The sequence below is a fragment of the Chlorocebus sabaeus genome, chromosome 25, assembly GCF_047675955.1.
Source record: "Chlorocebus sabaeus isolate Y175 chromosome 25, mChlSab1.0.hap1, whole genome shotgun sequence".
In the NCBI taxonomy this organism is placed as follows: domain Eukaryota; kingdom Metazoa; phylum Chordata; class Mammalia; order Primates; family Cercopithecidae; genus Chlorocebus; species Chlorocebus sabaeus.
The window spans coordinates 5,625,724-5,741,891 of record NC_132928.1 but is presented as its reverse complement, the minus strand read 5'-3'; the positions used below and the strand labels follow the sequence as shown (position 1 = coordinate 5,741,891).

The 116,168-nt window shown below is 40.6% G+C and overlaps 2 protein-coding genes and 3 pseudogenes across 3 annotated transcripts; 1 reads left to right on the top strand and 4 right to left on the bottom strand.

Annotated features, from left to right (window-relative positions):
* Positions 1–2,202: 2,202 nt before the first annotated feature.
* Positions 2,203–70,150, bottom strand: TP53BP2 (tumor protein p53 binding protein 2). 2 transcript variants are annotated; one of them, XM_007988345.3, is made up of 18 exons: positions 69,867–70,150; positions 44,917–45,064; positions 38,087–38,200; positions 34,161–34,243; positions 30,352–30,453; positions 27,681–27,855; positions 26,769–26,950; positions 26,230–26,394; positions 25,615–25,843; positions 24,197–24,307; positions 23,245–23,393; positions 21,227–21,689; positions 18,407–19,182; positions 15,594–15,731; positions 14,738–14,871; positions 11,328–11,494; positions 6,221–6,420; positions 2,203–3,014 (listed from the first exon to the last, which is right to left on the bottom strand). In XM_007988345.3, the coding sequence occupies exons 1-18, from the start codon at positions 69,891–69,893 to the stop codon at positions 2,973–2,975; spliced, it is 3,405 nt and encodes a 1,134-aa protein (XP_007986536.1). In that variant the 5' UTR covers positions 69,894–70,150; the 3' UTR covers positions 2,203–2,972. The 2 variants fall into 2 exon arrangements, with proteins under 2 accessions (XP_007986536.1, XP_007986537.1); XM_007988346.3 differs by lacking the exon at positions 44,917–45,064 and having other exon boundaries at positions 69,867–70,147.
* Positions 70,151–80,673: 10,523 nt separating this feature from the next.
* LOC103231010 (prohibitin 1 pseudogene) lies at positions 80,674–88,133 on the bottom strand (annotated as a pseudogene).
* A 2,854-nt stretch (positions 88,134–90,987) lies between these two features.
* Positions 90,988–91,709, bottom strand: LOC103230021 (protein MIS12 homolog; annotated as a pseudogene).
* A 6,290-nt stretch (positions 91,710–97,999) lies between these two features.
* On the bottom strand, positions 98,000–98,997 carry LOC103230020 (dihydrofolate reductase pseudogene; annotated as a pseudogene).
* A 2,330-nt stretch (positions 98,998–101,327) lies between these two features.
* LOC119619583 (large ribosomal subunit protein eL39-like) lies at positions 101,328–101,873 on the top strand. The gene has a single exon (XM_037985520.2). It carries the CDS (start codon positions 101,337–101,339, stop codon positions 101,514–101,516), a length of 180 nt encoding a protein of 59 aa, XP_037841448.2. The 5' UTR covers positions 101,328–101,336; the 3' UTR covers positions 101,517–101,873.
* Positions 101,874–116,168: the final 14,295 nt, after the last annotated feature.

The following is a 116,168-nucleotide window of genomic DNA, read 5'->3' as shown; positions in this document are numbered from 1 at the left end:
CCAGCCTGGCCAACATGGCAAAACCCAGTCTCTAATAAAAATACAAAAATTAGCCAGGTGTGGTGGTACGGGCCTGTAATCCCAGCTACTCGGGAGGTGAGAATCACTTGAACCTGGGAGGTGGAGGTTGCCATGAGCTGACATCGCACCACTACACTCCAGCCTAGGTGACAGAGTGAGACTCTGGCTCAAACAAAAAAATATTCATGCTAATATTTATGATACAATATCAAGTATAATACAGGAGAATGCAGAATTGCTTAAACAATAAGCACTCAACTATATATAGAGAAAAAAAATCATAGGTAAGACTACAAAGAAATAGGCCCAAGTATGAATAGTACCTCTAGAGTGGTCTTTTTCCCTCCCTCCTTCATAACCTTTTTCTGTACTATTTCTATAACGAACTTTGATATAAGGATACTTACTTTAATAATAAAGAACAGAAAGACTTAACAACAATGAGCTTCTCAGTTTAGGATTAAGGAATACAAAACCGGGATCACAGTTCCGTACTTTTCACATCTTCTCTTTTCATAATCTGTGTGATTCTTTAGTTTGCCAAGTACCTTCATGCACAGAACTTAGGTTTTCTTCAACAACTCGGAAGCATGTCAAGGCAATGGCATTAAACTCCACAGATGAGGGAACAAGGCTCAGGGAGGTCAAGTGTCCTTGGCAAGGTCACTTAATGGGTAAGTACAACAGCCCAGGACTAGAATCCATGTTGTTTCCTATAGTTAACATATTAACACAAACTTAGTGGCCTAAAAAAATAGCCATTACCTCACAATTCTGTAGATGAAAAGTCCAACGCTGGTCTCATTGGACTAATGCATTCCTTCTGGAGACCTGGGGAGGATTCATTTCCAGCCAGGCCCACTCAGGTTGGCAGAGTTCAGTTCCATGTGGCCACAGGGACTGAAGTCCTCATCTCCTGGCTGGGCCAGCCAGGGGTGGGGTCTTTCTCAGCTTCCATGTTCCCTGACCCCCACATTCCATGACCCCCTTCATCTTTAAAGCTGACAACGGCAGGTCAAGTCTTCACACTCCAAGTCTTACTGCCCACCCACCCGCCCCGCCTACCCTCATGCCTTCCTCTCCTGCTGTGAAGCGATCTTGTGATTACGGTGGCCCACCAGGACAATCTAGGCTAAACACCCTATTTTAAGGTCGACTGATTCGTAAACTTAATTAAATCTTAAAAGTCCTTCAAAGAAGTACAGTAAGTCGTGAAAACCTAGCATCATGGATAGGTTCTTGGTAACTGCAAATTTGAGCAAAACGATGTAAAACAAACCAACAAGAAACAGCAGGTCCTCGAATAACATCACTTCATGTTGTACTGTTAGAACACTGATGAGAAAAAGAAACGGTTTTGTTATACACCTTTTCGCTTTGAGTTTTGGCCAGGTGCAGTGGCTCACACCTGTAATCCCAACACTTTGGGAAGCCAAGGTAGGAGGACCGCTGGAGGCCAGGCATCAGAGACCAGCCCGGGCAGCATGGTGAGACCCTGTCTCCAAAAAAAAAAAAGAAAAATAAATAAAGTCACAGTTTCCAAGAACCTAATGATGATGTTAAGTAAGGACTTACTGCACCTAGTGATACAAGGAGTAACCAGGAGACAGGGATGGGGTGCGGGGCACCTTTAGAATTCTGCCTACCACACGTCTTCTGATGTTTAGTTTCTGTTGTCACTCCTTCTCCATTACTCTCAAAAGTGGTATTCTCAAAGTTACAGTATGTTCTTTCATTTACTTTCCTTTCTAGAATTTAGCTACTCATAAAAATGTGTAAGGAAGAGTGACCATGGTTTTTCATTTGTATCTTCTACTAAAGTAGTTCCACTAAGCAAATGGGTTTGGAAACAATTCACAAACTTATTAACATATTAATAAAATGATGTGGAGATTTTGCCTATATAAGTTTTCACCCCGTAAATCAATGAGGACACTAAAACAGTCTATTAGAGGCTCTAGGTAAAATGTAAAGTAGACTTCTATCACCATGATCTCTACAGTATTTCATTTTAAAAACCACTTACATTGAATCACTTGGCTGGTAAAAAAAACTCTTATTACAATACATATACTTATGTTAAGCAGTTTGTTCTTTTTCAGCTAGGTAAGCTATCCTAACGGCTTGTGACTATTAAACAAAGTCTATTTATGACATCAAAAACAAAAACCAGTAAACAGCTTAGCATCAAAAAGTTTATTACAACTGTTTTTAAAGTCAGCTAGGATCTTGACAAATATTACAGTTAAGTCTAGCAAGTTGCTAATTTCTGAGATACAAAAGACAATAAATACAGATTAAAATTCAGCCTACAAACAAGATTCTACATCTAATTACTGGTACTGTAGTTTAGTTTCAATATTTCAAACATATGTATAATTCTTAAGATGCTACAAGAACTCATATAATAAAGTTACTGTTCACTGACGACCAACTAACAGTTCCTCAATGACAATATACAAGTGTGCAGGGCCTTCGAGCCTTCAGGTGAGCCCCGCAACGGCCTGCTGGTGCCTGGTACAATCAGAGACGGCGATGTGATGGCACTGGTCCTTTCTGGCAGGAGGACTGGTTTAGGAGCATGTGCTGAAAACACTCACTAAACAGGACAGAGAGCTGATTTCCCAACTGCCCAATAAATGGTCCTATTTACTGGACAAGATTCTTGTAGAAAACAGGATTGTCGCTGTATACTTCTCCGAGTGCTACATGGGACACCTTTGCCCTAACACGGTATGGCCTGCTGACGTAGATGCTTTATTTCATCATGCTAAATGTCCTCTAAGGGTAAATTCTTCAATCCTTCATTTTCTTCTAGAGACATTCTTCATCGCTTTCAAGCTATATTGTCATTAAAATAAGTCTTGTGAAATTTTTGCCAAAAATAATCGTATTACCTCTTCTTAAAAACAGAGATTAATTCTTCATTGACTAAAATTCTGTGTGAAGTTTCAGGCCAAGCTCCTTTGTCTTGGTTTAATTCTTGGGTATAGCTGCAAGAGAGTTTAAAAAAATATTTACATACTATAACAGATGTATGGGAATATAACAAAATTGCAAGAAATAATGAGGTTAGGGGACAGATGTCACGGGAAGGAAATCAAAGTGAGAAAAGCACTCTTTGTGGTGTGTGTGGCACCTAGAGCTTTACGTTTAGCAACGTACTCATCAGCTAGACTGCACAGGACATTCAAAGATCACAAGAGTCCGTCAACTGTGACAACTCTACAAAGCAGCAATATAAAAACCCATGACAGTTCTGGGTATTAACTCAATCTGCACAGCTTGTTGAGCTGTAAATCGGCTCTAACAAGGAAGGTAAACTGCTGTATGCTCTACGCTCCAGCTTCTCTATTAGGAAGGAAGAAAGAGACTGAATTCTTTTACCTTTATTCACAATGGACATGACGTTGTGTCATGGGACTTCAGACTGTCAGAAATGAAATGCCACAGATTAAAAGTCTACAAATTGAAGGAAGATTGGGTGGAGTTTTTTGCTTTAGAACTCTGTGGTTTTGTGTTTCCACAAGAGCTATAAAGGTGAGTCCCAGTGAAGGTTGCAAGGCCTCTAGGCCTGAGCCAGAACCAAGTCAAACTGGTAAATTCAACTGACACACCAAACAAAAGCAGCCCCTCTTGACAAAAGAAGAGGAAAAAAAAGGTTTACTCGAAGAAAGTAGAATCATAGGCTTTAATTACATCCCAATTAAAAGGTTTTAAAATAATAAATAAATAATTTTAAAAAGAAAAAGAGTCAGACTTCCAGTCAAAACTAAAACACTAACTGGTGGATCCATGTTACAGAAAATATTATTTTTCTATCTGAAAAAAAAGACATTTACCTAATACAATTTTCTAGACTTCTATCTGAGCCCTAACAACAAATACGCACTTTCCTTTAAAAAAAAAAAAAAAAAAAATCAGGAAAACAAACCAAAAAAGTTGTGTAGAGGATACTTCTAACAAGAAAAGATTTTCAAAGTACTAAGAAAATCTAAATTTAGGACTAAAATGAAAATCTTCAGTCCAGTCTGTTAATTTCAGAATCTTCTAAACACCACACACAGGAGACAGAACTCAGTCTTTGACCCACGCTTCCCATGTCATTAACCACAGGACCTCTTTGTTAGAAAATTTAAATAATTCAAAAGATCTATTGTACAACTTGGTGACTGTAATTAATAATGTATTATATACTTGAAAATCACTAAGAAAATAGATGTTCTCACCAAAAAAAAGATGACCATGTGAGATGATGCATGTATCATTTAGCTCGATTTAGCCATTCTACAAGTATACATATTTCAAATTGTTATACACCATAAATATATACAAGTTTTGCCAATTAAAAAAAAGAAAAGACTCAAGCAAGCAACTAGTTCTAAGAAGGTAAAATCTCTCCCAGATAAGAAACTATACAAAACAAAAGGGCTTATTTACTGTTGATGTTTATCAGAGAAGGAAAGTAGCTGCAGGCAAGAGACTGTACATCTCTAGTGCTAGGGACTCTGGAGAAGCGACTGAGGGTGCTCGAAAGAGAACAACCTTTATATTTCTACTTTCCTCTGGTAATCTGAAAGCTTTTTTTTTTAAGACAGGGTCCACTCCGTCACCCAGGCTGGAGTGCAGTGACAGGATCTCGGCTCACCACAACCTCTGCCTCCCAGGCTCAACCGATTTTCCTGCCTCAACCTCCCGAGTAGCTGGGATTACAGTATTTTTAGTAGAGACAGGGTTTTACCATGTTGGCCAGGCTGGTCTCAAACTCCTGACCTCAAGTGATCCTCCTGCCTCGGCCTCCCAAAGTGCTGGGATTACAGGCGTGAGCCACTATGCCTGGCCCCTGAAAGTTTTTTTTAAGGGCTCCATAGCCTAATTTTATTTGTTTTTCACTTTCATTATTCTTTAAAGTTACATTATGATCACCCAAATGAATACTGTCTAATCATCTATTCAAAACTTATTATGAAATGTTTATTTCATAATAAATTTTGCTGTCAGGACAGCAACAGTCAAGGTGTATAAGTAATTTACACTGCACGTTAGACAAACAACAATGGGGAAGGGAGAGTCAGGGAGAGATGCTGGTCAGAATCCAGGCAGTCAGGTTCCAACACTGAAGTCATTTCAAAGAAACCCATTGAAAGTAATGCCTAGGTAGTGGGTCACTCGCAGAATCCTGTTCATAGCCTAGATGCCAGAGTAAAAGCTCCATGTGAGTGGAGGCCATGTCTGTCTGACACTTGATGAAAAGACCAAGAATAGCATCTACCATTTGCTCTCTATTAGACCTCTGAGTTATCCTCACACCAATCTTAGGAGGCAGGATTCTCCAGCCCTCCCCACGTTCCTTCTGCAGCCTGGATACCCAGAGAGCAGGTGCTGCAGATGGAGCTGAAGCAACGTGGAGGCCAGTGCTCACAACCTACACACCATCTTTTGTGTATCACAACTGGCTCTTCCTTTCCTCAACCCTTTCCTTACTTCCTCACCAAGAGCAGATTGTGCAAGCACTTTAAACTTTTATCTCAATCTCTCAATTACCCTGATCATTTCTCTCACTATTTCATACACTCTTCATGCCCCTTGTACACACAAAACTGCTAAAAGAGAACAGCTGAATCTACGAAGAGCTTAACGCAAAGCCCTGGAATCTGTTATTCTCACTTTCTCTCCTCTGTCTGACCATATGCCAGCTTTTCCCTGAAAATACTCCAGGAGAATCTTTACATGATGACAGCAGTCCCATTGTACTACACTATAGAAGTGGCACATATGTGCTGGCATGACATTGTTTTCTCGCTTTTTATGAAATATAAATCAAATAGTAGAGAAAAACAAAGAATCTTATCCTTAATGCCCTGTTGAAGCTCTCTACCAGATTTGCAAATCCTGATTGAGAAAGATTAAAAACTGATTTCAGATGTCACAGGCTCAATTCCAATCATATTATCCAGTTATCTTTAGTCTGTTCATAAATGTAGGGAGGACCCCTGACCTCTAGGGCTGGCAAACATATGTTATTGATCATAATAAGAATCACTGAAAATGTGGCTTTAAGCCTAAGACTATCAAATGTTTAAATTCCATGTCTTATTAACAAAGGGCAGTTGGATGTACTGTATCCGTAACATACAGCGGTTTTACAAGGCCCCTCTCTGGCACACAGGAAAACACCGTAAGCGTCAGAATAACTTACTCCCAGCAAGTTGCGTGGAACATATCCCTCCTTATCATTAAGGCGCGCCCACCACCATTCGATTTCATCTTCATCCTCCCTGTGGATGATTGTCATGCAGTCTCCTTCTTTCATGGGCAGCTCATCATCATTCTGAGGTTCATAATCCCAAAGTGCATAAATGACTCCTTTATTCATTATGCCCATCTTCTCCTGAACTCCTAAAATCATGACAGTAAGATAAAGCAGAATATACAACTTGAAGTACACCACTCTGTAACTTTTAGCTATATGAAACAAAATGGGAAGAAAAAGGCACAGGCTGGAATGTTAGTACTACATTAAATATACAATAGAATGTCCTGAGGTGGGGGGTAGAGTGCAACGGAAGGCAACAAAGTATAGGGAACATACGAAGGACACATTACTATATGCTATCATCTCTAAAACAGCTCTAAAACCTAGCACTTTATAAGCATCTCTTAAAGGAGCTACTCAGAGTACAAAAACTTTTGCAAGCTTAGGAACTAAAAAAAGAATTCAAATCTAGGATATTAAAAAAGTGAACGATATGCCTGTCCAATTTCAGTCTACTCCCAAATGTAATGACTAAGGAACTCTAGAAACATTACTTCATTCTTTACTCAAAATTCAGAGCAGACAGAGAAAAAAACAGAGGCACAATGGTCTCTATGAATTTCCAAAGGGGAAAGACAGAAGAAAAAAATATATATAGAATACGTTAGAATACAAAAATATGGCATTTTAGACAGGATCAAAGTCTTCATATAATCAACCCTAATATAGTAAGAATCAGAATTCTAAAAGATGTTGAAATCCACAAACTAGGAAGGGAAAAATCCTCAGAAGTCCACCTTTCAACAGATTTGCAACTTAACTACACATTTAAGTTTTGCCCTTCTTCACTTACACCTTCCTATCCTAAAGGGCAATGCTAGTAAGAAATAACAATCATCAACTGGCAGGCAATAGGAAAAAAGCAGAGGAGAAGGAAAATAATTAAGGTAATAAAGTTCTCCACAATTCAGAATTATTATTTTCACTTTTATAATTTTTTAAAAACCAGGAAAATACTTGCTAGCTTTTGAATAGCTTTTTCAGCTTATGTGAGCACTAAACTATTGATTATGAAATTATTCCTATATCAACTAATGATATAGCGCACAGTATATTTCTCTCACTCTGGGAAAAACTGAAACAAGAAATTGCTCTTTTCTAAAAGAAGGCTCTGCCAATCTAAAGAGACAATTTCCAACTTTTCTTGTTTAAAGATGACATGCAAAGCATGACAGACTCACATGGCAATCAAACTTTATATAACTATAACTTCACAAAGTTTTTAAAATGGCCACAGTGTCTGAGATGGGAATGAAGAAAGACGGGGGAGATTCTGGATATTTTAGTATACTCAAAATAACAGCTCAAGTCCCAATTTGCAATAAATTAGGGACCAGGGTCTTGCCCAGGATGGTCCAGAACTCCTGGGCTCAGAAGATCCTTCCACTTCAGCCTCCCAAAGTGCTGGGATTACAGGCTTGAGCTACTGCACCCAGCCTCCAATAAATCATTAGGAATGGAGGAAAATTCTCATTACTTTGCTATTCATCAGATTAAGAGTTGTAAATTACTTTGTAAAAAATTTTTTGAGGGGACTAAAAACATGCTCAATGTTACTGGTAACTTGGGAAATGCAAACTAAAGCTACAACAAGGTATCATTCCAAATCCACCAACAGTTAAAGAGAACGTGGAGTAAAAAGAACCCTCTGCTAGATGTGTATCACTGTGACCTGGCAAGTCCACTTGTAGATAAACACCAGAAGACAAGTACCAAAATGTTCACAAGGATGTTTACAGTGGAAGGAAAGGAAGGAGGGAGGGAAGGAGGGAAACAGCACACATGTCCTTCGAAAGTAGAATAAAAAGATAAATTGTACAGTGAAAATAAACTATAGCTACAGGCAACACGAGTGAATCTCAAAAACAGTGATGAATGAGAACAGCAGGCCACAGAATCACCAGTATGATTTTATACAAAGGGCAAAAACAAGCAAAACTGAAAATATTAGTTATAGGATTCACATACAAATGATGCAATTATTTTACACAACAAGCAGTGCTAAATGTGAAAGCAGTGGTTACTACAGACGTAAGAAGGGGCCACATCAGGGAGGGGAGTCCAAACGATGTCAGAGATAGTGGCTATGTTCTGTTTCCTAAGTTGGGTACACAATTACTCACTGTGTGTAATCTATTATCATTACTTAAACAGCACATCCTGGTATCTATGATATACTTCATAAATTTTACGAATCTGACCAAATATCTCTAATGTTTAAAAAAATCATTCTCCATATCTAAATACAGGTCAAGATGGTCAATAAATTTAATACAGCAAAATATATATTAACACATTATATATGTGTGTGTGTGTGTGTGTGTATTTTCTTCCCCCCCGAGACGGAGTCTCGCTCTGTCGCTCAGGCTGGAGTGCAGTGGCACGATCTCAGCTCCCTGCAAGTTCCTCCTCCCGGGTTCACACCATTCTCCTGTTTAGCCTCCAGAGTAGCTAGGACTACAGGCACCCGCCACCATGCCCGGCTAATTTTTTGTATTTTTAGTAGAGACGGGGTTTCACGGTTTTAGCCAGGATGGTCTCAATCTCCTGACCTCAATCTCCCACCTCAGCCTCCCAAAGTGCTGGGATTACAGGCATGAGCCATCGCACCTGGCTTTTTTTTTGGAGACAAAGTTTCACTCTTGTTGCCCAGGCTAGAGTGCAATGGTATGGTCTCAGCTCACTGCAACCTCGGCCTCCGGGTTCAAACAGTTCTCCTGCCTCTGCCTCCCAAGTAGCTGGGATTACAGGTGCCCACCACCACAGCTGGCTAATTTTTGTATTTTTAGTACAGATGGGGTTTCACCATGTTGGCCAGCCTGGTCCCTCAAACTTCTTTTTTTTTTTTTTTTTTTTTGAGACGGAGTCTTGCTCTGTGCCCCTGGCTGGAGTGCAGTGGCGCTATCTCGGCTCACTGCAAGCTCCGCCCCCCGGGTTCACGCTATTCTCCTGCCTCAGCCTCCCGAGTAGCCGGGACTACAGGCGCCGCCACCTCGCCCGGCTGGTTTTTCGTATTTTTTTAGTAGAGACGGGGTTTCACGGTGTTAGCCAGGATGGTCTCGATCTCCTGACCTTGTGATCCGCCCGCCTCGGCCTCCCAAAGTGCTGGGATTACAGGCTTGAGCCACCGCGCCCGGCCAGGTCCCTCAAACTTCTGACCTCAAGAGATCCACCTGCCTCAGCCTCCCAAAGAAATGGGATTACAGGCATGAGCCACTGCCCGGCCAACACATTAACGCCCATAACTTCAGCATGTTGGAAGGCCAAGGTGGAAGGATTGCTTGAGCCTAGGAGTTCAGGGCTGTAGGGAGCTATGATCACACCACTGCATTCCAACCTGAGTAACAGAGCGAGAGTGTCTCAAAAACAAAATACATATATATATATAAAATGTATACTTATATATATAACAATTTTTAAATATGTTACTATATCAAAATATTCTATGGTCCAGAGTTCAAAACAAAACATAAAAGGCTGGGCATGTGGCTCACACCTGTAATCTCAGCTCTGGGAGGCTGAGACAAGAGGATTCTGTGAGGCCAGGAGTTTGAGACTAGCCTGGGCAACAGAGTGAGGCCCCATCTCCAAAAGAAATTTAAAAGGTCAGGCATGGTGGCTCACACCTGTAATGCCAGCACTTTGGGAGGCCAAGACAGGCAGATTGCCTAAGCTCAGGAGTTTGAGACCAGCCTGAACAACATGGCAAAATCCCATCTCTACTAAAAATACAAAAACTACCTGGGTGTGGTGGTACACACCTGTAGTCCCAGTTACTCTGGAGGCTGAGGTGGAAGGATCACCTGAGCCCTGGCAGTCGAGGTTGCAATGAGTTGTGATTGCACCACTGCACGCCAACCTGGGTGACACAGCAAAACCCTACCTCAAAAATAAATAAATAATAATAAAATAAAAAATCAGCCAGATGTGGTGGCAGATGCCTGTGGTCCCAGCTATTTGAAAGGCTGAGGCAGAAGGATCACCTAATCCTGGGAGTTCGGGGCTGCAGATGACCATGCTGCTGCACTCCAGCCTGAGTGACAGAGTAAGACCTCGCCTCTAAAAAAATAAAATAAAATAATCACAAATATCAACAATAAAAACTACCAGCTGAGAGAGATGAAGAAGGGAATTTGAGGTTTGTGGTTCTCTGACTAGGGCCTGAAAAAAGGCCGAGAGACAGAGGGAAAAGTGTTCAGCACAGAGGGCAGAGGTGTCTGTTTTACCCTTAGGGGTCTTCCAATCAACTGGGAAAGGAGTTAACTGAAAACTTGAGCAGTATGCAGTTCTGGGACCTCCTCATTTGTCTCTGTCTTCCCTCCTTCCTTAATTCCTCTTAAGCCCAACTAAAGAGGAAAATTTACCTCAACTTCTAAGCCTTGTAAACAAAAAAAAATTTCCTTGTAAATACAAACGCCAATCAACATATATCCATCTAAAACTTCAAGTCCATTTTCCTCTACGTACAGATCTGATGGTAGCAATCAGAACCATAAACTCAAAATTAAGAAAACTTTAAAAGAGAAAAAAAATAAAAGACAGCTCCAAAATATATGTTGCTTTTATTTCACTATATGACAAGTTTGATTTTTAGGAAACCTTGGGACCATTTGGGTTCTTAAACTGATCCCGCACTTCCCTTGATCATGTTGTTTGGAGAGGGGGGTCTGTTTACTTATTTGCAAGGATACACCATCAATCTATAAGTACTAAAGCCTTAATAGAGGGTCTTTTGATGGTAGTCATTAACACCACTAGGTCAGATGCTGCAGCACTGTCTTTTGTAGTTGAAGAAGTCCCTGACAATAGCTGTTTCTAAGCATACAAACAGAAGCTGTATTATCTGTGACCAAGGCTGTTGTATTTTCAAGGTCCACGACTGTGGATAATATAAGATTTTTTTCAAACAAACATACTTATTGAATTACACCCTGGAGATATGAATAAATGAATGCAGTAATCAATACATTTAGTTCTACTTGTCACATACCATAAAGAAACTGGGAGCACTGAGTGTAGCCTTCCTCCATTTCCTCACACTTATCTGCAGCAGTCTGCATGTCACTGTAGGTCATGGCAAACACAGCGGCTCCTGACTCCACCAAAAACTTACACACTTGGACGTTGTTACATGAGGCAGCACAATGTAATGGAGTCCTGTGAAGCAAGACACAAGGGCTAGAACTGTTTTCCTAAACTGAATGACACCTGTTGTGATAAGATATCTGGAAAGAAAGTTGTTGAGTCTTTCATCTACCAATCTTTCTTCTGAAAACCTCTTAAACAGTTTTTTAAAAACCAGTTCAACATAGATTATTGAACCCATCAAAGAATTACAGCCACAAATGAAAATTTCAGAGAGTCATGGACCACACTGGGGCTGGGAGCTTGGCAAAGGGTGAGAAGAATCAAAGATCAATAAACAGAAATGAAATAAATGAAATGAAATCTGTATAAACATTTAAGAAAAACAATATTAAAACGGATTTAGTTCTATGTTCTGGAGCACCCAGCCTAATTCTTTCTGTCAGCGTAGAACGTCTAACAGTCCTTAAGTTATTTAAGTTATACACCTTTACTCAAAACACTGGGCTTTAAATATATCTATTTATTGTTACCAATTTTGAAGGAATTAAGTTGCATATATGAACCACTTTTATATTTGTTAAATCTCAAGTTAAAATAAATTTTAATTGAAAAAATTTGTCAAATCAATTGAGACCAGAAAAGTGACTGTAAAATACACACATCTCAATCTACTATAGGTAACTGGCCAGCAGCAATTTATTAATACCATTAAAGAGAAACTTCTCCAGCATCTCAAATGTTTTATAACAAATTATAAACGACCCTAGACTAATAGTAAAGGTATAACAAGAACCAGTACCACTGCCCAAACTCAGAAGGTGAGTCTGAAACTGTTAATCAGGCTCTGAAGTACATAAGATTTAATGTTTCTCTACTGTTTCCTCTCCTCTTTATTCTCCTTGGGTATATAGACTTGAAAAAAAAAACAGACCAGGCACAGTGGCTCCCAGCACTTTGGGAGGCCGAGGCAGGCAGACCACCTGAGGTCAGGAGTTTGAGACCAGCCTGGCCAACATGGTAAAACCCCAACTCTACTAAAAATACAAGAATTAGCCGGGTGTGGTGGTACACACCTGTAATCCCAGCTACTGGGGAAGCTGAGGCATGAGAATCACCTGAACAGGAGGCGGAGGTTGCAGTGAGCCAAGATCATGCCAGTGCACTCCAGGGTGACACAGCAAGAGTCTGTCTCAAAGAAAAACTTATTTATTTATTTATTTTTTTGGCCAGGCACAGTGACTCACTCCTGTAATCCTGGCACTCTGAAAGGCCAAGGTGGGCGGATCACTTGAGTTCAAGGGTTCAAGACCAGCCTGTGCAACACAGCAAAACTCCATCTCTACTAAAAATACAAAAAAATAGCCAGGTGTGGTGGCACACACCTGTGGTCCTAACTACTTGGGAGGCTGAGATGGGAGGATTGCTTCAGCCCACTTCAGCCCAGACAGCATAAGTTACACTGAGCCAAGATGGTGCCACTGCACTCCGGCCTGGGGGACAGAACAAGACCCTGACTCAAAAAAATAAAAAAAGAAAGAAAAAAATTTTTTAAATTCCCCGTTCCAGATCACTTTTTTTTTTTTTTTTTTGAGGGTCTTGCTCTGTCACCCAGACTGGAGTATAGTGATGCAATTTCAGCTCACTGCAGTCTTGACCTCCAGGCTCCAGAAATCTTCCCACCTCAGCCTCTCCAATAGCTGGGACTACAGGCACACACCAGCACACCCAGTTAATTTTTAAAAATTTTTTGTAGAGACAGGGTCTCTCTCTGTTGCCCAGGCCGATCTCAAACTCCTGGGCTCAAGTGATCTTCCGCTTCAGCATCCCAAAGTGCTGGGATTACAGGTATTAGATACCATGCCTGGCCAGAACACTATTACTAATAGTTTGGCAAATATTACTATAGATTGTTTCATTGCATGCTCTTTAATAATGAAAAATTATATACAACATAAATGCCCAATGTTAGGAAAACAAGGGCATTATGACACAGTAAGAATTTGTTTTGTTTATGCTATAATGTTAAACTAAAAATATAGGCTTAAACATTACATATGTTAGGAGCTTAACTACATTTGTGAAAAGCATATGAAAAAGAGCTTGGACCAAGTACGGTGGCTCATACTTATAAACCCAGCACTTTGAAAGGCTGGGGCAGGAGGATCACTTGAGTCCAGGAGTTCGAGATCAACCTGGGCAACATAGTAAGACCTTGTCTCTACAAAACTAAAAATAACTTTTTTAAAAAGACCCTGAAGAAAATATATTAAAATATGAATGGTGTTTACCTGTACACTGTGGGGATACAGATGGGCTTTGTTTTCCTCTTATTTCTATTTTGCATGTTTTCCACAGTGGACACACATTAAAATATAAATGTTTAAAAATTGTAACCAAAGTGCTTCTCCAAGCATTAAAACAAAAATTGGAAAACAATCTCAATGTCTAATAAAAGGGAGACTGTCACAATGAGTATGCAGTCATGTGATAGAGTAATATGAGGCTGAGATGTATGTATCTGTGCATGCAATTTATATATGCATACATGAGAATTTTATATCGTAACTATTTTCCATATTATGAGAAAAACAAGTTGTGAAACTAAAATACTGGAGTAAATATAGTGTGATTACAACTTTTTAAAATCTTATAAAGAAAAAAGTAAATTGTATTCTTCCACAAAAGTAACACATTCTAACTTAAAACTTTTAAAATAAAATACAAAATTTGCTATCTATTCTGCTAGTTTTGGGGGTGACAGGATCTTATTAGGACCTTTACTGTTATTATTTAATGTTGACTAACATTTCTCCTATCCTGCAAACAATACTCATCACTTGTAGTACTGCTTGTGTTTTACGTACACCCTGGTTCCATGACAAACGGATTCCATGGTCAAATATATATGGGATATGTTGCAAGTTATAATCCCCTCTTAGAGATATAGAAAGGACATTAATATACTGAAGACTGAACCATTTCAGGGGCTTGGGGATACCTTGCCTAAATCAGCACTTCTCTCTTAAGCTTTGCTTAAGGATGCTAATTAACTGCGTACTACTTTGTTACACTTATTTTTATCATTAACTACTAAACTTGTTAAAACTCTACGTACTTCCAGGATGGGAATGAGATGACTGTTACACGAACACATGTTAATTCCTCAAAAATAGATACCACATTTCTCCAGCTAGATTACAAGCTCGAGGACATACACTGACACACTTCTTTGTCTTCCAACAGCACTATGACACTGCTTATAAACCGATTCCCACAACTGAAGTTTGACTGGAGTTTAAAAGAAAATCTTACCATCCATCACTATCAGCAGCATTTACATTTACACCAAACTGTACCAGGAACTTCACGATTTCTGTGTGGCCTGCACACACAGCATTGTGAAGAGCCGTGATGCCTTCATCATTGGGCAGGCTTGGGTCATCAACCTATATCAATAAGAAGGGTGAACATAACTCTAGTTTCTTGTCACCTGAACTGTCACTACTAACTGGCTACTTTAGGGTCAAGAGGACAGAAACAGACTCTTGTGACACTTTTAAAAATCATAATTAAAACCTAAAGGAGCCAAGAAAACTATACCAAGAACAATTCTAGAAATAAGACAGACAGAATAACCACATTAAGTAGGCAGTCACTATAAAAAGATTTTTTTAAAAAAAAAAAGAAGTCCGAGAAACTATATCCTTATAGTCATTTTTGTTTATTTATCCTCCCAACTTCTCACCACAAATTAGTTTCTAAGTAGAAGCTGCATTTGCTATGGAAAGCAAAAAAAAAAAAGGTCAACTAAAAATATTTTAAATAGTAGGCTTCTAAAAGTAGAGACCGCATCTCTAACCTAATACAGTATAGTACAAATCTATACATGAACAATTTCCAAAGGGCAGTCATGATCTCTCTTAAGAAAGAAAAGTATTCTAGAGGACTCCAAGTGAAAACTGAACTTCCAAATGATGACAATTCTATAGCATAGAATTTAAAATAGCATAGCCTATTCTAAAGCATGCCCAAGAGTTCCTCAACACAACCCCACAATGCCTAAAAGGAAAACAATTTTAAAATACAATTTCTCTACAGTAGCTTTCTAATTAGAGCTTTAAAACAAAATACAAGGTCGTATTTAGAAATTTACTAATTATAATCATACCTCATAAATAATTCTCTGTACAAGGTCAAATTCTCCCTCCAAAGACGAATCTAGCAGTAAAGCAAGGGGGTTGAATTTCACCCTCATTCCATGAGCAATACGCTCTGAGCCGGTTTTACGCAAGTTTGTCCTTTTACCCTGCAAAGAAAATGGGTGGAAAATTTAGGATCCTGGTCTAAGCAAGAGAACATTAGCAAATGGGAAGGAATGACTTCTCAGTTACATTAGTGAGAGGAACTTTAACCACATAGACTTGGCACATTTTATTGAAGTATAACATTATTCAGAAATGTGTACAGAACTAATATGCAGCGTAATGAATTTTCACAAAGTGAACAAACACCATGGAGCAAAGTTGGAGGAACATAACTTTAAAAAAACTAACATAATTACATTTGGGTAATACATTATAGTATAAACTAAACTAAGAGTATAATCAGAAGTGGAAAACAGGCCAGTTTTCTGTCAAGTATCAGAATTAGCCAAGACTGGTCTTTAGACTGCCTACCTAATATAGCATAGCAAACTCCACTCTCTTAAAGTGGGCAACAGCACAGTTCAGAACTACAACAGCTAACCTATATTGAATGATTATTCATTAACCCTCACAAAAACCCTATGGTCCCTAGTTTACAGATAAGGAAACCAAGGCACACAGCTAGTAAATGGCAGAGCTGGGATGTAAATCCAGGTAAGCTGGCTTCTTTAAAGTCTGCCATCTTAACCATTTCACACCAGAATGCCTCCTCAGGGGAAAGCATATAATTAAGGTAAATAATACAGATTGTTAGTCTGTCTTAGGTATAACAAGGAGAAATCCTACCACCTTAAACTTTTTAATGAATCAGGCTTAAAAACAAAAAGGCAAAATTTTAAAGACTAGATCCAACATCTTATAAAACAGGTTTCTTAAACACACCCAACAAAGTAGAGACATTTACTGTCGTGAAGTGTAATACATGTACTCCACATGCTTCTTTCATTTTATCTCAGATGTGGAAAATCGCCAAGTTTTAAAAAACATTAAGTGACAATATACTTCACAATGTGCAATGGCTAAAATGTTGTTCTTTGAATGTTATCTGACTGTGGTTAATATAAATCATAAGCAGTACAGTATAATGACACTTGTCAATCCCACTGTTAAAGAATGTACGAGATAGTTGCTTCTATTTTACTTAAAACGAGAAGAAAAAAGTAAGACACTTTACTAGGAAAAGAACAGCAGAATCTTAATTAAAAAGAAAGTATGAGGCCAGGCACGGTGGTTCAAGCCTGTAATCCCAGCACTTTGGGAGGCCAAGACGGGCGGATCACGAGGTCAGGAGATCGAGACCATCCTGGCTAACACGGTGAAACCCCGTCTCCACTAAAAAACACAAAAAACTAGCCGGGCGAGGTGGCGGGCGCCTGTAGTCGCAGCTACTCGGGAGGCTGAGGCAGGAGAATGGCGTGAACCCGGGAGGCGGAGCTTGCACTGAGCCAAGATTGCGCCACTGCACTCCAGCCTGGGCAACGGAGCGAGACTCCGTCTCAAAAAAAAAAAAAAAGAAAGTATGATGCTTTTACCAATTCTATTTTTCCTTTTTTCTCCTTGAAAATGTGGATTATTTTGACACAGCAACAAAAAGGCCAGAAAATAACAAGTGGCTGTAACGTGGATTAGTTTAGGTCAATGTGGCATAAAACTTCCTTCTTTTCTTATGTTTAAAACTCAAAGAGAATCAAGCCTTAGAACTTAGGAGCCACAGAGTTGTTTAAAAACTGTTAACCTCTATTTTAAAACTTTTTTTTCTAGCTTCAAATGTTTAGTACATAAAAGTTTTAAGCAAACATTTACTGTAGCCAATTGTTAAAAATAACTCTGGACAATCATTATCTTTGAATACTATCATATCTAAAAGATAATAAGGAATCAAATGCAAAGTACATTTACAAAAAATTCTTTTAATGTTATTTTGCTTTTGACCAGGTTTTAAACTCATAGTTCAGCATCCTACTTCCTTCCGTGCTTAGCAAAGTGGCTTCAAATTAAACTATGAAAAAGCATACTTCATTCAGACATTCCGGGATTTTTATTTTCTCTCACCTATTTCAAAGTGAGAGAACTGAAGCTTAAATTTCAAACAAAAGCTTACCATTTGGAAGGAGTGTGGAAGGTGCACTCAAGTCAAAACACACAAAATTTTAGAATAACTTTCGTATGTTAAAGTACAAAGAAATCTTAGGGATCACCATGTTCGCCAGCGATTTTCAGACTTCGTTGAAGGGGAAGAAGAGGCTGAAGAGGGGTCCCTCAGCCCAGTTACCCCTCCCTGCCCTCACTTCATCCAAAGCCCTTCCAATTTTACCACTGTTGTAAGTTTGAGGTTTCACCTAACATTTCATTTTTTAAAATTTCGCCGCCAGAAAATTTTGAAGAAGATTGACATCAGCAATGAGAGAAGTTACACCATCTGCCTGATTTCACACAGCAAGCTAGTAATCAAAAGTTTCAAACCCAGGTCTTTTGAGTCCCGGTCGAGTGCTGCTTCCCTAATATGTGACATCAGCTAGAGAAGAAACAGCAAATGCAGTGTTTACAGGGGTAAGAACAAAACTCTGTTTCTTTCACAAATAAATGGGTTCTCTCTAAAACAGAAAAATGTTCTTTATATTGAATAAAATGCATTATGAAAACATTTATAAGATCCACTCTGTGCCAAGGGAATCGTAAAATAAAAATGCAAACTGGGAAGAAGAATGTGACCATCAAGAAGACCATAACCAAGTAAAGGACTCCAGAAAAGGCTATGAGATAGCACATTACTTACAGGAGGCAGAGAGACCTGCCCGGTGATTTCAGGTGGGCGCATGCTCACTGAGTCTTCTCCTGGCCCTTCAGGCTCCCCGGATGGGTATGGTGGGGGTGGGTATGGAGGGTACTCCTCCAGATACACATCAAGCAGATGGGGGGCCTCTGGATTTGGTTCTTCCGGGTTTTTCTGGAGATTTGGGCTGTTGTCTGGGACTCCCTCAGGCTCATAATCAAGGCCAGGAGAAGGAACTGGCATGTCACTGTTCTCTGTACTGGCACTCCCCACATCCTCTGGGGACAATGACTCAGGAACCAGAGAGACCACTTCCTTCTCGGGCTCCACATGTAAATATGGATTCTGGATTTCTACTGGGCTTTCTGAGCTGACAGTCACAGAAGCTGACTTGGATGGGTATGATGGGACAGAGATGGTCTCCATGGCCGCTATGGTGGTCCTCTGATACAAAAGCTTCTGAATATTTGGCCCGTTAGGACCCTCTGGCTCTGTAATAGAACTACGTTTCTTTAGTGGCCTTGGTGCATTAGATAATTTCTTTCGTAGGGCTTCTAGGTCAGCATCACTCTGGTTTCGGTAAGGATTAGATAAGAAAGGCAGTAATTTAGTTGGGCTGAGTGGCCGAGGAATTCTTTCGTTTTCATGGTTCTCCTGAACTGAAGAAACAGGCTCTGTTTCAGGTTCTGGACTGCCAGGCTTGCCCTGGCTATTGGAATAAATGTTCTCTGGGTGCTGCTGTTGATTCTGGGCAGCAGCAATTACAGGCTTACCATATACTAATTGGAAAAGGAAAAAAAAAAAGCCCTGATTAGCATTAATTAAACAAAACTGGCAAGAAACAGAAACAGCTAACAATAACTAAAGCCTCTTTTAATTTCATAGTTGTTACTACATAATCCCCTTCAAATATAATTAATTTTTAAAAATAACAAATTACAAAGCAGGGAACCCATCTTTGCATAATAAACTTATTACAGAATCAAAACCCCCACTGAGTGTAACATGCACCGTACCTCATGAAACAATAAGAAAATGTTGCCAACTTTAAGAAATCACTGTCTCTGGCCGGGAGTGGAGGCTCAGGCCTGTAATCCCAGCACTTTGGGAGGCCGAGGCGGGCGGATCACGAGGTCGGGAGATCCAGACCATCGTGGCTAACACAGTGAAACACTGTCTCTACTAAAAATACAAAAAATCAGCCAGGCGCGGTGGCAAGCGCCTGTAGTCCCAGTTACTTGGGAGGCTGTGGCAGGAGACTGAGGCAGGAGAATGGCATGAATCCGGGAGCTGGAGCTTGCAGTGAGCTGAGATCACGCCACTGCAGTCCAGCCTGGGCAACAGAGCAAGACTCTGTCTCCAAAAAAAAAAAAAAAAAAAAAAAAAAAAAAAACCACTGACTGTAGCATCCAAATTTAAAATAACAAAATGTGAAAAACATTTAGAACCAATGAAAACAGATAATCCTCTCATGTGTCCATATTAAAACTAAACATCTTTCACTTTTTAAACGTGAATCAACGTTGAGAACTTCTATTTGGCTTACAAAATTATTAAGAACCACTTATAGTTACCAAAGATAATCCCTGTTAACATTCTGATTATATTAAAATTATCTAATTCCCAAATTATTCCATTTTCACCAAAGACCCATGAAAAGAGTAACAGGTAGCATATATACTGATTCTTTGCTGTCTAATTTTAATTATGGCATCTTAGGTCACAATTACATTGTTATTTCATGACTACAAAGCTATTTTCATTCAATTAAAACATGGTCAGTTTTATTCTAGTCCTATGAAGTAATAATTTAGAAAGAACCCAACAAATTTCCAAACTGTGTATGTTTAATACGAACTAATCTTATGTTTTTACATTTAGCTAGTGGCTATGCCCTCATTACAATGACTCTAAAATACAGTAGAGAATACATGCATGTTTTCTTTTTTTTAGACGGAGTTTCGCTCTTGTTGTCCAGGCTGGAGTGCAATGGCACCATCTCGGCTCACTGCAACCTCCACCTCCCAGGTTCAAACGATTCTCCTGCCTCAACCTCCTGAGTAGCTGGGATTACAGGCATGTGCCATCATGCCCAGTTAATTTTGTATTTTTAGTAGAGACGGGGTTTCTCCATGTTGGTCAGGCTGGTCTCAAACTCCCAACCTCAGGAGACCTGCCCACCTTGGCCTCCCAAAGTGCTGGGATTACAGGCATGAGCCATTGAGCCCAATCACAGTAGAGAATATTTTTAATAATAATAATATATATAAAGACATATAGACACATACACATATACAGACACACACAAATATGTGTATGATGTGTGTATATATATCTATATATACATGTCTATGTATGCTTATGTGTATATGTGTATATATACACATATACACATGTATATACCTATACACACACACACATATATATGTATATATATACACACACACACACATGCACGCACGCACACACACACACAGACGGGGCAGTGATCCAGTCCTCTATGTGACAAGAACATCTGGTCAACCTACAGTGAAGACACACACCTTCCTTGTGCACTGTAATGACCCATGTATATTTGGTTCCCACTCACCAATAAGCCCCTCCAGACTTGAGACCACACTTTATTCATCTATTATCTTTCGTGCCTACTACTGTAGGAGCAGACATTTAGCAAGCACTCTTTTAAACTCCCAGTAAAGAACAGAAGCCACAGTTAAAAACCCTTAGCATCAGTCAAAATAGGGATTATTTTGCGGTCTGCTGAGAGATGGCAGCTCTGGTGTAGAACTTAACCACGTCACCTACGAACGTGAAGAACCTTACCACTTGAAAAGTGTGGCCCTCTGGTATGAGTCTTGGTCAACGCGCTCTGCACAGCCTGCTGGAAGTTTTTTCCTGGAGCCTGCTGCTGCGTATACATGGAATATATTGAACTTGCTGCCACGGTCTGGGGTTTTCTGAAGGGTGGAAGTAAGGTGTCTTTGGAAGGCTGGGGAGTAAAGGGCCGGACAGCAGCAGCAGGTGGACTTTCTTGCTTAGAACCTGGAGAAAGGGTCTGGTCTTGGCCAACTGAAGGTATGCTGGGAGACAGCAGCACTCTCGGCTGCTGCCCTGATGGTTTTGGTTTAGTTCCCATGGACGGAACAACTGTTGACAACTGCTGAGAACTTCCATCTGGCTTAACATCTGAAGGTGGCTGATTAGTTTGTCCAAAATAAGGCAAATTAATCTGTTTTGGTTTTGTAGGAACAGGAGGTGGTACTTTAGCCACACTTTTATTTGCAGCCTATAACACACACACAAAAAGCCAGTTAAAATACTATACAACTGGGTACACAGGATGTTCTAGATAACCTAATTTCACAAATGTAAGTATACACTATAAAAATATTAGCTCTGGCACGGTGCAATGGCTCATGCCTGTAATACCAGCACTTTGGGAGGCCGAGGCAGGCAGATCACGAGGTCAGGAGTTTGAGACCAGCCTGGCCAATATGGTGAAACGCCATCTCTACTGAAAAAAATACAAAAATCAGCCAGGTATAGTGGTGGGCGCCTGTAATCCCAGCTACTTGGGAGGCTGAGGCAGAAGAATCACTTGAATCCAGGAGGTAGAGGTTGCAGTGAGCCAAGATTGCGTCACTGCACTCCAGCCTGGGCGACAGAGCAAGACTCCATCTCGGAAAATAATATATATATATAAACTCATATTTTTAAATTAATTAGTTTTTGTTTTTATATATTTATTTCTTTTATTTATGTATAGACAGGGTCTCGTTTTGTTGCCCAGGCTGGTCTCGAACTCCTAGTCTCAAGTGATCCTCCTCCCACCTCAGCTTCCCAAAGTGCTGAGACTACAGGTGTGGGCCACCACGCCTGGCTGTTAACTAGTTTTTTTTTTTTTTTTTTTTTTTTTTTTTTTTTTTTTTTTTTTTTTTGAGACAGAGTTTCACTCTTTTTGCCCAGGCTGGAGTGCAAAGGCGCGATCTCGGCTCACCGTAACCTCCACCTCCCGGGTTCAAGCGATTCTCCTGCCTCAGCCTCCCGAGTAGCTGGGATTACAGGCATGTGCCACCACCCTGGCTAATTTTGTATTTTTAGTAGAGACGGGGTTTCTCCATGTTGGTCAGGCTGGTCTTGAACTCCCGACCTCAGGTGATCCACCTGCCTCAGCCTCCCAAAGTGCTGGGAGTACAAGCGTGAGCCACTGCGCCCGGCAACTAGTTTTAAATCTCTATATTTACTCACATTTAATAATGAACTTCATAAATGCAATACAATCTCTCCCCTTTATGACTTCCGCCTTGTTTCCACTTCCTATCTGGGCAATTTTAATACATTTAAGTGCCCACTTGAAAACTTTTGCTGTCATCTTTCATACTCAGATGGCATCAATAATGGGAAACCATTCTTGTTCACTGGAATTTCATGCAATCTAGACAACTGTAATAAAACACACCTAACTTGGAGCACTCACACATAACCTGGTTATTAACGATTAAGACTGCAACAGTTACAGAAAATTCACCACACAATCATTTTGTAATTTTGAAGAAATAACATACTTGAATAATACAAATACAGTGTTCTTTGATGCACTTATACTTTTTAGAGAATCACACGAAATACGACCCAAAACAAGCACGTCAGTCATTCTCCCACCAGGTGTGAGAGCACAGACTCACGCAAGAGAAATTAAAATAACAGAATGCTAATGTATTTTCTAATCTCCTAGGTACATCCTGTTTCTTCTGCTCTCCCTCACATAATACTTTATCCCTTCTAAACACTACATTATAGAATTACTATTAAATTGTAAAAACCCAGATATTTGTAGGTACCTGAGCATCCCGCAAGATATCTTCACTGCTCTGGTTCTTCCTCAGAGTACCAAAGGAAGGTGGGGCAGTGGACTGGTCTACTGCATCAAACATTGAGAACGGACGCACCTTTTTCTCTTTCTCCCTCAGTGGAACCTCTCCATCATCAACTAAAGACCAAAAAATCACAATGACATTCAAACTGTTTGGAATAAAATATCTCATTCACTTGTAAGTTTCTCTCTCCTAAATCTCCCTGAAAATCTGTGTCCACAAAGCACATTCCTATTTTTTAATTAAATTAATAAAAGGATAACCCAAGCACTATAATGATCGCACCTGAGTTCTCCCACTAAATTAAGGTGTTCTGGAAATAAATTAAATTCTGTTAAATATTGTCCCTTGTGTTAACACACTAGAAAATGAACGATTAGCCGGGTGCAGTGGCTCACGCCTGTAATCCAAGCACTTTGGGAAGTGGAAGCAGGTAGTTCACTTGAGCCCAGAAGTCCAGTCTGGGCAACATGGTGAAACCCCATCTCTACAAAAAACAGAGAAATTAGCCAGGCATGGTGCACGCACCTGTAGTACCAGCTACTAGGGAAGCTGAGGTAGGAGGATCACTTGAGCCCAGGAGGTGGAGGCTGCACCAGTGAGCCATGAGCACACCACTGCACTCCAGCCTGGGTGACACAGTGAGACCCTGTCTCTAAAAAAAACAAAACAAAAAGGACAGGACAGGACAGGACAGGACAGGACAGGACAGGACAGGACAGGAAAGGAAAGGAAAGGAAAGGAAAGGAAAGGAAAGGAAAGGAAAGGAAAGGAAAGGAAAGGAAAGGAAAGGACAAGGACAGGAAAGGACAAGGACAAGGACAAGGACAGGAAAGAAAATGAACTATCTAAAAGGAATACACAGCACCTTTTAGATGACCAAAATTTAATGTCCAGGAGTAGCACAAATAAATCTCACCTTGATCCAGAGCATTCCCAGTGCTTTGAGGTGCAGAAGCAGAGCCTTGGCTCGGGAAAAGATCTGCATTTGAAGGACTCCAATCAGGGCCAGCTGGATGGATTTTAGAGCCTAAAATACAGAAAAGCAGCTACAAATAACTCAGCATTCTAAAGAGATTTTTAATGATTTTTACTACTAAGACTTCCAATCTCTAAAAACAGCTTTAAATTCCAGACTCACAACAACCTCAATAAATTTACTTAGAAAATACTGTATTATATTTTATATTTTATATTCTAATTTAGTACTTTACTCAAGCAATTTAAAAGTAGTCACAGCAAGTCTGCTTGAACCAGCAAAGACACATTATTCTTCATTGTATTAGAAAACATCACCATCACACCCAGAAAATAATTTCCAATTCAAGAGACCTAAGGGTCTAAGGTGTATTTTATAAATGGTATTTTAAGTGACACATGCACAACAGTAAATATGTGGACCCTTACTCTAGGACTTCAACTGCAGTCTTTCACAAATCAGCATATTCAGATTTTTTCTACACAGATACTTAAATTTCAAAAGCCACCGCTTTCATTTTTCCTCACAGAAACAAAGCAAATATAACTCTTTCCACAATAAAATCCAGACTGCATGGTACTATTGTTTCACAGTAGTAATTATGGAAAATAACAAATAATTTGAAAATCACCTATTTTTTTGCACATGATAACGGTCAGAGAACAGAGACAATACTAGCTATTACTTCTTCTGTCCAGGGGTCTGAATGGTAAGGTCATTAAAGGATGCTTTACCCCCAATTTTCCTACAATTCTCCCTACACTTTCTCTTCCCATTACAAAACACTGGCTTGCACCTCTCCATGTATCTGAGAAGTATACAGAATGCAAAGATCACTAACACAAGAAGCCTCTGCTATTTTCACTTTTAATCTCCCGATATGTTTAATGTTATTCTAAAAATTATCAGCAAATTCTCACATGTAAGCAGATATGAATATTTAACACCACTCATCAACATAATAGATTCAGAACCTCACATTCTGTAAAGATGACACCATGAACACTTACATATGTTTTTACACAAAAAGAAAAGTTCTCAAGTTATTAATATCAGATCAAAATTTCCTTAGCAACAAGGAACTTTTTAAAACAATTTTCAGCTTTATAAAGATATTGTATTTTATTTCATTTCCTGAATAGAATTGTATTATTTAGGGTTAAGAAAAATCATCCTTGTACAACTATGGTATCAATTTTAATTTTTTTAACTTACCATTACACTAGCAAAGAATACAAAAGGATTTTTAGAATTCAAACATGAATAATGAATACAAAGAGAGATTTTTTTTTTAAACTCAAACTTGGGAGAAAGAATAGTGGGGATAGGAAAGAACTAGGCTCTGTAGGACTTTTTACCTTTAGTTTGTGAAGCAGCCCCAGATCTCATGTTGGGCAGCGTCTGTATTTTCATCGGCCCCTCTGAAGCCTGCATGACCAAGGAACCATCCGGCAGGGCTGGCTTCACCAGCAATTCAGGCCTTGAGGGCATTCGAGGCATAGTAGATGACTGGATATAGGGACCTACCGCAGCCACACGGCTTGGGGCTGACGCGGCTTGCTGGGGAAGATTTCCATCAGATGAAACCTTAGGAAAGAAGCACAGGTCCTTCAGTATTAAAAATCACCTCAGGAGATCAGACTTAGAAACTAAGATGTGACATTTTCTTTTTTAAAATGAGGACTTTCAGAATCTAGCCATAGAGTCTACAGAAAAACATTCCAAAATAAACACTCCCTAATGAACTCTCACCCACACTTTATTACAAGTATTAGAAAGACAAACAGAGCTACACAGGTAATAACATTAAAAAGTAAAAAAGCAGCGGATTGTCTTTTGAGGATCCATAAACAGCGTCTGTTTTCTGACGGCACACTGAGTAATGATTCTGAAGAAGGTGCCTATGAGTAACCTCACCGGGCTGGTCATCCTTTTCCCTCCTCCCCCAAACCATTACAAAACGGCCCACTTACTGGTAGATTTTCTTTTTGCTGTAGAGCTGCCTTCTTCTTCCACAGCCGGTCCCTCAGCTCATTAACACGCTTATCCATGACTGCCACTTCTGAATTACGCTTATTCAAACACTCCCTCTGTTGTTGTAGCTTGGCATTCTGCTCTTGATTCAATTTGTTTCTTAGCTGAATAAAAGAGAGGGGAAAAAAGGTAGCCAAGGAGTAGGAAGAAAATGTCTCAAACGTTAATCACATGGTTAACTATTACATAATTTCTAAAAATATGAGGTCCCTCCACCCCTCCACACTTCTCATCTCATGGTTTAAAATTAAGTGACACCTGTGCAAGACCACCAGTTGTGGTTATGAGGAATGTCTCAAATTTCCTGTCTGGGGTACTATAAAGTTTACTCTGGATTCTCTGGAGTTTAGCTTCCCCCTACAACCTGCCTTCTCTTTAAGGAAAGGCAACTGAAATCTAGCACCTCTTGCTACTTATATGAGCAACTCTGTTTCTGGAAAGGAGGTTGTACAGCATTTGGCAAACAGCTACGGTCTACCTGCAGCTCCTTATAGAGGCGATCAAGCTCAGCCACCGCAGACTGGTTGTCATGGTGGCCGTCAATCCTGCCGTTCTTGAGCATCTCGAGCTGCCTGGTCAGTTCTTCTACTTTTGACACAGCCAGGACGAGCTCCCTCTGTTTTTGCTGGAACAAACTATTCATCTGTTCAATTTCCTCCACTAGATGAGAGAGAGAATAACAACAACAGTTGAAAAGAAAAATAAGAATGGACTACTTCCCAGGCAACCAGGCTTTACAATAAACCTTCTAATAAACAGTAGAAAAAATTTTCAGATTGTCCTAGAAGCAACCTACTTCTTTCAGAAGCAATTGAAATCAACAGAGACATCTTTAAATCTCTGTACTTCAATCTCAATGTATCGTTATTGGAATTTGCATTAAAAATATTATTAAACTCCAAATTTTAGAAACAATGAAAATTTCTTTAGAACTTTCAATTTTATAAGATAGGTGGGTCTATTAAATCACTAATATTCTGATTAAAATGGTATTGTAATAGATGGAGCTATCACATGAATAAAAATCCTTGCCTTCATCAAACTCTCAGTCAAAAAATGTTAAGAGGGGAAAAAATATTACATTTTCCAAAGGTATCTTAGAAATCCTGTATAAAACATTCAATAGCTGAATCCAATTCAGAGGAACCTGCAGCATCAAAACTGCAGTGAATAATATTTTTTTCAAAAGATTCCCTTTAAAGTTATCTACAGATCAACCATGGTGGCTTGCACCTGTAACCCCAGCTACTCAGGAGGCTGAGGTGGGAGGATCACTTGAGGCCAGGGTTCAAAAGACCAGCCTGGGCAACACAGTAAGACTCTGTCTCCAAAAAAAAAAAAAACAGACAAAAAGATGTAGAAAAAAGTAAATCTATGAGGAACAACTTACCAAGTTTCCCATTGCTTAGTCTCTTCTGTTCCACGTGGCCTTTAAGTGCTCTCACTTTTTTTAGCTTAGCTTCCTGATTCTCAGCTATTTCTTTTAGCCTTTTAAGCTTCTCCTGCTCAGCAACTTGTTGCTGTTGTCGCTGATCTTGTTGTTTCAAAAACTTTAAGCGCTGTTCCTAAAAATAAAAGTAATCATTAGGTATGTCATTTTAGATAGGTACACCACTAAGCTCAAAATAGCCTAACCGCAACACTTAGATGTTGAGATTGAGGTACACTTGTAACCCTGGTCTGGTCTCCCTTCTTCCTAAACACTGCCATCAGAATCACAATGGAAGTCTGTTCAAAACAGATACTCCTGAGCCCACCCTAGAATCTTGGGGATAAGATCCAGGAATCAGTATTTTTAACCCAAGTGGTTCTTATGCAGCAAGGATGCAGCAATTCTTGAACTAGTTTTCATAAACTGTTGCAACAATTTTAAAAAGCAGCTCATGTAGAAATGGGAAGCATTATAAGAAAGTATTTAAATGTATAAGATTTGGAATACATTTAGATTCGAACCCAAGCTCTGCCACTTATTAGCTATGAGACCTTGAACAAACTGCATAACCTCACCAAGTATGCAAGTCTATGTTTCTTCATCTATAAAACGGGGATGATCAATAGTAACTACCAATGTTACTACGGTGAAGATTAAATGAAATGTGAAATGTAAATGTCTTTGAATGGTATTTTATGTAGTATATTCTCAATAAATGGTCACTGAAAAGAGCTAAAGAAATATTTAACACCTTTAGAAAGCTGCAATTATGGAATCTGAAACTGTTTCTTTCCCCTGCCCCAAAGTACTTTTGTTATAGCAGAAATTTTTTATTTATTACATTAAAAATTTTAACTAAAACTGAGTAACAGAGCCACACAATTTATAATCACAGGTAAACTAGTTCTTAGATTAATATGCCTAAAACATAAAAGTAACATGGAAATAATCAAAACAAAAACCCTGGCTAAGGCAGGAGGATTACTTGAACCCAGGAATTCAAGTCCAGCCTGGGCAACACAGTGAGAACCTATATCAAAAGAAAAAAAAAAAAAACCCACAAGCACTTGTTTTTTAGTCCTTGAAGACTAAAAAGGTTAGAGATTTATTCTTCAACAACCAACCTTTTTATTTGACTATATATCCTTACCACTCAATGTAATGTGCATGAGCATCACCTGGAAGCTTGTGAGAAATGCAGAAGCTCAAATCTCAACTCATACCTACTGAATCAGAATAGGCATTTTCAACACAATCCCTAGAAGATCTGTATGTATCTTAAAGTTTGAGAAGCAATGATATATATGATTTTGGAAAAACTGGGGTCTGGTATTACAAACAGAAATGGATACACAAGAACCCTAGAAAGTATGAAATGGAAGTCCACACTGCGTGTTGAGAACTGCCTTGAAGAATTCCTGGCCATTATTTCAAAGCCCTATTGGGTACCTTTGCCCATGACAAACCAACAAGTGTCTACCCCTGCTTCAGTGGCCTTATAATCACTAAAGGACTGGTCAGTTGTGGATCCTGGGTGTTAAGACCAGGGGTTGACAAACTATAGCCTGCAGGCCAAATCCAGCTTGCTATCTTGTTTTTGTAAGTAAAGTTTTATTGAGACATAGCCACACTATCTGTTTACCTATTATCCATGACAGCTTATAACAGCAGAGTTGAGTAGTTGCAATAGAGGCAGCAAAGCTTGCAAAGCCCAAAATATTTACTATGTAGCCCTTTACAGAGAAAGGTCTGTTGGCTTTTGGGTCAGATTGGAAGCCTATGGCTGGCAGGAGAAGCAGCAGTTCTGATGGTAACGGAGTGGCTTCTTATATTTTCCTTGTTCAAGGCCAGGACTAGCGTTAGTTTATGGATAAAGAATGTTCCCCAAAAAAAGGCAAGCAGCCCATTATTGGTTCCAAGCTCCAGAAGGGGACAGTATTAGATTATTCTGATCCAAGATTAACCATGCCATGTTAGAACTTTAATATTCCTCTTGCTGTGGCCCACAGTAGTTCCTAGGAGCAAAGATGAAGGGCTCTTTCCACCTTTCCTGTCTGACTGATAACCAGCATAGCATAGTTAATGTTGATCAGAATCAGGAGTCAGGAAGATCTTGAATAATTAGGATGATATAAGGATTTCTACAAAAAGCTGTAGTAAGGACTTAAAGAGAGCACCAAGAGAGCACCAAACAGCAGGTGGCTTTTGGGTTGACAATGTCACCTCATATCTGTGAGGTAATTGGCTTAATGGGGGTAGAACGTAAATAGCCTTACACATACATTAAGAATAGCGGCCTGTTAGGTCTTTTAAAAGAAGATACTACCAGCCAGGCACGATGGCTCACGCCTGTAATCCCAACACTTTGGGAGGCCAAAGTGGCAGATCACCTGAGGTCAGGAGTTTGAGACCAGTCTGGCCAACACGGTGAAACCCCATCTCTACAAAAAATACAAAATTTAGCCAGGTGTGGTGGCATCTGCTGGTAATCCCAGCTACTTGGGAGGCTGAGACAGTAGAATCACTTGAACTCAGGAGGTGGAGGTTGCAGTGAGCGGAGATCGTGCCACTGCACTCCAGCCTAGGCGACAGAGTGAGACTTCATCTCCAAAAAAAAAGAAGATACTACCTTAGTTGCCAGCAATTGTTGCTGGGCTTCAATCTGTTGCTGCTGGCGAGATGCCATTTCCTGAAGTTCAGCAAGAGTCAGATCCATCCTAGGACTATTAACCTACAAGTAAAAACACAAATAAACACAATCCCAACTTACTATAAAACTATCACAGAGTTTCTACCCTCAAAAGTCTATGTAAAAGCTTCATCTGAACCAACTACGATAAAATTATTTAGTGATTTTTCTTTCATAATATTAAGCAGACCATTAATTCTTACATTAATACTCATCACATTTGACTTTTTAAGATATAAAACATACTAATATACAATAATCTTTTATTTTAAGTTGTAAGTTTAAAATTAAATAGTTTCAACAGTCAGGGACATAAATGGAACAATTCAGAATTACCTTATTCTGTAATTTATATTACAACAGAAGATCATATATTTGATCATATTAAACATGGTATTGAGGCACTGGCAGCAAACCTAGAATTTAGTCACTGGAATATCATTTAAATATACAATAGCACTAAAAAATTCAAGACACATTGGGTCAACAGAAACAAAGCAAGGACATCCACTCTCACAACATCTATTCTACATTGTCCTAGAGGTTCTAGCCAATGCAATAAACAAGAAAGACAAATAAACAGCACCCAGATTGGTAAAGAAGTTCAACTGCCTTCATAGACAATATAATCATCTATGAAGAAAATACTATGGAATCTCCAAAAAAAACTACCAGATAAATAGGTTACATAGCAAGACCGCAGGATTAAAAAAAAAAAAAATCAAATATGCAAAAGTCAAGTACATTTCAATATATTAGAAACAATCATAAATTTAAAAATTTTAAATACCATTTATAGTATCAAAAATATGAAATACTTAGGGATAAATTTAATAAATATGTAAGATGTATATACCAAAATCTCAAAAATTGCTGAAAGAAAATCCAAATAAATGGAGAGTTACACCATGTCCATGAATTGGAGGCTCAATACTGTCAAGACAGCAATTCTTCTCAAACTGATCTATAGATTCAACAAAATCTCAACTGAAATACAAACAGGCATTCTTGTAAAAATTGATGTTGATTCTAAAATTCATATGGAAGTAATAAGCATCTAGAATAGCCAAAACAACTCTGAGAAGAATAAAGTTGTAAAACTTACATTATCTGACTTCAAGACTTATAAAAGTTCCAGTGACCAATCATGTGGTATTGACGTCAAAATAGACAAGCAGATCAATGAAACAGAATAGCGAGTACAAAAATAGCCCCATACATGAGGCAACTGATTTTAGACAAAGGTGCAAAAGCAACTGAATGGTAAAAGAATAATCTTTCCAATACATACTGCTTATGCAATTAGATATTCATATTAAAAAGATAAACTTTAGGGCCAGGCACAGTGGCTCATGCCTGTAATCCTAGAACTTTGGGAGGCCAAGGAGGGTGGATCACCTGAGGTCAGGAGTTCAAGACCAGCCTGACCAATATGGTGAAACCCTGTATCTACTAAAAATACAAAAATTAGCTGGGCGTGGTGGTGGGCACCTATAATCACAGCTACTCAGGAGGTTGAGGCAGGAGAATCACTTGAATCTGGGAGGTGGAGCTTGCAGTGAGCCGAGATCGCACCATTGCACTCCAGCCTAGGTGACAGAGTAAGACTCTGTCTCAAAAAAAAAAAAAACAAAAAAAGAACTTTGATTCTCACACCATATGCAAATGTTACCTCAATAGGGATCATAGATTTAAAGGTAAAACTGAAAACTACAAAACTTCTAAAAGAAAACAAAGAAAAAAAAAAATCTCTGTGACCCTGGGTTGGGCAAAGAGTTCTTAGATACAACACTAAAAGTATGCTCCATTAAAAAAAAAAAAAAAACTGGATCCAGACTATTAGAACTCTCAAACTCAGTAAGAGAGCAAAAAACTGGGCAAAAGATTTGAACAAATAATTTCACCAAAGAAGAAACACAGAGAGCAAATAAGCACATGAAAAGATGTCCAAAATCATTAGTCATTAGAGAAATACAAATTAAAACCACAATGCAATACCATTACACATATATTTTACTGGCTAAAATTAAAAAAACTGACCATACCAAATGCTGGCAAGGATGTGGAAACAGTAAAACTCTGGTGGGCATGTAAAATAATATGATCACTTTGGAAACATTTGGCAGCTTTTTAAAAATACATATATAAAGATATAATTTATCTTTTTTTTTTTTTTTTTTTTGAGACGGAGTCTGGCTCTGTCGCCCAGGCTGGAGTGCAGTGGCCGGATCTCAGCTCACTGCAAGCTCTGCCTCCCGGGTTTACGCCATTCTCCTGCCTCAGCCTCCCGAGTAGCTGGGACTACAGGCGCCGCCACCACGCCCGGCTAGTTTTTTGTATTTTTTAGTAGAGACGGGGTTTCACCGTGTTAACCAGGATGGTCTCGATCTCCTGACTTCGTGATCCGCCCGTCTCGGCCTCTTTAATAGAGACACAGTCTCGCTTTGTTGCCCAGGCTAGTCTCAAACTTCTGGCTCCAAGTGATCCTCCCGCCTCAGCCTCTAGTTGGTGGAGGAGATACACTGTGTCCATATGCACTAAAACAATGGCTAAGATCATTTTTATCATTTGCATATCATCCTTTCATCATTGTAAGATAATTATTAAATCAAAGAAAAGACTGGGTGCCATGGCTCATGTCTGTAATCCCGGCACTTTGGGAGGCAGAGGTGGGTGGATCACTTGAGGTCAGGAGTTCAAGACCAGTCTGGCCAACATGGTGAAACCCCATCTCTATTAAAAATACAAAAATTAGCTGGGTGTGGTGGCACACACCTGTAATCCCAGCTACTTGGGAGGCTGAGGCAGAAGAATGGCATGAACCCAGAAGTCAGAGTTTGCAGTAAGCCGAGACCATGCCACTGCACTCCAGCCTGGGCGATAGAATGTGACTTGGTCCCAGAAAACAGTAAAATAAAATAAAAATAAAAATAAGTCAAAGAAAAGAAGAAGAAGAATATGAAGACATAGTAAGAGCAAATGGTACTTAAGATTATCTGAATTCTACTATAAATGTACTGATGATTGGAAAAAGATAATTTAGCTAATCCCTAATGGCACTAAAAATAGTGACCTCTGAAAAGAAATGTCTTCCAAATATACCAAAGATGCATGCTCAAATTCACATGCAATAGCAAGAGCATAAATATATAATTTTCCTTTTTTTTCTGAGACAGTTTCACTCTTGTTGCCCAGGCCGGAGTGCGATGGCGCAACCTAGGCTCACCGCAATCTCTGCATCCCGGGTTCAAGAGATTCTCCTGCCTCAGCCTCCTGAGTAGCTGGGATTACAGGCATGTACCACCACACCTGGCTAATTTTGTATTTTTAGCAGAGATGGGGTTTCTCTATGTTGGTCAGACTGATCTCGGACTCCTGACTTCAGGTGATTCACCCACCTCAGCCTCCCAAAGTGCTGGGATTACAGGCGTGAGCCACCGCACCCAGCCGATTTTCCATTTTTAATAAAGCGATGATAGCAACAAATAAAATCACCAAATAAGAAATACTTCCTCAAACTTGCTCAGCTTTTATTTTGTTCTGAATTTGTGTCACATTAAACATACAATTTCTTCCAATAGTCAGCCATAAAGAGATCATTAAAATTAAGTTTCTATAAAACAAATTCAAAATAACCTTTAAAAAGGGGCCATCCTTAGCCCACTGAATAACATAGTAATAATGAATAAGATTTGAAGTTAAAAAATACATAGACTGTGGTATATATAGTATGGATTAAAACAACTTACACCATTCTCCTTTCTTCGATATTCACCAGGAACTTTTACACCATTTCTTTTTAAACTTGGATCCTGAGATCTTGGTCCACTTACTAAGGACAAAATCCAAAAATTATGCATTAACACTAGAGTTGACAGATATTTTAAGAACCAGTTCCTTTCCAAGTTCTGTCATTACTGCTGTTTGATATTTTAAGTTGAATATATCCTTAAAACAAAATACTTTCTAATAGCAATGGACTTACGGTCTCATAACTCAGTGTGTTTTGCAAAATTAATTTCATGGAACAGTGAATACTTAGCACTACTAAGTATCACATGCCACCTAGTCATTAGGAAACCTGTCTGATTCACATACCAAAGGAGGAAAACTTAACAAACTTAATGTACTTCTGACTATGAGTAATTCATACCATTTGCTAATAGTTACTCTTCCTAGTCATCTATTTAGCTGCTCAGTAGTTAAATCAAGAAAAGCTTCACTGAAATAGTTGAAAATTACATCAATTGTACTCACTAACAATATTTTTAAATTATTATGAGAAGAAAGCACTTAAAAATGGAACAAGTAGTATCTTAATTATTTGGTTTACTGCAAACATTTTGTGGTAATTTGTAAGTACTATGAAGTACTTCTACATTTATTTAAGCAAAACATTTGTTTAAGTTTGTGAAGGAACTATCCAGAAACATTATATATTCTGCTTTTTTGGCTAAAAAGAATTTTTAAAGTCAAAATACATGGGTCTTTCAGTACCACTTAATGTATCATAAAAAGAAACATCTTAATTTAAACTAATACATTATTATTATTATTATTTTTTTTTTTTTTGAGACGGAGTCTTGCTCTGTCGCCCAGGCTGGAGTGCAGTGGCCGGATCTCAGCTCACTGTAAGCTCCGCCTCCCAGGTTCACGCCATTCTCCTGCCTCAGCCTCCCAAGTAGCTGGGACTACAGGCGCCTGTCACCTCACCCGGCTAGTTTTTTTTATCTTTTAGTAGAGATGGGGTTTCACCGTGTTAGCCAGGATGGTCTCGATCTCCTGACCTCGTGATCCGCCCGTCTCGGCCTCCCAAAGTGCTGGGATTACAGGCTTGAGCCACCGCGCCCGGCCACTAATACATTATAAGAAGCAAAAATATCAACAGAGAATTTAAAAAATACATTAAGCTCATACCTGTACTTCCCAGAAATTAAAAAAATTATCAAATTACCTCCCAAGAAACTTAAGTAAAATGTCTATTATAACCATCAGGAATCTTAGCACAAATTCCCATTGCTAATAAACAAATAAATAAACATGTCTACTCAGAGCCAAGTATCACACTTACACCTAATTCTAATACAATCAGCTTTTATTTTTAAAATGCAGCTCAATTATCTGACAAAATAGCTCAGGTAATCTGCCACAATATTTCTGTAAGAAAAAAAAAACTTCTATAATTTCAGAATAATTGCTTTCTTTGCTGTCTTAAAGAAAGAGCACTTAACTAGCTCCTCCTTTGTATAATCAGTTACCTAATTAAAGAAGCAAGAGCCTTAAACATAATTTCATATACATTCTGGGTCACTGGTCCTAATTGAATTGGAAAAAGAATATGGTGACAGTCTCGTAATCCTTAATCGAGAGGTCTAGACCAAAAAGAGTAAGTTAACACCTTAATAAAGGAGACTGAAAAACAATCCTGTTTTATCCCAATTTCAACACTATGTGGCACTGGTGTTTTGTGACAATGTGAAAACAGCTCCTTTATCTTCAGATTATAATTCTCACATTACAGACACTGAAACTGCATATTGCACTACTGAGAGACTATTCAATAATTTATCCAGTACTAGACAGCAAGATACTTGAACAGGTAGATGAATGGGTAAAATTCAACTAATTAGAAAAGAGTGCATGCGATGTACATAGAGAACAAAATAAAAATAAGATACAAATGCCAATATAAAACTACAAAAAAAAAAAAAAAAAAAAAGCCTACGGAAAAAAATACATGTTTACTTAAAATAAAATTAAAGACACCAGTGACACCAAAAGGCAACCAGGCAGCTTGGCTGAGGTGATTCAGGTTCCACTCCTGGCTCTGCCTCTAGGTGTGTGGCCTCTGACAAGTCACTTAACCCCTAAGTATCAGCATTTCTCATCTGTAGGGTAGAAGGGGCCAAACTAAGTCAATTCTGCCCCTCAGCTAACCCATACTCTAAATTTAATCATTCCTAATGGTCAGGTACCATATAGACACATGCGTTAATGCAACAGTTAGTTAATGAAACTGAGCTTTTTTTTTTTTTAAGAGACAGAGTCTTGCTTTGTTGCCCAGGCTAGAGTGCAAATGGTGTGATCTCGGCTCACTGCAACCTCCGCCTCCCAGGTTCAAGTGATTCTTCTACTTCAGCCTCCCAAGTAGCTGGGATTACAGGTGCCCAGCTAATTTTGGTTTTGTTGTTGTTGTTGTTGTTTGAGACGAGCCTTGCTCTGTTGCCAGGCTGGAGTACAGTGGTGCCATCTTGGCTCACTGCAACCTCCAACTCCCTGATTCAAGAGATTCTCCCGCCTCAGCATCCTGAGTAGCTGGGATCACAGGTCCCACGTCCAGCTAGTTTTTTTATTTTTAGTAGAGACAAGGTTTCACAATGCTGGCCAGCATGGTCTGTCTAGATCTCCTGACCTCGTGATTCTCCCGCCTCAGCCTTCCGAAGTGCTGGGATTACAGGCATGAACCACCACGCTCAGCCAAAACTGAGCTTTTATAATGTCCAATAATCCTGCTCGTTCTCCCACATCCTACAAGACTGCTGGGTCACAGGGATGGCTCTGTCCCCAGTGTCTACTGCTGCTTCCCACCCACACTCTCCTCCACCCTCCCCTTACAGTCATCTATAAACTCTGGTCACAATCCTGGTCACTAACAATGTGACCAGTTGACTTCCTTGTTCTCTCCACCTCCAAGTCCTGCCTTCATTCTGGATGACGTTACTGCCCAAATGCTAGCCTCTCAGTTCTAGTTTTCTCCTCTCCACTCTAATTCAGGTTCATTTCAGGGCCCCACCTGGGACCACAACACTAGAAGCCCTCTACCTCCGAAATTTTCAATTCAAACCTTCTGTTTTTTGAACACTATTTCCTTTCAATCTGCCTGTCTCACTCATTTCCTCTCACGACACCTGTTCTTTCATCTGAGACTAGCAGCCTCTTAACTCTGTCTACTCTTTCCCCAAAGTCCCTCCTGTCTTCACTTCTTCCCCGCCCAGCTTAGTTATCCCCACTGACCTTCCATTGAATCTGTCTAGAAACCTTGGGTTTCCTAGACAATTGCCTAGAATGAATTTGTCTAGATACCTTTGGTTTTTTCTCTTCTTACAACCCACCTGGGCTGTAGACAACCACTGGAGAAAAATCATGTAAGGTCTCATGGTCTCTAATCTCAACTGGCCTCAACGGTTCCCAGCAGCCTGGCTTCCCTAGTAAGCCTTCTCTCCTAATCTCCAAAACAGCTCAAACTTCCCACCCACCTCCATCATCACTCCTACCTCAGAGAAAACAAATGTTTTTAGATAAGAAATCCCTCAACTTACTCCCACAAAATGCACAAATTTAGCCACATCTGCCACAGTTTTATTTCTGTCCTGTTATTATGGAAGAGGGATCCTTCCTCTTGTCTAAGAGGACTTTCTGCCTCAGGACTGCAGAAGGACTTAATCAGGGACCCTGACTAACAAGTATTCTCTTTCTTAGAGTTTCAAACCCCTACTCTCATGACTCCTTCCCACGCGCATTAAAAAACTATAGTCAAACTTCTCTTCATCCTATTTCCACTGTTTACATTTCCTAACCTCTCCTTCACCTCTCAAATTACCTGGCTTCTCATCATGCGCCACCAGCACAAAATAAAAGCTTAAATATCTGTCACAATTCACAGAGCACTACCTACCAATGTCCCTGCCAGGGGGGTGTTCATGACGAAGGAAGAAGCGAGCTTCGTTCCTCTGACTTCCAAATCGCTGAAGAATATCAAACATTCGCTCATTATCCGCAACTGGACGTTCTAAAGCAAATTAGTAGAAACCACATTATTTTCAGGTAAAAGAAAGATAAACATATCATTCACCATCTATCCTTCATGCAAATTATACATTATGGATACAGCAAATGCTTAGTATCTCAGGTAAATTTTTTTCATTAAAACACGTCTTAGAAAATGAAGTAACACAGATTTTCCACACACACGATCAGAGTCAAGCCAGGGTGGAATACTAGAAAGGGCAATGCATCTCTGCCAGCTGTCGGGAGCTCAGTAGTCTAATCCAGTGGGCTCCATGCTGGCCACAGGCGTGCCATTTAACTTTTTTTTTTTTTTTTTTCCTTTTATTCTTTTTTGAGACAGAGTCTTGCTCAGTGGCCCAGGCTGGAATGCGGTGGCGTGATCTCGGCTCACTGCAAGCTCCGCCTCCCGGGTTCACGCCATTCTCCTGCCTCAGCCTCCTGAGCAGCTGGGACTACAGGTCACTACGCCTGGCTAATTTTTTTGTATTTTTAGTAGAGACAGGGTTTCGCCGTGTTAGCCAGGATGGTCTCGATCTCCTGACCTCGTGATCCACCCGTCTCGGCCTCCCAAAGTGCTGGGATTACAGGCATAAGCCACCGCGCCTGGCCATTTAACTTCTGTAGTTCCAAAAGTTTCTGTAAAATCTATATTAGATCAGACAGTCCCTTCTAACACTAATGTTCATAATTCTCTGAATATACAAAAAAATTAAAAAGCAACTTTCTAAATAGCCTAGGCTTTTTTTTTTTATTGTAGTTTTCAATACAGGCTATTTTTAAATTATAATTTTACAAACAATGTTAAAAAAAAATCAGACCTATCCATTTCCAAATAAAAGTCTATTTACTGCTGTAAAATGTATCTATATTTGCCCTTCTTCCAGTGAGAATACCAGTGTCAGAATTTTTCTGGAAAAAAAAAAAAAAGAAGGGCACACCTAAATACGTAGTAAAAATAGAAGCCTCAGGAGAAACAATATATCTCAAGCTGTCCTAAAAAAAATCTTCCAATCTCAAGGGATCTGGATATAAAAACAAGACATACTGTTTGAGGCAGCAACTGCTTAAAATCAACGAAACGCCAGTAATGTCAATATAATTTTTAAATATAAGAATGTTGAAATACCCTAAGAAAACTCAACACATTTATTAGTAATCAACACCTTAAATAAACATGGGAGAGAACAGAGCAGGCAAGCATTCAATTCAATTCAAGCAGCCAATTTGGTGAACCAACCCTGAACTTAACCTGTTTGGTTGCAACAAAGTGCGGTTCTGGTTCTACTTCCAGTCACATAACATACTGAGAGTTGACACAGATTATCCCCTTTTATAAACCACACATATTCTAAGACCCCCTAAAAAGGATACACCATAGTTAGAGAGAAACCCTCCAAAAGAAATTCTGAGTAGCCCTTCCACCCACCCCTACAAAACAGACACACACAAGCTGTACTCAAAACAAGTAAAATCTCCAGGTTTCAGGAGCAAAGAGACAACTCAAAGGAAGTATAGTAGCTTGCAGTCCACGTCGGACTGCCCCAGAAGCATATGGACTTTCTTATAAGCTCCAGGCTGATATTCCGATGGGCCTATGATGGCAAAAGATCAGGCATAGGCCTGCATAAACTGAAACAGACACTTCAAAGGCTCTCAAAGCTCCCTGCTAACACCTGTGTGCCAACCACACCTACGGTCATACACTGCATGTTGACAGTGGTCCCATAAGATCGTAAGGCCATATTTTTACCGTACCTTTCCCTATGTTTAAACATGTTTAGATACACAAATACCACTGTGTTATAACTGCCTACAGTATTCAATACAGTAACATGTTGTACAGGTTTGTAGCCTAGGAGTGTTAGGCTATATACCGTATAGCCTAGTTGTGTAGTAGGCTATACCATCTAGATTTGCGTAAGTACACTCTATGATATTCACACCACAACAAAATCACCTAATGACAAATTTCTCAGCACATATCACCATCATTAAGTGACACACGACTGTATCTCCTTGGCATTCCTGCCTATATGACTCTGAACGAGCCATTCCTATCATGCATCATCTGCCCCCCAGCACCCTTTTTTCCTGCAGATGAAACACATCTATTACTGCAACTATCACATTGTATTATAAATGTCTGTCGATACTTGTTTCTCTTTCTGCCCTGGAAGATACCTAAAGGTAACTTTCATCTCTCTATCCCTCTCCATCAAGTGCAGTCCCTAGCACATAACAGGCATCCGAGAAATATCCACTAAGCAAATGCACAAGTGGGTAGTGAGGAAATGAAAAAGGAAAGAAGAGGAAGACAAGAGAGGAGAAGAAAGGCTTAACACTTAGAGAATTAAGTTACAGCTTTGGAATAAGAAATTTTTTTTTTAATAACACACATATAGATAGGCCTGAGATCCTGGTTTTTAAATGCCTTCAAATCAAGAGGGAAGGGAAAAAGCCAGAGTAAACATGAGTAAAGGATATAAAGAAACAAATTTCAAAAACCAAAAAGCCAAATGGCCAACGAACAAATGAAAAAACAGGCAACCACATTTGAAATCAGAAATATGCAAATTGAAACAAAAGTTAAGTTTTCAGCTATCAGTTTAGTAAAAGTTAAAATATTATAACTTGATGAGGAATACATCTAGAAATAACTGGAAAAGGTATGAACTGATATAACCTTTGCAGAAGAAAATTTGACAATATGTATTACATTTTCAAATGTGCGAAACTTTATGTTAATTTGGTTCATGACAGTAACCTGTTTACTACCTATAAGTATCCCATAACATCATGTTGTATACCTTAAATACACACAATAAAATTTTTAAAAAAGAAAAAAAAATGTGTGGCCTGGCCAGGCACAGTGGCTCACGCCTGTAATCCCAACACTTTAGAAGGCTGAGGCTGGAGGATCACTTAAACCCAGGAGTTTCAGACCAGCCTAGGCAACATAGCAAAACTCCATCTTTACAAAAAACAGAAAAATTAGCTGGGTGTGGTGGCACATTCCTGTAGTACCAACTACTGAGGAGGCTGGGTGAGAGGATCACTTAAGCCTAGGAGGTCAAGGCTGCAGCAAGCCAAGACTGCACCATACTCCAGCCTGGGCAACACAGCAAGACCTTATCTCAATAAAAAAATAAAATATTTCACATCGGTTACTGCATGAGGAGGAGGGAGAGGGAGAGGAGGATGGGGAGGAGGAGGGGGAGGGGAATAAAGAATAAGAAAAAATTTTTTTTGAAAATTAAAAAAATGTTATGAACTTTTAACCAAAGAATTCCATTTTTGGCATCCACCCTTTAGAGAAATGCTTGCATAGGATCAGAAGAGGTTCCTAAAAGGATTTTTACTCAGCACTTATTAAAACAAGATAATTAATTTAAATGTTTGTAAATAAAGCAATTGTTAGCTCAACTGTAGTTTATGCATACTGGGGGAAATTATGTGATAATTTAAAAATAACACGGTGGCTCATGTCTATAATCCCAGCACTTTGGGAGGCTGAGGCTGGTGTATCACTTGAGGTCAGGAGTTCAAGACCAGCCTGGCCAACATGGTGAAACTCCATCTCTAATAAAAACGTAAAAATTAGCTGGGTGTGGTGGTGGGCACCTGTAGTTACAGCTACTCAGGGGACTGAGGCAGTAGAATCGCTTGAACCTGGGAGGCAGAGGTGGCAGTGAGCCGAGACGGTGCCACTGCACCCCAGCCTGGGCAACAGAGTGAGACTCCGTCTCAAAAAAAAAAAAAAAGATACAGATTTACACATACTAATCTGAAAAGAAAACATCTACAAGCTATGTTGTAAGGTAAAATAGTAAATTGGAGAACACTGATATGTATGCTACTGTTTACATAAAGAAAATATATAGAAACACCACAAAAATATTTCTACAGTTACTTACAAATGCAGAGAAAAGGTCTGAGAAATTATCTGGCTAAAGCGATTACATCAAGAGATGAGGGGAATTACTTAGGAGAGAGATATCCATTCTGTTTATATTATCTCCTCTTTTAAACTAGAGGCTGAGCGCAGTGGCTCATGCCTGTAATCCCAGCACTCTGGGAGGCTGAGACGGGCGGATCACGAGGTCAGGAGTTCAAGACCATCCTGGCCAACATGATGAAACCCTATCTCTACTAAAAATACCAAAAAAACTAGCTGGTGTGGTGGTGTGTGCCTGTAATCCCAACTACTTGGGAGGTTGAGGCATGAGAATCACTTGAATCCAGGAGGCGGAGGTTGCAGTAGGCCGAGATCATGCCACTGCACTCCAGCCTGGTGACAGAGCAAGACTCCATCTCAAAAAAAAAAAAAAAAAGAAAGAAAAGAAAAACAAAACAAAAAACCCTAGAACACGTATCGGTGTTGTCATTTAAAAAAATTTTTTTTTCTTTTTTGAGACAGAATCTTGCTCTGTCACCCAGGCTGGAGTGGAGTGGAGTTGCGTGACCTTGGCTCACTGCAACCTCTGCCTCCCGAGTTCATGGGATTCTCCTGCCTCAGCCTCCCCAGTAGCTGGGATTACAGGTGCCCGCCATCATACCTGGCTAATTTTTGTATTTTATTTTAGTAGAGGTGGGATTTCACCATGTTGGCCAGGCTGGTCTCAAACTCCTAACCTCAGGTGATCAACCCTCCTCGGCCTCCCAAAGTGCTGGGATTACAGGCATGAGTTATCATGTCCAGCCAAAAGTTTTTTTAATTAAAAAGTTGTGCCAGGTGTGGTGGCTCACTCCTGTAATCCCAGCACTTTGGGAGGCCTAGGCAGGCGGATCACCATCAGGAGTTTGAGACCTGCCTGAACAACACGGAGAAAGCCCGTCTCTACTAAAAATACAAAATTAGCTGGGCATGGTGGCACATGCCTGTAATCCCAGCTACTCGGGAGGCTGAGGCAGGAGGATCGCTTGAACCCGGGAGGCGGAGGTTGCAGTGAGCCGAGATCGCGCCATTGCACTCCAGCCTGGGCAACAAGAGTGAAACTCCGTCTTAAAAAAAAAAAAAAGTTGTAAGAAAGAAAATCCTTTACATGTCATCATCACATAGTAAAGGTTATTAAATTCAAGTGAGCAAGAGGAGTAAGTGGGATCAAAAGTGTCAAGGAACAGAGTTTAGCCCTAGCAAAGAAAGAATGCTTCTTCCTCTATGAAAATGAGAAAAAAAGGGAGACACATAGAGGGAATCTAAGGTACAGAGTTAGAAAACTGAGGAAGCACACAATGGATGGTTTCAATTATCTCAGTAAAGAATAAAACAAGGTAATTTGCTGAATGCAAGGAGGTTACCAGGAGCAGCTAGAAGTTCATTTACTCATTCCAAAAATATTTCTACAGCACCTACTAGGTACAAGGCACTCCCCTGGAGCTGGGGATATAGCAATGAACAAGATAAACAAGGTCTATATCCTTAAATAGTTTACATTCTAGTGTGTATGTTTGGGGCTATCAGGATAACACACACAAAGTCAGAGTGATGCACCTTCTGCAGAGGATGACATCAGGATGATATAACTGAGAACTAACTTCATGGCTACTTTTGGCAGGGTGCTCAGGAAAAGCCTCTCCGAGGAGGTTAACATTTTAGCTACAATCCAGAAGGAACCAGCAATGACAGTATCTGGAGACAGAGCAATACAAACAGTGGGAATGGCTATCACCAATGACTCTAAGGTGGGAATGAGCTTAGCACATTCAAGAAATATTTTTAAAGCTGCAGGAAGAAGCAGAGAAGAAAATGGTACCAGATAAGAGCAAAGACTAAGAATCTACAGAACTTCACAACCTCATATTAAAAGTTTGGATTTTATTGTAAGTGGAGGAGAAGTCGCTAGTTTTAAGCAGGAAAGTGAAATTATCTGATTTTCATTTTCAAAAGATCCCTTGGATTTCTTCATGTGATTGTTCTAATCTGGTTCCTACATAAAGAGAAAAGAAAGTAATTCGGAGAGACTGCAGAAGACCTTCAAGAACATCCAATTGTAGAAAAGTCAACCAAAGATGAATAAAAGGACTTGCCTGAAAAGAAGGGGGAGCTCAGCTGAAGTTAGCCATCATGAATGGCATGAACTCAATTAACACAGTGTGTAACTTGCTCTGGGGACATCTGGCATCCCCAGAGGTGAAAAAGGAAACCAGCAGGAGTTCACTCAGCCTGTGTAGGAACAAGGCAGAAATGATGAAAAATTACTCCCACATCTACCAACTCGTATGGAGCCAAAAAGAAACCAGGTTATCCCATTTTAGAGCTCCAAAGAACCATACAGAGGGATTGATTTCATGGCTTACAATAATGCTCATGAGTTCACCATTGCTGTCTGCCACTACAGTTCCTCAACACTGAGTAGCTTCCTCTAAAAACTTACAGTAATTGAGGGAGGGCAAACCAATCATGATGACTCAAATTTCTAATTAAGTAAAGCTTACACATACACAGACACTGTTGAGCACCATCCATTGGACCACAACATCCCAGATGACCTTTTATATTTTATATTGTGGTATCTCCATTTTATTGCAGAAAAAGAAAACAGCAAAAAGACTTCATGTATCATACCAAAGCTGGATCAGGAAGACTATGTTCTGCCAGACGTGCTATTCTACAGTTTCTCCCCGGAGAAACATGAGCGCTTACACAGTGCCACATCTACAAACCAACATTAATAGAAGACAGAAGAACTGAAGCACGAGGCCATCAGCATCTCTCACCAGAGCCACACCACACTTCAGCCAAATGGCAATCACTCTCTCCGGGTTCTTTGCACAGATCCACCACATCTCTGCATATTGTTTCTGGAGTAACTGGAACTTCTGTGAAGTGCTGCTCATTGTTACTGAGATACACGGTGAGAAACATCTAAAAATTAAGAGAGAAAATTAAGACAGTTACTGGTACTGTCTGCCTAATGCAGTATTCACCTTAAATTCCTTTCTCCAAACAAAATCTCAGCTGGAAGTGCAAATGTACAACAGAACAGTCTGGCTGTCACCCGGCCAAAGATGAGGTGTTGACAAGGGGTTGAGGGAGACCTGGAGCCCAGCCTCTACCATGAGCAGTAGCTCTACAACCCAGTGACCCTGGAATACAGTCACACCAGTTCAAATTAAATCTGTTTTTGCCAGTTTTATTAATGTTGTTTGCCAAATACTTACATCTGCTGGACCCATATCACAAATATATCTTCCTGTTAATCCTGTAAAGGTTGATGAGATAACCTCATCCATATATACTTATTTATGCATAGTCTCTTTTTTGGAAGGACACATAAGAACATAACATGCTGCTTCTGAAGTGGGAGGGGGATGGGAACAGAGCTTGTGGGGGCTGTATAAACCTAATCTTTATATAATGTGCATATATTACCTAGTCAAAAAACTGTACTTTTTTTTTTTTTTTTTTGAGACAGAGTCTCACTCTGTCTCCCACGCTGGAGTGCATGGCATGATACCTCCGCCTCCCAAGTTCAAGCGATTCTCCTGTCTCAGCCTCCCGAGTAGCTGGGATTACAGGCTCATGCCATGCCACACTACACCACGCCACATCCGGCTAATTTTGGTATTTTTAGTAAAGACGGGGTTTCATTATGTTGGCCAGGCTGGTTTCATACTCCTGACTTCAGGTGATCCACCCGCCTCGGCCTCCCAAAGTGTTGGGATTACAGGCATGAGCCACTGCGCCTGGCCAAAAAATTGTACTTCTAAAATGTTTCAAGCAAATTAAATACCTACTTTGAAATGTAAGATTTCATTAACAAAGTCTAAGTAGAAATGAGTAGCTGTTATGCTAACACCTACATGACCTTGTATATAAACACTGAGACCAACAGAAGGTTTACATTTAAAACTCACTAATAGGCTGGGTGTAGTGGCCTACACCTGTAATCCCAACACTTTGGGAGGCCAAGTCGGGAAGATCACATGCGTCCAGGAGTTTAAGACCAGTCTGGGCAAGGAAGCAACACTCCATTTCTACCAAAAATTAAAAGAAAATCAGCCAGACATGGTGGCACATGCCTGTGGTCCCTGCTACTTGGAAGGCTGAGTGGGGAAGACTGCTTGAGCCCAGGAGGTCATACTTATAGTGAGAAGCAACTGCACCACTGCACTCCAGCCTGGGTGAGACCTTGACTCAAAACAAAAAAACAAAACAAAAAAAAAACCCTTACAAACAATCTTAACAATCTTTCTCCTAGTAAAAAAAGACGCTGTTTCTTAGAAACACTGCTACTAAAGAATTAAAGTTTTCACACCTATTAAATTACAAAAAAAAACTTGGTAATTTCCAATGCCGAAGAAACTAAGTAAAACAGGAAACAAATTTTTGACGGTGATGCGAATTAGTAAGCCCATATATGTTTATTAAATTCAATGAGTATTGACTCCATGCAAATCAATACGCATCAGGATTAAAAAATAATAATAATTTGAAAGCGTTACCTCACAGTGAGAATACATCCTGTGAAAGTAATTCCAATCAAAGAAAGAATGCATAACCTATGGAACATAAACTTGAGGGACAAGTTTAGTCTTTTAAAATAATTAATGAAATTATGCTAAGCACTGGGAAAAGTTTAGGTTTTAAGACTGCAAAAAAGCAGAATAAGTAGGATATACACTATGACCACAATGACACGAGGACATCACACAGCAATCGGAGGGCCTACCAACAGTCACACAACTCCCCTTCTAGTTTAAATGTCTCTGTCCATTACCCCCAAATAGAGAAAGCTGCATTAAGATGTTGTTCGCGAAAAGGCAGCACCTGGTTAGGGATGACGATGGAAACTGGCTAACACATCAGACTCAGTGCCTCAAGATTTGGTCAGAGTAAGAGAAAATATACATGAGAGACAGGGTGGCCCCTTGCACTCAAGCCAGTCCAAGCCTCCACATTCTGCAACTAAAGCTGTTAACTCACATAAACAGGTAAAACAGAGGGTGATCCAGAAAAATTAAAATAGTGAACACTGTTGAAACAATTTTTAATGGGGGGAAAAAAAAACACTGTAGACTTTCCCAGTATGAGCTCAGAAGCTTTCAAGCTAATTATCTCAGGTTTTTCACATTTTGACTACATAAAGGTACATAGTTCTAAGGTTCAACTTAGGCAACAAAGCAGCACTCAAAATTATGACACAAAAGTCATAAAGGCTTGACTAAATCATTGAAAAAATAACAAAGCACAGAATTACACTCATCTGCTGCTCCCAAAGTATACAGCATATTCAGTGATGGAGACAAATAATGTACATTTTAGCATTAAATACTACCTCTCCATACTCTCTACCGACAGGAAAACTTGCTTTGAAGTTTATCACTTAGAAAATAGTAACTTTTCATTGTAAACATGAGGCTTCGAGGTGTTAAGTTACAGAAATACTGGAAATACAGAGTATATGCTAAACACACACCTTATCAACAAATAAAAGCCTATTATGTGAGATAGCACCTTACCTCCCTAAACTTCATCTTTCAGACACGTTATCTCAGAAACTTACATCAACTCTCAGATAAACAGCAGGTGTTACTTTCTCTTTATAAATGAAGAAAAAGACTCAGATAAGTGATCTACTCGCCTACTGAAATGGGAAGGTAAGGGTACAATTCTGTTCTTCTGATCTATCCTCTATTCTTTAAGCTGTGCTTTATAGAAAGAAAATATTAGGAAATGCTCCATTTAACCAGTTACCCACACTTTAACAGAGATCTGATCTTTTACTTTCTGGAAAACCAACAGCTTCATTTATTTAAAAGTATAATTAAGAATGATGACAGATGTGTTCTATTTATGGTTACTTTTCCCACAGGTTTAACACCAGTATCAACAGTACGTGTATGAGTTGACCCCATTTCTACCTATCATGTATGGAGATTAGCTCTGTGGTGATTTTAGTAATTGTATAGCAGTATGCGATGCTGGGCCAGCAACATGGTATTTTTGTCGATTCCTAGGCAGGAGATCTGGTTCAAACTCCAGAATACTTCATAATTAGTTAGACTACCTTAGGCAAGTAATGTCACCTCTCTGAAACTCAGCATCCTCATCTTCAAAATGAGTCTTTAAGTTCCCCAACAGCCACACGTTTACCTATGTAACAAATCTGCACATCCTGCACATGCATCCTGGAACTTAAAATTAAAATTAATTTTTTTTAAAAAAAGTTCCCTGAGAGCTACTATTTAGTAAATGTTTACTAGGTACCAGAGTAAAAGTAAACATTTTTACAGCAGCTTACAAGGTCTGCCGTAGTCATGATCTGGCCCCCATCCCCTTCTAATCCCCCCTCACTCTGTGCTCTATCAGCGTCCTCTTTGCTGTTCGTCAAACACATCAGGCATGTTCCCACGTGGGAGCTTCTGTACTTGCTGTTCCTCTATTTGGAATGTTCTTCTTTGTATGCCAGTATAACTCTTACTTCCTTATCTCCATCACGCCTTTACTCAGATGTCACTCTCTCAGTGAAGCCTTACCTAGGAACCCTACCTAGAATTCCAACACCAAACACACACACACACACACCCTAGCCCATTCTTCTGCTTTATTTCCCTCCTTAGCACAGTCACTAACATGCCATATGGTATATTTATGTAACTCATTTTTATTATCTGCCTTTCCTACTAGAAAGTAAGCTCCATACAGTCAAAGGTTTTGTCTTTGTTCAGTGTTGTATACTCAGCACCTAGAACTGTGCCTGCTATGTAACAAGCATACACTAAGTATTAAATCTTGCAAATGTGATTGCATTTTACAGATGAAAACACTGAAGCACAGAGGGATTTAAGTAACTCACCTAGTCACATAGCTATTAAATGGCAAAACCAAGATTGAGTCCCTTCCTCAAGAGCATACAGGTAAAGACTCTCCTGAATCTGGACCACACAGTGCCAAGTGTTTCACTGCCTCCAGTTCTGTCTTTTAGAGCAACAGTTTGCCCACAATCCATCATCTCACCTCTGATTTATTTTCACGGTCAGTTTTGTTGCAGGTAGTGCTAAACGGTATGGCATGTAGTACGTAGCACAGCTATATACTCTCAAATGACAGTGTGTTGTCCTCTCATTTCTTCAGCTTACATTCTGCTACCGTCATTCTACCTCTGTCTCAACATTATTTTCATTCATTATCTATAGATCATCTACTATATGGTCTCTGTTCTAATGTAGAAATAATCTTTACTAAACAGCCAATACTACAGGCAGTACAAAATTCAAAGAGAGAGAAAGAAAGCTATGTGGAGAAGGGCACAGCCAGCCCACAGGAAGGAAGCCAAAAAAATAAACACCACAACCTGGCTCCTTCCCTCTCATGTCCACCCACTACTCCCCACTGGACAAACCCAACTACCTACCAGATGGCAAGGGAAGCGGTTGATGCAATTTAGAGAAGTCAACCTCCTAAGGCACAAAAGCAGGATGGAGGAAGATGAAAAGTGAATGCAGAGGGGCAAAAAAAAAGACACCCAGCACAGGAGCCCTCCTCTCTGTACTATGCAGTCAGAAGGCTCTTGAGCAACCAAGCAACTATCTGAAGGAAGTGAGGACACAGCCCAACTAAGGTCTGGAAGAAGAACGTGCCAACCAGAGGCAACACATTTAAAGCCCCTGAGAAGGAAACAAGTTTGTCACATTTGCACAAGAGGAAGGTCACTGCAGAGGGAGCAAGAGGAAAGGGTTAATTCAAGGAGGCAAGCAGAAGCCAGATCATGCACGTCTTTATAGGCTGGAGGTTCCCAAACTTTGGTGTGGACAGAGGGTTGTTGTTACACACAGATTGCTGGGCTCCACCCCAAGAATTCCTAAATCAAGAGATCTGGGATGGAGACTGAAAATTCTGCATTTCTAACAAGCCCTCAGGTGATGTTGATACTACTGGTCTAGAAACCACATCCTGAGAACCACTGTCTAAGGCCAGAGCGAGGACTGTGGATTTTAATCTAAAAGCCCACAGGAGGCAAATCGTTAAAGACAGAAAGATCAGTGGCTGTCAGGAGCTGCGGAAAGGGGAAATGGGAAGTGACTGCTAATAGGTACAGGGCTACTTCTTGGGGTGATGGAAATATTCTGGAATTAGTGGTGATAGTTGCACAACATTGTGAATACATTAAATACCACTGAATTGTATATTTCAAAATGATTAGTTTTATAGTACGTGAATTATATCTCAATTTTTAAAAATAAGAGGTTACTGGAGAATTTTGAACAGGGTAGCTATTCATGCCATTTAAAAAAACTCACTACAGGCCGGGTGTGGTGGCTCAAGCCTGTAATCCCAGCACTTTGGGAGGCCGAGACGGGCGGATCACGAGGTCAGGAGATAGAGACCATCCTGGCTAACACGGTGAAACCCCGTCTCCGCTAAAAAATCCAAAAAGCTAGCCGGGCGAGGTGGCAGGCGCCTGTAGTCCCAGCTACTCGGCAGGCTGAGGCAGGAGAATGGTGTAACCCCGGGAGGTGGAGCTTGTAGTGAGCCGAGATCCGGCCACTGCACTCCAGCCTGGGCGACAGAGCGAGACTCCGTCTCAAAAAAAAAACAAAAACAAAAACTCACTATGTGAACAAACTACAGGAGGACAGGCATGAAAGTCCAAATAAGAGGTAAATGCCACACACAAAATGAGATATGATGGTAACACAGAGTACAAGTTAACAGCAAAGGTGGTGAAAATGGCTGGATTTGCGTTATCATTTGAAGGTAGAGCCAGCAAGACTCTCTTGGTGGACAGAATGTGGGATGTGAAAGTAGAAAGAAATTAAGAGTGACTCTGGATCTGCTACCTACGCACCAGGTACAAAGTGAGGAAGGAGGAACAGGTTGGGAAGGGCCCGCAGGATGAGGCCTCTATGTTAAATATGAGACACCTATGGAACGTTCAAATGGAGGCAGGAGAAGGCTGTTTAATATGCAAGTTTGACTGAGATGAGTAAGCAAGAGATGAGCATGTAGAGGCATTTAAAACCTAAGCCTGGATGAGAGCAGTTAGAGACAGGAAAGAACGCTGAGGACTGTGTCCTGAGCTAATCAAGCAACCTCCAGAGATCCCACGAAGGACAAGGATCCAGCAAAGAAGACTAAGAAAGAGCCACCAAAAAAAGACAGGAAGAAGTCCAGAAGAGTGCAGGACACCAGAAATCAAGCGAAGAAAGTGTGAGGGAGGAAGATGCAAAAGTGTACAGTCAGACTTGGCAAGGTGGAAGCTGCTGACTGCCTTCACCAGCACTGAGTCATGGGTATAAGGTACCCGGCAGGAACAGGCTAGAGAACCTGAGGGAAGGAAGCAGAGGCACAGTACAGACAACTAGTTCTTCCAGTGTGTTCTGCCTAACCCAAGGGAGAGAAAATGGAGCCACCTAGGGAAGGAGACACAGGGTAAAAGGAGTGTTTCGTTTTTATCTCAAGATGAGAGTTTTTACAGATCATTTTAATTGATGGGAATGGCCTAGTTGAGAGGGAAAATGGTGTTGACAAGAAACTAATGATAAACATAAGTATATCCTCAAGTTATAAAGGTTATTTTTTTCCAGTATGTATCAATTTCCTTTTCCTTCCTTTACTTGGAAGGGGAACAAAAAAATAAGAAAAATAATCGAAAGGGAGGCCGGTTTCACTAACCTATCATGTTAACATGAGAAAATGCAGGCACACATGTTGTTTTTATTGCTACCATCCTTTTATCTTTGTTTTACAAATTTACTGTATTACAAAATGATAAAAGAATTAGTCAAAAAGGAATTGAATTTTCTAATAAATGAATTTTAGTGAAGCAGTTTTTATCAGCATGTTGAAAATTTTACTTAGAAAACAAATGTTAGGTACTCTATCAACTAAGTCCTTCAGAAAACAATTCTGGCCTAGAATCCATCATTTTTAAAAGATAAAAAATAAAACCGTTAAATCTAAGAAGTTTCCTCCATCAGATACAAAAATATTTTTGAAGGCAATGAACAAAAAATGAAACATTTTTATTAAAAATATTTCAGTTATACATGTTTGTTATAAAATAGTGCTTACTGTAACCTATTATGCATACACATCTATAGGCACAGAAAAAAGCCTGAAACTATATTCACCAAATTAACAGTAGTTATGCCCTGGTGGTGGGATGACTAAGTGAATTTTTAGGAACTCAACTACGCTTAAATTTTCTAGAATGTATCACGTGCACAATAAAATTGATTCTTTAAGCAATCAATGATGAAAATAAGATAACCGTATACCATTTTTATTCATACAAATTGTGCCTTCCCTGGATCCTTACTGTGAGATATGGAAGGCAAATGTCTGTTGAGAGTGTTTTTCTTGTCTATCTTGCCTCAAATTTAGTCAGGAATGATTAAAAACAAGCAATTAAGAAGCACATCTTAAGAGTCCACTATATTAGAATGGAATATTCTTCAGCCATCAAAAGGAATGAGGTACTGATACACACTACCGAATGGATAAACCTTGAAAATATTATGCTAAGTGATAGAAGCCAGACATGAAAGACCACATAGCATATAATTCCATTTATATGAAATGTCTAGAATATGCAAATCCATACAGACAAAAAGTTGATGAATAATTGCCAGGGGCTGAGGAAGGGGGAATAGGGAGTGACTGAGAAAGGCATGGGGTTTCTTTCTCAGGTGATGAAAATGTTCTGTAATCAGTGGTAATAGCAGCGCAGTCTTGCAAATATACTAAATACCACTGAATTGTACATTTTATATGGGTGAATTTTATGGTATATGAATACATCAATTAAAAAAAAAAGAGCCCACTGTATGCTTAGTATGTGAGAGATACAAAAATCTCAGGCCAGGCCATGGTGGTTCACACCTATAATCCCAGCACTTTGGCAGGCCGAGGCAGGGGGATCACTTGAGCCCAGGAATTTGAGAGCAGACCAGCCGGGGCAACATGGCAAAACCCTGTCTCTACAAAAAAAATACAAAAAAGTTGCCAAGAGTGGTAGCGTATACCTACAGTCCAAGCTACCCAGGAAGCTGAGGTGGGAGGATCACCTGAGTCCAGGAGGTCACTGCACGCCAGCCTGGGCATCAGAGTGAGAGCCTGTCTCAAAAGCGCGCTCTCCCTCTCTCTCTCTCTCTCTCTCTCTATATATATATAAAAGAACAATTTAGTACTCTATCACATGAATGAGAATGTGGGTAAAATGGATATTCAGAAATGAAAAGGATGATTATGAACTGAGGTAGATGAGGTTTCAGCAAACAGACATAAATTAATAGTAAGCATAAAGAAATAATGTTTTTAAACTATCTGTCATAACTTTACTTCCAAAATGCCTTTTCCTGACACTCTATGTTTTTTAAATACCATATTCTCAAGAATGTAAGATGACTTCATTAGCTCCTTTCCCATAAAGGAACCAAGCAAAATGGGGTTCCCTAGAGTTAAAGCCTCTGGGAAGCTGTTGTGAGAAATCTGACTATTCTCATTGAATCAAGTTATAAATGTGTTCCTGTCAACTTCTGAGGTAAATTGTTTTCATCATAAAGAGTGCAGCAATAATCAGGTCAAAAAAAAAACACAGCTGTTACAGATCTACCCATACTACAAGGACAGCAAATTGCTGCGACATCTGAAAAGGCTCATGACAGCTTGCTTACTTGGTAACAGAGTAGTTTTTCCTCCTTAGGCAGAAAATATGCATATTAGATCAGCCCTTTCTGGTGACCACATACACATTAAAATGTTAACTTCCTTTGAACTTAGAAATCAGGAACATCATTTTTTATAGTAGAAACCACAAAGAGAAGACATTAATCAATAAACAATAAACTCTAAAGCATATTTAAGAGCAGAAGATATAAATGACAGATCCCACAAGACAATACAAATATGAAGACATGCAGGGAAATCAATATTAATTAAAACAATGAGGTACCACTTAACAGCTACAGTTTGAGTATCCCCTATCTGAAACGCCTGGGACCAGAAGTGTCTCATATTTCAGATTTTTTTCTGATTTTAGAATATATGGAAAACCAGTTGAGCATCCCTAATCCAAATATCCAAAATCCAAAATGCACCCATGTGCATTTCCTTAGAGCATCATGTAGGCACTCAGAAAAGTTTTCAATTTTGGAGTATTTCAGATTTCAGATTTTTGGATTCAGGATGCTCAACCTGTATTAAGCTGTCTTCAATTAAAAGACAAGATCCAACATAGATGAGGTTGTAAAAAAGTTATTTACTCAAATACACAATTGTAGTACTATAAATTATTTAAAATCCTATTTGGAAAGTATCAAAAGTCACAGAATTATGTATATCTCATGACCTTACTCCTGGGAATTTATCCTAAAAAAAAAAATTGAAATGAAGAAAAACTCTAAATGCCTGAAGATTTTCACTGCAGTGTAAGGTCTACACATACAGTAAGATGGAAAAGTAAATATTCAAAAACATGAAAAAGTCTTTAAACAGGGAAAAAGTAAATTAAAATCACTTGCCAGAAGGACTATGACCCGGCCACCAACTCCTGTAAGTATAAATATAGTGTTAGGAAAATGTTAAGAAAAAGTTACAAAACAGAACAATACTAGATTTTTTTAACTTTAAAAATATATGTACCATCGGCCGGGTGCAGTGGCTCACGCCTGTAATCCCAGCACTTTGGGAGGCTGAGGCAGGTGGATCACAAGGTCAGGAGATCGAGACCACCCTGGCTAACATGGTGAAACCGTCTCTACTAAAAATACAAAAAATTAGCCAGGCATGGTGGCACGTGCCTGTAGTCCTAGCTACTCGGAAGGCTGGGGCAGGAGAATGGCATGAACCCGGGAGGCAGAGCTTGCAGTGAGCCGAGATCACGACACTGCACTCCAGGCTGGGGGAGACAGCAAGACTCAGTCTCAAAAAAAAAAATATATATATATATACACACACATATAGACATGCACACACACACACACATACATATATACACACATACACACAGAGATACACACACACACCCCCCACCTTGGCCAGACAGGGTGGTTCCTGCTCCTGCCTGTAATCTCAGTACTTTGGGAGGCTGAGGCGGGAGGATCACTTCAGGCCAGGAGCTAGAGGCCAGTCTGAGCAACACAGTAAGACCCCATTTCCCCATTTATATTAAAAAAAAAAAAAAATTAGCTGGGTGTGGTAGTATGTACCTGTAGTCTGTCCTAGCTACTCAAGAGACTGAGGTGGGAGGATCGCTTGATCCTAGGAATTCAAGGTTATAGTGAGCTATGATCATGCCACTGCACTCCAGCTTGGGCTGTCTCTCAAAAAAAAAAAAAAAAAGTAAAAATATGTATGTCGGTACATGCACACACACATATGTACCATCTAAAATATATATATACACTGACCTGTATGAAATACACAGAAAATCAGCGACACCAGGGGCAAGTATAGACATCACTTTTAAATTTTTAAAATCTCAACAGTAAAATAGTTTTATAATAATTTACAATTTAAAGTATACTTAATACAAACTGGGATAAAAGAACATGAAAATATTTCATTAAAAATGGTAAATGTGATTACAACTTGTTTCTACCTCCTATAGTCATCTATCTCAAGAGAAGGAAAGTTCAGGGAAAGGTAAAAAAAAAAACACTGTGTTAAGTTGTGCCAGGCCACCTACAGACTCACTGCACAGTAATTCATATCAGTCATATCCAAATGAAGATTTGCCCTTCCAAAAATTCAAAGTCACAGATAATTTTCATTTAAAAACAATGGGTCACAGATTTAAGAGTTCTGTGTTTATAGAGCATGTATGTACTGTAACTATGATGTTATGCTATCAACACAAGAATGACTCATTTTAAAGAGGAATTATTTCAGATTAAAATCTGAAAGACTTTTCTAAGAGGAAATACAAAAATAAATGATTAGGGCATTTACAAAATGAGTCAGAGGCTAACGTTTATTCATTTGATTCAGAAAATCATGTGAAGTTCTAAGAAAGAAGAAAGTAACCAAGAGTATAAGATATTCCCTGTCACCAAAGGGAAATTAAGCTCTACAACAGCACCTTCAGAGTTTTCATTTATAAAAACTCAAATCCTTCAAGTTTACCTAAGAGGAAAAAAGAGAAAATTATGAAATGAACAATCTGTAAAAAGAGTGACACAAATCCTCCCCAAATTTTGCAACTCACAGGAAATACCACAGGAACAGCCAGGCAATTACGTTTGTAGAGAGATTAGGGGAAAATCCTAATGGTTTCTGTGTTTCACAATTCCTCTGTAGAAAGATAAATGTAAAACTATTACTTCAGTTTCTATATTTTGTTGTACCTCTTACGAAGGAAGGCCTGAAAATATTTTTTGTAAGAGGAGGATGCCACTAGGCTTCCTATAACCCAGTCAAGTAAAAACACCTCTCCCAACACTGCGATACAGAGCAGGGATTAAATTAAGATATAACCAAAGTTTCTTTCAAACTCATACACAGCCATTTAGCCCAACCATGGCTTCTAACACTGGGCGGGGTTTAGGAAGCAGATGCAGACCATTCCAGTCCTCGAGGATACTCTGCCTGTCTCTGCACAGACCTGGAACTCTGCTCCAGTGCTCACTCCGCCAGCTGGGACTGCACACCAAGGGCACTGGTGAGCTTGGCTCCCTAATTCAGACATGCTGCACCCTAGCTGTGGGCTAGGCTGCCAGCATTCTGCAAGAAGAGTGCTGCTCAACTACCCCGGCCTGGGCTGTCCTTCCTTGTCTCTCCAATATCTGAGTAGGCAACCCACAGGGATCTCCGGAACCTTCCTCGGGAGTCACAGGGACACTACATATTTGAGTCCTTTCCCTCAAAGAGACACTCTCTACCTCCCTGACAATGGGTCCCAACCTTATTAAAGTTATCAGAGAGAGAATCACTGTTTACAAAGGCCTATCATGATTTCTTAGCTGTTTCTTTAGAGTTCACTCCTGGAGCCATTAAACTGCTTTTAAAAATCTTCATCAATTACCATGAGTTACGTATACCAATGTTCTATTAAGGCTCAATGATATTAAACCTACTTCTACACTAAGTGTACCAATTTTTATGATGGCATATTTTTAACATCAACCCATCAGTTCCTATCAGTTAATCTGAATTTATTTAAAGTAAAATCATAAAATCATATTCAAAGGATTTTTTTAAAAACTATTTCTTTGCTCACTTACAGCAAGTTAATAGAATTCAGAAATCAATAACGTGAAGTCTCAATATCAATTTGAACAATATTCTGTTAAAACGTTAATCATGCATGGACTATCCTGACCATCCATTCAATACCACCTGGAGCACACAATCATATTCTGAAATAATCAACATTCTGGAAGAAAATGATAGAGCAAATATGAAGTGGTTACTTTAATTAAGGAAAAATTCATAAAGTAGCCCTGCTGGTCACAGATGTCTGGTAAGAGAACCACTTCGTATACATAAACAGGTAACAGGGATCTCTACATAGAAACTTATAGGAGTCACATCCTATCAAAGCCAGCCATGCCAAAGAAGCTCCTGGTTCTATGCCTTCCCCTCAATCCTAACTTCTTGCTGACATCAATAAGAAGTTTCATTCATTCACCCATTAGTACTTACTAAACACCTACTAAGAAAGCAGCTAAAGCAAAAGGAACACAGTGATGAAAAAGCTTGCTTTCTTTAGGGCAGAGAAGAGAGGCTGGTAGTACACAAATGAGCATAGTATATAAAGTGATATGATAAAGAATTATGGAAGTGATGAGGAGAGGATGGCTGATCGTGATTAGGAAAGACAGCTCAGGGTGCACGGGACTTTTGAGCTGAGACTGAAGAAGCCACAGTCACTTGAAACATCTGAAGGAAGACATTTCATCAAAGGCCCAGAGGTGGTAATTCCACGACCAGAAAAAATGCCACATCAGGAATACAGACTTGTGCCAATGAGGGCAGAGGTAGAACAGGGGCTAGCTCGAGCAGGGCCTTATAGGTCAAGAATAAGGAGTATGGACTTTATTGCAAGGGAAAAGTCACTAGAGTGGTGATTTGCAACGTGCAATTCTCAAAGAGCATCAGCATCACCTGGCAACTTGTCAAATATGAAGTCCCAGGCCCTGCTCCACACCTCCTGATTCAGAAACCCCAGAGGTGAGGCCCAGTACTCACACTTAAGCTTAAGAACCACTGCATTAGAGGGTTTTGAGCAGGGAAGTAACATGAAGCTAGGTTTCTGAGTAATTTGCTGTAAATAATGTAGAGTATTAGTTTCGCTAGCAAGTAACAGCAGTGTGTATTAATCTATGTATATATTAATTACAATACCAGTAGTTAACCCAACAACAATATCAATACATTATGATCATATACACGGGTATTTATATTTGCATACTTTGAATTTCAAGGAATTCCATTTCAATTACAAGAAATATTAAGACCTAAAACGTATTTTAAATTATCTGCTCCACAGTTATAGCCTCAAGTCACCAAATGAGAAATCTAAAAATAGCCACACTTTTCCTCACTTCTCTCCCCAGAGTAGCTCACCTGATTCCTACACAGTCCTGTAGTGTCAATGTCATCCCCATCCTTCCAGAATAATTTAAAGACCATAAAACTTCCTCCAATCCATCCGTCCCTACCCACACACCTACCTCCAGCCAGAAGTAAATGTTCTCTTTGCTTCTCTGACAACCATTCACACTGTAGTTGTTTGTATCCCTGTCTTATCTGTCCTACTGGTCCATACATTCTTTAGGACACAGGTTTTGGCTCTTAAATGCTTCTTCCCTGATTTTTCTCCTCCTACATTATACCTCACTCCCCAAAAAACTCTGTCAGATCTCACACAAAGCAAATATGCAATACAAGTTTGTTGAACTGAACTGAAACTGTGACTCAGGGAATCAAAGTTCCACAAAGAGAAGAAAGTTAACAGGCGACAAGAACATGACAAAGAGGATGTTTACATCCTGAAGCATCAAGAAATGTTTATCTATAAATGGTATTACTTCACAGTGAACATTTTCAAAGCCAGACAATGTCTCAAAGAATTCTGCTTAAGTAAACCTAAGAAACCTTTTCTCTTCTTTCAACTATGCCTGAAGCTGAATTTAGATAGATTTCAAATTCTGAATGTATCCTCTAAAGCAACTCATCTTAGGCTACTCTGCTTCATTATGTCATAAACAACCAATGTATAAAGCAAAAGAACAAATACATTTAGTTAATTCCTCCCCGACTCCAACTATTGGTAAGTTTAGTGTTGGTGTGCTTCCTTCTAAACTGAGCCTTGTTGTGTGCCAGGCATTTGTGTTATTTTACGTAAAGGTACTGTTACAGATTTCATTCTATTTTTTATTTTTACTCACTAAGCACTACATTTTTTAAGATCTATCCATGATGATCGAACTACAACCAATCCATTGCTTCTAGTTATTTCCTTCCTACCTCCCACTTTGCTATGGAAGTAGAGGCAAGAACTACACTCACCAAAGAAAATCCAAAATAAGAATATTCATTCATCTATTAACTCAAACAATATTAAATCTCTACAGTATGCCAAACACTGTGTAAGTGTTAGAAACACAAAGATGAAAAGGCATGGTCCACGTCCTCTTAGAGCTTATGGAACAACGAAGAAGCACTGCAAACAATGAAAAGGGTGCAATGTTGAGAAATGAGAACTTCCTGGTGAAAGTATATTTAAAGCATTTGAAGTCCAGCGAGAACAGAAAAAAAAAATCCCCTCCAAGCAGTGGAAGAAGGCTTAACATTAAGAACTATTAAGCTGAAACTGTAGGATGAATAACACAAGCAGGAAGAGAACCATCTAGGTAGAGAAACATTGTGTATAAAGACACAGGAAACTGTGGCATGCCCTCACAACTATAGTCCTGGAACTGCTGAAGCATAGAGGTGGGAGGCAAGGCAGGACAAATAAGAAGAGATGGGTCAATTCTCATTCCACAAGCCACGAATGTGCTGCAAAAACTTTCAATGCACAAAATTTGTTTTATACACACACTGTTAAGGCAAAGTCCGATGGAGTGGAGCAAGTCATGGAGGGCAATAGGCAAGAGTGGAGAGCAATATGCAACAGAGTACAAACTGCAGTGAGCAAGAGGAAACACAATTCCAAAGGCAGGGCGAATGAACTGCAAGGTGACCGAGTGCTCTTCTGCACAGCACAAGGCATTCCCACTACTGTGCCACAGCTGGTGCTATGTTTTAAAAGATGACTTGATGTTTTGAGTTTTTCAATCATTTCCATTATGCAGCTAAAAATTCTGAAATGGAAATGTATCAATGACACAAAAAGGCTGAAATCCACTGGGCTACACAATAAAGAAACTTTCTATCTCACTAAAGAGTTTATATATTTTATGCTGTAAGGAACAGAGGTCAGACTTGAAGAATTCTGGAGAGGGAAGAGACACGCTGCTGTTTCTAAAAGACCACCACGGAAGCAGTGCCTTAAATGGCCTGATGGGGCAGAGAACAGAAAAGGTAAGAACATAGATAAGGAGAGCATTACAACAGTACAGGTAGGAGAGGGGTGAGGCCAAACAGGCACCCCAGGGAATGGAGTACAGGGATCTGTGTGCCCTGGTGACTCAACAGCTCCAGGAGAAAACAGAAGAGAGGAAAGGAAGCAGGATGAAAGTCCAGGTCCCTGGCTACTAAAAGCAACAAGCAAAACCTACCAGAGAAAGAGCCAATCTACCTTTAAAATAAAAGCATTATCCAAAATAGATGCCCCCCAACCTTTTCAGGAAATTAACAAAATTTTTGAAAATTACCTACATATCACAAACTAAGCAGTTATTATCTAGATCTTGTTGTGATGCAGAAAACACTGGCACGAAGAGACCGTTTCTAGAATTAAAGTTAACTCTGACTTGATTTTCCTAGGTCACTCGCTACTTTATGCCGGAAAAATGAAGATATTATTGTTTTAAAATTAGAAAAAAAAGGCAGGGGAGTCAAGGAACTTTTAAGTTGAAGCATCAGAAGCTTCCAGCGCACTCGGATCATGTGATCAAAAGTAAAGCTGTCCTAAAGCATTTTAGGACAGACTATGGCTTCCTTGAGAAACCTGATACACACTACTCGGTTTTAAAGAAACATGGTGACAGAAGGCTTTCTCTCAAGCCTAAATTTAAACTGCTCTGTGGAGCTGTCAGAGCTCTCTGGTGATATAAAAAGTATGGTTTCTCTTTAGTCCCACAGGAAGGAGTTGTGGATACAGGAGTGATCTTCCACGATTCCTGTCTTGTCTTACTTCCAACCCTGGGTAAGTGCTACTGTTTCTCCTCTCACCCCTGGGGCGTCTGAGGGTCAATAAAACAATTTATCAGAGAAAGTGACAAACTCTTGAGTGCCTTCACAACCAATTCTTACTGTCAGCTGGGCCTTAGTTGTAGTAAAAAACAAAAAAACAAATAAAATTAAAACCCTTTAATTTATTTTTGGCAGCTTTCTATAGACTTTCCTACTCTTCCCACCTTGCACAAGTCTTACACTCTGGCACCTCTAAGATCCACTGTCCACACAGCAACAGAGTGAGCTTTCCTAATCAATCAGGTTGTCGCTTTTACTAACTAAACCTCTTCTGTGGCTCCCACGTCCCTTCCCATGCCACCTCCACCCTTCCCTCTGGCCCACAAAAACCTATATGCTGACAGGTCTTTTCCTTAGCTCTAGTCACTCTGCCCTCTGCCCATGAAGCCCTGCCCTGCCCCTGCTGCCCCCCGCCCCAGCCTCTAGTGCTTCCTCGGGGCCTCTGCACCAGTCCCTGGGAATCATGCCCACTTGAAATGCTCCACCTGCAAATCTTCACAGGAGCAGCTCCTTGTCATTCAGGTCTCAGCTGAAAGGTCACTTCCTGACCATCCAATCTAAAGTAGCCATCGCAGTCACATTACACTTCTTAAATCCCATTTAACTCTCATGTTTTTCTTTTTTGTTTATTTTCTCTCTCTCTCCCACCCAAATCCCCCATTAAGCACTATGAAAGAAAGGTAAAGCTCCCTGAAAACTTCCTTTCCTGTTTCCATAGTATTTACAACAGTGCCTGGAATACGGAAGATAGTAACTAAATATCTTTTGAGCAGATGTTATCCCCAAAAGGCCATCCAAAATCAACCAAATGGTTAATGAGGGAGAATGAAAAGCAATGATTTAATGTGATTTCATTCAAAAATCAGCCCCTAATCTATTTCCAACAAAGGTATCTGACTACATTGAATTACTGCTCCCTACTACACGGACAGTCCTGAAGCTGCAAGTGGAGACACTCACTCCACTCCCATCTGGACACGTCAAAGTCATTGCTGCACCACTCGAGTAACTGGAAACGGCTGAATGACACTGGTCTTCTCACAGCAGACATTGTATGTGTCCCTGTCCTCCACTTCTCCCAACATGCCTATCCTACTCTCCTCCTTTCCTATTAGGATGGTGCAAAAGTAATTGTGGTTTTGCCATTAAAGGTGACGGTAAGAACCGAAATTACTTTTGCACCAACCTAATATATTATCACCTTCAAGCCACATTTACAGATATCATCTCAAGAAAGACTATTTAACACCCCTTATACAAAAGCTAATTATCACACCCCTTCTCTTTCCCTGCAGATGTGGAAGATCTGAGATGTCTATGGTAGTATTATTAGATAGAGGTGGGAAGACATAGCTATTGAGATGTTTCCTTTGCCCAGGGGGAGGTAACCACCTCCACATCATTTAACAAGTCCATAAGAGAACTATTTACCAATCTTCTCATCCAGTATGGATTTAAGTAAGGGAAGATGTCTCCATTTTTTTTTTTTTTCCATTTTTCCTTTTCTACTTTAAAACTACAGTAGGGTTATGCTTTGAAAAGCAATTTTTGAAGTTACAATTAGCCAAAAGAACATCATTACCACTGTTTGTCCTGTCAAACATATAAAAATATTCTGACCCAAGCATTTGCCATCTTGAACAGAGCATGTGTTTGCGGGAAGGCAGTTCAAATCTCATTTCTACTAGTGACCAGAAACAAATTACTTAAACACTTTGAGCTTCAAATTCCTTATCTGTTGAATGAGAGTGGGAAGATCAACTTCAGAGTGTAATAAGGGGATTAGACAGGATAACCAACCTAAATCACCAGGCACAGTGTGAGGCACAGAAAGGGGGCCCCTCTTCATCTCCATGAGAGAAGTTAGAGTGAAGCTTCCACTCTCCCTGCTTTTACATATAAATTGTTCACTCCCCTGTGGAAGAACAGTAAACTGTCTTAATCATTTTTTGTTACCACAAGTAGTTTACTGGTAATCTATAATAGTTTATTCATCATGGTTTTCTACTACTTTTCTATGCTTGTGCCTTAAGGGATTTTGGGTTGATATGTCTGAAATTTAAATAAAGTAGTATTAAGTTATAAACCTGTATCCAGAAAAACAACTGAAGTATGCACTTCAAAAGTCAAAGTTCGGCCAAGTGCAGTCGCTCACACCTATAATTCCAGCACTTTGGGAGGCAGATCACTTGAGGTCAGGAGTTCGAGACCAGCCTGGCCAACATGGTGAAACCCCGTCTCTACTAAAAATAGAAAAAAAATGTAGCTGGGTGTAGTGGCGCACTCCTGTAATCCCAACTACTCGGGAGGCTGCTGCTAGAGAATCACTTGAGCCCAGGAGGCAGAGGTTGCAGTGAGCTGAGATGACGCCATGCCACTGCACTCCAGCCTGAGTGATAGAGCAAGACTCTGTCTAAACAAACAAACAAGCAAAAAAGTGAAAGTTCAGTACTTACTGGCCAAATGAACCTATTCATCAAAAATCTGGTTCGATTATCCAAATAAATAATTTGGTTTTGAGTATATTTTATGTAGAAAAAAGTTTCTAAATCTGTAAAACTACTTTTCCTGCCCATTATCTAATAATGTTTAAAAGTTGCATTTCTTTGATAAGACATTTATTTTGATAAGACGGTATGCAAAGTGTTTTAAGAAATCACTGACTACTTAAAACTTAATGCTCCTGAAGCATCCCCGAATGACCCAATAAGACATAGAATTTTAATGTCTCACCTACCACTCAATATAACTATACATTTCATACATAGTCACATTATCTATGTTTTCTTTTTTCAGTTACATCTGATTAAAGAGAATGTTCTGTTCAGTAACTAGTACACCATCAAAAAACAAGTATTTAAATAATGTGCGGCTTAAGTGGCATAAGCTGAAAAGAACACTCTGGATTCCTAAACTCTTAATTGCTATTCTTCTTATTCTGTGAGATCCTTGTGGAGAAGCTGGTGAGAGCACATACTGGTATGCAGTTATCCTATTTAAGCTAAGGAGAGGCTAGATAACACGAGCTTCAAGAATACTCAGTGTTAACTTAGCTTTAGAAAGACTGTTTAAGAGTGCCACACACTACGGAAGATCACCAAAAGAGATAAAGGTCTACAGTATTCTTAAAAGCTCCAGAAAAGAAAGTTTTGTTTTCTTGTCTGCTGGGGCGGTGGGGATAAAGACAGAGGGAACACAGTTCTTCCTAGAAGCAGCGTATGTGAATAAATGACCCTCCATGTGTCTTCCAGATAAATATATTCTCCTTAATTGTTAAATATAAGCAGGTGTATGCTTGTGTAAATTTCTTTTAAAAAGTCTAAATCTGATTTCTCTGAAACAGATAAAAATACAGAAATTTGCAAACATCTTTCAGCTTTTAAGAGCTGAAGTCACAAGGCAACAAAACTAATGCACATGAAATGTGAGACACTACTGGGCGCGGTGGCTCATGCCTGTAATCCCAGCACTTTGGGAGGCCGAGGCTAGTGGATCACCAGCCTGGACAACATGGTAAAACCCCGTCTCTACTAAAAAATACAAATATTAGGCGGGGTGCGGTGGCTCACACCTGTAATCCCAGCACTTTGGGAGGCCAAGACGGGCGGATCACGAGGTCAGGAAATCGAGACCATCCTGGCTAACACGGTGAAACCCCGTCTCTACTAAAAAATACAAAAAACTAGCTGGGTGAGGTGGCGGGCGCCTGTAGTCCCAGCTACACGGGAGGCTGAGGCAGGAGAATGTCGTAAACCTGGGAGGCGGAGCTTGCAGTGAGCTGAGATCCGACCACTGCACTCCAGCCCGGGTGACAGAGCAAGACTCCGTCTCAAAAAAAAAAAAAAAAATACAAAAATTAGCTGAGCGTAACCTGTAATCCCAGCTACTTGGGAGGGTGAGGCAGAGAACTGCTTGAACCTGGGAGGCGGAGGCTGCAGTAAGCCGAGATAGTGCTACTGCACTCCAGCCTGGGCTACAGAGTCACAGAGTGGTGAGACTCTGTCTCAAAAAAAAAAAAAAAAAAAAAAAAAGAAATGTGAAATATTTTGCACATCTCTAAAAATAGATTATTTGTTTAACAGCCTTTGGTAACTGTAATTCTATAAAGATAGGAATCTCTCTTTAGGGACCTAATCTAAACTTTATTCTGGAATAAAGCCTGATCTAAGCTAATTTTCTACACTATTACTCAAGCAAAAAGAATTCTTTCAAAATATGATATAATCATACAAATAAAATGTTTTAAATACATAACTTGAAATCATACAAATATAATGTTCCAAATACATAACTTGAAAGATTTTTAGTTTCAAAACACAATTTCAGTTGTTTTGTGCAAATCTCTGCAAATAAAACCAGACCTTTGTAAATAATAATACAAGAATTTAAGCAAAAGTTAAACTACTGGTCTGTGGAGTTGCATACTTTGCAGTTATGCTCAGAAATACACAAATTCTACTGATCAGCTGGTCAAACTGCTAAAGGAGATACTGTAATATCCCATTTTTTCCCTAGACCCTCAAAATTAGAAGCTCAAATTTTATTTTGCAGTATCATGAAATAATTATGCCTGTGCAGCACTGAAAGATAAAATGCCATAAACTTAGAAATTAAACTATGACCACTTAAACTGAGCTTTTTAAAATAAGCTATTCTTTTTTTTTTTTTTTTCCTGAGACAGTCTCGCTCTGTCCCCTAGGCTGGAGTGCAATGGTGCCATCTCAGCTCACTGCAACCTCTGCCTCAAGGGTTCAAGCGATTTTCCTGCCTCAGCCTCCAGAGTAGCTGGGATTACAGGCGCACGCTACCACACCCACTAATTTTTGTATTTTTATTAGAGACAGGGTTTCACTATGTTGAGGCTGGTCTCGAACTCCTGACCTCATGATCCACCCCCTCCACCTCCCAAAGTTCTAGGATTACAGGCGTAGCCATCACGCCCGGCCCAGCTGTTATTTTCTTTAAAATATCTGTATAAAGGCTATATGATGATGTCGGTTTGACTGCATTGTCATACAGTAACCACCAGGCATGTGGCTATTTAAATATAATTAAAATTAACTCTTAAGTTCAGTTCTTCAGTTCCCTTGGCCACATTTGAAGTGCAGTAGCCACATGTGGCTGGTGACTGCCATGCTGGACAGCACAGATACAGAGCATTTCCATTACAGCTGGACACTCAGGCCAAATATACAGCATCTCCAACTACCAAGTGACAGGCAAATTCAAGCCTTCTGGTTTTCCAGGTGGCGCTACCAAATACTGTGTAGTTTTGTAAATAATTTTTTTTAATTTACCATTTCAACAGTAGGTACAAACAAAAATTTTTATGAAACTATTAGCTGAAAAGAGCAGAGTAGCTTTTAGAGTTAGCCAAGCTCTTTCTTAAGAACACATTTTTGTTCTGAGCATAACACTTCACGAAATCAAAGTAATGAATAAAAGATATCTAATGTAATTTTCAAATGACTAAGAATTTTTGTTTACAATAACTGCCTCCTTTTATTTGATAATCAAGTACAATGAATGGATCACTAAAAAGCCAAACTCTCAAAGTGCAAATAATCTCTTCTTTCATCAGGAAAAAGATGATGTCAAGTATGAAAGTATAACCAGTTTTTCCTCAGCAAGTTGTAGAAATATCACAGAACTAGAGATACTAACAATGGCAGGTATCTGAAAGTGAGAGTAATTATCACTCCCATTTCTGCAGTACCCTATCATTACCTCTACTGTGATTTGCAGAGCTTGCTATTTATTCTTAGTTAGCCTTCTAAAATACATCTTCCACTTTTGGTTTTGGATCCAATTATCGCTTCGTGTCCCATATAAAAGAAAACCACTCGATCCTGTACCATTTGGTGAGAAAACACATGAACACAATTTATTTGCACTTCTTTTTTTTTTTGAGATGGAGTCTCTCTCGGCTCACTGCAACCCCACCTCCGGGGTTCAAGCAATTCTGCCTCAGCCTCTCGAGTAGCTGGGGCTACAGGCTACAGGCGCATGCCACCACGCCCAGCTAATTTTTGTATTTTTAGTAGAGACGAGGTTTCACCTTGCCGGCCAGGAGGATCTCAATCTCTTGACCTCGCGATCCGCCCGCCCTGGCCTCCCAAAGTGCTGAGATTACAGGCAAGAGCCACCGCGCCTGGCCTATTTGCACATTTTTAATAAATGCAGTCTAAATAGTAAACCATCATCTTCAGAATGCCTTTAAAAGCAAATCAAGGAATGTACCTAATGCCACAGAACTGTACATTTAAATATAGTTAAAATGGTAAATTTTATTTCATGCATGTTTTACCACAATAAAAGTACATCAAGGCCAACTGTCTACATTCTGAGACTACCCATTTTTTTACATTAAATGTGCTTTTCCTGGTAAGTTGGTTAAAATTTTTCAAAGTAATGTAACAAAATTACATTCAAGTTGGAATAAAAGTCCAAGCATATTAAAAGCCAAAGATGAGAAATATACTTAATAAAAGTTTTATTTTCAAATATCCAAAATATTACAGTATAAAGGCACATATAACATGAGTCTACTAAATGAAAAATTATTTCATATTTTTATATATCACAAATCTGAGAATCTCCAGCTTAACCAACACTGGAAATTCAAAGGCTTTTATCTACCACCTATTGCAAGCTAGACATACTAATCACACTTCCTTCATAAACATAACTCTAATCCTCAAACCACCCTAAGAGCTGAGTACTATTATCCCCATTTTACAGATGATGAAACTGAGGGACAAATTTTTTTTAAGTGGCTATAGCCACTAAAGGTAGTAGCTGAGCAATACTGAAGTGTTAGTCTGACTTCAAAGCTGGTGCACGTGCCATCACACCACACTGAGTCCGTGTTAGGATTCTATTCTGACATCAGAAGGCAATCAGAAGAACCATATTGCTAAATTGAATGTAGTCTCAAGAGCCACATAACGTTTTATGAATTCGGCTACACAACGGATACCTTCGTAGGGTATCTCCAAAGGATACCTTGACAAAAAACAAGGAAGAAACCATATAGCAACAACTGATACGTGTTTCTCTTGCTCCCATTAATAGGAAAAATTCACAGACAATCCGTACAAGTTATTTCAACACAAAGAGATGTAAATCCAGGAAATAAAAATCTTAACAGCAAAATCCATCACCCTTATCTATGCTATGGTCCATTATTTCAATATTGGGTATTCACACCACAAACCTGACTTCATAACCAGGCATTAAACTAAGATGCATAATGCTACTTTCAAATTCCTTTTATCCTGGTAGGACAAAATATCCCAAACCATCTAAACCCAATTACTAATTCTAGTGAATTGTTAAGTCGGCCCAATGAGAGTTCAGGACGCCCTCCATGACACAAGTAGGGGGCCAAGGGACAGCATATTATATACTCTGTATGCGTGACTGCAAACTTTGTCATCACTCTATTCCACAGACTTCATAAAAGTAAAAGCTTTTTGTTTCTTTGTCTAAACAAATGGAGCCACAAGCATAGGATACCTGCAAGATGTCCCCACTTCAGTGGGAGAGGTGCAAGTACAACTTCCACGAAGAAACTCGCTACTTAAGTCTGCAGAAGCCACCGCAACCCACCGCAAACCTCCATTCCGCGATCGTTAAATGACAAGAGACATTTCAGAAACGTCTCAAACCTGCTGTTCACCTGTGGCCTGGTGGCCGTGTCAAAAGCCTGCGGAGCTCCTAAAGAACACACTAATCCTCTCCGGAGGTCTTGCTAAACAAGCTGTGGGAAATGAAGGGAGCTAGGCACGTACGCTTTCCTGCAATCTAAAACTTCCGAGACTGCATTTACCACAACCAGTTTCCACAAAGAGGTAAGGGTAACTTAGCTGCTACTGCGGATATCAAGATCGAAATTCGATTAAAAACAAAGTAAAGGTACCCGTTCCAGTAACGTATGTTTCACTCCAGTAAAAAGTTGAAAGAAAAAAAAAAAAGACCCAGCAAAGAACAAGGTCCCCAGTTCCCGTATTCTTGACCTTCAAGAACTGCAAAAAAGTCAAGACCCAGTGAAAGACGAAAAGTTTGAGTGGCTGCTGGGCTCGTGGGCGGCACGCCTGACTCCGAAGCAGCTGGGGGAACTCGCCTCGCGGTCAGGGTCTCGCCGCGCCCCCAGGCCGGCTGCGGGCGCAGAACCCGGAGGATGGAGCCTCCCCCTCCAGAAACCCGCTCGAAGCTCAGAAAGCTCCGGCGCCTCCGCGCGGGCTGCGGGCTCCGGGCCCCGGGCTCCTTCCCCGACGCGCCTGAGGGCGCGGACCAGCCCCCGGCACGCGACCTCGCACACTTCCGGGCCCGACGCCCCGGCCGCTCGCCCCCTTACCGGCATCATCTTGGACCCGAACCGCATGGAAGCTGGTGGCCAGACTGCGGCCCCGGCCGAGCTGAGGCGCCCCGGGGGGTCGCAGATGCGGGGGAGGGGAGCGGAGAGCGAGGCCGCCCGGACCTGTTGCGAGGCGGCGGCGGCGGCGCGAGGGTGCGCAGGGCCCTACGCGCGGGCTGGGGCACCACCGAGCCCCGGGCCGACCCCCCCCGGCCGGACCCCCTGACGTGCTTTGTCTCTTTGACGCTCGCGACAGTCCGGGCTGCCTCCTCCGCTCCGAAACCAACTAATCCCGGGCCGGGCCCCAGCGGAGCCCGCGCCGGCTCCGCCCCCCGCGCCGACCCCGCCCGCGGCGCGCCTGGAGGCCTGGGGGAGGGGCGCCCGCCAGAACACGAGCCGCGCGCGCCTGCGCGGGCCCAGCGGCGCGGACAGGGAGCTGCGGCTGCCGGCAGCCTTTTCTTTCTTCGCCTCGGACTTAAGTGCGGTCGGGGCCGCGCGGCGGAGCGGCTGGAGCGCGCGCCTCCTAGCGGAGTCGGGGCAATTGGAAGGCGGCGCCTCAGGAAAATAGAATGGTAGTGAATGGCACCGAGCCGTCACCTCCTCGGCGGCTCCGAGTTGTGCAAGGCAGGGGACCCTTTGCCTTCAGAACTGGGCGCCCGAGGTTGAGCGAGTGGACAGAGTCCTCCCGCGGCCGCGCCGCTGGGCCAGGCGGAGAGAGGCGGGCGGACCCCCGGGGGAGGCCCGGGCCGCGCCGCGGAAACGACTCGACTCCCTGAAGGTGGCCAGGACCGACCCTGTCCGGACAAAATGGAGTTCCCCGTGTGGCTTCAGCCCGCGGCGCGTTCCCAGAGCTCCTCTGTGACCCGGCTCTCGGATTGTTCGCCTTTCATTTCATTTGCCGTTGTCCAAATTCTAATTTAAAACTCATGTGTTGCTTGCTGTGAGGTTAACAAACGTACACCGCAAACTGGATAAAGGGATAACTTTTATGTTGTGTATGTTTTACCACAATAAAAATAATTTTTTTAAAAAAGCGTAAAAATGTGGCAGGCAGCATTCTGAGGAGCTTCCCTGGGAGGTGCTGGGAACACCCTGCAAGCAGCCTCCCATACGGGGAGTCGGTGGATACCATCCTTTTCCAGGGAGGGAGGCCAAGGCCTAGGGAAATGGCGGGGCTCTCTTCCAAAGAGTAGCAGAGCAGGTTCAGGCTCTTCTTCCACCTTCCAGGGAGACACATACTCCGGGAACCCTAACTCCAGGAAACCTCGTTCTAGTAAGTTGTCAGTGCAAGTTCACTCAGAATCACTTTTCTCTGCTTTTATACATGATTCTAGAACCTGAAGGGGAGTAAAGCCCCTGGGTTTATCTAGTTTCAAGAACAGACAATTCTTTCTTAGCCCACCATGTCCCTTACCAGAATCTCCATTGAACTCCTTGTTGCACCATCTCAGCTACTGTATGTGGCAATACTAAATTACGGTTAATTCAATTAGAATTTAGCGTTCTCGGCCGGGCGCAGTGGCTCAAGCCTGTAACCCCAGCACCTTAGGAGGCCGAGGCGGGCGAATCACCTGAGGTCAGGAGTTCGAGACCAGCCTGGTCAACGTGGTGAAACCCCCGTCTCTACTGAAAATATAAAAATTAGCTGGGCGTGGTGGCACATGCCTGTAATCCCAGCTACTTGGGAGGCTGAAGCAGGAGAATCGCTTGAACCCGGGAGGCGGAGGTTGCAGTGAGTGGAGATCGCCTCACTGCACTTCAGCCTGGGCAAGAAGAGCGAAACTCCATCTGAAAAAAAAAAAAAAAAGAAGTTAACGTTCTCAAAAAATCTGGTTTATAGTCTTGTTTTTCTTAAGAGGGTTACACTGAGTTAAGCAAAATAAATTCATCCCTCATTCAGTAAATATTTATTAAATACCTACCACATCATAGATATTCTTCTAAGTCCTAGGGATATATTAATGAACAAAAAGTTCAAAAGACAAGTGTAGTTATTGTGAACAAAATAGAACAAGGGAAGGGAAGGGGATGAGGTGTACAGGTGCAACTTTAAATAGGGTGGTCAAGGTAAGCCTCACTGAAAAGGCAGTGTGTGAGCACAGTCTTGAAGGAAATGAGGGTGTGAACTCCACGAATATGAAGGAAGATTTCCAGGCAGAGGGAACAGCCAGCGCTAAGGCCTAATGTGCGAGCCTGCCTGGCAAATTCTGGGACCATCAAGGAGGCTAAGATAGCTGGAGCAGACGATGAGGGGAGAATAGTAGGAGATGAGATGGAGTGATATGAAGGGCCAGACAAGAAGGGCCTTGTAGGCTATTCTAAGGACTTTACCTTTGCACTGAGTGAAATGGGGAGTTATGGAAAGGTTTTGAACAGAAGAGTGCTGTGAGCTGACATATTTTAAGAGGATCACTCCAGCTGCTGTGGAAAACTGAAAGTCAACAGAGAACCATAAGAAACTCTTGTAATAAGCCAAGCGAAAGGTGTAAGTGGCTTCCGCAAGGGCGGTAACAGGGGCTATGGCAAATAGTGGTCAGGTTTTGGATATATTTTCAAGTCCAAACCCACAGAATTTCCTGACAGATGTGGAATATGAGAGAAAGAAGCCCTAAGTTTTTGTCCCAAAGGATGGAAGTTGCCACAAACCATAATGGAGAAGACCATGAGTGGACCAAGTTACAGAAAAGAGGAGATCATTTGGGAACATGTTAACTTTCAGAATCTTAATAATAAAAGATACCCTGATACTGAAATTTAGCACGTATGTGGGAAGCAATAATTCTTTTTTTTTCCCTTAACTTTTAGGTTTGGGGGTACATGTGAAGGTTTGTTGCATAGGCAAACTCGTATCACAGGGATTTGTTGTACAGATTATTTCATCACCCAAATATTAAGCCCAGTACCCAATAGTTACCTTTTCTGCTCCACTCCTTCCTCTCACCCTCCACCCTCAAGTAGGCCCTAATGTGTGTTGTTCCCTTCTTTGCGTTCATGAGTTCTCATCATTTAGCTCTCTCTTCTAAGTGAGAACATATAGTATTTGGTTTTCTGTTCCTACATTAGCTTGCTAAGGATAATAGCCTCCAGCTCCATTCATGTTCCCGCAAAAGACATGATCTTGATATTTTTTATGGCTGCATGTATATGTAGCACATTTTCTTTATCCAATCTGTCATTGATGGACATTTGGGTTGACTCAACATCTTTGCAATTGTGAATAGTGCTGCAATGAACACATAAAGACACATGCATGTGTCTTTATGGTAGAATGATTTATATTCCTCTGGGTATGCACTCAGTAATGGGATTCCTGGGTTGAATGGTAGTTCTGGGAAGCAACAATTCTTTTTGGTAACCTGCAGTTCATAAAGGGACTATTTTACACCAAAAAACCTACTTCATATTCCACTGGTTTTTTTTTTTAATTTTTTTTGCAGACAAAGAAGCCCCCAAAACAGCCGAAGATATTATAATCCACAGTCATCCAGAAAAAGAATTCTGGATATTAGTCGCTAACCTTCCAGTTCTCACCAAAAAACAGTGTCTCATTACCACCCTAAAACTGGTTGTACACAATAGTAAATTATATGTAGTATGAGCATTGGCAGCCCTGGCTTATTAATAAAATAATTACAATAGAAATGGAAGCAAGGAGAGAAGAATTGGAATAAGACAGTCCAGTTCTATTTCTTTGCTGTCTGTTTACACAAATGCCCTGCCCAAGGGAAGGGAGGAGAAAAGGGACAGCAGTTGGCAATATGTCCTGAAACTCACTTCTAGCCAATTGAGAATTCCCAGCTGCCAAACAGCAGGTATGTTGAGGACTTTTCTTTCTTTTTTTTTTTTTTTTAATCACAGAAGCATGAAACCAAAGAACCCTTGTCTGTGCTTCGGTTTCATTCTCTCAGATTCTGTACCACTCAAACATGGCCCTCAGATGGGTTGTTTTCTACCAAGTTTCACTTTCTCTCCACTCCCATCCTCACGTGCTTATTCTTTCAAGAGCTTCTGTTTGGTTTTCCCCACCCTATAATTCTCTATTCAACTCCAAGAAAGATAAGTCAAATTACCACATTCTGAGTGGGGAGGAGCTATCTTCTCTTTTGGTTCTCACCACCCCCCACCTTGGCACAGTACAATTAATTATCTGTTTGGCTTGAGTTCAAATGTTTAAGTTCCCAACTTTCTCCCTGTGTTACTCTTTCTCAACTTCCAGAGATGTTCAAAACTTTGAGTCCCAGTCTCCTCTCAGAAGATGAATTCCCATCTTACTCAGCCAACGAAACAGAGACTATTGAGCTTGCACTCCTGCAATACCAACTCATCTGGGTTCTTCTCTACCCTCTCCCCACTCCTTTTGTTGATCTATTTTACTAATACTCATGTGGCTGTATTTTGCCGGGCACTGTTCTAGACTCTAGAGGTAACAGAGAAGAGACTTGCCTTCATGGAGCTTACATTCTAGTTGGGAGGAGTTAGACAACAAACACATGAATAAGGTAATAATAAATGCTACGGAAAAAAAAAAAGAAAGCAACTAGGTAAACCTAAGAGAATAGCATCTATTTTAGATAGGCTGGCCAGAGAAGGCCTCTGCGGAATGAGGGGAGGGAGGGAATCGGACTCTAGGCAGTGGGAACAGCAAGGACAAAGAGCTTGAGGCAGCCTTGTGCTTGGCATCTCAAAGACATGGCAAAAAGACAAGTGTGCCCAGGGCAGGGTGAACAAGGAGGGGAGTGGTAAGAGAGGTGGAAGATGTAGCCAGTGCCCAGGTCATGTAGGATCATTTAATATTCCACCAATTATCCTCTCTCTTGAAACCAGAGATACTCCATTTTTATAGATTCCTTAACCTGTACAGATGTATTCAGTTACCTCCTACATTCCCCTCAAGTTAGCAGTAATCTGAAAGAAAGATGGGGCAGAAGCTTGTGTATCAAGCCTCTTTGCATCCATTTATACTTTTCCCTCTGCCTTAAAAACATTTCCCTCCCTCCACCTTACCCTATATGGTAAACTTCTATTCATCTTTCAAGTTCCTACCTAAATGCCTAAATGTCTCTTTTTTTTATTTTAAGAAACAAGGTCTTACACTGTTACTGAAGTTGGAGTGCAGTGGCATGATTATAGCTCACTGTAACCTCAAACTGCTGAGCTCAAGCCATCCTCCCACCTCAGCCTCCCAAGTAGCTGGAATTACAAGCATGCATCACCACGCCTGGCTAATTTTTAAATGTTTTGTAGAGACGGTGTCTCACTGTGTTGCCCAGGCTGGTCTAGAACTCCTGGCCTCAAGCAATCCTCCTGCCTCAGCCTCCCAAAGTGTCGGACTTACAGACATGAGCCACTACACTGGCTAAATGTCACTCTTAAGGCCATGTTTGATGTTTCTCACACAGAATTAATCAATATTTCATGTATATTCCATAGTACCATGTTGTGGTATTTACAACATGACAGAAAAAAACACATCTGTCTCCCTAACTAGCTGCAATTGCAAAAACTATTTCTTATTCATTTATTTGTATATCTTCAGCCCTAACATTGTGCCTAGGGCATAACAGATACTCAATGGTATAGTACCTAATAAATGCTTACCATGCTGTCTTTTCTCTTTACTAGGTACAGGAATAGTGAGATTTTTGTCCTGGTTCCTGCAATACCGTTGGGCAAGTCTTCCTACAACTTCTCTTGCCTGCTGCAATTCATTCTGTACCCTAGGGCTTAGCAAACTACAGCCCAAATTTGGCCCTTCACCTGTTTTTGTATTGCCTATGAGCAAAATTCATTTTTACATTTTTAAATTGTGAGGGGGAAAATCAAAACAAGATGAAGAATATTTTGTGATATGCAAAAACTATATGAAATTCAAATTTCAGTGTCCATAAATAAGGTTTTATTGGAACACAGTCACACTTATTTATTTACATATTGTCTAGTGCAGCTTTCAAGCTACAAGAGTTAAGTAGTTACAACAGAGTCTGTACGGCCAGCAAAGCCTAAAATATTTACTATCTGGAAATGTGCTGACTTTTGCTCTACCCAGCAGCAAGAATGGTCTTTTTAACACAAGTGTAATCATGTCACTCCCATGGTTAAAACTTTTCGTCTAAGTCGATGGGGTATGGATGGGCCAGAACTAAAGGCTGAAGGGTGTTGGGGTCAGGTGATGAATAATACCCGGGAGTGATGAGTTACATTTTTCTCTCTTCTTCTGTATGCTCTACATTTTAGATAATAAAATGGCTTTTAAAAAAGAAAAGCCTTCAGTTGCTTTTTATTGTTGTTAGGATAAAGAGTACTTCAACATGGCCTCTAGGCCCTCACATGGTCTATTTCATACTCACCCTCCAAGGTAGTTGGAGTAGGAATAAAACCCAGCAGACATATGTCTCCTCATATTCATGACAAAGGATTCAAAATTGGTAACATTGTAGGATAAATGCAGTGCTTTGAAGACATATATCTATGATATATGACTCTAGCTTGATTTGGCTAAAATAATTCCCTGTTTTATTGGTAGCCCATGGAACAAGGAGCTCATGATTTATTTTCTTCTATTGTCAGTCTCTCTCCATTACCTCACCCCCTCCTCACTCATCTAGTCTACGTTTCAGCCTCATCCCTCCTCTGAAACAGCTCTTGCCAAAGTCACCAATGCCCTCTGTTTCACTGATCCAATAAACATCTTCAGTCTAGTCTTCCTCAGCCTTCTAGAACCACTTAGCTGTTGCTTATTCCTCCCTTTCAAAACACCCTTTTCTCTTGACTTATATGACAAAGCTCTTACCATTCTTCTCCTACCTCCCTGATTACTTCTTGGTATCCTTTGAAGGCTCATTTTTCTTCACCAGCCTTCACAGGTTGAAGGTCCTGTAGTCTCAGTCCTAGCCATTTCCTCTTTTCACTGACTACCTTCCCTTCTTCCTTAGAAAGTTTTCTTCACAGTCTTAAACCTCATCTACACACATCTCTCTCTTTTTTTTTTTTTTCTTTTTTTTTAAGAGATGGAGTCTTGCTCTGTTCCTGGGCTGGAGTGCAGTGGTGCTGTCATAGTTCACTGCAGCCCCAAACTCCTGGAATCAAGCAAGACTCCTACCTCAGCCTCCTGAGTCTGGAACTACAGGTGTGCATCATCACGTATGGCTAATTTTTAACTTTTTAATTGTTTAATGTTTATGTATTTATTTATTTTTTTAGACAGAGTTTTACTCTTATTGTCCAGGCTGGAGTGCAATGGCAAGATCTCAGCTCACTGCAACCTCTGCCTCCCGGGTTCAAGCCATTCTCTTGCCTCAGCCTCCCTAGTAGCTGGGATTACAAGCATGCGCCACTATGCCAGACTAATTTTGTATTTTTAACAGAGACGGAGTTTCTCCATGCTGGTCAGGCTGGTCTCAAACTCCCGACCTCAGGTGATCTGCCCGCCTCAACCTCCCAAAGTGCTGGGATTATAGGTGTGAGCCACTGCTCCCAGACTATCTTCATATTTTTTTTATAGCTGCAGGATCTCACTGTGTTGTCCAAGCTGGTCTCAAACTCCTGGCCTCAAGCAATTCTCCTGGCTTGACCTCTCAAAGTACTGAGATTATAGGTATAAGCCACTATGCCTGGCTAATTTTTTATATTTTCAACCTAGGCTGCTTCTCTAGGCTCTAGAACTGCACTGTCAAATGCAAAAATCACTAGCCACATATAGCTGTTGGGCACTTGAAATGTGGCTAGTGCCACTGAGAAACTAAATCTTTTATTTTAGGTTAAATGTAAATAGCCACATGTGAGTAATGGCTAAAATACTCAGCAGTGTAGGTACAGAACACCTCCACCCTCACAGAAAGCTCTATTGAATAGTGCCGAATTTCCGTATCAACATGTCTCAACTCAGCGTGTCTAAAACCAAGGGATAGTTTTTATTCCCAATCCTGGTTCTCATCTAGTACTTCCTATCTCAGTGTATGCCACGAGTGTTCTTCCATTTTCTCAAGCAACAAACCTGAGAATCATGTTTGACCTTATTTCTCACTCATCTCTAAGATCCATTCAATCATCAAGCTCTATTCATTCCGTCTCCTCAATATCTCATTAAACTCCCTTTCTTCCTTGACTACAGCCATGCCATTTAAGCTACCATCATTTCTCATAAATCTGATCACAAGAAAGCACTGCTTGATGTCCTTCCTTAACTCTGCCTCCAAGCCCTTGAATGCCTGTCTCTGCCCATCCTTCAGTGGTACAAGGTACCATGGTCCTCTCCTTCTGTGAGACTCAGCCACAACATCTTTTTCAGTTTCCCTTTTGCCCTTCATGCTTCCTCTAGCACATGCTGTAGCATAACTCCAAGGACCTCACCTTCACCATGCATCACCACTGTATTCATTGTATTCATTACACTGGTTTGGGTTATTCTATTAATGTCAGTCTCTCCCACAATACTATATTTAGCATGGATTCTTCAGTACTTAAAACAGTGCTCAGTCCATAATAGTAGAATGAATAAATACATTAATTAATTAAAGAGTGACTAAATGAATGATTTATTCATTTGTCTGTAGCTTACATGATTCAAGTCAGTGTTTTGTACATTTCCCAGTTCTATGGCCATAGATTATATCTGTCACCCCAAATAGCCATCTCATAAATGCCTACAAAAAGTTCTGATTGAATGAGAGTGAAAGGATCTATGGAATGTAAATCTCTTACTGAAATACAGACCTAAAGTTCTTGCCCTTCTGATGATTGGCCAGTGGTGTTGTCTTTCGTAAAGAACTATATTTATGAGGCCAGGCAGTGGCTCGTACCTGTAATACCAGCACTCTGGAAGGTCGAGGCAGGTGGATCACTTGAGGTTAGGAGTTTGAGACCAGCCCGGCCAACATGGTGACACCCCATCTTTACTAAAAATACACTGGCCGGGTGCAGTAGATCACTCCTGTAATCCCAGCACTTTGGGAGACCAAGGCGGGTGGATCACCTGAGGTCAATAGTTCAAGACAAGCATGGCCAACATGGCAAAACCTTGTCTCTACTAAAAATACAAAAATTAGCTGGGCGTGGTTGTGGCTGCCTATAATCCTAGCTACTCAGGTGGCTGAGAAAGGAGAATTGCTTGAACCCGGGAGGCAGAGGTTGCAGTGAGTGGAGATTGTGCCATTGCACTCCAGTCTGGGCAACAGAGTGAGACTCTGTCTTAAAATAAATTTAAAAATACAAATGCAAATACAAAAATTAGCTGGGCGTGGTGGTGAGCACCTGTTAACTCAGCTACTTGGTGGCTAAGACAGGAGAACCGCTTAAACCCAGAAGGCGGAAACTGCAGTGAGCCAAGATGGTGCCATTGTACTCCAGCCTGGGCAAAAGAGTGAGACTCTGAGACTTTAGAAAGAAAAATTAAGGCTTCTCTATTGACAAGCAGGAGAATTTTAACCTGAAATACTGAAAATAGGCTTCCAAGTGCCAAGAACTCACAAAGGCCCAGTGGCCACCAACAAAGTCTGTTGCAGCTTCCGTTCTCCCCCTTGCAAAGGGGCTTTATTCTACTATAAGGAATGTACGTGTATTTATTCTTGGTCTTCTCTTAAACACACAATGTCAGATAAGAATCATTTTTAAATCATTTTTAAACTTGGGATTTATTCAAGTAATTTTCAAGAATGCCTATGAAAAGTACACTGACTTTACAGATACATGGCCTAAGTTCCTTTGAGGAAAGGACCAGTTCTTAAAGTTCTTGGTATTCCCTTTAGCCTAGCACACAATGTTTGACTCTCAATTACTAAATGAATATAATTGTGTTGCTGCCACAAAAGTTTTTCTCTGAATAGCTAAAGATAAATAATTAGAAAAGGAAAAACTTTTCTAATAATTTATTAGAAAGGTGGCTCGTGCTTGTAATCCCAGCACTTTGGGAGGCTGACGTGGGCAGACTGCCTGAGGTCAGGAGTTCAAGACCAGTCTGGCCAACATGGTGAAACCCTGTCTCTACTAAAAATACAAAAAAAAAAAAAAAATAGCTGGGTGTGGTGGTATACACCTGTGATCCCAGCTATTCGGGAGGCTGAAACGGGGTAATTGCTTGAATCAGGGAAGTGGAAGTTGCAGTGAGCCAAAATCACGCGACTGTATCCAGCCTGGGTGACAGAGCGAGATTCATCTCAAAAAAAAAAAGAAAGAATAACTAACTAGATGATTTTTTATTATCATTTAAACCCCACTTATGAGGAATCCATAACTCACTTCTAATAACTGTTATATGAGACATTTAAGTTTGTTATTAATTGACAGTTGAGAATATTTCACCCCACCCCCTACTGTTGCCCAATGTAGATTAATTGAGGAAGAGTAACATTTTTTTGTATTTTGTTAGGCAGGTTCAGAAAGCCGCCCAAGAGTAACATTTCTAAAAGTCTTTGTCAAACTCTTTTTTTATTGCTCTAGTTAAGGCCCAGAGGGAGCTTTTAAAAGGTCAGCAGAGAAAGTAAATTTAGGAGACTACAAAACTGAAAAAGGAGAGTAGTATCTACTTAGAAAGAATTTTCACTTCAAACTGATGAGTCCTCAAACTGTAACCACTGAAGATGTTTTTTCTTAAAGTAGTTGTTCTCTGAAATCTATTTTTTCTTTCTTTCTTTCTTTCTTTCTTTCTTTCTTTCTTTTTTTTTTTTTTTAGATCTGAAGTGATTTTACCTTTATTTCCTTCACTTTTAGCCAATCATGAAATTTCACAGTGATTTCTGGAGTGGGGGCAGAAGGGAGGCGATGTTAAGAATTATCAGGGCTGTGGCCGATCAACCTGCAGAGGTGGAGGCACTCACTGGGGCAGCTGGAGGAGCACGGACTGCCCCACCGGCAGATAGGTGATGTTCCAAGAGTGTGAGAGCTGGCACGCGATGTCCTCGGCAGCTTCCTGCTCGATCAGACCATTCCCTGCGATGGCCAGTGAGTTGGCAATCAGTTCAGCTGCCTTGGAGTCGCCCTCAGCAGAGATGATGGCCACCTTTTTCTGTTGCTCAGCCTTTTCCACCGCAAATCTGGCCCTCTCTACTTCCTGCTGAGCCACCTGTTTGGCTTCCACCGCTTCTGTGAACTCCTTCCCGAAGGTCAGATGTGTCAAGGACATGTCGTCCAGGATAAGCCCAAAGGTGGCTGCTCGTTCCGTAAGGTCATCGCTCACCTACCTGGAGACCAGCTCTCTCTGGGTGATTAGTTCTCCAGCATCAAAGCAAGCCACCACTGACTTGAGGATGTTGGTTGTGATGGACAGAAGCACACGCTCATCATAGTCCTCTCCTATGCTGGTGAAGATGCAAGGAAGCTGGCTAGCAATGGGCCGGAAGAGGATGCGCAGTATGATGTTGACATTCTGTAAATCTTTGCTACCAGTGATGACTGACACATTACGTGGTCGAGAACGGCAGTCAAAGATAATTGGTTTTCATACCCATGGGATGAGAAAGTGAGTCCCTTCCCCTTCCACAATGTCCTGTACTCCATGGGATCCATCAGTGATGACAACTCTGTGCCCAGCATCCACATTATATAAAGCAGAGTTCACCAAGCCTCCTGCAACAGCTAAGGCCAGGCCAAACTTGCCGATGGACTCAAACACTTTGGCAGCCGTGTTTTCTTCTGCTGGACCCTCTCACACCTGCTTCCACTCTGACCTCCACATGAATACCCCAACCACACATACCCCGAAATCTATTTTCAAATATACATCACATTTACCACATCTAATAGAATAAATATGAAATTGAAAAAAGTCATCAAAGTATGCTTATACAAAAGAACTGACTATAGTTCTCCCTGTCCATTTAAATACGCATTTAGCCCAGCATGGTGGCATGCACTTATAGACCCAGCTACAAAAATAAATAAATAAACATGCTTTTCTTTACCCCTGATTATCAATTTACATTAAAGTTTTCAATTTAATTCAATAAACACGACTGAATGTCTGTTATGATCCAGTCACTGTCTGGGGCACATCTATGTGAAATTAAGTACACATAAAATTGAAGGCATTTGGCCAGGTGTGGAGGCTCACTCCTGTAATTCCAGTACTTTGTGAGGCCGCAGGGGGTGGATCACCTGAGGTCAGAAATTCAAGACCAGCCTGGCCAACATGGTGAAACCCCATCTCTACTAAAAATACAAAAATTAGCCAGGTGTGGTGGCACAAACCTGTAGTACCAGCTACTCAGGAGGCTGAGGCAGGAGAATTGCTTGAAACTGGGAGGCGGAGGTTGCAGTGAGCCAAGATCGCCTGGCCAACAGGGCAAGACTCTGTCTCAAAAAAAGTAAAATAAAATAAAATAAAATGAAGAAAGCATTATTTTAGGAACCTATAGGAAGAAAATATTTTCGTTGCCTATTCGTGAAATTGGTACTTTTGTTCCTCATTTTACGAATGAGGAACTTGAGGCCCACAGAGAAGTCAAGTAACTTGTCTGAAGCCTCCCAGTTGGTAAGTGGCAGAAGCTAGGATTTGAACCCAGATGCATTGAGTCCAGAGTCTACAGTGCTATTGCCCCTTTACCACTGTTCTATTCTTCAATACTTCTATACTGAGTACGAGAGAAGGCAAGGGGCCAGCTGGTGGGGATACAAAGGTAAGTAATTCAAAGCACATGCAGTCTAGCAGAGGAAAACGTACCTACGAGCACATGACTGAAATCAAATGCACTGGTGCTCTGGCCGAAGTCCACACAAGGGATAGTCACCTTATCCCCTGACCCTCCCAGGACGAGATAGTCAGGAAAGCCTTCATTGGGAGGAGGGCTGATTAACTGAGTCCAAAAGATGAGCTCACCATCTTTGGTTGGTTCAGTTGGTGTATTTTCTATTTCGCCTATTTGAAGCCTTGATTTACTAGGAAAAATTTTTATTTCATTGAAACTAAGTTTTATTGTCTACTATATCCATAGCAATATGAAATATACAAATAAGACATCATCTGTGCTCTAGAGGAGCTTATATACTCGGGAGAGGGGAAATGCAGGCAGAAAAAATAATAACTATGTCCACTATTTATAGCACAATTACTATATGTCAGGCATCATGCTAAGCCCTTTACAAACATTTCCTCATATTATCTTCATTAACCCTATAGGAAAGTACTATTATCTCTATTTTATAGATAAACTAAAGCTTGGAGATGCTAACTTACTGACTGATTCAACAGATAACTTTCTAAAAACCTGCTATGTATGTGCTGGGTACAATTCTAAACTTTAGGGATACTGTGGTGAAAAAGATAAGTTCCTCCTGACCTGCCCTGCTCTCTAGATGTTTTTATTCTTTTTTTTTTTTTTTTTTTTTTTTTTAGACGGGGTCTCACTCCGTCACCCAGGCTGGAGTGCAGTGGCACGATCACAGTTCACTGCAGCCTCAACCTCCCCTGGTTTAGGTGATCCTCTCACCTCAACCTCCGGAGTAACTGGGACTACAAGTGCATGCCACCAAGCCCAGCTAATATTTTGGTATTTTTTTGTAGAGATAAGATTTGGCCACGTTGCCCAGGCTGGTCTCAAACTCTGGGGCTCAAGCTGTCCGCCTACCTCGGCTTCCCAAAGTGCTAGGATTATAGGTGTGAGCCACCGTGCCCAGATTATAAGTTTTTATTGTAATTGGGGAAGACAGATGATAAACAAGTAAATAAGATAAATGCTACGAAGACACTAAAATAAGATGGTGCAGTAGTGACTGAGGTGGGGCATTTTAGAAATAATAGTGAGGAAAGTTCTATCCAAAGAGATGACATTTGAACTGAGATCTGAGTGACAAGAAGAAACTATCCTCAGACGACCTGAATGAAAAGGGTCTCAGGCAGAGTGACGAGCAAATGCAAAAACCCTGGAAAAGTGAGCTTGGCATGCTGGAGAGGCAGAAGAAAGGCCAGAATGGCTAGAGCAGAGGGCTTCACCCCAAATCACACAACTCATAAATAGCAGAGATGATTCAGATCTGTGCCTGTCTAAGGTGAAAACCACTCTGTAATATTGCCTAAAGAAACAAATAGAATGTTCTATGCGTTGTCATCACTGGGTGTGTTTTTAGGTTAACCTGAGCAATATCCAAAGGCAAGGGAACATATGGAATCAAAAGTCGAAAGAGAGGAAACTCTTGCAAACAGAAAGGCTTCCTCTAAAACAGGAGATACAAAGAGAAATAAGGCATTGTATGCATGAGCTGTATCAAACCCCGCTTCATCAAACCTTGGTCTTAATCTCAAACCATTATGCATCCTCGATTCTTATCTTAGACTGGAATCCCTGGCAGGGTTGATGGAATGCATCTCTGATACTTCAGATTAGAAGTTCAAATAAGCTTAATCTAAAAATTTCTTCCTGCTTCTCCCAGGTGCCAGCAGAGAGCTATTCAGTCTGAAGGGTTCACTCTTCTGGTGGCTCCAAGAGAAGAGCCATCTGGGCAAGAAGTTCTGCAGGAGGTGGTGCAGAGCTGGCTAGTCAGGCTGTGATTAAACTGGTGTGTGAGTGGTAAGTTCAGACAGGAGCTGTTACTGAGATAGTAATCATAAGGTAAGTGGCAGAGAACCAAATTGTGGGCAGAGCAGGCTCAAGTTGCCAAGCAAGCTGTCATAGACAAGGAGGGCAGAAAACCTTAGTGAAACATAACACCACAGATGAATCTAAGACAGATCTGTTGTTCTGACACCTAGCTGGGTCAGGGAGCCCATTTTTACTGGAGTCAGCCTGGAGTAGCTCTAGGCTAACTGGGTAGCTCTGCTCCAAAGAAGTCTCAATTTGTGTTAAAAGGTGGGGCCCCTCCCCGTATCCAGGCACACAGATGGTCTTACTCTAGCTCAACTGGGAGAGGAAGTTTAGCCTAATTTCCCTGCTAATAGTTGGCATTAAAGAAGGTGCTTTTTCAGAGTGTGGACTGTCTGTTCTGCCTGCCTGATCTGTGGGTGGTAGGCAAAGGTGCACATCTATTCTGAGATCTATAAAGGCAGCTCTTCTGAAAAATGGGCTGAATTATCAACCGCATTCTTTCATGATGTGATTAGAAAAAAAACCATGTGTAGCAGTAATAGGAACTACCTTTGATTTTTAAGTACCATGACAGATCTTGAAAGTATACAACATATAATATCTTATTAAATCTCATAGCAACCCTATGAAATTGATACTATTAATATTCCCAGTTTACAGATAAAGAAATTTGAACTTAGATAAGTAACTTATACAAATGAGAAGCAGTAACAGGTCACTCTAATGCAAAAGCCTGTATTCTTCATTTTTTAAATCAACTTTATTGAGGTATAATTTACATACAAAGTAACGCACGTATCTTAAATGTATAGTTATTTGAGTTTTGACAAATGTATACACCCTTACAAATACAAACAGATCAAGTTATATAGCATTTCCTTCACCCTCCTACCCCTTTGTATTAGTCTTCCCTACACTGGCAACCACAGATCTGCTTTCTGATGCCAGAGAGTAGTTTTCCATGTTCCAGAATGTCGTATGAATAAAGCGAAATAGTATGTACTCTTTCGTCTTGCTTTTCTTTTGTTCAGCATAACGTTTTTGTTGTTGTTGTTATATTTTTGGGGGAATTATAATCTGAAATACTTGTACCCTACACAGATAAGTATCTGGTTCTCAAAGAGATACTTCAATTTCGAGTCTCTCTTTTTTTTTTTTAAGACGGAGTTTCACTCTTGTTGCGCAGGCTGGAGTGCAATGGCACCATCTCGGCTCACCGCAACCTCTGCCTCCTGGATTCAAGCGGTTCTCCTGCCTCAGCCTCCCGAGTAGCTGGGATTACAGGCATGTGCCACCACGCCCGGCTAATTTTGTATTTTCAGTAGAAATAGGGTTTCTCCATGTTGGCCAGGCTGGTCTCGCACTCCTGACCTCAGGTGATCTGCCCACCTCAGCCTCCCAAAGTGCTGGGATTACAGGCATGAGCCACCGCACCCGGCCTGAATCTCATTTTTATATACAATTTTAAAAGTCATATGAATAAGATCAAACCTTGCTTGTATTGTGCAAAGCAGAATTGCCATCTGTTTGCCTCTTACAGTGTTATATTTTTTAAGTGTGTAAGGGTTTTCCCAAGCTTTACTAGGTATAGCTGACAAATACAATTATATATATTTCAGATATACGACATGCTTTGATATACATATAAACGGTAAACTGATTACCATGATCAAGTTAGTTAACACACCCATTACCTCACATAATTACCATTTGTGTATGTGTGGTGAGAACATTTAAGACTTACTCTCTTAGCAAATTTTACTAGTCAGCATAATCTTTTGAGATTTATTCATGTTATGGCATATATCAGTAATTCATTTCTATTATTGCTAAATAACTTTCCACTATTTACATGTACCACGATTTTTGTACCCATTCACCTACAGAGAGATATTTGAGTTGTTTCCTATTTCTCTCACTATTGTGAACAAACCTGCTATGAACATTTATGTACAAGCCTTTCTATGAACACGTGTTTTCACTTTTTCCTTTTTTTTTTTTTTTTTTGAGACAGGGTCTCACTCTGGCACCCATGCTGGAGTGCAGTGGCATGATCTCAGCTCACTGCAACCTCCGCCTCCTAGGTTCAAGCAATTCTCCCACCTCAGCCTCCCCAGTAGCTGGGACTATAGGCACCCACCACCACGCCCAGCTGATTTTTGTATTTTTTGGTAGAGTCAGGGGTTTCACCACGTTGGCCAGGCTGGTTTCAAACTCCTGACCTCAGGAGTTTGATCCACCCACCTTGGCCTCCCAAAGTGCTGGGAGCCACTGCACCTGACCTGTTTTCACTTTTCTTTGATATATATCTAGTAATAGAATTGGTGGGTGTATGTTTACATTTATTTAAAAAGTTGGCAGACTTTTCCAAGATGGTTGTACTGTTTCACATTCCCACTAGCAATGTACAAAAGAGTACCGGTGTGCCACATATTTGAGAACACTTGATATTGTCTGATAACTTGTGATAAGCATCTTTTCATATGCTTATTGGCCATCTGTATTTTTTTGAAGTATCTGTCCAAATTTAAGACCATCTTTAATTGAATTATTTATTATTGAGTTGTAAGAATTTTTTATAGATTCTGGGAAAATGTCCTTTAACAAACATGTGTATTGAGAACATTTTCTCCCAAAGTTGCATTGCTTTCATTTTCTTTTTTTTAATTAATTTATTTATTTTTTAATTTTTTAAATTTTACTTTCAGTTTTCGGATACATGTGCAGAACATGCAGGTTTGTTAACATAGGTATACATATGCCATGGTGGTTTGCTGCGCCAATCAACCCGTCATCTAAGTTTTGTTTTTTTGTTTTTTGTTTTTTTTAAGGTGTGCACTTTTATTCAACTGGTCTAAAGTCAGTGTACAGGTAAGCCCCAGCTGCCTCCACCCACTCCCAGGGAGACCAAAAGCCTTCATACATCTCAAGTTGGGGGACAAAAAAGGAGGGCCAAAAGGCTGACATTCAAAATAAAACAAAATAAAAAAGCGTTAAGGCAAAGATTTTAAAAATTTTGCATTACATAATTTACATCAGAGCAATTCTATCACCTCCCCTGTGTGGACGTGGGAGAGGACTGGGCCATTCTCCTTAGAGAGAAGTGGGGTGGCTTTTAGGAGGGCAAGGAACTTCCTGTAACAATGCATCTCACAATATTTGGAATGACTATTAAAAAAAAAAAAAAAGGAACAACGTACAATCAAAGTCCTCGGCCACAATGTAGAACTCTGGGGGATGCTCACTCCAACCAACTGCTGTCACCTTCACCGTTCCAGTTTTTAAATCCTGAGTCAAGCCAAAAAAAAAAAAAAAGAAACAAACAAACAAACAAAAAAAAAACAAATAAAGCCATGCCAATTTCATATTGTTTTCTGTGCAAGTTAGGTTTTGTCAAGAAAGGGTGTAATGTAACTAAGTCACAGTCCGCACAGGAGCATTTGCAGTGGGCGGTGGAGGGGCCAGACTCGTCATACTCCTGCTTGCTGATCCATATCTGCTGGAAGGTGGACAGAGAGGCCAGGATAGAGGTGCCGATCCACACGGAGTACTTGCACTCAGGAGGAGCAATGATCTTGATCTTCATCGTGCTGGGCACCAGGGCTAAGTGATCTCCTTCTGCATCCTGTCCACGATGGCCAGCGTACATCGTGGTGCCGCCAGACAGCACTGTGTTGATGTACAGGTCTTTGCAGATGTCCACATCACACTTCATGATGGAGTTGAAGGTAGTTTCACGGATGCCACAGGATTCCATGCCCAGGAAGGAAGGCTGGAAGAGTGCCTCGGGACAGTGGAACCGCTCATTGCTGTTGGTGATGACCTGGCCATCAAGCAGCTCGTAGCTTCCACCTTTTGCCCACTCAGTATGATATTGGCTATGGGTTTGTAACAAATAGCTCTTATTATTTTGAGATATGTTCCATCAGTACGTAGTTTATTGAGAGTTTTTTGCATGAAGTCATGTTGAATTTTATCAAAAGCATTTTCTGCATCTATTGACATAATCATGTGGTTTTTGTCATTGGTTCTGCTTATGTGATTGATTACGTTTATTGATTTGCATATGTTGAACCAGCCTTGCATCCTGGGGATGAAGCCGACTTGATCGTGGTGGATAAGCTTTGAATGTGCTGCTGGATTTGATTTACCAGTATTTTATTGAGGATTTTTGCATTGATGTTCATCAGGGATATTGGCCTGAAAATTTTGTTTTCGTGTGTGTGTGTGTATGTGTGTGTGTGTCTCAGGTTTTGGTATCAGGATGATGTTGGCCTCGTTAAGTGAGTTAGGAAGGAGTCCTTTTTCTATTGATTGGAATAGTTTTCGAAGGAATGGTACCAGCTCCTCTTTGTACCTCTGGTAGAATTCAGCTATGAATCCTTCTGTTCCTGGGCTTTTTTTGTTTTGGTAGGCTATTAATTACTTTCTCAATTTCAGAACTTGTTATTGGTCTATTCAGGGATTCACCTTCTTCCTGGTTTAGTCTTGGGAGGGTGTATGTGTCCAGCAATTTATCCATTTCTTCTAGATTTTCTAGTTTATTTGCATAGAGGTGTTTATAGTATTCTCTGATGGTGGTTGTATTTCTGTGGGATCAGTGGTGATATGCCCTTTATCATTTTTTATTGTGTCTATTTGATTCTTCTGTCTTTTCTGCTTTATTAGTGTAGCTAGTGGTCTACCTATTTTGTTAATTTTTTCAAAAAACCATCTCCTGGATTCATTGATTTTTTGAAGGGTTTTTCGTGTCTCTATCTCCTTCAGTTCTGATCTGATCTTAGTTATTTCTTGTCTCCTGCTAGCTTTTGAATTTGTTTGCTCTTGCTTCTCTAGTTTTTTTTTTTTTTTTAAGACAGAGTATCACTCTGTCCCAGGCTGGAGTGCAATGGTGGGATCTCGGCTCACTGCAACCTCTGCCTCCCAGGTTCAAGCTATTCTCCTGCTCAGCCTCCCAAGTAGCTGGGACTACAGTCACCCACCATCACATCCAACTAATTTTTGTAGTTTTAGTACAGATGGGATTTCACCATGTTGGCCAGGCTGGCCTCGAACTCCTGACCTCGTGATCCACCCGCCTCACCCTCCCAAAGTACTGGGATTACAGGTGTGAGCCACCGCACCTGGTGGCTTCTTTAGTTCTTTTAATTGTGATGTTAGGGTGTCAATTTCAGATCTTTCCAGCTTCCCGATGTGGGCATTTAGTGCTGTAAATTTCCCTCTAAACTCTGCTTTAACTCTGTCCCAGATATTCTGGTATATTGTCTCTTTGTTCTCATTGGTCTCAAAGAACTTCTTTATTTCTTCCTTAATTTTGTTGTTTACCCAGAAGCCATTCAGGAGCAGGCTGTTCAACTTCCATGTAGTTGTGCGGTTTTGAGTAAGTCTCTTTTTTTTTCCCTTTTAAAACATATTTATTTAATGTACAGAATTGGAAAAAGGACTTCTTGATAATAAACATATTTCATGTAAACACAAGCTTTCAGTATCTATGAATATTTCTTTGCAAATACACCCTAAGTTACTTCTTCTCTACATAAAGGAGAAACTCCAAGTTCTGCTCTTTAGGAAGACATGGAGGGCAAGCAACACCTTAGGAGCAGCCATTGCTATTTCTCCCCTTTCCTTGGGTGACCTAACATTTTACAGGGACTAATGACATAAAGAAATATTAGATTCCATTGAGTTTAAACACAAATTTCCCACTGAGGGAATTAAATGTTTGATGCTTGTGAGTGTGAATAAATAATTAAATATTAGGTATAAGGCAGATTCCGAAACCAACTGAAGTATGAAAATAAATTGGCATAGATACCTAACAGTCAGTAAAATTAAATTTCACTACTGAGTATGCTATATGCTTCCTTCTCTATTCCAGTGGGTTCTCTTTTTTTGTCTAAGGTCTTCTCTGGCAGGACTCTAAGACAGTAAATTGCTTAACATCACCAGGTTTTTTTGTCAGATTTATTTTGGAAATAAACCAACTTCTTTTTTATTAAAGACCAACGTTGTCTTTTTTGCTACACGCTTCTTTCCACTACATATTGACTCCCTGATGTAAGAAAATTTACAGGTTGAGAGAAAGTACTCTATGTTGGCTGTCCCACAATGTAATGACTGGTTAATAAAAAAGCCACTCAACCTGGGCAATATAGTGAGGCCTCGTTTCTGCAAAAACAATTAGCAAAGCATGGTGACACGCACCTGTGGTCCTAGCTACTTGGGAGGCTGAGGCAGGAGGATCACTTGAGCCCAGGACACAGAGGCTGCAGTAAGCCAAGACTGTGCCACTGAACTCTACTCTAACCTGGGTAACAGAAGGGGACCTTGCCTCAAAAATAACAATAATACTAAAGGAGCCACCCATTTAATCCTTTTCTCATCTGGTCTCATCCAAAGAGTAAGTCAAAATCATCAAGATCACAAAGAACTTATGACCAAGGTGTAACTCTGCAAATATCTTTAACTGGCCATGGCTTCTTCATTTGATCCCTTCCCACTCATTAGCAGACTCTAAGGAACAGATGCTGCAGCCTAGTTCAAAGTAGTACACACATACCTCGGGAAAGTGGACCAAAAAAGAGGAAGACACAGAATACAAGAAAGAGTTGACAAAGCAAATCTAATAAAAAGTATGGTTGGTTTGAACAGTCACTGGTATAAATTCCTTATGATTCTACTTTTTGACAGGCTCCTCCTTTTGACTACTGAGCAATTAAGGTATTTTCAGTTGTTTCGATTCCTTTTCCACACTGTCTCTAATGTTCTGTAGTTTTCTGGAGTTCTGAACCAGGGACACTAAACTCTCCCTAAAATCACTAGTCCCATGATCTCTGACAACATTTTGAAGCTCATCAAAGAAAGTCAACGTCTGTTTGAGTTTGGCCTGAACAATTTTTTGCTCTTCTAATTCTGCAAGAGGGGCCTGCTTAATACATAATTCAGTCTTGTACTTCTCCTGTAACTGTTCAAAATCTTTCTGGAGACGCTGAAAATCTTCCTCACTATAAGGTATCTCCTTACATTTATCTTCAGGAAGCAAGATGTTTGAGGGAATACGTAAAATCAGCTGCAAAAACAGTTGCTCCATTTTGCTAAAAAGGTTATCAAAATGTCCTTTCATGAAGCAAAGAAACTTCTCAGTGCATTTGCGAATCCGCACTGGGCTAATGTCACAGTCTGGGATGCCATCCAGCTTCTTCAGAATAACCTGTTCAACGGCCTGCATCACTTCAAATAGGTAGTCTTGAAATGCAATGTAGATTCAAAGCATGCACGTTTGTGGCATGAAGCCAAAGAACTGGGCCTCATAGGTCATTGGATTCACAGACATCTTGGCTTATTTTGCTATGTTATTTTCAGGTGTGAAAAACTGGAGCGACCATGAGGGTCATGAATTCGAGCACACACAGGCTTCCCACCACCTCCTTTAAACCGCCACTGGCTTGCCAGAGACAGACGGCGCGGTTGGCTCCTCAAAATTCCAACTGATACGCGTCTCGGCGAGCGAAAGTCTTAAGTTTCTTAATCCTAAATTCAAATTTGATTGCACTATGGTCTGACAGACTGTTATGATTTCCATTCTTTTGCATTTGCTGAGGAGTCCTTTACTTCCAAGTATGCGGCCAGTTTAAGAATAAGTGCCGGGGGAGGGGGGAGGGGGGAGGGATTGCATTGGGAGTTATACCTGATGTAAATGACGAGTTGATGGGTGCAGCACACCAACATGGCACAAGTATACATATGTAACAAACCTGCACGTTATGCACATGTACCCTACAACTTAAAGTATAATAATAATAAATTTTAAAAAAAGAAATATTTTGCTTTAAAATACACGTTAAAAAGAATAAAATTAGGCAGAAGAGAGATAAACAACATCATTAAAAAAAAAAAAAAAGAAGAAGTGCCATGTGGCACTAAGAAGAATGTATATTCTCTTGATTTAGGGTGGAGAGTTCTGTAGATATCTATTAGGTCCACAGCTGAGTTCAAGTCCTGAATATCCTTGTTAATTTTCTGTCTCATTGATCTGTCTAATATTGACAGTGGGGTGTTAAAGTCCCCCATTATTATTGTCTGGGAGCCTAAGTATCTTTGTAGGTCTCTAAGAACTTGTTTTACAAATCTGGATGCTCCTGTATTGGATGCATATATATTTAGGATAGTTAACTCTTCTTGTTGCATTGATCCCTTTACCATTATGTGATGCCCTTCTTTGTCTTTTTTGATCTTTGTTGGTTTAAAGTCTGTTTTATCAAAGACTAGGATTGCAACCTACTTGCAAGCAAGAAAAAAAAAATTGCTTTTTTTTGCTTCTTGGTAAATATTCCTTCATCCCTTTATTTTGAGCCTGTGTGTGTCTTTGAACATAAGATGGGTCTCTTGAATACAGCACACTGATGGGTCTTGACTTTTTATCCAATTTGCCAGTCTGTGTCTTTTAATTGGGGCATTTAGCACATTTACATTTAAGGTCAATATTGTTATGTGTGAATTTGATGCTATCATCATGATGCTAGCTGGTTATTTTGCACATTAGTAGATGCAGTTCCTTCATAGTGTCAATAGTCTTATATTTCGGTGTGTTTTTGCAGTGGCTGTTACTGGTTTTTCCTTTCCATATTTAGTGCTTCCTTCAAGAGTTCTTGTAAGTCAGGCCTGGTGGTGACAAAATCCCTCAGCATTTCCTTGTCTGGAAAGGGTTTTATTTCTCCTTTGCTTTTGAAGCTTAGTTTGGCTGGATATGAAATTCTGGGCTGAAAAATTCTTTTCTTTAAGAATGTTGAATATTGGCCCCCACTCTCTTCTGGCTTGTAGGGTTTCTGCAGAGGGATCCACTGTTAGTCTGATGGGCTTTCTTTTGTAGGTGACCTGGCCTTTCTCTCTGGCTGCCCTTAACATTTTTTCCTTCATTTCAACCTTGGAGAATCTGATGATTATGTGCCTTGGGGTTGATCTTCTCGAGGAGTATTTTAGTGGTGTTTTCTGTATTTCCTGAATTTGAATGTTGGCCTGTCTTTCTAGGTTGGGGAAGTTCTCGTGGATAATATCATGAAATGTGTTTTCCAACTTGATTCCATTCTCCCTGTCACTTTCAGGTACACCAATCTATCGTAGGTTTAGTCTTTTCACATAGTCCCATATTTCTTGAAGGCTTTGTTCATTCTTTTTCATTCTTTTTTCTCTAATCTTGTCTTCATGCCTTTTTTCAGCAAGGTGATCTTCAATCTCTGATATCCTTTCTTCTGCTTGATTGATTCAGCTATTGATACTTGTGTATGCTTCCTGAAGTTCTCGTGTTGTTTTGCTTTTTGTTTTCTTTGTTTGTTTGGTTTTTAGCTTCATCAAGTTATTTATGTTCCTCTCTAAACTGGTTATTCTAGTTAGCAGTTCCTGTAACCTTTTATCAAGGTTCTTAGCTTCCTTGCATTGGGTTAGAACATGCTCCTTTAGCTCAGAGGAGTTTGTTATCACCCACCTTCTGAAGCCTGCCTCTGTCAGTTTGTTAATCTTATTCTCCATCCAGTTTTATGCCCTTACTGGAGAGGCATTCTGGTTTTTGGAATTTTCAGCATTTTTGCACTGATTTTTCCTCATCTTCATGGATTTATCTACCTTTGATCTTTGAGGCTGATGACCTTTGGATGGGGTTTTTGTGTGGGGGTCCTTTTTGTTGATGTTGTTGTTGCTTTCTGTTTGTTGGTTTTTCTTCTAACAGTCAGGCCCCTCTTCTGCAGGTCTGCTGCAGTTTGCTGGAGGTCCACTCCAGACCCTGTTTGCCTGGAAGGCTGCAGAACATCAAAGATTGCAGCCTGCTCCTTCCTCTGGAAGCTTCATCCCAGAGGGACACCAGCCTGATGCCAGCCAGAGCTCTCCTGTATGAGGTGTCTGTTGACCCCTGTTGGGAGGTTTAATGTGTAGCTTCAGCACATCTTTAACTGTCTAGTCAGCATTGGGGTCAGTTACACACCTGAGGAGTCAGTCTGTCCCTTAGCAGAGCTGGTGTGCTGTGCTGGGAGAATCCCCCTTGTCAGGATCAGCTGCTGTCTTCAGAGCCAGCAGGCAGGAAAGATTAAATCCGCTGAAGCTGTGCCCACAGCAGCCCCTCCCCCCAGGTGCTCTGTCCCAGGGAGATGAGCGTTTCATCTGTAAGCCCCTGACTAGGGCTGCTGCATTTCCTTCAGAGATGCCTTGACCAGTGAGGAGAAATCTAGATAAGCACTCTGGCCACAGTCACTTTGCCGCACTGTGGCAAATTCCACCCAGTCCACGCCTCTCCGTCTCCTTAGCACTGTCAGGGAAGAACGGCCTACTAAAGCCTCGGTAATCGCAGATGCCCCTCCTCCCACCAAGCTCAATCATCCTAGGTCGACCAGACTGCTGTGCTGGCAGCAAGAATTTCAAGTCAGTGGTTCTTAGCTTGCTGAGCTCCATGGGAGTGGAACCTGCTGAGTGAAACCACCTGGCTCCCTGGCTTCAGCTCCCTTTCAAGGGGAGTGAACGGTTCTGTCTTGCTGGGGTTCCAGGTGCCACTAGGGTATGAACAAACTCCTGCAGCTAGCTGGGTGCCTGCCCAAACAGCCACCTAGTTTTGTGCTTGAAACTCAGGGCCCTGGTGGTGTAGGTTCACCAGGAAATCTGATCTGCTGATTGCAAAATCCATGAGAAAAGTGTAGTACCCGGGCGGGTAGCACAATACCTCATGGCTTCCCTTGAGAGGTCCCCTGGCTCCTTGCACTTCCTGGGTAAAGCAATGCCCCACCCTGCTTCTGCTCGCTCTCCATGGGTTGCACCCACTGCCGAAACAGTCCCAGTGAGATGAACTGGGTACCTCAGTTGGAAATGCAGAAATCACCCCCTTCTGCATTCATCTCACTGGGAGCTGCAGACTGGAGATGTTTCTATTCAACCTTCTTGCCCCTCCCCTTCATTTTCTTAACAGTGTCATTCAAAGGGGAGACATTCTAATTTTGATGAAGTTAAATTTACCATTTTTTTCTTTTTTGTGCTGTGCTTTTTGCATTCTAAGAAATCTTGCTTAACCCAAGGTTTCATTTTCTCCCATTTTCTAGCACTTTCATATTATAATTTTAGGTCCATGATCCATTTTTAGTTATTTTTTTTATGAACAAGTGTAACTCTTTATTAAGATAGAATTGTTCTTATTCAAGAAATAGATTAAAATGGTTAAGTACAATTAAATAGCTCCAAAAGTCTTACAATGAAAACAACAGTCCTGCCAGTTGTTCTTTCCAGAGGCAAACACTTTTCATTCTCTTAGTTTTTCCTTCTGTTAGTTACCTTCATGGGTTTTTCCAAATTGTTATTTTTTTAGTTTTTCAAGTGAATGCATATATTAATACAAAAAATTTTTAAAAAACCTCTTCAGTTTATAATGCATCCTAAGAGTCCCCTGCCCCATCCCTCCTAATTCTCCAGAGCAATGACTTTTAACTCTTCCAGCAATGTCTTCTGTTTTTTTCCTCACATAACTACTTAGTCATTTCTTAATTCTTTTATACATTATATAGTGATTTCTGGATATAACAGGTGAGGATTTAGCTCTTACACCATCACTATCTTCACTTCCTCCCATATTGTCCCAAAGTGGTTACCATATTTAGGGGCTAAGCAGTCACCACATCATTATGACTGTGTATGTATTGCTCCTTGTTGAGAAAAACAGCGTATTATGCTCTTCCTATCCTGTACTTCTTTCTGCCCTAGAATTAATGATTGCCTAACCAACCCTTTCCCCTTATTTTTTTACTTCTGCTTTATCGTCAATGAACTTCTTTCCAAATGCCCCAAATTTGGCAATAACTTATTATTTTTAAGAGAAGGGATCTCCCTAAGGTAGCCAGGCTGGTCTGGAACTCTTGGGCTCAAGCCATCCTCTTGCTGAGCCTCCTGAGTAGCTGGGACTACAGGCATGGGCCATTCCACCCAGCTAACCTATTAATATTTTTACTGTTTCTTTTTAAAGGCAGCTCCATAGCTGGAATATTGCCTGTGTTGGATCCTATTTGCTGGATCTATGTCATTCTCTGGTTTGTGTACTCCTTCACTTTGCTGGAGTATTTTCTCCAATAGCTTCCCAAAAAAGGGTACATGGAGCTAACCCCTGAGTCTTTGCTTGTCTAAAAATGTATTTTACCTTCACCTTTGATTATTTGGGTGAATATAGATTTATCAGTTGAAAATAACTTTCTAGAATTCTGAAGGCATGATTCCATTGTTTTCAGATTCCTTTTCAAGACAAGGTCTCTTCTGTCACCCAGGCTGGAGTGCAGTGGCACAATTACGACTCACTGCAGCCTTAGACTCGGGCTCAATTGATTCTTCCATCTCAGCTCCCTGAGTAGATGGGAATACAGGTGTGTGCCACAATGCCCAGCTAATTTTTGTGTTTTTTGTAGAGATGGGGCTTTGCCATGTTGCCCATGCTGGTCTCAACTGATCCACCTGCCTTGGCCTCCCAAAGTGCTAGGATTACAGGCGTGAGCCACTGTGCCCAGCTAGTGTTTCTTTTATTCTCTCTCTACTTCATTTCTCAAAGGCATCTCAAACTCAGTGGGCCCAATACCAAAGTCAAACTCCATCAGAATATCCTGCTACTTACAACTTTAAAATATATCTTAAATCACAAGTTCTTACTACATGCAACCCTTTGGTTCAAGCAACCATCATCCCTCACTTGAACTTAGAATTGGTTTTCCTGTTTCTGTATTTTTTTTAATTATAGAATATTTCAAATAAACCATGTGTGGTTTTATTCTTTTTACTACATAAAAAGAATGAAGATGTGCCAGGTGTGGTGGCTCATGCCCGTAATCCCAGCACCTTGGGAAGCTGAGGTGGGCGAATCACTTGAGGTCAGGAGTTTGAGACCAGCCTTACTAACATGGTGAAATCCCGTCTCTACTAAAAATACAAAATACAAAAATTTATCCGGGCATGGTGGCGTGCACTTAGTCCTAGCTATTTGGGAGCCTGAGGCAGAAGAATTGCTTGAATTTGGGAAGGTGGAGGTTGTAGTGAGCTGAGATTGCACCACTGCACTCCAGCCTGGGCAACAAGAGGGAAATTGTCTAAAAAAAAACTATATATATATATGAAGCGCTTATATACTTAAACATGGAATTGCTTTCAGTGTTTGGCATTCGCTGTTTCCGTGCATGCCAGCAGCTTCTTACTGCAAACACCTGGGACTTACTATAGAGCAGCTGGAGTACGTTCCACCCACCCACAGGACAGGGAGCTGACAACCAAGGAAGAGAGGGGAATCAACACTCCAGTTTTCTCCCCCTCCATTTCCCTGTATCTCAGCAGTATGGAGCTTGTTACCAGTGAGAACCTGCTCGCTGACTTTAAACTGGTTTTCTTACCTTCTCAGTTCAGTTTTTCCATACCTCAACCGATGGTTTCTGGTATGACCTAGCAAATAAACTGCTTTCACTGAAATTTCAGTCTTGGAATCTACTTTGGGTTCCCCAATCTAAGACAGAAACATACTCATTTTCCCATCACTGGACTTCCAGGTTGTTTTCAGTTTTTCACTGTTACAAACAAGGCTGCAATATTTATCTACAAACCTCTGGATATATACATAGGAAGCTTTTGGTATTTCCACTAGCGAAACTGCTCAGTTGAAGGGTATGTGGATCTTCACCTTTAATAAATATTACCAACATCTGAAAAGCCCGACAATGGCAAGGACTGGCAAGAGTGTCACATGCGATGGGTGTGGAAAGGCAGCTCACTGTAGCAGGTGCTGGGGACTCAGTCAGGGTCTTGGAGAAGCACTTATTTATAGCAAGAATGTTTCATAAATGGTATCTGATAGAGTCAAGAGTAGTGGGGAATAAAAACAAGTGGCTTAGAAATAATTATAGATCTAAAGTCAACAAAATGCTTTTTTTCTAATGTAAAAATACATACTTTTTTTAGAGGGAGGGGGAACAACTTAAACCAGAAAACACCTTCATATTAATCATTCTTCTCATATACTTCAAATTTGTACTTGATGCCTTTCTCTTCTTGGACATCAGAGAGAACACCTGAGTATTCTGGTAGAAGTTTATATTTCTCCAAATCAATTTCTGGAAGAAAGGTGTCACTTTCAAAGTCTTGCATGATCTTTGTCACAAAGAGTTTAAGATGGCCTGGGTGATTCATAGCTTCCTTATAAACAGAACTGCCACCAACTATCCAAATCATGTCTACTTTATTTGCTAATTCTGGTTGTTCAGTAAGTTTTAAGGCATCATCCAGACTTCTGGCAAGAAAATGAGCTCCTTGTGGAGGTTCCTTGAGTTCTCTGCTGAGAACTAAATTAATTCTACCCTTTAAAGGTCAATTCTTCTCAAGAATGGAGAACCAAGTCTTCTTACCCATAATCACCAGATTCTGTTTACCTTCTACTGAAGAGGTTGTGGTCATTCTCTGGAAATACCTGAATTCATTCCTGAGCGGCGGCCAGGGCAGGTCCCCATTCTTGCCGATGCCCATGTTCTGGGACACAGCGACGATGCAGTTTAGTGAACAAACCATGACAGCAGCTGGAGCACCTCCGAGCCCGCTCGTTAAAACAGAACGCGCGGTCAAGATTGGCGCGAAATTGTCCGTTTTTAGTTATTTTTTGTATATGTTTGATATGGTTGACTGTGTCCCCACCCAAATCTCATCTTGAATCATAGTTCCTGTAATCACCACGTGTCACCGAAGGGACCAGGTGGAGATAACTGAATCATGGGGGCAGGTTTTTCCCATGCTGTTCTCATGATAAGTCTCACGAGATCTGATGGTTTTATAAAGGGCAATTCCCATGCACATGCTCTCTTGTCTGTCGCCATGACTTTGCTCCTCATTCATCTTTAGCCATGATTGTGAGGCCTCCCCAGTTATGTGGAAATGTGAATCAATTAAACTTCTTTCCTTTATAAATTACCCAGTCTTGGGTATGTCTTTATTAGCAGTGTGAGAACAGACTAATACAATGTTGTGAAGTAAGAGCCAAAGTTCCTTTTTTTTTTTTTTTTTTTCTATATGGATATCAGTTTTCCCAGGACAATTTGTGGCATAGATGATCCTTTCCCTGTTTAATTATCTTGGCCCTTTTGTCAAAAACCAATTGACTATATATATGCAGGTTTGTTCCTTGGCTCTCCATCCTGTCCCACTGATTTATATGTCTCACGGTATCCATGCCCTCTTTCCCCTACAAAGCATTCTCTCTTCTTCAGTGCCCTGTCCCACAGGTTTAAACCTTATCAGCAGCCCTAATCTCTAATCTCTGCCTCCTCAGGTCAGAGGAGTCCTCTCATGCTCTGTTTGGTCTCTACCTAGTGCTGTCATAGCCTAGGAATTGCTCCCAGATAGATAGCCAGTTCAAATGGGGCTCACCCCATGCATTTTCTTTTCCTCAAGGATCACAATCCTGGACTGTCAATTGTTGAAACAGTTGCTTCATATGTTTCATCTAGTTTTATGTTTGTTCATGGCAGGAAGGCTAGTCCAGTGCCAGTTATTGCATCTTGACCAGAATTAGAAGCTACAGCTTTGGCTCCTAACCATAAGTTGTAGTGCCTCCTAAAGCTGAATGAAACCTTGCAGGAACTCTGAGCAGCAGCAGCAGCAGCAATAAGAGCAGCAGCTACAGCTTGTGAGTTCTCCAGCAGAGGCTAAAGCTTGTCACTTTTGTTAGTATGCTCAAGGCTGCAAAAATTGAAGTGGGATAGGGTATGCATTAAAAATTCTGAAGAAGGATTTAATCATTTCTTAGAATTCCATGAGGACTGGGAGAGGTTTCTTTTGGTCAGCTTATCTGCTTCTTTGTATGAATACAAATGCGTAGGTGTTTACTAAGTATCCGATTTCTTCCCCAAATTCAAGGCTACCAAAAGTTCTAGGTAACCATAAAAAGGGATACAAATCACAGCCCTTGTGATTTTGAGGTAGGGCCCAAATACATGACTCAGGTCTAAACATCCTAGCAAGGACATACATGGAACCAACAATAGTATCTTCTTGGGCTTCAGGTTAACTGACAGAACTTGTTGAACCAGATAATAGGCTGGCTACTCCCGGAAGGCAAGGTTGAGATGAACTGAGGCCTCATAGCTACAAGCTGGTACAGTCATTTCCGGTGAGTATGTATGTAGGTTTAGATAAGACAATGTTGACTATAAAGATGAGCTGAAGCTGCACATTAAACCAGGGGGTAAGTTAAGCCTACAAACCCAAAACAGATTGAACCTAAAAATGGTGAGCGGTTTTTGCAGATCTTGGTGGATAACGGTAAGGTAAGTGGTCACTTTCAGATAATGCCAGCAGCCTAAATCTTTTTTTTTTTTTTTTTTTTTTTTTTTTTTTTTGAGATAGAGTCTCGCCCTGTTGCCCAGGCTGGAGTGCAGTGGCGCGATCTTGGCTCACTGCAAGCTCCACCTCCTGGGTTCATGCCATTCTCCTGCCTCAGCCTCCCAAGTAGCTGGGACTACAGGTGCCCGCCACCACGTCCGGCTAATTTTTTGTATTTTTTTTTTAGTAGTGACGGGGTTTCATCGTGTTAGCCAGGATGGTCTTGATCTCCTGACCTTGTGATCCGCCTGCCTCGGCCTCCCAAAGTGCTGGGATTACAGGCGCAAGCCACCATGCCTGGCCCTTTTTTTTTTTTAATTTATTTTTATTTTAAGCTTCAGAATAAGTTTCCAAAAACAAAGGTACAGGGCAATAAACAAAAGGATTTTTCAACAGACTAGAATAAAACCTCTACCAAGTATGTTAGTTCTTGGTCAGCAAGACCTTCAGGTCAACAACAGATTGGTCCATCAAGAGGGCATGGTGGTTCATGCCTATAATCCCAATACTTTGTGGGGAGCAAGGCAGGAGGATCACTTGAGGCCAGGAGTCCAAGACCAGCCCAGGCAATATAGCAAGACTCCATCTCTACAAAAAAATGTTAAGGCCTCCACTTCTCGCCATGTCTTCTCACAAGACTTTCAGGATTAAGCGATTCCTGGCCAAGAAACAAAAGCAAAATTGTCCCATTCCCCAGTGGATTCGGATGAAAACTGGAAATAAAATAAGGTACAACTCCAAAAGGAGACACTGGAGAAGAACCAAGCTGGGTCTATAAGGAATTGTACATGAGATGGCACATATATTTGTGCTGTCTGAAGGTCACAATCACATTACCATATCAAACTGAAAATGTCACCACTCTCTGGAGAGTTCGACGTATTTTCCTCTCTGAATCTATTATGAATGTGTTGGTTGGCTGGGTTCAGTAATAAATATGTGAGTCCTTTCATTTCAAAAAAAAAAAAAAAATTTAAAACTTAGCCAGGCACAGTGGTGCATGCCTGTTGTCTCAGCTGCTTGAGAGGCTGAATCAAGAGAATCGCTCAAGTCCAGGAGTTCAAGGCTGCAGTAAGCTATAATCATTCCACTGCACTCCAGCCTGGGTGACAGAGAAAGACCCTGTCTCTAAAAAGAGAGAGAGAGAGATATCAAAGACCTGCTGAGTCTCTGTTAACAAATGTTTCTTAGACACAAGCAGGGGAAAATTAGCTCCTTTAGGGACAACATAAGTCCACCTAGCTATGCCCCTGAAATAAAGCCCACTTGGTGTTCAAGAACGTCAGTCCCTGAAAAGAAATAGAGTGGCTAAAATTATGGGTGCAGTGTCAAACAGAACCCTACTGGAAGCCACCTCTGCCACTTAATAGCCATGTGGTATTGGACAACGTATTTAATCTCTGGAAGCCTCTATTTCCTCATCTGTAAAATAAGGAAAACACTTACTGTGAGAACTAAAGGAGATGGTATATGTAAAATATTTAGCCAAGACCCTGGCCCATTAATAAGCATTCCGTAAGGGGTAGCTGCAACTATTTTTACATAGTATTAGAGTCAGATCCCTCCCCACTCAGGACTACTTGCTGTTGGTGCTGATTAGTAAAGCAAAGTCTTTGGGAAACTCTGAATTTCTCTATCCAGAATCCTCGTCTCCCTTGGCTCTGAAGCCCAGGTCTCCATGGTATTCTTTAGATTCTGCATTCCCCAAGCAAAGTCGCTGTCCAGTCTTACCCCAAACTGTCTACTGTGGTGTGAATGTTTCCCCAAAATTTATATGTTGAAATTTAATTGCCAATGTGATACTATTAAGTGAGGCCCTGGCTGGGTATGGTGGCTCACACCTATAACCCCAGCACTTTAGGAGGCTGAGGCAGGCAAATCACCTGAGGTCAGGGGTTCAAGACCATTCTGGCCAACATGGTGAAACACCATCTCTACAAAAATACAAAAATTATCTGGCCATGAGGTGGGTGCCTGTAATCCCAGCTACTCAGGAGGCTGAGGCCAGAGAATCGCTTGAACCCGGGAGGCGGAGGTTGCAGTGAGCCAAGATGGCACCGTTGCACTCCAGCCTCAGCGACAAGAGCGAAATTCCATCTCAAAAAAAAAAAAAAAAAGAAAGAAAGAAAAAAAGAAAAGAATCAAGGCCTTTAAGAGGTGACTAAGTCATGAATGGTATCAGTGACCTTATGGAAGGGATAGTAGGAACTGGCATTTGCCCCTTTTGCCCTTCTGCTTTCTACCATGTGAGGACACAGTGATTCTCCTCTCCAGAGGATACAGCAGCAACATGGCATCTTGGAAGCAGAGAGACTGGGTCCTCACCAGACAGTGAATCTGCCGGTGCCTTGATCTTGGACTTCCCAGCCCCTAGAACTATGAGAAATAAATTTCTGTTGTTTATAAACTACTCAGTCTCAGTCGCAGGTATTTTGTTAGAGCAGCACAGACTAAGAATCTTTTTTTTTTCTTTATGAGATGGAGTCTTACTCTGTCGCCTAGGTTGGAGTGCCAAGGTGCGATCTCAACTTACTACAACCTCTGCCTCCCAGGTTCAAGTGATTCTTGTGCCTCAGCCTTCCAAGTAACTGGGATTACAGGCATGCACAACCAGGACTAGCTAATTTTTGTATTTTTAGTAGAGATGAGGGTTCATCATGTTGGCCAGGCTGGTTTCAAACTCCTGACCTCAGGTGATCCGCCTGCCTCAGCATCCCAAAGTGCTGGGATTACAGGCATGAGCCACAGCTCCCAGCCAGAATTTTTAATTCGAGTCATTCCCTCACAGATCTATGCCTTCTCAAAACCCTACATGATTCTTTCTAAGCCTCAGTTTTTGTCTTTAAGTGGGAATAATAATGCCTGTTTTTCCTACTTCACAGGATTGCTATGGGGATCAGATATTATTGTATAGGTGAAGTGAAACCTCACGGAGAAATGGGAGACTTAAGTCAAAATGATTGATTCAACTCAAAAAGCAACATCTGAAGAGATGCCAGTGCCTTGACCTTGGACTTCCCAGCCTCTAGAGCTATGAGAAATAAATTTCTGTTGTTTGTAAACTACTCAGTCTCGGTCTCAGCTATTTTGTTATAGCAGCACAGACTAAGAATCTTTACCCCTTTTGAATCTGGGGAGATGCTGGTTCTTGAGTTGAGTCAACCATTTTGGAAAATAATAAAAAGGTGTCTTTCAGGAAAGAGCAAGCAAGTGAGCACAATTCAGGCCATCCACCACAGCAATGACAGAGGAAAAGAAAAGGCAACCTAGCTACCAACTACCAAAATGGTCCAAGACCAAGATGGGGTGCATAGCATGTGGTCAACTCTGTATCTAGAACCAAAGCAGTTAACTAGAAAGCTGGGAAATCAGATCATCCAGCTGCTCACTCAGTGTGCTGCAGAGAAGAGGTGCTTTCCACAACAGAAGGGCTGCAAAGAGGGCAGGCAGAATCTCTGGGTGTAGGTGTTCTAACTGCAAATGAAATGCCACCCAGATACCTCAAGCAGCAGTAGCAGCATGATGTACTGAAATAATCTAGGGGCAACTGGAGCACCCATGGAGTGGCTGCTAAGAAGCATGTCAGGATGTGTAGGAACTGGAGGTTTGTAAGACAGTGCCAGGGAATAGCAGACTTGTTATTTCATCTCAGGTATTACATATGCAAAATATGCATATATTTTTGCATATGCTGCATATGCAGATCTGTTTTGCATGTGATACATATGCAGATATGTTTTTGCATATGTAAATATGCAGACACGGCAAAAATGTATATATTTATACATATAGTTGCAATAAGGTTATGAAAAATTGAATTAACAATTAAGTTATAACAATAAAACATTTGCAAAAATAAACTTTCAATGGATTAAAAAATGACATTTTTATATAATTGTGAATTCTATAAAGGCATTACTTTTTACATTTTAACATCATTGTTTTGTAAGTCTGAATAAGGTTTTTGCCAATGACAAAGTATACATTATCATGTGCACAAAAATTGTCACCATATGCAACTTGGAGGTGAAATTATTTACTCCTCTTCTGAGTGTCTCATTTTTTTTCTGTAAGTCAGAAAGATCTTTTCATGAGAATTGTTTCAAAAAAAAAGATCATATGAGGCTGGGTGTGGTAGCTCAAGCCTGTAATCCCAGCACTTTGGGAGGCCACACGGGTGTATCGCTTGAGCCCAGGAGTTTCAGACCAGCCTGGATAACATGGTAAAACCTCGTCTCTACAAAAAAATACAAAAATTAGCCAGGCATGGTGACGGGTGCCTGTAGTCCCAGGCACTCAGGGGGCTGAAGTGGGAGGATCACTTGAGCCTGGGATGTCAAGGCTGCAGTGGGCTGAGATGGCACCACTACACTCCTGCCTGAGACTCTCTCAAAAATAAATAAATAAATAAATAAAGATTATATGCTTAACCAATAGGAGTAAGTCATTGAATAGTTAATGATATTATGAGATTATTGTAAACGTAAGAGTAATAATAATATTGTGGTTATTTTTAAAGTTTTTAAAATTTGCTTCAAAATAATAAAGGATGGAAGAAGTAGATGAGGGTGTAAATGAAATGAGATTGGTCTGGAGTTGATAATTGTTGAAGATGAGAAATGGGCATAAAGGGGTTCATTATATTATTATATTTTTATATAGTGTTTCCATTTTTTCATAATAAAATGATTTTTAAATGTAAGGATATGTCTTCAATATTTTTGGACATATTGGAGATATTTAAGGAGCCACAGCGTAGAAAAGGCTTAGATTCAATGAGTAGAAATCTCAGGAGGAAGTTTGGTTGAGTTAACCAAGAAGGAAATGTTGTGCCTTGAGAGGCCATCACTAGGAAGTGATGATGACTTAATGGTTCTAGGCAAAAATCTAGGCAATTGATGGCAGCTAACGTCACAGATAGGTAACTAGACTTTATATGCCTCTTGACAGAAGTATGCAATACTGTCTATGAAGTGCAATTTTAAAAATAGATTCATTTTAAAATAAAAATAGCTTTATTGAGTACATTAGTTTGTTGCTATAACATATGTCCATAAACTTAATGGCTTCAGACAACACAAACTTCTTATTTTGCAGTTTTGTGGATCAGAAGTCCAGTATGGGTTTCACTGGACTAAAATTAAGGTGTCAGCACGCTATACCCTTTTCTGGAAGTTCTAGAAGAGAATCCATTTCCTTGCTGCAGAATTCAATTCCTGTAGATGCAAAGCCAACATCCCCATTTTCTTGCTGACTGTAACATGGGGGCTGTTTCCAGCTTCCAGAAGTTGTTTTCCTTCACGCACGGCCTCTACCTTCAAAGTGAACTCAAATCCCTCTCCGGTAGCATCCTTACGGTCAACTTTTCTGCCTCCTCTTCCACTTTTAAGGGCACTTGTGATTACATTGGGCCCACCCAGATAATCCAGGATAATCTCTCTATTTTAAGGTTAGCTGATTAACAAACTTAATTCCATCTGTAACCTGAATTCCTTTTTTGCTATAGAGGGAATATATTCATTCACAGGTTCTGGGGATCAAAACTTGAACATCTTTTAGGGCCGTTATTCTGCCAGCCACATTGAGGTATGATTGACACATAAAAAGTTGCAATATTCAAAGTGACGACTTAGATACATGCATAAGCCTGTGAAAAGATGCCACAACAATCAAGATAATGAACATATCCATCACACCCCAAAGTTTCCTGGTGCCCGTTTGTCTTAGTTTATTCAGGCTGCTATAATAAAATACCTTAGATAGGATGATTTATAAATAGAAATTTATTACTTACAGTTCCGGAGGCTGGGAAGTCCAAAATCAAGACACCAGCAGATTTGGCGTCTAGTGGGGACTCTCTGCTTCATTGATGGCAACTTTTTGCTGTGTCCTCACATGGCAGAAGGAGTGAACAAGCTCTCTTGGGCCTCTTTTATAAGGGCACTAATCCCTTCATGAGGACAGAGCCCTCATTACCTAATCCCTTCCCAAAGACCACACCTCTTCATATTATTGCATTGGGGATTATGTTTCAACCTAACATTCAGCACCTTTTGAAATCCCTACCTCTTTTTTCCTTCCTCCCCAACTCCATCCCCAGGTAGCCACCATCTGATTTCTCTCATTATAGATTACTCTGCATATTCTAGAATTTTATGTAAGTATAATCATACAGTATATACTTAGGGGAGCTGGCTTTTTTCACTTAACATAATTATTTTGAGATTTATCTATGTTTTTATGTATCTCAATATTTCATTTCTTCTTTGTTGTTATCGTGACTGTTAAGTAGTATTTCATGGTCTGGATGTACCAAAATTTGTTTGTCCATTAATCTCTCGATGAACCTTTGAGTTGTTCTCAGGTTTGAGCTATTTCAAATAAAGCTGTTAGGCCAGGTGCAGTGGCTCACGCCTATAATCTCAGCACTTTGGGAATCTGAGGCAAGCAGATCACTTGAGGTCAGGAGTTCAAGACCCGCCTGTCCAACGTGGTGAAACCCCATCTCTACTAAAAATACAAAAATCAGCCAGGTGTGGTAGCACACACTTGTAATCCCAGCTACTTGGGAGGCTGAGGTGGGAGGATCGCTTGAACCCAGGAGGTAGAGGTTCCAGTGAGCCAAGATCACACCATTGCACTCTAGCCTAGGTAACAAGAGTGAAACTCTGTCTCAAAAAAACAAAAACAGAAACAAAAAAACATGAATAAAGCTGTTATGAACACGTTAGTGTATAGGTCTGCCTAGACACAGCATGTTCTCATTTCTTTTGGGTAGATGGCTAGGAGTGGTCATATAGTAGCTATATATTTAACTTTTTTAAAAGCTTTCAAGCTATTTTCCAAAGTATTTGCACCATCTTATGTTCCACCAGGAGTGTATGAGAATTCTAGTTACTCCACATTCTTGCCAACACTTGGTATGGTCAGTCTTTTTTCATTATAGCCATTCTAATTAGATTACTAATTAGACAGTGATGTTTCATTGTGCTGTTAATTTGTATTTAACATAAAAATTTAAATACATTAATGCAAGTAATTTTCATGGTTACTTTCATAATTATTATTAATGTAATCATATTAGTTGATTTTTATTAATGAATTAGTTTAAATAATTAAAATTAGATCATTTAGTAATGACTAATAATGAGGATCTTTTCAGGTATTTATTTGCCACCTAGATATCTTCTTTGGTGAAATGTATCTGTTCTTATCTTTTATGCGTTTTTAAAGTTGGGTTGTTTGTTTCTGTATTATTGACTTTTGGGAGTTATTTATGTATTCTGGATATAAACCATTGCCAAAAGCAATCAAACCTGAAAGATTAAGCCTCTTATCTAACTACTGGCTTACAGGAAATATAGGGGACCAAACAACAGGTTAGATCAGCGGTCCCCAACCTTTGTGGCATGAGGGACCAGTTTTATGTAAGACAATTTTTCCACGGACACAGGTGGGGAGGAGGGATGGTTTCAGGATGAAACTGTTCCACCTCAGATCATCAAGCATTAGATTCACATACAGAGCATGCAATCTAGATCCCTCACTTGTGCAGTTCACAATAGGGTTCATGCTCCTGTAAGAATCCAATGCTGCCACTGATCTGACAGGAGGCAGAGCTCAGGCAGTCATGCTCACTTGCCCGCCACTCACCTCCTGCTGTGCGGCCCCGTTCCTAACAGGCCACGGACCCATGTGTTAGATGACACCCAGGAGACACAATTAGAAAAATCCAAAGAGAAACTCTATAGGTTACATGGTCCCATTTCTTCAAAAGCACCTTGCAAAGGAAAGAGGGAGTGAGAGACGGGCATAGGAAGAGACACGAGAGACTGTGTCTGTACTTTATTTGAATCCGAATTTAAATATCAAACTATGGAGAGAGGGAGAGAGAAGGGAATTGAATTGGGGAAATGTAAACACTGACTGGATATTTGATGATAGTAAGGAATTATTGTTTGTTGTCACTGCAAGAATAATGTGGAATTTCTTCAAAATAATCAATAGCCAGTGGGAGCAAGTAGAAGTAAGGATACAGATGAAATGATGTCCACGCGCTAGTAGTTGAAGCTGTGATGGATACGTGAAAGATCACGACGCATTCACTCTTGAATATATTTGAATTTTATGTTATTAAAAATTTTTTAAACAAATAAAAAAAGTAATTCTTTCATTTCACTCCAGCAGACTAGCATAGACAAGCTGAAAAGCAATGAGCCAATGAGAATCCAAGAAAGTCATATAAGAAGAGCAAAATAAAATCAAAGAAAGCAGAAGGAAGGAAATAATAAAAATAACAACAATACAAATTGTAAACAAATACACAAGACAGAAGAACAACAGAGTCCAACTTGGCCCCTTTGGAAACCCCAATCAAATGATGAAACTGATGATAATGATCAAGAATTTTTTTTAACAAAGTTCAAATAATCAACATTGTAAATGAAAAGGGAAGCATCTTAATAGAAACTGAAGACATGAAAAATATTTTTAAAGGACTCTTTGAACAAGTTTAAGCCAATGAATTTTCAAATTTAGGTGAACTTGGCTAATTCCTAGTAAAGTACAATTTACCAAGCTAATTGATGAATAATTAGAAAACCAATAGGGTTCTAAGATGTACAACATCCCTACTAAGAAAAGTATAAGCCATTATTGAGAAAAATTAAGAATGATGTAATAAATGAAAGGTTAAATTGTAACACTGAATATTTAAAATATAGTAATTTTCCCCAAATTCATCTATATATTCAATATTATCTCAACCAAAATCCTAACAAGTATTTGTGCATGTGTATGTGCATGCACAAGTGTGTGTGTGAACTGACAAACTGGTTCTAAAATGTATCTGGAAATACAAAGTGACACAAATAACCAAAACAATATTTTAAAAGAAGTACAACTTTAAAATGCATATTACAAAGTGAAAAAAGCCAATATGAAAAGGCTACATACTGTATGATTCCAACTATATGACATTCTGGAAAAGGCAAAACTATGGAGATGGTAAAAAAAAAAAAAAAAAAAATCAGAGGTTGCCAGGGGTTAGGGAGCAGGGATGAATAGGTAGGGAGGGAAAAAGTAAATTATTTTTAAATAAACAATGACTTAGAACGTTTACTGCCCAAATACGCTCACTGAAAAATTACCAAAGGATAGAAATGAATAAGGAAGTTGGGCATGGTGGTTCAGCGTCTGTAATCCCAGCACTTTGGGAGCCCAAGGCAGGCGGATCACTGGAGGCTCAGGTGTTCGAGACCAGCCTGGCCAATATGGCAAAACCTCACCTCTACAAAAAATACAAAAATTAGCCAGGTGTGGTTAATCCCTTCTACTCGGGAGGCTGAGGTGGGAGCACTGCTTGAGCCCAGGAGGTCAAGGCTGCAGTGAGGCATGATCACAACACTGCCCTCCGGCATGGGCGACAGAGTAAGACTCAGTGAAAGAAAGAAAAGAAAGAAAAGAAAGAAAGGAAGAAAGGAAGGAAGGAAGGAAGGAAGGAAGGAGAGAGAGAGGGAGAGAAAGCAAAGAAAGAAAGAAAGAGAAAGAAAGAAAGAAAGAAAGAAAGAAAGAAAGAAAGAAAGAAAGAAAGAAAGAAAGAAAGAGAGAGAGAAAGAGAGGGAGAAAGAAAGAGAGAGAGAGAAAGAGGGAGAAAGAAAGAAAGAGAGAGAAAGAGAGGGAGAAAGAAAGAGAGAGGGAGAAAGAGAGAGAGAAAGAGGGAGAAAGAAAGAAAGAAAGAAAGAAAGAAAGAAAGAAAGAAAGAAAGAAAGAAAAGAAGATATAGAATATGAAAAATAAGAATTAACAGAAATATTGGTAATAGATGATAATACAGTAATGTGACACGTAATGACATTTCAACCAACAATGGATGCAATATAACAGTGGTCCCATACAACTGTAATGAAGCATATATAGAAATCTGGCATGTGGCATTTGATATTGGCATTGCAGATCAAGTGGGGGAAATGATCAATATTCAGTAATAGTGCTGGGACATTTGATTTTCCATATTTAAAAATACAAATAAATGTTAAAATACCATCTAGGTTTTTGTAAGTACACTTTTTGATGTTTGCACAATGATGAAATCACCTAACGACTAATTTCTCAGAACATATCACTGTCATTAAGTGATACATGACTGTATAGCTAAATATAAAAATGCATTGACCACTAATAGTCAATTAACAATAATAATAATGGGGCCAGGCGCGGTGACTCACGCCTGTAATCCCAACACTTTGGGAGGCCAAGGCGGGTGGATCACTTGAGGTCAGGAGTTTGAGACCAGCATGGACAACATGGTGAAACCCTGTCTCTACTAAAACTACAAAAAAATACTAGCTGGGCAAGGTGGTGCACACCTATAGTCTCAGCTGCTTGAGAGGCTGAGATATGGGAATCACTTGAACCCCGGAGGCAGAGGTTGCAGTGAGCCGAGATCATACCACTGCACTCCAGCCTGGGTGACATAGTGAGACTCTGTCTCAAAAAAAAAAAAAAAAAAAAAAAAAAAAAAAATTGTAATAATAATAATGGGTTTGGTAGGTTTAAAAACAAACTGAACCAAATACCAATATCAGACTAAGTATAGGAGTGCAGTTTGGAAGGAAGTTAAAATGCATTAAATTCTTGCCTCATTCAGGAAGAGGATATAAATACTGATTAACTTTAAACTTTTTTGGGAAAAAAAAGACTATGGATGTTAAAAATTTAAGAAAACCACCAAAATATTGCACCTAGAATTATAACAAGAAAATAATTTCTGTTCAATAAGACAGAAAAAAAGAAAAAAGCATAAGAAAAAGAAAACACAAAATTAGATAGCAGTGACAAGTCTAAATACATTAGTCATCACTATAAATGTAAATGGTAAACATGCTAATTAAAAGATAGACTCTTAGACTGGATTTTAAAGTTCCAGTTAAATGCTCTTTTTGTTTGTTTGTTTTTTGAGACAGAATCTCACTCTGTCACCAGGCTGGTGTGCAGTGGTGCAATCTCGGCTCACTGCAACCTCCGCCTCCTGGGTTCAAGCGATTCTCCTGCCTCAGCCGGATAGCTGGGCTACAAGGGCGCATCACCACGCCCAGCTAATTTTTGTATTTTTAGTAGAGACAGGGTTTCACTATGTTGGCCAGAATGGTCTCGATCTCTTGACCTCGCGATCCGCCCACCTCGGACCCCCAAAGTGCTGGGATTACAGGCATGAGCCACTGTGCCCAGCCTAAATGATCTTTGTAAGACATACACCTTACCACTTATGAAAAGAGAATACCACAATAAAAAAAATCACAGAATTTAAAGAAATAGCAATAAAAGAAATAAAGAAGGATATTTCATACTTAACCCACCAAGAAGACACAACAAAAAATATCATGGAAAACATTTATAAAAATTAGATTCGAGAACTTTCTCTTCCCTAGAACTTATTTCATTGCTCTGTACATTTCTTTGAACAGTTTGAGATTTTGTCCTTCATGTGTCTCTCTATATTTAAATATAGTACAGTACTAAATATATATTTTGGCATAAAAATGATTCAGAAACTTTGAGGAATCAATACCAAGAAAGACGAATGGAAGATAAGCTAAGCCAGGAGCTTCTTACTCCCTGTACAGAGAGGAGGCTAGATCACAGCAACTCCCATGCCTATAAAATGCGTTCATTAGCATATAGTGCTATGGGGTGCAGGGGAAGGAGCTAGCTCTCACCAGAAGGGATCACAAGGCCGGTTGCGGTGGCTCACGCTGTAATCCAAGCACTTTGGGAGGCCGAGGTGGGTGGATCACGAGGTCAGGAAATCGAGACCATCCTGGCTAACACGGTGAAACCCCGTCGCTACTAAAAATACAAAAAACTAGCCGGGCGTGGTGGCGGGCGCCTGTAGTCCCGGCTACCCGGGAGGCTGAGGCAGGAGAATGGCGTGAACCCAGGAGGCGGAGCTTGCAGTGAGCTGAGATCCGGCCATTGCACTCCAGCTCGGGCGACAGAGCAAGACTCCGTCTCAAAAAAAAAAATAAGTAATAAAAGAAGGGGTCGGAAAAGGGCTTTCTGGAAGAAGTGGTATGGTAGGCAGAATTCTAAGAATGGCCCCTCACCGTCCCTCCACCCCGCAATGTCCCCGCACCCTCGTATAATCTCTTCCTCTTTGAGTACGGACACACTCTGGATATGAAGAGATACCACTCCCATGATAATGTTGCCTTACATGGCAAAGTGAGGGCTTATCCAGCTGGGCCCAATCTAATTACATGAATCGTTTTAAAAGCAGAGTTTTCTTCAGCTGGTGGTAGAAGAAGTCAAGGAAATTCAGTGTGAGGGGGGATTTGACTTGGGGAAGGTCCTCTGTTGCTGAGATGGAAAAGAGCCTTGGAAAGACCTGGAGAAACTCCTGCCCAAGAGCCAGCAAGGAGATAGGGACCTCATTTCTAGTGAATCTGGCCAACAACCTAGAGGAGCTTGGAAGCAGATTCTTGCCCAGAGTCTCCAGGTAACAGCACAATCCAACTGACACCTTGATTTCTACCTCATGAGACCCTGAGCAGAGAACCCAGTTGAGCCTGCTATGACTTCTGACCTCTGGAACTAAAAGGCAATAAATGGCTGTTGGTTTAAGCCACTGTCCTAGTCCACTTGTGCTGCAATAAACAGAATACCTGAGACTGGGCATTTTATAATGAACAGAAGCTTTTTGGCTCACAGTTCTGGAGGCTGGGGAGCCCAAGGTCAAGGCACCAGCAGGTTTGGCATCTGCTGAGGCCATTCTCTTCTTCCAAGATGGTGCCTTTCCCACTGTGTCCTCTGGAAGGGAGGACAGCTGGATCACATGGCGGAAAGTGGAAAGGCCAGGAAAGCGCGCCCACTCCTGAAAACCCTGTTATTAAGGCATTAAACCCACCCATATATGTGAAGCCCTTGTGGCCTAATCACCTCTTAAGGCCTTACTTCCCAATACCATTACAATGGCCATTAAATTTCAACATGCATTTTGGAGGGGACAAATATTCAAACCACAGCAGCCACTACTTTTGTGGTAGTTTGTTACACAACAATAGAAACAAGTACAGGTTACATTTGAACTGTCAGTCGAGGGCTGGATTGCATTTCAAAGTATAGAGAAGAGGAGGAAGAAGCTCTTTAGACAGAGCTCCAAAAATTGGGCATTTTTCAGTCTCCTAGATAATGAAGCCTTCATTTATTGAGTGCTTACAATTTATAGAGCATATCTATAATATCATTTTACTAACTTCTCACAACTCTGTGAAATAGTTATTTATTATATCTCCACTTCACAGAGGAAAAAAACAACAGTCAAAAAGGTAAAGTAACCTAAGCCAAGTAAGTGGAGGAGCTGTAATTAAAACCCAGGTCAGTTTCATTCCAAATCCCACCCTTCTTACTACATAAGCCTGACCTACCTGGGGGCTTGGTGACTGAAGAGTGATATGCCACCGAGGAGACAGGTCAGCACTGTTTCCTTTGGGTCAACGGCCCTTAATCTCTTACCTCAACCTCGTGACTACATGGGGTTTTCCATGTTTGTTTTCTAGAACAGAATCGAATGGTTTGCTTAAATCATTGCAGATCAATAAACACGTAAACTCTAAAACAAGTGCGCACAGTGTGACATTACCTCCCATCTCCACCTGTTTACTCTGTTTCCTGAGATGACTCATCCTAGCTCGAGGACTATACATGGTCCTCGCCCATGTATCAGCCTGCCAGCAACCCTGAGGGCATTCATTCACCCTGAGCTGTACCTACTTCCATCCTCTGGGATTTCCATTTGAAGGACCTTCTGCCTCAGTGTCCACACATTGCAGGCTCATTCTGTGAGGGAGTTGCAGTGGGACTAAAAGGGGATCTCTACCATGTGATTGTCTCTTTTTTTTTTTAGATGGAGCCTCACTCTGTCACCCAGGCTGGAGTGCAATGGCACCATCTTGGCTCTCTGTAACCTCCCCCTCCCCAGTTCAAGCGATTCTCCTGCCTCAGCCTCCTGAGTAGCTGGGACTACAGGTGCTCACCACCACACCTGGGTAACTTTTGTATTTTTAGTAGAGACAATTTCACCATGTTGGCCAGGCTGGTCTCAAACTCCTGAGCTCAAATGATCCTCCCGCCTCGGCCTCCCAAAGTGCTGAGATTACAGATGTGAGCCACTGTGCCCAGCCTACCATGTGATTTTCTAAGATGTTCTTAGGGAAACATATTCACACACACACACACACACACACACACACTCCTGAAACATGGTGTATGTAATGCTGGAAGTAGCGTCAGAGATTAGGCATTAATGAAGAGTCCCTGAGTGAGACCAGAGAAATGTGAGCTAAAGATTCACACTGAAAGCAATGTGTCAAGGGTAATGACCTGGCCCACTCCCTGTAGCAAAGCTACCTACTACTTTTGTGAATGAAGCAACTGGAAATCAGACAATGCCAAGCATGGTGGCTCACACCTGTAATCCCAGCACTTTGGGAGGCAGAGGCCAGAGAATCATTTGAGTTCAGGAGTTCAAATGAGGGGAGTACAAGGTGTGTTGCAGGAGTTTGTATATTTTCTAGAATGTTTCTGTAGAATGGCTTGCCCTTCTTCACTGTGGCTGCAGAGAAGACAGTAATCAGGGCTTCTGGGAAAGGGGATCATGTTGATTTCCCAACATAAATAACAGACTAGTCAACTTAGAAAAAATGCAGGGAAGCTGAAATCCTTCCCAAGCTCCTGATTTAATAAACAGTATTAGCTGAGACAGTAATCTACCCCTCAAATTCTGCAACATTTGACTCTGCGTCATCTGCCAGGCCAGCAGAAATAGCTCTTGACTGTCGCATTAATCAGTGGCACTAAAGCCATCTAAAAAAACAATGTGTCTGAGAGGAACTGAGCTAGGAAGAAAAAATAGATACAAGGAGACATAAGTTGTCAAAAACATCTAGCCCCATCCGAGACTCTGCATCTGGGGTCACTGAACACACAGACCAGTCACTGGAGAAGTATTCTATGCTGAGAAGAGATTTTCCATCAGGCTTTATGGGAACGCAGGTGACGTATACCCTACAGCGGTGCTTTCCTTTCCGATTCCATGCTTAGCAAAGAACCCTCTGATTAATGATGTGTCACTTGACAGCCCGTCCACTAGAAATGATGGCAGTGCTCCTCCTAAGGGCATGGATTGGTGACCCAGGCGATCTGTCACTGTAAGGGGAAATCCCTGTTGCAAATCATTCTGCTAGAATTCTGATGAACATGTCTGTGGTCAGCTCAGCACACAGCAGGGTGGATGAAGGAAATCCAGGCTTAGAACCTAAAAAATCCAAGGGTTGAGCCAAGCCCTTCAGAGGTATCACTTGGGGCCCTGTGTGTGACCCATTAGATCCCCATTAGTAACAACCCCACCCCTCCAACGAACCCCTTTTCACAT

Excerpts from the sequence above, each read along its gene's own strand:
- LOC119619583 (XM_037985520.2), top strand. The coding sequence starts at position 101,337 with ATGTTAAGGCCTCCACTTCTCGCCATGTCTTCTCACAAGACTTTCAGG.
- TP53BP2 (XM_007988345.3), bottom strand. The coding sequence starts at position 69,893 with ATGCGGTTCGGGTCCAAGATGATGCCG. Across the intron at positions 30,454-34,160 it reads ATCGAAGAAAGGAGAATGGT|GTTAATAGTCCTAGGATGGA; the intron begins GTAAGTTGTTTT and ends TTTTACTTGTAG. Across the intron at positions 11,495-14,737 it reads GCTGCTGATAGTGATGGATG|GACTCCATTACATTGTGCTG; the intron begins GTAAGATTTTCT and ends CTTGCTTCACAG.